Raw genomic sequence first — 144179 nt, 5'->3', positions numbered from 1 at the left:
AAATAAATCACATTTAGAGATTCCAGGCAGATTCTTGCATAAAAATGGAAACAGGGATAAAGTGTCCAGAAGCTTAGAAGAAAAAAAGGATCCCTCCGAGTGTTGCTGAAAAAGATTTGTAAAGTCTACGGAAGTCTTCGTTACAGTGTAATCCTTCCTTCCATCACCTCAAACATTTTTAAGTTACCTTCTCTGTATGGGATGCACCCGCGGGTGCTGAGGGAGCTGGCGGAAGTCATTGCTAGGCCACTCTCCATCATCTTTGCTAAGTCGTGGGCAATGGGAGAGGTGCCTGAGGACTGGAGAAAAGCGAATGTCACTCCAGTCTTCAAAAAGGGCAAGAAGGAGGACCCAGGTAACTATAGACCAGTCAGCCTCACCTCCATCCCCGGAAAGGTGATGGAACAACTTGTCCTTGGTGCTGTCTCTAGGCACATCAAGGATAGGGGGATCATTAGGGGCACTCAGCATGGCTTCACCAACGGGAAGTCATGCTTAACCAACTTAATAGCCTTTCATGAGGACGTAACCAGGTGGATAGATGGTGGTAAAGCTGTGGATGTGGTCTATCTTGATTTCAGTAAAGCGTTTGACACGGTCTCCCACAGCATCCTCGCAGCTAAACTGAGGAAGTGTGGTCTGGATGATCGGGTAGTGAGGTGGATTGTGAATTGGCTGAAGGAAAGAAGCCAGAGAGTGGTGGTCAAAGTGACAGAGTCCAGTTGGAGGCCTGTGTCTAGCGGAGTCCCTCAAGGGTCGGTACTGGGACCAGTTCTATTCCATATATTCATTAATGACTTGGGTGAGGGAATAGAGTGCGCTGTCAGCAAGTTCGCTGATGACACAAAACTGGGAGGAGTGGCTGACACACCGGAAGGCTGTGCTGCCATTCAGAGGGACCTGGACAGGCTGGAGAGTTGGGCGGGGAGAAATTTAATGAAATATAACAAGGGCAAGTGTAGAGTCCTGCATCTGGGCAAGAACAACCCCATGTACCAGTACAAGTTGGGGACAGACCTGTTGGAGAGCAGCGTAGGGGAAAGGGACCTGGGGGTCCTAGTGGACAACAGGATGACCATGAGCCAGCAGTGTGCCCTTGTGGCCAAGAAGGCCAATGGCATCCTGGGGTGTATTAGAAGGGGTGTGGTCAGCAGGTCAAGAGAGGTTCTCCTCCCCCTCTACTCTGCCCTGGTGAGGCCGCATCTGGAATATTGTGTCCAGTTCTGGGCCCCTCAGTTCAAGAAGGACAGGGAACTGCTAGAGAGAGTCCAGCGCAGAGCCACGAAGATGATTAAGGGAGTGGAAGATCTCCCTTATGAGGAGAGGCTGAGGGAGCTGGGTCTCTTTAGCTTGGAGAAGAGGAGACTGAGGGGTGACCTCATTAATGTTTATAAATATGTAAAGGGCAAGTGTCATGAGGATGGAGCCAGGCTCTTCTCAGTGACATCCCTTGACAGGACAAGGGGCAATGGGTGCAAGCTGGAACACAGGAGGTTCCACATAAATATGAGGAAAAACTTCTTTACGGTGAGGGTGACCGAACACTGGAACAGGCTGCCCAGAGAGGTTGTGGAGTCTCCTTCTCTGGAGACATTCAAAACCCGCCTGGACGCGTTCGTGTGTGATATGGTCTAGGTAATCCTGCTCCGGCAGGGGGATTGGACTAGATGATCTTTCGAGGTCCCTTCCAATCCCTAACATTCTGTGATTCTGTGATTGCCTTTATATTGTCATTGACATTGTGTTGCATTAAGTCAGTCTCTAATATTAGATGCAATTATGATACGTGACATTGAAATTGTGCTTAAAGTAAGATTCCACTTGAAAGGGTCACCTTAGATCTATGCCTTTGTAAGGCTGTTCATTGCTTTTGTGACTGCGCTATTAAGTATTCCTTGTATACAAGTACCAAGGTGCTAACAGCCAGATCAAAAATAGATAAAAGGAGTCAAACATTTGAGTTACTTGAATTCTGATGTCTGCAGGCAGATTTGTACTCTAGAAACCCCTCCACAGCTGCTGCTTCACCTCAGTTTTGAAAAGTGCTGCAGCTATGGTTTTGCTGGGTTTAACCTCCTCTCATTCCCCAAAACCATGTTTTGCCTCTGCACATTGGTAGGATTAAGTCTATTAATGCCAACTGCCCCTATGCCCAACAGATAACAAGAAACTAGGAAATGAGATGAGCTGTGGAGTCTGTTAGAGCCGAGGTGATTCTGGACCCATCACTGGACATGCCGGCACCTACACTGTTAAGTCCAGTGGAAATTAAGAGTTTAAGGTATTTTGTGTATTTATCTCAGTATTCTCAGTTAATAATTTTTTTCCCAGACCTACAAATCTGGACCACAGCCTGATCTTTTCATCTCAAATATCACACTCAAAAAGTTTCTGAGATTAGACTGTGCCATGGGTGACACTGATATCTGCCTTCTGTCTTGAACATACACCTGTAACGCTGCCTCATCAGTAGCAAAACACAAGTGTAAGTCACCAGCAATTAACTCCACTAGGACTAGGATCCGGCTACTTCACAGTTAAAATCATGACAGCAACACCATTAACAGCAGAAAACAAATTTAGAAGGAGAAGAAAAAAAAAAACAACAAAAATAAGATGTGACAAGTGCTTATTTACGTAGTCATTTTTCAGGAGTTGAGCTGCACTTTAATACATAAATGCATTGTACCTTTAGTGAAACCTTCCTCCTGAATAGCTAATAAGTTATATTTAAGTGCTTTCACAAATGAACTGACTGACTTTAGTTACTGTGAAATCATTTTTATTATCCTTCTGTCCAAAAAAGTTGGAGGTAGCTAAAATCATTTTGGTGCACCTCCTGCAAGCTTATGAATTATCGAAGACTGGAGGTAGAGTGGCTGCGCTGAGAAAAAGTCGGATAGCGAGTGCATTTTCACCATTACTGAGAAGATGGCTTGAAGGGAAGGCAGGAGCCTCAGAAACATCTGCAGGATTGTATTCTTAATGAAGGAGGCGGCGGAAAAGATTGAAGCTGACTCATCAAAGACTGAAATATTTAATTGTGTAATATCAGCATATGGAAATGCCAATCGAGCATGTAAGCAATTGCAGATGTTGCTCTGTGGCAGAGCACCTGGCTTCCAGCTCGCTCTCCCAGACATTTAAGGCCCCTGAAGAAATGGTATCCATGCGCTGTTGAGGGCGATGTCAGCTGGTGGTTAAATAATGTGCTGAGATCAGGAGAAACACAATAAATAGGAGCTTGCAAAAGACTTTTTTCTCAAAGGGGAATCCCACTGCTTCTTCCCCAGCTGCGAGTAGAGAAAACCTAACTGGGAATCTTGTAGCCTTCTACTTAATTCGGGAAACATGAACTGCTGCCAGTAACCTCAGCACTCAGATCTTTAAGCCTCTCTTAGCTGATCAATTTGTCCCCTACAGCAATTCCTATCGCAGTAATTCCCACTGATGCCAGCAAGGGAAGCACTAAACAATTACAGACTGACTGGTTACTGAACCCGCTAACTAGGTGCTCATGATTCGAGGAGATATTGCTGCCTGTTTAGGCCACTGGCAGTTTTACAAGGCAGAACGTCTTTGCTCTCAGCCCAATAGAGGCCAGGCAGCTTCCCACCACCTGGCATTAAGAACAAAGGACTGACCCAACCAGTGACACCAAGACTAGACTCAGAGTCCTCTGGAGTGTTGGCTCCAAGACACAACCATGGAGTGGTATTAAAATACCAATATTTTGTTTTGTGCAGCTCTCAAAACATTCAAGATTTTTCTAACTATGCTTCCAAGTTCAGCTGAGGCCAAAAATGTTGTACTTCAGACTTTATAAAAAGCAAGCAAACAAAAACCACCTGTAGAAACCATTACAGGATACTTCCCCAGTACGACTGTTCTGCTATTATACCTCTGCCACCTGACTTTCCCACTGGATCTTATAGGACAGGACAACGCAGCTTGGGAGGTACCTCAGCAGGTCTCTAGTTGTACCTGCTGCTCAAAGCAGAGCCACCAGTGGGTGCAAAGCAGGTTGCTCAGGACTTTATCCATCAGGTCTTGAAAAACTCCCAAGGATGGAAAATACACCACCTCTCTGGGCACCTGGGCCACCGCTGGACTGCCTTTGGGGTGAAAAAATATTATGACCAGCACACACCTCTTTTTTCAATTTTTGTCCTTTTTCTCTCACCCTCCCACCATGCATGACTGTGAAGAGCCTGGACTCATGTTCTTTATGACCTCCCTGTAAGTGGTGGGGAGGCTATAATGAGGTCTCCCGGCAGCCCTCTCTTCTTCAGGCTGAACAAGGCCCACTCCCTTGGCCTGTCCTCACAGAGTGAGTGCTCCAGCCCCTGACCATTGTGGTGGCCTTGGCTGGACCTGCTGCGGTTGGCCAATGTCTTTCCGGTACAGAGGTCCCAAAACTAGATGCAGCAGCTAGATGTAGGTGGCTGAGGAGAGGGGAATAGAATCACAGAATCATAGAATGGTTTGGGTTGGAAGGGACCTTAAAGATCATCTAGTTCCAACCCCCTGACATGGGCAGGGGCACCTTCCACTAGACCAGGTTGCTCAAAGCCCCATCCAATCTGGCCTTAAAACACTGTCAGGGAGGGGCCATCCACAACTTCTCCGGGCAACATGTGCCAGGGTCTCATCACCCTCAGAGTCAAGAATTTCTTCCCAAGGTCTCATCTAAATCTACCCTCTTTAGTTTAAAACCATTACCCCTCATCCTATCACACTACATGCCCTTGTAAAAAGCCCCTCTACAGCTTTCCTGTAGGCCCCCTTCAGGTACTGGAAAGGCTGCTATAAGGTCTCCCCGGAGCCTTCTCTTCTCCAGGCTGACCAACCCCAACTCTCTCAGCCTGTCTTCATAGGAGAGGTGCTCCAGCCCTCTGATCATCTTCGTGGCCCCTCCTCTGGCTGCTTCTGTCAACCTACTGACCATGCTCCCCTCCATAGAGCCTGGGAGACGTGTTGTCCTTCTCTGCTGCCCTGCTGGCAGGGCACGCTGCTGGCTCTTGTTCTTGCTGTGCCCCAGGTCCCCCTTTGAGCAGAGCCACTCCCCAGCCTGGCAGTCCCCTGTAGCACTGCAAGGGGCTCTTCCTTCACAGGCACCGGCTTCTGCATCTGTTTGTTGTATTTTGTGAAGGGTTCCTCTCAGCCCACTCCTGTAGTCTCTTCAGATCCCCCTGCACGGCAGATCTCCCCTCCAGCATATTTACTGATTCCTGCTATTTGATGGCTCTGCAACCTGGATGAGAGTGCACTTGATCAGAGTCTCCTTCTCCAGGTCATTGACAAAAATGTTAAACAGGAGAGGTCCCAGGAGAGATCAGCCTCTGGGTAGAGTACAACCCCTTAACCACTACCTCCTGATCTCAGCCATCCAGAAAATGTTTTACCCATTGAGTTGTTCACTAGATTTTTGTTTAGGTTTCTTTCATTCTATTGTATTCACTGCAGTATGAATTCTTTGGAACACAAACTGTTGACTCACCCGCCAAACGTAAGGAACATCCAAATTGCCCACATTGATTCCAACAGTCAGGAAAAATCACTACATCCAGAACCAGGCTCTATGCAGTGTTTAAATCATGCAACCATTCTGGAGAGGAACCATTTTGGAAAAGAACTTTGCCACTATTTAAAACTAGAGTTTATTGGATGCAATATCTGCTGTATTAAAAAAAAAAAATAGCTTCTTGTAAGTTAGTATATAAATAAGGAAACTGTAATAGCACAGTAGGGGTGTTTTAATGTCACATGAAGCTGTAGAGCAATTATTCTGTGTACCATGATTAACTCCTGAAAAAATCTTAAGAATATTAATCGGATGATGCTACTGTTGTCAGAATTATATTTCTCATTCTAAATACAGTTTTGTGATTTCCCAACACTAAAGGAAGTAAATGTATTGCTATCTAGGCTGATAATTCAAGTTATTCATGAGAGGAGTTTCTTCACCCCATGGTTCGTGGATCACCAACAGCCAGTAAGAAGTCAGGTAATCATCTAAAATTCCCTCCCTCCTATTCAATGCCCCAAACAAGTGAATGAACTTACAAAACAGGAGAAAGTAAAATACAAAAGCATATTTTTAAATGTAGCTGAAATTTTAATCATTTGCAAATAGAAAAATTTATTTGGGCAACATCTCAAAAAGCTCTAGCTTTTTTTTTTGTTTTCCAGAAAGTTTTATATTCTCCTCATTTAAAAAAGGTTGGGAACATGGATCTGTAAAATATAGCTTGTACAAATATAGTATGATGACGGCAGAAGTACATCACCACTATTTCTTTAAAAGGCTCATAACTACGTTGTAAGTATTCATACCAGAGCAAAACTGCATATAAAGAAACTCAATAAAGGACATAAATTGGAGATGTCTGGGTGGCTTTTTTTTAATTGGCTTCCTATTTATGCAACAATAATTAAATTAAGACCTGTAATTTACTTCGGCATTATTTCTTGTGTCTTTAAAAGAATGAGAGGTATGTCAGAAATTGCTGATACCCATGAAGAGGAGAGGAGTTCCCACTCCCAAATTTTAATAACCTGATTTGGAAAATTAATATTAAGTCATAGAATTCAAGAAAAATGGTATTTTAAAAGTCTGGCCCAGTACAGATGCAAAATTTCTCATAGGATCCTGAAAAGTGGTGTGTATGTGTATAAAGACGTGTGCTTGCTTATACATACGTGTACATATACACATATTCTGTTGCTTGAAAGCAACCGTTTAAATGACAAAGCTCAAAAGTCCCAAGATTGGGCTGGCATCACTGATGATGCCAATTCACAAATACGTCTTAGCAACCTATGTGCCAAAAGCTGCTGTTTATGACCCAAGGGAAATGTTAATTTTATCACCATTCAACTAAAAAGTTCTGGAAGCTGTAGCTGGCAATTTAGTTCCAGTCTGCAGTGCTGCTTGTCAAGGACCGAGAGACAGCTCATAGGAGAGTATGAATTAAAGGAAAGACCCTCAAGCCCAACATGTGATAAGTGAGGTTCTTACAGAAGTTACCACTACCTTTGTTGGAGAACTTTTAAGTTGTTTTGACACCATTGAAATGTTTTAAACCGACCAGAGCTCAGTACTTTGGCCCTGGGATCTTCCAGGCTTTATGAACTTTCCATTCTTCAGCGAGGCACAGCTTCAGCAAGAATCAGAGCAAGTGCCGTCACCTCCTCAGCCCAGCTTCATCACCAGCCGCATTTGAGTACCAGGTCAGGTATCAGGATTTTCACACCAAGGCTGATGAGGCACCCTACAACCACAGGTACCTTTCAGGGAACTTAAGACACCAGACACCTAATCTGTTGATTTAAGGATGAGAAAAGTGTTAAACTGAGCAAAGACCTGGCAAGAAGGAAAGTTTTACACCTATGCAGAAGCAGAAATCTAAGCATGTAGGAGAGTAAATTTTTACCTTTAAAATTACCTAGGAGATCAGGCAAAGGTTTTGTGAATTGTACCCTTGTATTTATATGTCTCAATTCTACCCAAGTCCCATTCTAGGCCAGCAAAGGCTTTGCAAATTGCACTCGTGTAGGCAGATAACCAGATTTCACTGGTTCTTTTAGCAGACCTATGCCTAAGTTTGCTGTGGGAAGGGTAAAGAATGAAATTTCAGAGAAAACTGCCACGGACCAAGAGCAAAAAGCAGGCAGATGAACAAGCTGTGCTTCATTAAATAAACTGGGAATCGCCCACAGCAATGCCAAATGAATGCACTCTGTCTTGCCCGACTTCTGAAGTTATAGAGGATACCTGGGTCTGGTAATCATGCAGCTAGAAAACTACTTGGGAATTCCTGAGCTAAGCAGTTACAGATGAACACTTTCTGAACATTAAAGCACACATGCACAAAAAATGAGTTTGCTTGTTGCTGGTGTTATGGATGGACAGAAACTGCACCAGAATACGTCAACCTCTATGCAGTTTTGTTACACAAAAAACTTCCGCATCTGACAAGTAAAGAAAATAGTCTCAAGAGGCTAAATATTTGTAAGGTTAAATTAACAGGCTACGCTATTAAAAAAGGTAGGATCCTATTCTTCCTAGTCCAGTTGAGCACCAAACCAGGTGCTGTTCTGCAGGGCAGTCTCCAAAGACACTCCTTTGCCTGCAACGTTGATTATCAGCCACAACAAATTGAGCAGTATTTACATGATTTGCTTGACTACATATTTCCTTTCACTGTCCTATCTTCATCCTCCCCAACATAATTTAGTAGGTAAAGCAAACTTTGCCAGTAAACAGACAAGAAAAATTAGTTGCTTCTACGGATACATACTTATGCTATTGTACGTGTGATATTACAGCAGCGGACATACAATAACGATGCTTTCACAACCACTATTTACCAGCTTCGCTCATTTTACAGCATTTTCCAGAGACACAACTGGCCAATTAATTTGTTGACCTTTTAAATTTGTTAATGTGTCAAATTTGTTAATTGGTCAGTAGTCTGCTCTGAAAATAGGGAGAAAGCAGAACTAGAACTTGGTTTTATTTCTTTTTATTAAGAAGGACAATCTCTCTCATAACTGAAAGCCAGAAAAAAAAAAAGTGTTTTGTCCAAAATAATAAGATATAAATAATTAGATCAGGAAGAAAATTATCAACAACACAATCTCACAAAAATAAAACCCGTACTTCCTACAAAGACATGGGAAGTTAATTTTTAAGAACAAAACAAGTAGCCATCTTTAATGCATTTGTTTCAACTGATATTTCAGAATAGCTCTTTGTACCTCATTTTACTCAGCGGAAAAAAAAAAAGGCAATCATATGAAAACAACAGCTAGTCAGTTCAAAATCATTAGAGAGAATGTTTTTGCTACTTACCATACACATCAATTTTGCTTTTGAACAATGAATCAGATCACTTACAGACTCCACTTATGAAAATTAGGAACAACCCCACCATCTCACTTCTCTCCTTCCAAAACAAAAACCTTTGTGATTTTTTTTTTTTTTGCTAATACATACTGATATACCAGTGAAAGGAATAACTAACCTTAAATGTACATTAATTGGTGGCTACTCCTTTACAAAAAAAACAGTTAAGACTACTATATAGGAATAAAGTCCATTATCTTTAAATTAAAGCTTCTTGTATTAGACACAAGCACAGTACTCATATAGTCTATGCCTATGCCCAGGCAGGTTTTTCCCTGCAGCCTTTTTTGCTTTACCTAGTCAAGTTGTGTCACATGTCTTGCCACTCTAATTGTAAAGAAGTCTCTAAATTACCTAAAGTTAGTATTTTCTTTAGGGTCAACTTAATTTTTTTTCATCTCTTTTTAATGAAACTAAGGGAATTGTGACAAAGTAGGAGGAACCTGATAAAAAACCCCATAATATTCTTTCTTCCTTTCAAGGAAAAACCCTTATAATCTGGACACTCACCACTGGATGAACAGATAAGTCCATGTTCTGGTGGATAATGTGAGGTTGGATGCTTTAATTATTTAACTGCTCTTAGCCACTTTCCTCTGGCTAAATAACCTAGGAAATGGGATATCTAAATTTTATATTTGTAGCACTTCAGCAAATTGTTTGTTGTACCTCAAATGATACAAGTTTGCATGGATACTAGAAAGTTTTTCAGTCTTGCACTGAATCCACTAGGCTGCCTCATCTCACCATCCCCCTCTTAGGAGAGTTAATTCACCTGCAGCCAACTTACTCATGGGAATGTGCAGCAGCCAAGTGCCCCAAATAGCACCTACTCTCAGTTGTGAATTAAAATTTGTTCTCTTTAAAGTCAGAGACCCATGGTTTCAGTATTCTCCAAAACCAGCACTAGGTTGCTAGAGTGCTACAAAAGGAGGTATGTATGATATGTCGGGAAATGGAGCATAATGCAGAGATGTGAGAATTACTGGAGAACTAACCCAGGAAGACCACCCAGAGCCATAAGCAAAGCGTCTGTCATCCAAGGTACAGTCTTGTTTGTTCCCTGCTCTATCCGTCCTACACTAGGCTGACATGACTGAACTGACCTAGACAACTGCAGCCTATAAAATCCATCTGAACTCCGTGCCACATGGACCTACCTCCTTCAGTTCCATTGCCATGAAAACCCCTGCATCACCCCAGCTGCTGCAGAGTAAACACACTTTGCTACTTGAAGTAAAAGCAACTCCAAATAATTATTTGACAATTTCAGAGGTCTTTTCATAGAATCATAGAATGGTTTGGGTTGGAAGGGACCTTAAAGATCATCTTGTTCCAATCCCCCTGCCACAGGCAGGGACACGTTCCACCAGACCAGGCTGCTCAAAGCCCCACCCAACCCAGCCTTGAACACTGCCAGAGAGGGGGCATCCACAGCTTCTCTGGGCAACCTGTGCTAGTGTCTCACCACCCTCATAGGAAAGAATTTCTTCCTAATATCTAATCTAAATCTACCCTCTTTCAGTTTAAAACCATTACTCCTCGTCCTATCACTACATGCCCTTGTAAAGCATCCCTCTCCAGCTTTCCTGTAAGCCCCCTTCAGGGACTGGATATGCAAAAGAACTAACCAAAACCAAGACTCTTCCTTTGTATCTCCAAGTCCCATAGATACAGCTAGGGGAAACTGCAGTCTGTACTCCTGTTAGTCATTTTGTCCTGAATTGTACCTCTCAAACTGCACTCATGAATAAACCCTACTATTTCACAAATGAACAGATTCAAGTATAAGGTGATGCTGAAAACTTGCTGTACGGGGACTGCCATACTTCCTGGGACCCAATACATTGTCACAGATTTTCTGGCAATGGTCAAGTCTTCATCAATGAAGAAAAAACCCCATATTTAACACTATTACTTTAATTTTAAAAAGCTCCAAAAGTTTAATGAAAGAAGCAACTACTTCTGAAGAAACACACAGACAGTAAGAGAACATTTTCAAAGCTTGTAATGGATCATCATTCAGTAAAAACACATTAAAATTCAGACACAGAATCACAGAATATCTCGAGGAAGGGACCCATAAGGATCATCAAGCTCAACTCCATGCTCCTCGCAGGAGCATAACTGGACATAACTTTACATAACTGTAAAAGATTTCAGTTTGCTTTTAAATAATCTTAATTTTTTAATTATGACAATAAATAGGAACAAGCAATGGAAGGTTAAGAAACTGTGCAGAGCAAGTAGATATGAAAGCTGTTTCACAATGTATCTGCTGAATCTCCTATGACCCAAGGTTTCAGATTTCAGTTTTTGGCACTGGATTCCAACAAGTCTTTTGCTTCATTTATTTTTGTTGCTAAGTAAGGTGATCCACCTGAGAAGAAAAAGGGGAAAGGAATATCATTTATGCATCAGTATTAAGTACCAAAGTACTTCACTTACAGCATCCCCTTATTACTCACTTTTATTAGCTCCTCCTTCCTAAATAGATCCTTTTCATACAACTGCTTAAAAAATGACATTGATACGAAGTAAACTAATTGATAAGGAAACGTGAAAAATGTAATCAAAACTGAATTCACTGAACAATAATGCTGAACAATTTGCCTCAGAGAGGAGACTGAAATCACTTTACATCGGTGTGATTCAGACTTGCAGTGCAATGCTGCTGCAAATGTATGCAAGGTCAGCTGCCTTGAACATTCATCCAAAGCTAATAGCTATTATTTCCACTCACTCCAAAAACTAAGAGGTAAAACTTTATAAATAATTTTGACAAAGAATCATTAAGTGTATGCACATGCACACACTCTCCTGTGCTAGACGCCCAGAATTACCAGCCAGAAACCATCACATCAAAGCTATTTAAACATGGTACGCCTTCTAACTTCTAGTCCCAAACACTGTCAATTGCTTTACACTCCATCTAACAATCTGATTACAGTTCAGTGGCCTTTTTGTGTTTGGTTGGTTTGTTTTTTTTTTTTACTCTCCCCTTGAGTGCCAACCATCTGCCTACAGTCACCAAAAACAACATTACAAGGTCTGTATCAGTAACTTACCACTTACTATAATACACCTGTATTTTTAACATGAAAACGTGATTCCAGCAGTACTGTGCACTGAATAGCCTTTTCCAAGGCATCTGTTCAATCATATTTTTTCGTTCATCATTTCTTTCATTCTATTCATCAGAAAAGATAATGATAGAAGAAACACGCAGAACTAGTTGTAGACACACATAAATACAAACAAAAACGCAAGGCTTGCTTAAAGACTTCTTTAGGACATTCCTGCAGGAATCCAAATCATTATAAAGTCAATTCATGGTGTAATAAAACAACTGCAAGAAGTAATGCAGTTCTCTTGTTCGTGTTTTGGTTTTCTTTGAATGTAGCTCTAATACATAAGACACACTGGAGGAAAGTGAGGCAGGGAAGGGGAAGGGTGGAGAATCAGCTACTAGAAAGTGCTTTTTTTTTTTTTTTTAAACCAATTGGCTTTTTAGCCAGGAATAGGATTTACTACACTGAGTATTGCTTCTTTTAAAGAGCAGACAATAGGATCAAACAAACAGTAAAGACTAAAAACTGCAATAAACAAGGTATCCAAGTAATTTTTAAATGTGCACTGATTTTCTACATGTCTAGAGTGTAGGATCTTAAATTCAAATTTGCTGGAAGTGTTTTCACTACATTTACATCCTTAAGTGCCATATTAATTTTGTAGCCCTCCAATGAGAGAAAATTCAATCTCATGATTGCCTAAGTGTTTGTTTATAATTAGGGCAAGTCCAAAGGCTTCTCTCTTCCTCCTTTTCTATGAGCAAATATTCTTTCACAAAATTAGTAACTTATAAATTAACATACAATGTATCAATATAAAACCCCTTTTTAAACTGAACTGTGGATTCTATGATTCTATGGTTCTACGTAAAGGTTAATAAGCAACCATTTTAGTGGTTTAGTAACTGGGGATGTTATTATGCAAATTTTTATATATATATATCTGTATCTTATTTATTTATTTCTAATAATTCTCTCTTCAACATTTGGCATCTCAGATAACATATGTAACTTAAAATCTATAATTATTGCCCTTTCTTCTATCAACTCCATCTGGTAAAATATTATTTCAGTACAGCATTCTAATGTTGAATATTATTTTTAAAAGCACATCTGTGCTACCCACAGCCAGAAGAAACCAAGGTACATACATACGCAAACAAGTCTCTCTGTGATGCCACATGTTGAAGATTACTCCAGGCCCTAGCTCTGCAGCTGAAGAAATTACACAAGATTTTTTTTTTCTACTCAAGACTGCAAGAAGAGCTGCAGGGGCAGCACAGAGGCACAAATCCCTTCAACTGGTGTTCCTACTGAGAAAATGCTCCATCTTAACAGCACACAGGAGGGCTCGCTACATCCATCCAAACCTACACTGTGCCCAGCTGCAGGTGCATTACAGCTGTAAGAGCGGGTTGTTAAAATGTACGATCTTCGTAAAGGGAAACACCTCTTTAGGTCTACTCAACACCCACATGGAGATTCACGGTTCTGGCTCATGTCTCTAAGTACTGCTACGATAAACTCAGAAGTTCATTATAAAAAAATTTTCACCTTATAGGTACTCTAGTGGTTAAGAGGCTTCTGACCATTATAATGTATTAGAAATGCAGAAAATAATTTCTTTTCTACGTCTGCACAACTTATACATTATAAAACGTGTAACAAAAATGAAAGTGTGAAATAGAATAAGCAGGACAACTTTAGAATTAAACTGAGGGGTGAAGACAACAAAGAAAAGCATCGACTAAACACTTCTCATGGCCAGTGGTCACAGGGTTTTTTTCATTTTCTTAAAATGGGGTGCTGGCAGGGAGCCCTGTAATTCTGTCAAAAAGATATCAAAACCCTCCGATTTCCCCTTTTGACTTCTGAAATACAGTGCAAACTCTTCACCATCTGTTATTTTAAAGTAGAAACAGCAATGAACATATGGGCTTTCTTTCTCAACCAGCTGTAGCGTAGTTAAAGTTATAATAATAGCCTTTCTGTAAGATAAATTTACATCAAAAATCTGGCCAGTAAAGCAACAGTGCCCAGCTTTACATTTTTTCCAAGTGAATTCCAGGAAGTCTGAAATTCATCAATGATGTACTTACTGACTGCAGAACATTTCCCCACAGAAAGTTACTTTCATACATGTGACTGGTCCATCTCAGTTCAAAACAGGAATGTCAGTTTAATTTAAAAATGTCATAGCTATTTTTTTTCTTATTTTTGAATCAGTTTTTTTAAAGCGTGGAAGACTGGTCCCTCAGCTTATAGTTTTAACTGAAGCAGCACAATTCTCGAAAACAACATTAAAGAAAGATGGGTAAAACTGTGGTTCAAAAAGCCTAGTTTATCTGAGGGAAGACACACAGAAGCTCGAGTCTATAAATAAACAACATACATTTGCACTCAGTGTGGTTATTTACACAATCAGTAAACTTAAATGATCTCATTTAAACCTCTTGCTTTCCAGCTCTGGTTAAGAAAAGTAGTAGTTATTTACCTTTATCAGGATGATTTAAAATCATGATTCTTCTATATGCTGTTCTGATTTTGGCCTTGCCAGCAGATGGACTGCAAAAATAAATTGAAGTGCTTACTATAAATGCCACTGCGCTCAGGCTATAAATTAACAGTTTATACTGGCTTCAAAAATAATTAAAACTTGAGATTTTCACCATCTTGTGGACAAAACATAAAACTGCATCTCTGAGGAAGTAACAATAACAAAGGCATGTTAAGAGTCACTGAGAAGGACATTTTGAAAAAGCTTGTGTATTTGACACACACAAATATCTTTCATTTTTTTTTTAAAATTCAATACATCCACTCATTTAAAATAAATAATTTTGGAAAAAAAAAAAAGAAAAGAAAAAAAGTGACAGCTCTAGGGTGTATCTAGCTGGTTATTCTCATCATTAAATGCAGAAAACATTTTTTCCACCTAGAAAATAAGTACTTATACAACCAATAACAACAAATATTTAATGTTATCATATTTTGTTCTACTGTAAATATTTTTATAGCTGCTATAAATAATTATTCTTTCTGCTGGGGCCTGAAAAAAACCCTGTATTTGTTATTTTTGCAAAGCTGTTCAATGCATTACATTCAGAGACATGCTGATTTACAATTGCTACATAATGTTGTTTGCTTCAATGACAGATACATAAAATATGTACTTGGCCTAAATTAAATATGTACCTTGCCAGACAAATAACCACTTATGGATGCAGTATACCAACACAGTAAGGCTATCGTATCCAAAAGGACAGTTTGAATGGTTTAGTTTTACATAATTTGTTAGCATGCAGAAATGCAGCAGTGTTTTCCACTTCAGGTGACTTCTCAATCAGTGATGATTTGATTAATTAATCTTTTTGTATATACAGTCTGAATGCAAGGTATCAGCCTAACTACATTCCTGAGGTAAACAACCTCTAATTATTATTCTGTCACAGGGAAATTAGGGTATGTTGCAAAAATAGTTCCTAGAACTGCGTAAGAAAAGAATACTTCAATGGAACAGAAAGTAACCCAGAAAGTAAGAATTAAACAGAGGGTGAAAGGGCTTGAACTATACAAATAAAAAATGAAATTATTTGTTATTAGACAGATAAAAATAACAATCATCCATACTTTGATTTGTAAAGCTGTTGTTTAATAATAAAAAGGAAAGCTGATATACCACATTCAGAAACTCAGATGGCCAAAGTGTAACTGTGGAAAAGTTGCAGTTGCACATTATGGAAAATCATGCAGTTCTGCTCCAAGAAGCAACTATGAAAACGGTGGTTTACATCAAATTTCCTTAGTTTATGAGGTACTGCTTAACCTACAGTCAGACTGATCTCTAAAGATTCTTAATCACTATCAAAAAAACCTTTAAAGTCAAAATCACCTTTTGTTGAACTGAGGTACAGCCTCACAATCCGAGTCACACCAACATCATGCTGCCTTCTAATATCACCAACAGGCTGAGAAGTCTACCACCTTGGTGGGAACAGTTGATAAACCAGAGGGCAGGGCTGACATTCAGGGAGATCTGGAGAGGCTGCAGAAATGGGCTGACAGGAACCCTTCATGAAATTCAACAAGGACAGACACACAGTCTGGGAAGATGCCTGGGAAGGAAGAGCCCCTTGCAGCGCTACAGGCTGGGGAACAGCCCTGCTCAAAGGGACCTGAGGCACAGCAAGAGCAAGAGTCAGCAGCATGCCCCAGCACACTCAAGCTCAAGATCAGTGCATCCCTATGAGTAAGAAATCGAGCAAAGGGGGTAGGAGACCTGCACGGATGTGCAAGGAGCTTCTGGAAAAACTCAAATGGAAGAAGGAAGTCTATGGAATGTGGAAAAAGGGACAGGCCACTGGGGAGGAATATAGGAAGGTTGTCAGAGTATGCAGGGATGCGACAAGGAAGGCTAAGGCCCACTTGGAATTAAATCTCGCAAGGGACATCAAAGACAACAAGAAGGGCTTCTTCAAGTATATCAGCAGCAAAAGGAAGACTAGGGAAAATGTGGGCCCACTGCTGAATGAGGAAGGTGCCCTGGTGATGGAGGATACAGAGAAGGCTGAGTTACTGAATGCCTTCTTTGCCACAGTCTTTACTGCTAAGGCTGTCGTTCAGGAATCCCAGACCCTGGAGGTATGAAAGAAAGTCTGGAGAAAGGAAGACACTCCCTTGGTTGAGGAGGATCAAGTTAGAGATCATTTAGACAAACTGGACACCCACAAGTCTATGGGCCCCGATGGGATGCATCCACGAGTGCTGAGCGAGCTGGCAGATGTTATTGCCAAGCCACTCTCCATCATCTTTGAAAGGTCCTGGAGAACAGGAGAGGTTCCTGAGGACTGGAGGAAAGCGAATGTCACTCCAGTGTTCAAAAAGGGCAAGAAGGAGGACCCAGGCAACTACAGGCTGGTCAGCCTCACCTCCATCCCTGGAAAGGTGATGGAACAGCTCATCCTGGATGCCATCTCTAAGCATGCAGAGGAAAAGAAAGTTATCAGGAGTAGTCAACATGGATTCACCAAAGGGAAATCATGCTTGACTAGTCTGATGGCCTTCTATGAGGACATGAGCAGCTGGGTAGATGAGGGGAGAGAAGGGGATGTTGTCTACCTTGACTTCAGCAAAGCTTTTGACACTGTCTCCCACAACATCCTCATAGGGAAGCTCAGGAAGTGTGGCTTAGATGAGTGGACAGTGAGGTGGATCGAGAACTGACTGAATGGCAGAGCTCAGAGGGTTGTGGTCAGCGGTGCTGAGTCTAGTTGGAGGCCTGTAGCTAGTGGTGCTCCCCAGGGGTCAGTACTGGGTCCAGTCCTGTTTAACTTACTCAACAATGATCTTGACGAAGGGACTGAGTGTACCCTCAGCAAGTTTGCTGATGACACAAAACTGGGAGGGGTGGCCGATACACCAAAAGGCTGTGCTGCCATTCAGTGAGACCTGGACAGGCTAGAGGGCTGGGCGGAGAGGAACCTCATGAAGTTCAACAAAGGCAAGTGTAGGGTCCTGCACCTAGGGAGGAATAACCCCATGCACCAGTACAGGCTGGGGGTTGACCTGCTGGAAAGCAGCTCTGTGGGGAAAGACCTGGGAGTTCTGGTGGACAACAAGTTCACCATGAGCCAACAACGTGCTCTTGTGGCCAAGAAGGCCAGTGGTATCCTGGGGTGCATTAGGAAGAGTGTGGCCAGCAGCTCGAGGGAGGTTATCCTCCCCTTCTACACAGCCCTAGTGAGGCCACACGTGGAGTACTGTGTGCAATTCTCAGCCCCCCAGTTCAAGAAAGACAAGGAACTACTGGAGAGAGTCCAGCGGAGGGCTACAAAGACGATTAGAGGACTGAAGCGTCTCCCTTATGAGGAGAGGCTGAGAGCTGGGTCTGTTTAGTCTGAAGAAGAGAAGACTGAGCGGGGATCTTATCAATACTTACAAATACCTTAAGGGCGGGTGTCAAGAGGAGGGGACCAGACTCTTCTCAGTGGTGCCCACTGACAGGACAAGGGGCAATGGGCACAAACTGAAACATGGGAAGTTCCTTCTCAATATGAGGAAAAACTTCTTTACTTTGAGGGTGACAGAGCACTGGAACAGGCTGCCCATGGAGGTCCAGTCTCGTTCTCTGGAGATATTCAAAACCTGCCTGGACACGACCCTGTGCAATGTGCTCTAAGGGAACCTGCTTTGGCAGGGGGTTGGACTAGATCCCTAGAGGTCCCTTCCAACCCTAACCATTCTGTGATTCTGGCAGCAGAGAAGGACAACAGCCTCCCAGGCTGTACAAATGGGAGCATGGTCACTAGGTCAACAGAAGCAGCTATTCTCTACTTGGCCAACCACATCTAGCTTCTCCATCCAGTTTTGGGACCTCTGTACAGGAAAGACATTGGGCAACCGCAGCAGTTCCAGCAAAGGCCACCACAATGGTCAGGGACTGGAGCACTCACCCTTTGAGGAGAGGCTGAGGGAGAGGGGCTCGTTTACCCTGAAGAAGAGAGGGCTGCCAGGGGACCTCACAGCAGGCCCCTAGCATCTACAGGTTCTTCACAGTCATGCATGGTGGGAGGTTGAGAGAAAATGGGCACAAATTGAGGAGGAAGGTGCGGGCTGGACATAATACTTTTTCACCCCAAAGACAGTCCAGCAGTGACACAGGTTGCCCAGAGAGGATATGCATTCTCCATCCTTAGGAGTCTTTCAAAACCCACTGGATAAAGTCCCAAGCAACCTGCTCTGACCCCACTGGTGGCTCTGCTTTGAGCAGCAGGTACAACTAGAGACCTCTTGAGGTCCATCCCAACTTAAGTGGTCTTATGATCATATGATATACCTGTGCAGTAAGCTGTGTTTAAAAATAAACTAAAATCAATTAAAAAAACCCAAACAAGTCCAAAGCCACAATGATTAAACCTTAAATATGTTTGTGTTTGTACACTTCTGCAATGTATGATATGCTTTTTAATGTAATAGCCGTTTTTTTTATGTCATTTATGTTCTAAGAATAATGATTTAAACATTTTTAACTAATGCATATATATAATTTGTACATTAACAATTAAATATTTCCAATGGAAAGAAAAAGTAGGCGTCTTCTTTCATAGAAGAAATTGTAAGATACAGAAAATTTTATTCGTTTTTACCTAGAATTTTAACTTATGATTTTCAGACATATTTTCTAATGTCAAAAGTTCAGCATTAGGGATTTGATAGTTGTAAACCAGTATACGTAGGACAGCCTATTTTGTCTAACGTTCGGAAAACACTCCTAACATTTTCACCTCCCATGTCATCTCAGACATTCCCCCATCTCTCCCATCAGCAGTTTCTTCTAGAGGGTACATTATTTGTAATATTATTGCTATGTTTATACTGAATTTCAGTATTCAGTGCTGCTTCATAACAACTAATGCAAGAATATTAAAACTTAAAATTAGTCAATATTTCCAATACAGTACTTTGTAGCTTTGGATACCTTTCACAAAGTTTAAATACAAACAATGCACATGCATGTTTCTACTAAAACCCCTGCAATCTTACAAGATGGTTATCAGAGAATAACATTTGGAATGTGTAATGGGCCAATATATCTGAAATTTAAAAGCTACCATTAAAGGCTCATCTTTATCATGGCTTATATTTATTGTTTATACTGCCTATGCATACTCAGCACTTGAAATAATAACTTTGCCTCAAAATTTAATGACTTGGAAGTGATGACACACAGAAGAAGTGTTACAATAATATCAGGGCCTAGACAGATCTAGTTCATGCATTTGTGCATACCATGGCATTTTCCGTAACACTTTAAAACTCGCTTGCTTTTTTTTTTTGGTGGCATTTTTTAATATATATATAAAATACCGTAAGCAGTGAGTTAAAACTGGTCTAGGAAAGTGTGTTCAAATGATGTAAAAATTTCCTATAAAGGTGTTAGCCATGCTTCTACACAATTAAAGGCTCAATCCTTTAAACATTAAGAACTCTCCTCAAATCTGCTTGTCTTGATATTTGCAAGACTCACTCCAAACACAACGGGCAGTGTCACTGTTCCCAGTGCAGACTCAGGCTATTAAAATTAAAAATTAAAGGGGACTGATTTCAGATGTGATGAAACTTCAGACATGTATATGACCAGTGTTCAGGTTAGGCATTGCCACTGCAAACACACTTTAATAAGCTGCCATGTACTACTCTGGAATATCACTGAATCTATCCCTATAAAGTGAAAATGTTCATACATTATCAAATTTAAAGGCCAAAGGAAATATTTCTGAAGAGCATTCCTACAAATCTCTTCTTCAGTGTGCAAGCATGAAATATTTCAAATAAGTGTAACATTTTATTTTACAATTTCTTAAAATGAATGCTAAAACTGCATAATTTCCATTACATTATTAGTAAAGAAACAGCACACTGAACAGGATTTTAAGTCCCTGTTTTCACCATTTGAAAAAATTTCTTCTGGGGATAATTAAAACTATCCTTATCTTTTATTTTTTTTTTTAACCTTAAAATTCAGAACTGATCTAAACCATAAACAAGAAGTCTACTACCTTTGGTCAGATCTGCTCCTCTCATCTGGAAAGCCCTTAAACTCACCGCTTGCTTTACAAAAAAACACTAAGGTATGTGCTACCATTGGTCATCCAAATGTTTTTGAAAAAAATCCACTGAAAAAATCCATTGAATACTGAGCCTGGAAATAATTTCCCATACCTACTCTAAATTACAAGTCTCTCCAAGAACTTTTGTTTGGAATATGCTGCAAGTTTTTAAATCCAAACAAATCAGAGTGGAGAAAGAAAAAAATAGTATTACTGACTTAGGAAAAAAATGAGCAAAATTGATTTGTTTTCCTCATTTATTAATATAATCTACAATATTACTTATCTCAAGGGGTTTTCTGGAGACCAGGCCATGTGATCACACTAATTAGCACAGTATGTGCTATTCTGATTATTTCTAGAGCACCAATTCTCCACTGCAATATGTTACCATGCCTTCAAGCCAAACACAAGTCGCATGTTTTATTAGCATTTTATTGTTTGCTTTTTAGCTTAAGCAGAATATTAGAATGGTTTATAAGCCATTAGAAGTCTTTAAAAAAACGTTATGATTTTGGCAAGAGCATTCCACGTTCTCGCAACATGCATTTTCTTCATTCAATAGTTATCAAACAAAAACATATTAATGTAATGCACCTACCTTATACCTAAAATAAGACTAGCTTCTCGCCTACTCATTTTCTGTTCAAATCCTCCTTTATAGTACAATGAAAGACTCTAAAAGGAAGAAAGGGAAAACAAGCAATAATTAGTTTCATGTACAAGGTGCCAGGACCTAAATTGTATTTATATGACCTCATTCAGAGCATTACATTCATCTATATGGTATTTCGAAGGCATGGAATGACTACAAACCAGATAATATGAAAGGACTACTCCTGAGTGTTAACACATACAAAAACCAACCTAAAAATAACTAACTATGTTTTTATAATCTTCTACTACTAATAAGAGATATTAATAGCTACAACCATTAAAATCCTGCCTTCAGGCAAGAGTCCAGAATCAAAGTACATACTAGCACAGAGTGGTACAGTGTGTGTGTTGGGGAGGGCAGGGGATGGAAAGGAGGAAACTGGTTTAGAACAGTTTTGGTACCACCACAGTGGCAAACGGCAAAAGTCACAACACTTTGGCATCCAAGGAATTACGAACGATCACTCTGAAGTTCAGATATTTCTACAAAGAAAGTAGGTAAAAACAACAATAAAAGGATAAGAACAGACAAATATACACTGATGAAGAGTCAATATGTTTTTTCACATGAAGGAATGTTACTTCAAAAAAAAAAAAAAATATATCAAGAGTTCTTTGAAGGAGCCCTGAAAAATGAACAAAAAGAAACAAATGAAAAAAAACGGCTTACCATAAAGCCACGACCTCCGTTTCAGGAAATCACTGAGCTGGAGAACACTGCAAAGTAGCAGAGTATATGGGCAAATCCTAACCAGCTTTTGTCTTTGCATCCTTCCCTAGACACTGATGACTGATGATGATTAGATACAGGATCTGGGGTTAGTTTTTTTTAAACTCATTGGCATGTGACACTTTAGTCACTGTTTTAAGAAGGGGAGAAAAAACATGAGTGGGAAAAGGACATTAAAAGAAAGGAGATTGAGATGACAGTAAATCATTACAAGAATTAATTGTCATAGGGAATGGGTTGAAAGTATATTTGTCAACCATAAATATATTTTAAATCAAAAAATAAAAGAGTTACTGAACCACCACTGATGGTTAACAGTGATCTCCTCAATGTAAATGTTTCTGTAAGAAGAATTAGGGACTAGCCCATTGCTACACAAATAATAGTCTAAGCTGCACAAGTCCCAGAGGCAGCAGATATAGCTCCAAGACAGCCTGCCTTTGGGAACTGGCACACAGAAATCACTCAACAAGACTAAAGTTTTTTCCTCAATACAAAACCTATCAGCTGGGGAAAAATAAGCTTCTTTTGTTGCTATCAAAGGGAAGTCTGGCCTGACAGCTGAGATTACTTTTACGTGTTCCTTTCACCCTCAAGTAAAAATGTGCTTGGCCCTTAATAAAACACTTTTCTCACTAAATACATCCATTCATATTCAGTGAGAATTTTGCCTTATGTTTACACAAACTCTCTCTTATGTAATTTCAAAAGCATTAAGGCATTGAAAGAGCTCTGTCTATGATACCTAAGCAAAGCCTTTAATTAAGGTTAGGAGCAACATTCACTCAAAATTGTGGTACAGAAATACTTCACCTATTGCTACCATGAAGTCACACACAGCCGTAAAAGATTTTTTGCTGTGCTGCTACGATCTGAAACTAATTTTATCTTCCTTCTTCCCACCCCAAACTATGCAGGAAATAACCACTACTGTAACGTCCACTACTGTGGACGTGCCACGCCTACAACAAAACTCTGTGAGGAACTGCTACTGTAGCTGCAGGGTAACATAAAACAGGTCTCTAATAGTGCACACTGACATTAGAGGTTAGAGTATGTAACACTACGGGAAGACACAGGGCTTCTCCAGTCCTCCAAGAGGACACAACGCTAACAATTTAATGGCTACCAGATAACACCCTTGAGGAGGCAGAACTGCACAGAAATTTCCAGCGATGCCAAACAATTACCACAGCCAGGAGAGAAAAAGCACACTTTAATATCCTCTGAAAGGTTTTCCAAAACTTCTCCCAAAGCAGCTTAGGTGCAGATAGATTTCTGAAAAGGTTAATTCTTCTCTGCCCTTCAACTCCAGCATACAACTCTAATACAGGAAGACACTGGTTCACTATTCTTGTAGAGAAGAGCAATATTTGAATTATCTCTAATATAACTCACCTCTGTTCTTGGTAGATTACATCTAAAATACTATTTGAAGTAAGAGAATAGAGGGGGATGGCTATAGGCTTAAATTCAGAAATTATTTTTCACGTTTTTAAAGCCTACTTCCTCAATACCGTTCTAATCCTGGGAAGCCTTGATTCAGTTTACTTCCACGAAGAATGAAAAAAGAAATTCTGTTGTCTTTGTCCTTTGGCACATAAGCAAAAACAGTTTGTTGAATTGGTCATCAAGAAAAAACATTTTCTTCTCAGAAGTGAAGCACGTGGCAAGAATAATCAATTCTTAAATTACGATCTTAATCCTAAACAGAATTTAAAGCAAAAAGAAATTACACATAAAAGCCATTTTTCCCATTGGTTAGAATAAGGGGAAGGAACATTGAGTCTTCATTTTAGGAAAAACCTTGGCAAATTTCTAGTTCCCGAATGAAACAACTTTTGCACGCTATTCAAATTAAAGCAACTTTTTTCCTAGTTGCAAATTCTAATGGCTGCAATGAAATGAAACAATACTTGGATATTTTTCTGTTATGAGAACTCCTTGGTGAGTGGGCACTTTTAGACACTTGATTATTTATCACAGAATCACAGAATGTCAGGGATTGGAAGGGACCTCGAAAGATCATCTAGTCCAATCCCCCTGCCGGGGCAGGATTACCTAGACCATATCACACACGAACGCATCCAGGCGGGTTTTGAATGTCTCCAGAGAAGGAGACTCCACAACCTCTCTGGGCAGCCTGTTCCAGTGTTCGGTCACCCTCACCATAAAGAAGTTTTTCCTCAAATTTAAGTGGAACCTCCTGTGTTCCAGCTTGCACCCATTGCCCCTTGTCCTGTCAAGGGATGTCACTGAGAAGAGCCTGGCTCCATCCTCATGACACTTGCCCTTTACATGTTTATAAACATTAATGAGGTCACCCCTCAGTCTCCTCTTCTCTAAGCTAAAGAGACCCAGCTCCCTCAGCCTCTCCTCATAAGGGAGATCTTCCACTCCCTTAATCATCTTCGTGGCTCTGCGCTGGACTCTCTCTAGCAGTTCCCTGTCCTTCTTGAACTGAGGGGCCCAGAACTGGACACACTACTCCAGATGCGGCCTCACCAGGGCAGAGTAGAGGGGGAGGAGAACCTCTCTCGACCTGCTGACCACACCCCTTCTAATACACCCCAGGATGCCATTGGCCTTCTTGGCCACAAGGGCACACTGCTGGCTCATGGTCATCCTGTTGTCCACTAGGACCCCCAGGTCCCTTTCCCCTACGCTGCTCTCCAACAGCTCTGTCCCCAACTTGTACTGGTACATGGGGTTGTTCTTGCCCAGATGCAGGACTCTACACTTGCCCTTGTTATATTTCATTAAATTTCTCCCCGCCCAACTCTCCAGCCTGTCCAGGTCTCTCTGAATGGCTGCGCAGCCTTCCATTGTGTCAGCCACTCCTCCCAGTTTTGTGTCATCAGCGAACTTGCTGACAGTGCACTCTATTCCCTCATCCAAGTCATTAATGAATATATTGAATAGAACTGGTCCCAGTACCGACCCTTGAGGGACTCCGCTAGACATAGGCCTCCAACTGGACTCTGTCCCATTGACCACCACTCTCTGGCTTCTTTCCTTCAGCCAATTCACAATCCACCTCACTACCCGATCATCCAGACCACACTTCCTCAGTTTAGCTGCGAGGATGCTGTGGGAGACCGTGTCAAACGCTTTACTGAAATCGAGATAGACCACAAACCCAGCTATTATTAACCCCAGCTATTGCAAACAAGTTGTGTACTGGAAAAATAATTGAAATGAGCTCTCCATTTCTTTGTACTATTCGGGCAGGGGTGGGGCTACCATTTAATTTACTTCATTTCCTTGCGTGTTGTTACTGTTTAGCAACTTATGTAAGCAAATTCTGCTTCCTGAGCAAACGCTGTTAATAGGTTGGGGGAAGAACAGAAAATGGCTGGACTTGCTCTGCAAATGTCTATTCACTCTTGCAAATTTTCATAAAAGGCACTCAGCTAAGAAAATCCAATTCATTTGGACTGTGGCATCTTCAAGATACTTTTCCTGCCATAGCACAGGGAAAGCACAATCACTGTTTCCATGCCAGGTAAGAGATTCAAAACTCCATAACTGAGACCATCCATATTTCACATAGTAGCTGAATTTTTCTGAAAACTGTATGGGTTGTTCCACCACCAATACAGTCCACCATTCAAAAGGTAACAAACACTGGAAGGGGGGGAAAAAAAAAAACCAACAAACTACAATAGCAGACTATTTAGAAGCTGTGCTATAATATATCTTACAATTTGCTAAGATCAACTTCAACTTCCTTACCTTCAGTTAGAAAAAAATTTATAAAATAGACTGTAAATTGCATTATTCTCTGGAAACTTTATTTTCAACAAAGGACAAGAGAGATGGTCACTACCATTACCTCTCAATTCAGAACTTTATGAGTCTGAGCAGAATCAGATCCAGTAAGGGAGAAACAGTGCAAAAATCGCTAACGAAGTGTTATAGAAGACACCCTTTTCTTCTGGAACACAGAATTGTCAGGATTGTGGATTTGAGTATTTTAAGTTCTTTTTGCCTAGACTGCTGTTTCTGTCTTCAGTATCTTCTACCTATCTTTCAACATTCAACATCATCAACAAAGAAAGGTAATGAATGCTATTGAAATACATCCTTTCTTTATTTCACATTTCAAGGAAATATTAACATTATAATTAATAACATTAAGGTCTGTCTGAGGAAGAAAAGCCAAATGACTACTTAGTGCTATGCACCTTCTACTTGCAACACACTGTTGTCACTACTCACGTAAACAAAACAGTGTCACAGAATCACAGAATGTTAGGGATTGGAAGGGACCTCGAAAGATCATCTAGTCCAATCCCCCTGCCGGGGCAGGATTACCTAGACCATATCACACAGGAACGCGTCCAGGCGGGTTTTGAATGTCTCCAGAGAAGGAGACTCCACAACCTCTCTGGGCAGCCCGTTCCAGTGTTCAGTCACCCTTACAGTAAAGAAGTTTTTCCTCATATTTATGCGGAACCTCCTGTGTTCCAGCTTGCACCCATTGCCCCTTGTCCTGTCAAGGGATGTCACTGAGAAGAGCCTGGCTCCATCCTCATGACACTTGCCCTTTACATATTTAAAAACATTAATGAGGTCACCCCTCAGTCTCCTCTTCTCTAAGCTAAAGAGACCCAGCTCCCTCAGCCTCTCCTCATAAGGGAGATCTTCCACTCCCTTAATCATCTTCGTGGCTCTGTGCTGGACTCTCTCTAGCAGTTCCCTGTCCTTCTTGAACTGAGGGGCCCAGAACTGGACACAATACTCCAGATGCGGCCTCACCAGGGCAGAGTAGAGGGGGAGGAGAACCTCTCTCCACCTGCTGACCACACCCCTTCTAATACACCCCAGGATGCCATTGGCCTTCTTGGCCACAAGGGCACACTGCTGGCTCATGGTCATCCTGCTGTCCACTAGGACTCCCAGGTCCCTTTCCCCTACGCTGGTCTCCAACAGCTCTGCCCCCAACTTGTACTGGTACATGGGGTTGTTCTTGCCCAGATGCAGGACTCTACACTTGCCCTTATTATATTTCATTAAATTTCTCCCCGCCCAACTCTCCAGCCTGTCCAGGTCCCTCTGAATGGCTGCGCAGCCTTCCGGCGCGTCAGCCTCTCCTCCGAGTTTTGTGTCATCAGCGAACTTGCTGACAGTGCACTCTATTCCCTCATCCAAGTCATTAATGAATATATTGAATAGAACTGGTCCCAGTACCGACCCTTGAGGGACTCCGCTAGACACAGGCCTCCAACTGGACTCTGTCCCATTGACCACCACTCTCTGGCTTCTTTCCTTCAGCCAATTCACAATCCACCTCACTACCCCATCATCCAGACCACACTTCCCCAGTTTAGCTGCGAGGATGCTGTGGGAGACCGTGTCAAACGCTTTACTGAAATCAAGATAGACCACATCCACAGCTTTACCATCGTCTATCCACCGGGTAACATCCTCATAAAAGGCTATCAAGTTGGTTGAGCATGACTTCCCGTTGGTGAAGCCATGCTGAGTGCCCCTAATGATCCCCCTATCCTTGATGTGCCTAGAGACAGCACCAAGGACAAGTTGTTCCATCACCTTTCTGGGGATGGAGGTGAGGCTGACCGGTCTATAGTTACCCGGGTCCTCCTTCTTGCCCTTTTTGAAGACTGGAGTGACATTCGCTTTCCTCCAGTCCTCAGGCACCTCTCCCGTTGCCCACGACTTAGCAAAGATGATGGAGAGTGGCCTAGCAATGACTTCCGCCAGCTCCCTCAGCACCCGCGGGTGCATCCCATCAGGGCCCATGGATTTATGGACGTCCAGATTGCTTAATTGGTCCCTGACCCAGCCCTCATCAACCAAGACAGATTCCTCCTCTATCCTGACTTCTTCTGAGGCCTCAGGGGTCCGGGGCTCCTCAGGACAGCCTCCAACAGTATAGACAGAGGCAAAGAAGGCATTAAGTAACTCCGCCTTCTTTTTATCCTCTGTCTCCAGGACCCCCACCTCATTCATCAGTGGGCCTACATTGCCTCTAGTGTTGGCTTTACCTGCAATGTATTTGAAGAAGCCCTTTCTGTTGTCCTTGACCTCTCTTGCAAGGTTTAATTCCAAGGAGGCCTTAGCTTTCCTAGTTGCCTCCCTACATCCTCTGACAACAGACTTATATTCCTCCCAAGTGGCCAGCCCCTCCTTCCACGATCTGTACACCCTCTTCTTCCACTTGAGTTTGCCCAGCAGTTCCCTGTTCAACCATGCAGGTCTCCTGGTACCCTTCCTTGACTTCCGACCTGTTGGGATGCTCTGATCTTGAGCTCGGAAGAAGCAGTCCTTGAATGCTAACCAACTATCTTGGGCCCCCTTACCTTCTAGTACCCTGTCCCATGGGATTTCCCCTAGCAATTGCTTGAAAAGGCCAAAGTTGGCCCTCCTGAAGTCCAGGGTTGCGATTCTGCTAGCTATTCTGTTCCTGCCACATGAGATCCTGAACTCTACCATCTCATGGTCGCTACAACCAAGGCTGCCCTCAACCTTCACCTCTTCAACCAGACCCTCCTTGTTAGTGAGGATACGATCCAGCAGCGCTCCTCTCCTAGTTGGCTCATCCACCATTTGCATCAGAAAGTTATCATCAATGCACTGGAGGAACCTCCTGGACTGAGGATGGCTGGCTGAGTAGGCCTCCCAGCAAATATCAGGGTAGTTGAAATCCCCCACGACAACCAGGCCCTGTAATTGTGTCACTGGTATTTGAGACACCAGTAACAAAACTAGGCTCAAACTAAAAAAGTGTTTCTCTGGAAATGAGCATTATGGCTTGTCATAGAGGGGAAATGACAATGTTTCCTCCTATGTCTTTCTTCACTAAAAAAAAAATAAAAAATTTTAAAAAATGGTGTAAAACTTCAGGACTAAACTACAGCAGCATTTACACTTCATATTTAAGAATATATATTTAACTGCGTAAGTTAAACTTAAATGAGAAGTAGAAATTTGGAATAAAACATAACACTTTTACTTGCCTTTACTTACTATTTTTGACTAAAAGATGAGCATAGTTGTTGACTGTACATGGTATTTATTTAGGCAATAGTGTTAAATACTCAAGATACAGCAAGCAGGCATTTTAAATGTTCGCTTCATAATTGCTCAAATTGACCTTACCCAAGTCATTTATTAGTGAGTAGGAAGAAAGGATAAACAGCATCTGGATTACCTTACGTGACTGCAACAAACATGAATTGTGACTTCTATTGGAAACGGGGTGGGGAGGGGAGAATTGCAAACAGGGGCTTACAGAGAGAACAAGCCAGCTCTTAAATAGGCAGCTGCTTCAGAGTCTTTCAAAAAAAAAAAAAAAAAAAAGGAAGTGATGAGGGACAGGGTTTGATTCCAGAAAGCTAGAGTAACCACTGAAAATTGTAGTGACCAAGCTAGGCGCCTCCAAACACCATAGAAAACCAGCAAAGTAGACACTAAATGTCACTTGCGATGCTTTTTCCAGTAAGCATAGGTAAAAGTACTAACAGCTTGATTTCCTTTGTCCGTATAGTTTAGAGGGCAATACACTGTAAAGAAAGGTGATGAAAGTGCTAATCCACAGATTATACTCAGCAGCTTCAAATTCCCCCCCAAAAAATCACTAAAGCCACTAAAATAAGAACTCTGGACAATAAGCACTTATATAGGATCTTTGTACCTAATGTTTTCTTTACTGTTTTAAAGAAAAATTATAAATAGGAAGGGGAGAAGAAAAAAAAACTTGGAAAAAAATACAGTCGAAGAAAGTAGTAGCTGTAGAGTAGCAAAGAACAAATAATCTTGGCTAAGAATTATACAAGGGTCTTAAATTTGAACTATGGTTGTAGAAAAAAACTATTATCACTACCCTCACAAATGCAAAGCTGACAAATACATACAAGTTAATGGTAAACAGGAAGAGTTTTTACTGTATACAGCAGATTTTGTCTTACACTGAAAACTTGTATTTTCAAGTTCAGAAATAGAATAGCAGAAGAGAGAGAGTCTACTGGAAATCAACATACAATTCTGGGCTGTAAGGCAGGATGTGAAGGCAGACAGAGGATGCAGCTCCAGGGACTAGGAGCACTGAGAACGCAGAAGCTCCTGGGTTGCTCTTTATGGTTGTTCATGAATTCTGCAAGACTCTGAAAGTCACTGTGGTAAAAATGAGATAGGCCTGTAATGAGCTTGGCTCAGCCAGTATGCCAGTATTGAGGGGTACAGATTCCTAGGAACAGACACGTCTCTGTGCAGTAGCATGTCATATTTCAATGCGCTAAAGAGAGTCACTGCCTGCTTTCTTATGTGAACATGTCTGAATTTAGATTCTCTAGCCTATGCCTACAAATCGATAGAAGAAGAAACGCTGGAGTAAAACTATTGGGGAGGGAGGGTGAAGACTGAAGCACTCCCTACTCCGAAGCCACATGGCTTTATTGCTAGCTGCCTCTAGAAAGCCTGCAAGTCAGACTGTATCCATATCATATGAAAGCAATTTAATTCGCAGTACCTAAAGTCCCCTCTGCTATTTTGGTAGGCAACTTGGGAATCTTTCAAAAAATTACTTTGGAAAGGAAAAAAAAACTGGTGTTGGTCTCACAACAGCAATGCAATAGAGGGACAGAGAGCAAAAACTGATCCAGGAGCACCATTTCCAGCGGATACATATCGCAAGTAAGAACAAGTGTGGACCAGCCCCAGGAGGACAAGCCCACGTTTTGAGCTTTTCCCTCCTCAGGAAGCTTGCATTGATTAAGCTTGCACAGGAACACAAAGTACAGATGGCATATAAATTTGGACCCTAGTGTCTGCCTATATATTGTAGACAGGCTCTGTGTTGCAATCAGCCTCATATTAATAGGTACAATGCTAATGATCACTTTTTAAAAAACCTACCTTTAATATATTTTTCAGAAAATAATAATCTGCAACAATTACTCCCTCAACACCCTTACCCATCAGCATCAAGAGGGGAATTGTGTTCCTTCCACTGTGGATAAGTGTTCACAGATTATGAACTCAAAGAATACACTGCCACAAGCAGACATATACCTCATACGGAATTACATTAATCAAACAGGAACGGAACGTATTTATTTATTTACCCGAGGACAGTACAGCCACTGAAGCAAAAAGTAAATGCTCTTGAGCACTCCCTGCATATGCTCCTCTCACAACACTCTACCTCTTGAGTTTTTATCTCATTATTACAGTTTTAAATATCCAGGGCAAAACAAAGAACAAAAACTTGATTAAAAGTTCATATTACCTGGGGAAGAAAAAAAAAAAAAGACAACTCATATGTGAGCAAGAAAACAAGCTTCTCCATCTATAAGGCAACCTTTTCTAGAAGTTTATCAATTTGCCTTCTTGATTTTTAACACTGTATCCTAAATAAAAATGACAAAATTCTTTCTTTTTTAGCTTCTTGAAATGAAACTGCATGTCATCACTTTGTAGTCACCAGGAATTAGCTATTTTCTCTCAGCACACTTCACACAATTTATCATACACTTACTAGCAAAGAGTTCTGAAATGCGGAACTTCACCAGGAAAATCAGAACTGTTTATCAAACTCACAAACATCTTTTGATATAGCTTCATCCACAGGGATTTAAAATACACCAGATAATACTCCAGAACATACAGAGTAAGGAGTGCCCCTATACTGGAAAAAAAATAACCTAAGTGGCACTTACCATATTTAACATAAAACATCTCCCTTCTAAATACTTGAAATACAAAATCATAAATTTAGCATAAAGTAAACTCTAAACTTACAGAACTTGAAATCCTCTTTGCTGTCTCTGTAATTGCCTGCTCCAATGGTTTCCAAAGGTGGAAAGCATAACGACCTGAAAAAGATTGAAGTTAAATGAAATTTTAACCAACATCCACTAAAAGGGGAAAAAAAAAAAAAGTCTCCAACTTATATTCATCAGCTTACAGCAGAAAGAATTTTGGTTTAAAAAACCCCAAGCAATCAAAATCCTTCCTTGTGAGTCTTTTTGTCTCATTTATTTGCTGTACAGCACCGTTGCACTTTACTGCTTTTCAAGGTGTACCCTCAACAGCTGTTTTTCGGATCCTGCTCAACAGAAGTCCCACAGTAAACTTGCTATGGTTTACATTTTTCAATCTTTGCACCAGTGGGGGAGGGAGGGGAAGAAGTTTAGTATACTTCATCTAAAAACCTAGTCATGGACTGCAAAGATCCACTGTGTTTGCTCACAAAATAAATAATTTAAATGCATTTCAGTATGATAAATAAAGATAACTGCCTTGTGAACTTTAAGAAAAAGGGGAGTATGAACCATTAGCTTTGGATATACATTATTTATTAAATACTGTTCAAAGGTTAGGTCTTCAAAAAAAGAAATCTATGTACTACACATTCCTTGCTGTGATGTTGTATGCTTAATCACACATTTTGTAAGTACTGTATTTTTTATTTTGTTACAAAGAGAGGATCTTCTGGGATTCAGAGCCATTCAACTCCCCACCGGCAGTGAACGTCTATAGCTAGGAAAGGCTAGAGGGAACTCTATTAGACTGCGCTCTCAGAAGTACAAAGTAGGTCTATCCACTTCAGAATCAAGATTTGTGACATGTTATGAAATATTTTCCCTGTAAGTCCTCTGTCCCCAATTATCATTTTAACTATTCATTAGCAATGCAAATGACTATTATACACAATGGAAAAACTTTTTATATAGTGTGGCTCTGCTTCATTCAAATAGCATCTTGCTTTCATTCTTAAAATACGCGACATGTCCATAGGTTTAGTCATCTAAGCCTGTGCCTATGTTAACACAAAAGTTAAAACCACTGTTAGAGCATCACTGCTGAAATGCTGTGATGTACTAATATATTACCTCACCTTCTACTTAATGCTTTTTGTTACCACTTCTTTGCTATCTGCCATTAATTCTTCAGCTCAACCAGCAGAAGAAATGCTAAGAGCATTCCTCTTCTGCTTCTATCCAAACACACAGATAAGCCGACTGCTTAATGGGTGGACATCACCAAAGATCTTGTCTTTCCTTCCCCTAATGAAAAAAACAACACAGCTGTACCCAGCAAACACCTGCTGAAGTTTGGTGCAACTTGCTCATCTATTGTATCTACTCTTGGTGTATGCATTTGCACATGGCTGACCATGGTTGGTTTTATATGCTGAAAATAATGGAAATCAATTTGTGTATTTCAAAACCAGAACAGACCACAGTTATCTAGTCTGAGTAACCCAAAATCGTGTTAAGCCCATGCCCTGTGGTTGGACTAGAACCTATTTTTCAGAAGAAGATACAGTCCAGATGCAAAGAGTTCAAGTAACAAAAAACGTACTATGGGAACAGTTTAGTATGATAAATCACTGCAGCCACTAAAACCTTCTATTTTTCTCTACTTGAATTTGTCGAGCATCACCTTCACATCACAAGATCCTGCTGCACTCTTCTATACTAAAAAGCTTCCACCTCACAATATGTTATTAAATGAACAAAGTAAACTTTTCACATTACATTTTGCAGACAAAAAGCAGATGGAACCTTTTAGCTGCTGCCCATAAAATTAGTTTCTCCAGCTGTGACTTTTCAAAAAGAATTCTGGAAAATATGTCAAGGATTTTGAAGGGACAGGAACTGGACACAACTCTCCATAGTGCTCTCAAGCGACCTTTCTACTTTCCACTATTTATATTCATAAAAACTTCACTAACCCTTTTGGGAACAGCAGCTCACAAGTGACAGTTCCACTCTCAGCTGGTAATTTAGCTTACCTGTAAATGCAACAGTTGCAACACCAAGTCCAACTGCTATCATAGTTCTGGCCTAAAGCAGAAAAACAGGAATCAGAATAACACGCAAATGCTAATTCAAAATATATGCACCTTTTACTTTAACAGTGGTATTTCTGATGTCTGATGTGGACATTTCATATATAATTTACAAGAAAGATAGAAGTAAGTTCTGTATTTCACAGGTTACGTTAGATTTTATAGTTCAGTCCCACAAACCCATGCCAATGCATCAGGTTTAACTTGGAACTACCCATTAGCAAATCAGTGAACAAACACTGACAAAGCAGCTCCCAGTATGTAATGATAAAAACGCAAGGCAGACAACTATTCAGGATTACTTGAAATTATTTGTGCAGACTAGTTCAACACAGTACATAACAGAAAGTATCCATTTATTACAAAAACATGAAAAGCTAAAAAAAAAAAATACTGTTTTGCAAAGTCCTTCACTGGGAATCTCACGATGACATTGGTTGAAAATGGTATGGGAATATTAACTTAAACGCTATGGCCACAAATGTACATTAGTGTCTTCTATCTTTCACGCTGTGACTCATGGAAGCCCCAAAAAAGACATGAAGACCAGTAATCTTTTTTCATGACTTAGTGTCAATCACTGGCTGGACTCCACCTTATAGTACAAATATTTGTAAATAGACAGACTACTGACAGATTTCAGACAGTGTTCATTATCAGCTAAAATTCGCTTTAAGTCTAACTGAGCTCTTGGAACCAAACCCACAAAAAAAGACTCGGACATCTGATTTAGACAACAGTAACTCCTACCTTTTACTAACTTAAAACCCCCAGATTAGGTGTATGTATTTTCCTACACAGTGCTTGAAGAAAGGCAAGAAGGACAATAAGAAGTATCTCCATGTTGAACAAGAAGCTGCTGAAAGATATGTAGTAAACCTTGAAGAAGGGACTGACTTCTCACACGTTTGCAGAATTCAAGAAGGGTAATGAGCATTGTAAGTGTTGGGGGGCATCTCTCCACTTCTGAAAAGGCTACATGTAATCTTTGAAACAAATGAAATAAAGTCATCTGTGGCACTACCTGTCTTACCATATGATAGTTCAATAACGCCTTCAACTTCCCCCCAGGAAATACAAGAAATCAGAGTAGGTTTGTTTAGCTTAAATTCAAAAAAATTACGACAATGAAAATGCTTTTATCACCAGACTGTCTCTTCTATATATGACTAACTGCTGCATTTATCCAATAACTGGTCTATGCGTTTTCTACTAACAAGCCTGACAGCAGGACTTAAGGCCCGAATTTCAATGTGAGTGCCCTAATAACTGGATTTGGAGCCAAGTTGCCTTTGCTACTAAGATTCCTGGGGCTAAAATTCTCTGTCTTTGATTGCACCCAATCTAATTTCTAGATAGAGACGGAGTAGGGGAAGAGTTGGCAAATACCAGTTTTAAAGCCTTCTAGAGCTAGCTTAGTAGGGGCTAGAACACAGATCGACAACTTTCCCAGCAAAGGGGCAGCTGTACAAGATGTAGGCACTGCCTTCACACCCAGTGGCTCCTACAGCTTCAGCTCTGAAGGCAAGTGGCAGTGACTGCTGCCTGTAGTATTGAGCTCAGGAAAAAGTGGTAGCGTGCTCTGAGCTCATCTAGAAGCAGCTGTATTCCTCCATATCTAGCTTCTGGACCCCATGCATTTTAACTAAATAACTACCTCCCACCTACCTGGGTGGGGCTATTCTAGCTATTTTCATAACATAATACTGCAACTGCATAGAGGTTTCTAGCAGGAAAAAAAAAAAAAAAAAAAAATAAAATCACTAAACTTACTGAAAGTGGAGCTCCAAAGTTAAGACTGGGGGATTTTTGGCCTTTAAAACCTGCCTATCCCATTTTAGTAACCTAATGCTTCCATTTCAGTGTAGTCTTCAGTCTCGATATTAGCATTGATTTCTGAATGTAAAAATAATGTAGTAGTTTTATGTCTGTTGTTCCTTTCAGTTCCACAAAATTTCCCCTCATCTTTAGACCATGAAAAAAATATAAGTACGTTACCTTAAATGGTAGACGATATAAAATAGTGAAGCATACAGTTCATCTCCTCACTAAACTAAAACTCTTTTCATTTCTTCTCACAAAACCGTTTTCCCAGGCTCTCAATATTCAAACCTTCTAAAAAGTTCCTCTACTTCCTCTGTTTAGACACTAACCAGAAACAGCCACAACATTTCTGAAAATACCATAACCATATAGAAATTCTATATTATTTTGTTCTGTGGTTTGTGACCATGGATTTATATTCAAGTGACTATCCTTGACTTGTTCAGAACAACAGTGAGAATCTCTAAGTGGTTACAGCCAATTAAGAGCTCAACAATATGTGAAACAGATCACACTAGCAAAAAAAAAAAATATTTATTAGCTTGTGCTAGTCCAAATTAAGTTATACTTGCTTTGCCACCAAAAAGGTGGTTTAAGTCAACTGTTTACAACAAGGTATGCAGGTTGCAACAAGGCATCACCAGAGCAGACACCTCCTCACAGGTAAGCACAGAGTCCAGGCTAATAAATAATACCTGGACTGTGTCAGTTCAGTGCAGAAATAGCTTAAGTTTTTTGAACAGTAGTGTGGGAACATAATGTAGAGACCCCTGAGGGCCTTTGGTAGAGTCAGCCATGTCCACTGGGATACATTATTTCAGTCTCAGTGGAAAGCGCTAGCAGCTAGTGGAAAGCTAGTGCTGCCTGCAAAACAGCAGGTAAAAAAGCAGCACGGCAGCAGCTCTAGAATAGAAGCAGCACACAGGATCAACAGGAATATGAAGACAAGCCAGAAAACTAGGTAGAAGTGATGGAAAGCTCAAGCGAGAGAGGCATGAAAGATTGTCCACATTTTGAAGTGAGGTACAACCACCAGAAAAGCTGAGAAATATTGGTTTACAGTAACTCATCTTATTTGCAGTACGAGAAGGTTAGGGAAGAGTCACTTGCCACATAGTAGCAATGAAGCAATAACTTGTCATACCAAAGACCTGGAATGTTTGTTATGGTGTGAATATATCCTAGCTATACACATGCAATAAAAACTGCCTTTGAATCAACATAAGATAGATTGCATGGTTTGTCTTTACTGACACAGCCTCTCTCATAAAATTAGTGGCAACTTCAAGTACTAACTAGTCAGTCTTTTAAGTCCAGCTTGACTCAGTTTCCTTTTTTTAGAAGAGTAAGTCAAGGTTAGTCTGGTGCTTTGAAGTGTAGAGTATAAAGTGCAAAGCTTTAATTAAATGCACTCCTTTCACGTCAATATTAAATGAAAACAACTCACTATCATTGTAGCAGGGGTCAGTTCATTTATGGCAGGCCAATACAACTACCACCATGATAATTTTTGGCTCCTATTGCTTGAAAATGCATTTTATTTCAGATTCAAAAAGGCTAAAAAAAAATAAAATAAATACTTACTGACTTTCAATTATGACAAAACTGACCTTCCTCCCCCTTCAAAAAATGCCATTAAGAAATTTCTAAGATGTAGGTTTTAAATGAAAGCATCCTCTTAAGATCCAAGAGGGAAAAATAAAGAAATTAAAAAATAAAAGAGATTAAAAGGTAAACATCTGTCCCTTTTTTTATTCAATGAATCAGCTCCCAAAGGTTACTCAGCAATCCTATCCTATTCTGCTGATCTCAGTATTTTAATTTTACCATGTAGTCCAGTTTTCAGTAACAAACCCTCTTAGACACAGAAAACAATAAAACCAAGTTTTGCTAAATCTGCAAGACCTGGGTTTTTTTTAAAGTATTTTCAGAAACGTGTATAAGAAAACACACACATTAGAAAGGCAACTGCAAGACCTGACATACCAAAGCGTTTGGCAAACAAAAGAGGATAAAGCATATTAATTAACATGCAGTATGTTTAAAGGTAAACATCATATACTGTTAGCATACAGAGATCTGTGGCCTAATCCTTTAATATGTAATTTTCCAGTAGTCTTAATTTCTCAGCAGAAGAAACAAGGAAGAATGAGACATTCTTTCTGCAAATTTCTAATCCACAGTCTCTGCTAACTTAGCCATACTAAAAAAAATATAACTTCTGTAATTCCTAGCATTGCAGCTTCTCCTTCTACGAAGTAGAAAAAAGTTAAACTTATAAATATAAAAAGAATCTAAAATGCATAATTTTTAAATTTCAGTGCAACACTATTACATCTGACCACAGGCTACAAGAACCACCTTTACGAATATTAAAATATACCTGCTTACACAGGATTTGTATTTTATACACTGGTTCTTCTAACACAGTCAGTAAAAACACCCTTCTTGGTCAAATGGAAAATATTTTGCTCTTCTCTCAACTAGCTTTCAGACACACAGCAAGAGCTCTACTGTCTTTTGCCTCAGAAAGCTACAGCGTAATGGAATAAAAAGCAGAGAGAAAATAATCATTTGTTCTGATGGGTTGGATGGCATTGTGTTATCAGCCCATGCTTAATCATGGATCAGTGAAATAGGAAGTATATACTTACATTGAAATAAATACACAAGTGTAAATTGCTTACTTAACTAAAAACTTTGTTTTAGGAAGGTTTGATTTGTTGGTTTTTTAAGTGCTGCTTGACGCTAAGAACTAGAATACACAAGTATGTTAACCAAGTGTACAAAAATATTTCTGAAACTACTTTTTCCTTAAATTAAAAATTCTTGACCTGAAATAAGTGATTGTTTGGTATGGAAGGTAGAATAAGGCTTCTGTTCCTCAGAAGAGTAGGTACTACAGTTTATTGGAAGACTGTTTCAGAGCAAACCACCTAATTAACTCTATATGGAGCCAGATACATTTTGAAGTGGGATTATATTACAAACTATCTGCAACAGATTTGATTTCATAGTCTAATGTTTTCCTTCCAGTCTTACCTTCCATTGAAATTTAATGTATTTTCCAATAGCGAATTAAAAGTAATTTCAGCTAGATGCTGTTCTCCATGCTCACCCAATTCTCCTGTCAATTTGTGTCATTTATTTCACAGCAACTTTTTCGGTTTGTATACAAAACTATGCCTAAGGTTTCTGATGGTTTTTCATAGGAAATGGTACCCGAGCAACAGATTCACTAATACAAGCACTACCTTAAGGCATCCAAATCAGTCTTGTTGAGTATGTATTAATTAACAAAGGCCTCTTGCGGGTACCTTTGAGAACAGACTCTTTATGCTTCCACGTTGTTCTTCTGTCGCTCCAAACTCCAAATGCTTTTGTAAAATGACAACAAGAGTAAAAGTGACTCAGATCAAGTGACTACAGCTAACATCCAGGCCATCTCACAAGATTCAAGGTAGGATATTGAACAGAGCTCTTTCTACCCTGAGGTAGATGCTGCTGTTTCAGACTTTGCTGCTACTACCCTTTCCTTCCACTGTGGCAAGGAGGCCTTGTTAGCCCTGTATGTCAGAGGAACAGATGCCCAGCACTACAGTTTATCTTGCTATTTCTCAATAGCAAAATTTTAGAATTTGGTATATGCAACTTGACCTCTTTCTGAATTCCTTAGCCAGAAATCCAACACGCATAGGTACTGGCCATTTTTTCCACTAGAGGAACTCTGAAATAGCTTCTACTGCCAACCATATGCTAACAGTTTACAATGTATATATGCCTGAAAAAATACTGCATTCTCCACTGAAAGGCCTGGCTAAAAGAATAAATTTCGATAGAAAATTGCAGCAATCTAGAACTTAGTCCCCTAAAAACCTACCACAGTCTCTGGACCTTAGTAAGAACCTGACAAAACAACTCACACCAACAAAGCAAGTCATGCTAACCCCAGATGCAATTTTTATCTCAGATAGGTAACGAGACTCAAAGACTCCACAAAATTCACAAGGAATTTCCCTGCTAGCATTCCAAGGGCAGAGTGCATGGACGTGTCAATAATGAGTTTTAGAGTCAGCTTCTTAAGATTATACAGCTTGCTGTTAAATACATAGAAAGACACTCCTGGGAAAAGAGAGTCTAGACTGTAGTAACAATGAATAAATAACTTATAGAGAACTATGCTTTTAAAAATTGTATTTAAAAAAAAATATTGTAGGGGCAACAAAACACACACAATGAAGTAAGGCAAATACATATTAAAAACATTTTAAAAATGTGAAAATTTCACCATCCAGTGCTTTAAGCAGTGTATATTTCTCAATTCCTTTCCAAAGAGAACTCCTTGTCCCATGAAGCAGCCGAAGGGACGAGAACGAAGGAGCAGGACAGGTCCCAGCACCCTTCCCTCAGAGCCGGGAAACCTTGGAGGCATTTTGCCTCCGCTCCAGACCCATCCGTCCTCTCCCACATGACAAACGACCAGGTAAGAATTACTCTCCTGAAACAGAGCTCTACAAGACCATTAACGCCCAAACCTGCGGAAATAAATCTCGCACAGTATCATCACAGGTATCATCTCTTTAGGGCAGAGGGACAAAGTTTTAGGCCTTGTCTGCGCACGCAGGGGGCTGAAGCGCTCGCGCGTATCCCGCTGCCAGGCTGCAGCTCCACCAGGGCCCCGCAAGCCCTGAGGCGAGGGGGCACAAGCCTTCTCACCCCGGGCACCAGCACCCCGGCCTTCGGGCAGCGGCAGCGGGGGAAGGAGAAAAGGGGGGAGGAGGAAAGGGGGGAGGAGGAAAGGGGGGAGGAGGAAAGGGGGGAGGAGGAAAAGGGGGGAGGAGGAAAAGGGGGGAGGAGGAAAGGGGGGAGGGCACAGCCGGCTGTTGCTCTCCCCTCTCCTCGGGGATGGGCTGCCTCCCCCTCCCCGCCCCCGGCGCGCTCACCAGCCCTCGGTCCAGCTCGGCTTGGCCCTTGCCAGCGCCCGTAGGGAACCTGGCGTACTCGGCGTAGCGCAGGCCCTCGGAGGAGGCCGCGGCTCCTTCCATGCTGGAGGGGAAGAGGGAACGGCGCTACAGGTCGGCCGGAGGGACAAACCAGTCCGGAAGGACATACGCCGAGGCTCCCGCCCCTCGCCAATCATCCGTGAGAGGGGCGGGCCAACAGTGGCGCGTCACACGCCCCGCCCAGCCGCCTCCTTCGTGCGTCATGGCCTCGGCGCGAGGGGCGCGCGGGGGGATGGCGCCGGCCATGTCAGGGGCCGGTGCTGTGGCGGGGGGCGGGCTGTGTCACCGCCGAAGCTCGGCCCTCACGGCCTCCTCCCGCCCCGGGGCCGCCCTCGCTCATACCTGAGGAGCTCGGCTTTACCGCTGAGGTCTCCGCCTCCCTGAGGAAGGGCGGCTGGGAGGTTGATGGCGCCTCACGGCGGGGAAGGAGCCGGTGCCTGAGGGATGCCCTCCCAGGCTCCCGCCTTAACGCTGGGTCGGAGACCGGGGACGGATCTTTCCTTCATTTATCCTCCTGACTGGTTTGAGGAGCAGGAAGACTGGAAGTGGCTGCTTGTTCTAAATCCCGACAGCCAAGAAAGAAAGGGGCGGGGGGCGGGGGAGGTGAAGGGATGAGAGATAATTTATGCGTAAAAAATAGTATAAGAAGAAGGAGAAAACACTTGGGAGAAGGAAAGGCCACACAGAAATGCTTCATGTCCGTCTTCAGAAAGAATCTGGGATTTTAGAAGGGGGAAAACATATGTAAAGGAAAGGATAAAGAAAAATTGATCTGGGAAAAAAAAAGCTAAACCACTAAAAATGAGTTTTAATATTTCTATTTTATCACCTTAGTTGATGTCTGCGTATATTTATATTTCGATATATTTATATTTTGGTTTCCTCAAAATGCTGACAGGATCATAGTTCACCCTTCTGAAATTCTTCAAGTGATACGTTATATAAGAAGTGGTCAATCACCATTAGTCCTGTATCACAAAATGTAAAATGCTTAATCCCTTTTCCATACAGCAGCGTAACAGCTCTTCTTTTACACTTACCCTGGTTTTCCTTCTCTCCTACCTGTTAGTAATGGCAATGGAATTGAATTATCTGCAGATTGCTAAGCAGTACGACTCAACAAAAAGAATTACTCTCATCTCTTATTTCAAACAGCGATTGTTCTTCTAAGGCATCATTCTGAGCACATACCATGGTTTTGTATATCTGATTGATACTCTAAGGCATCATTCTGAGCACATACCATGGTTTTGTATATCTGATTGATACTCATCAGTCCTATAATGCTGAAAGGCAACTGCTTTAATTCATCTCTAAGTATCTTTTGAAAGTACAGCTGCTATTAACCATAAAGGTGAGTTGACCATATGTAGCATTTCATTAATCTTACACAGATGTATAAATTTTACTTTCTGCAGCACAGAAGTCATTGGAAGTTGTCTCATGATCCATTTGGGAAGAAATACGTTCCTTTTTAATTCTTCATTGAACATATAACATACAATCATATATGGTTAATTTTTTAAACCTTCAGTGGAATTGAATTTCTTGTAACCTTAAAACCTATTTTAAAATCAATAAAAATGTCCCCAACTAATAATTTTTTGTTCATTGATTTGCATAGAAGTAATGCAGAATAGTATGTCACTTACTAATTTTTGATGAATAAAGTCAATTTAAAAAAAATTGAATGCCTTCTTTGCCTCTGTCTATACTGCTGGAGGCTGTCCTGAGGAGCCCTGGACCCCTGCAGCCTCAGAAGAAGTCAGGATAGAGGAGGAATCTGTCTTGGTTGATGAGGGCTGGGTCAGGGACCAATTAAGCAACCTGGATGTCCATAAATCCATGGGCCCTGATGGGATGCACCCGCGGGTGCTGAGGGAGCTGGCGGAAGTCATTGCTAGGCCACTCTCCATCATCTTTGCTAAGTCATGGGCAACAGGAGAGGTGCCTGAGGACTGGAGGAAAGCGAATGTCACTCCAGTCTTCAAAAAGGGCAGGAAGGAGGACCCGAGTAACTATAGACCGGTCAGCCTCACCTCCATCCCCGGAAAGGTGATGGAGCAACTTGTTCTTGGTGCTGTCTCTAGGCACATCAAGGATAGGGGGATCATTAGGGGCACTCAGCATGGCTCCACCAACGGGAAGTCTTGCTCAACCAACTTGATAGCCTTTTATGAGGATGTTACCCGGTGGATAGATGATGGTAAAGCTGTGGATGTGGTCTATCTCGATTTCAGTAAAGCGTTTGACACGGTCTCCCACAGCATCCTCGCAGCTAAACTGGGGAAGTGTGGTCTGGATGATCGGGTAGTGAGGTGGATTGTGAATTGGCTGAAGGGAAGAAGCCAGAGAGTAGTGGTCAGCGGGACAGAGTCCAGTTGGAGGTCTGTGTCTAGCGGAGTTCCGCAAGGGTCTGTTCTGGGACCAGTTCTATTCAATATATTCATTAATGACTTGGATGAGGGATTAGAGTGCGCTGTCAGCAAGTTCGCTGATGACACAAAACTCGGAGGAGTGGCTGATGTGCCGGAAGGCTGCGCAGCCATTCAGAGGGACCTGGACAGGCTGGAGAGTTGGGCGGGGAGAAATTTAATGAAATATAACAAGGGCAAGTGTAGAGTCCTGCATCTGGGCAAGAACAACCCCATGTACCAGTACAAGTTGGGGACAGAGCTGTTGGAGAGCAGCGTAGGGGAAAGGGACCTGGGGGTCCTAGTGGACAACAGGATGACCATGAGCCAGCAGTGTGCCCTTGTGGCCAAGAAGGCCAATGGCATCCTGGGGTGTATTAGAAGGGGTGTGGTCAGCAGGTCGAGAGAGGTTCTCCTCCCCCTCTACTCTGCCCTGGTGAGGCCGCATCTGGAGTAGTGTGTCCAGTTCTGGGCCCCTCAGTTCAAGAAGGACAGGGAACTGCTAGAGAGAGTCCAGCGCAGAGCCACGAAGATGATTAAGGGAGTGGAAGATCTCCCTTATGAGGAGAGGCTGAGGGAGCTGGGTCTCTTTAGCTTAGAGAAGAGGAGACTGAGGGGTGACCTCATTAATGTTTATAAATATGTAAAGGGCAAGTGTCAAGAGGATGGAGCCAGGCTCTTCTCAGTGACATCCCTTGACAGGACAAGGGGCAATGGGTGCAAGCTGGAGCACAGGAGGTTCCACTTAAATTTGAGGAAAAACTTCTTTACTGTAAGGGTGACTGAACACTGGAACAGGCTGCCCAGAGAGGTTGTGGAGTCTCCTTCTCTGGAGACGTTCAAAACCCGCCTGGACGTGTTCCTGTGTGATATGGTCTAGGCAATCCTGCTGCGGCAGGGGGATTGGACTAGATGATCTTTCGAGGTCCCTTCCAATCCCTAACATTCTGTGATTCTGTGATTCTGTGAAAAGGAATTGAAAGTATTGGAATTTAGGGTTTTTTCCGTAATTTTTCTCTTCTGTATTTCATTGCAACTTGTTTAAAAAAATCTATGTCTCTCCTGATGATGTAATGCTCTTTGTTAAAAGATAATCAGCCATAAGAGAAGAAACATTGTATTTGTTTTGGGAAGAAAACTGAAATGGCAGGAAATAAAAAGAAGCCAAACAAGTAAGAGTAGGAGAAAGTAAGAGGCAAATCTATGTAGCGAAAGATTGCAGAAAATAAATAATATCTATTTTTTTCCAACTTCTGCAACATTTACTCATTTTGAAAAGTACTTGCTCATAAAAGTAGAATCTCTGAGTCCACTGGGACAGTAAAGTGAATGAGAGTTACTCATTTTAGCCACCATATGCATTTGGCCAGGCAACTGTAGGAAATGCACATGAATGGCTCTAAACAAGACTAGCTCCATTCCTTTGAAAAATTTGAAAGATTCAGTGGACAAAAATCAGCAGGACATCAACAATAATGAATTTTAACAACATTTTGCAATTCTCAACCACCAAAAACCAAAGCAGTTTACAAGAATTTCTCTAATATCCAGGTATACAACTATAATTTACAGAATCTACCTAAGTGGTCACATAAAATCCATGTGAAATACAGGAGAGTGAGGAATCCCAAATGTTTGCTGGCTTATGGTCAACTTGTCCACCAGGAATTATTTGCTTCACCACCTTCCCTGGGATCGAGGTGAGGCTAAACAACTTGTATTTCCCCAGATCCTCCTTCTTGTACGTTCAGACAGGGGCTCTATATTCTTCCTAGGTCGCAGCTCTTGTACGCTTCCTTTTTAGATTTTACTCAAGAGCAGCTTGTTCATCCACGCAGGCTTCCAGCCACTCTTGTTTGACTTCCTGCTGTCAGGACAGACTGTTCTTAAGCTTTTAGGTAAGGAACTTTGAAAATCAAAGTCTGTTCTCATTAAGTCCAGGGTTGTGATTTTGCTATTTTGCCCTAATTCTACTGTCTCATGGTCACTGCCACCAAGTTCTTCCCCATTTGTAAGTATCAGATCCAGAAGAGCATCTCCCCTTGTCAGCTCCTTGATCACCTTTGCAAGGAAGTTATCGTCATCAGTGCACTCAGGGAACATCTTATGTCATTGCAAGGGTAGGAAAATTTGACCTTTAAAGACACTGAATCACGCTACGGTCCATCCAAACACATCTAGGAAATCTCTGAGATGGAAAGCATTGCTCTGAATGTCTTCCTCATATCACCAGCTATGCTGCTAGTACCACTTTCTGGACAGTGAGACTCAGGAATAATATAGATTAAGCAGAGCCAACCAGATAATCAACACAAGGAAAAGAAGCTTTTGATGGAAGTGAAAGACCGTAGGTTGTTTCCCTTGGAAGCAGGGAGGGGAGGAACGAAAGCAGCTGGATCTTTTGTTATGGTTCACTCCCGTAGCTCCTCTCAGCACGGCATAGCTGTATGCTACGCAATGCACAGGATGGTACTGGTAGAGACAATCTGTCCATTACTATTTTAATTTAATCCTAAACACTGGTATGTTCCAGCATATTGTCACTATTAATGTGTAGCAACGTTGTCCATATTTGTTATACCATTTAAGTTAATTGCCTGCATACTTTTCCTGCAAATGACTTTCCTAAACAGCCTGTGCTACAGTATTCCATGTTGCAGTCAGGATCAATGCTGGCAAGAGTCTCTGTCAGGAACAGAGGAGAATCTAGAAACAGACAGCAGATTAAAGCTTGTGAAATTGATAACAAGGAGGGGAGGCCTTTTGGATTTACTCTTTACCACTGAGAATTTCCAACATACCTGAAAGTGTAGCACGTGACCAGTGACATTAGAATGGCAGGGACTAAAGTTTCACGCCGAAGATTAAAGTTTCTGAGGTCAGGCAGAGAAGAGAGTATAATTGAAAGTTATCAAGGAAATCATAAGGCGTATCGTATAAAATTGGTAGAGTCAGTACTTGAGCCTTGCTGAATGGTCATGTGCATACAAATGAATAAAGAATAAATCTTCCCAGCCACTGCACCAGGATTAGAGGTTGGAAGAGTTCATTGCTCCTAAAAGTGTTTTAGTGTTTCTTTAATTACCACAATACACTATAAAAGCAAAAAGAGGCATGAGCTGTGGACTTTCTTTAAGTAATATATTCTGAAACATTGAACAATAAAGAATGTAATGTTCCTTCTAGATACTATAATAATTGTCTGTATTACACCTTTGGTTGACTAGGTACCACAGGGAAGTATATTATACAAAATCCTAATCTGGAACTAATCATGGCCTTCAGGAATTACAAGAGTACAATTATTCCTTGAAGAAGATGGTATATACGGCAAGAGGCTCAGGTGTCTTTTGTGAATAAGAGTGTTAAGATAATTGATGCTCAAGTAAATCTCCTCTGCTTTGAAAACTGTTAAGATATATTCAGGAATTTTACAAATATTATTTTAATATTGTCAGACTTCTCAAGGACTTCTTCCTTCTGGTCACAATGGTGGAGCGATAGCTGTAAGAGTTTTTTCTGACAGCATTTGTGTAGTTTACCAGTGAATTTTGCAATTGTCTTTTCCGATAGATTTGTTGCAGGCATTTTTAATGGTATAAAACATTCACAGGTAGTCCTGATTGTTTTTATAACATCAGACCTTTAAAATAGCCCTGCTTTATTATTTAGTATTATTTATATAGCAATATAGATATGCATAGCACTCTCCAGGCATGAGAATACTCCTAAAATGTAGCAATAATTTTCAGGCACTACTTAGGACCTCAGTATAGCACGTTCTGACATCAGGTCAATTGTATTTTCCATCTCCACTTCCTTTTACTGAAGTAGTATTAACTAAAGGAGAGGTGAACCTGCTCTAATGCTGATGGATACTGCAGAGAAAGCAAGGGTCGATTTTCTTTTAGAGAGTGGAAGATGATAGTTTTTGACAGGTACCGTCAATTTCGGCTTTTTGCGATAAAATGGGAAGTGTGTGCAGCATTTTACATCTCCTAAATAGATTACCCAACACAGACGCACACACGCACTTGTCAAAGCTAATGGCATTCTTTCTGCTGAGCCTGACAAATTCCAGTCCTAAATCTAAACAAGAATAAATCTTGGCCAAATGTTGACATTTCACCCTCCTTCTGGGGCTACCTCTGCGGGGAGCAGGGAAATTTCTTTTCTTCAGCATCCTGAGCTGTAACAATTAGTTCTGTCAACCCTGCAGAACACACTGTCCTCACAATAAAGTAATCTTGCTCCTAACAAAACATTTTATGTGAAGTGCACAAAACTGAAAGCAATACTGCAGCTTTCATTCATATTAATATTTTGTGCGTTTGGTCTATGCTAAGCTCACAGATTTTGCTTGCCATAAGCGTGTTTCAGATCAAGTATTTTAGAAGTAGAGCTGAACATTACTGTGTTGTCCAGTTTAAGGTTTTCCATTTACAACTAATTGTGTGGCAAGCTAGAGTACTCAACCAGAAAAACCTTGGTAAAGTAAAATGCATCTTTAAAAATTCAATTTTCAATTTGCCATCATGGTATAAAAGCACTATATGCAGTGCTAATTATAGATATGCTTGTAGGTATATTTGCCATCCCTTGCCATTGCCCTAAAATACAGGAACATGTTCCAAATGATCAATTACACATATATGCTCTGTAGTGTATTCAGCTGTCTTACCTACTTAGCCAAAATATCCAGGGAAAAAAACTATGCATGTGAGCCCTTGAGCATCATAGTCATCTGTAGGACTAAGTATTTTAGCTGACGGCAAAGGAAAAAGCAATTCTCCAGCAGTCAAGGCCTTCTGATACCATTTGCTGGCTCCTGGGAAAAATAGAGAGTGGGCTGTAGGAAATCTAGCCTGTCCTGGCTGTCTTTCTCAAAAGTCTCCTGCAGTTTGATGCTTTTCTTCAGGCTTTAGGCTTCTAGTCTCCTTGGATTAAATGAAAATCTTAGCTTTTAATGAAAAATGTCCGTTGTGGAAAAAACTTTAAAATGCAAAACCTTAAAACCCATAAACCATCAGTGAAACAACGAAGAATGAGCAGGGAAGGAGAGGCAGGAGACATAACATTGTTTTAAATACTTATTTTCTTTCCCTTTTTTAATATTATTTATTTCATAGAAGAGAGTTTTATTTCATCTGACATTCGCAAAGAAAGGATGAGGTGGCTGACCAGGATTCTGAGTATCCTTTACAGTGAGAAAGGATCTCTGTTATCTCTCTGTTTTGGTATAGTTCATGGTGCTGCTGAGTTGGAAATAAAGGTTCAATATAGAATGTTCCTCTACAGAAGTTATTTTGGTTTATTATTGTAATTTCATTAAAAACACAGGTGAGGGAGGGAATATGGTGGTTCTTAGTATTTTACATGTCCACTGAAGTGTTTTTTCAAAGCAAAAGAAAGATCATTTTCTATCAAGGCCTTTTCTCTCACAAAATTAAAAAAAAAATGTTAATAGCTAGGGGCAACAGAGCTTTACAAACAAAAAAGCTTTACTTTGACAGATAGATTTTCTCACTCCTTTTCTTGTTTTCTCCCCTGTTCGACTGGTGGGGAGGGAGGGAGCCAGCAGCTGTGTGGGTGCTCGCTTGCTCGCTAGCAAGGGCCAATGCACCACAGCATCTGACCCAGTTAGGGATGTAAGACAATTCTAAACATAAACCATTGGGTAGAATAGGCAGCCAAAATTTGTTGTGTCTAAAAAAATGTAAGTACGGAGTTAAAATTCTTATGGAGGACTTGGGAAGGGTTGAGATTTGGTGGAGGTCTGCATGTTTCAGGAGGCTCAATACATTGGTATTCTGATACTTAGGAAGCACAGACTCTTTAGCATCTATTCAGCATCTACAACGCTAAATAAAATGGGGCCAGAGACTGATCCTTTGTCCTAAATCCAGCTAGCACAGACTTCCTCATATGTATGCTGCCTAAGACTAGCCTCCACTAGGCTAGGAGAAGCCTAAGTGGCTAGGAGAAGCCTAAGTGGCTAGGAGGAGCCTAGGGGAGGCAGTATGCGTGTCCTTCCTACATAGCACTTAATCTCCAAGTGTCCTGAGAGCCCCAGGTGGTATTGCTGTCACCCTAAAACTTAATTGTTATCTTGGTGAATATTTCACCTCAATGTGTCTGAAGTAATATGAGGGATGTGTTGCAGCCCATCAAAAGTTGCGTTTTAGTATCAACTTCAACTAAAGTTTCAACTGAAGGGCTGATGAATGTCATACTGAGCAGTACGACACAGAGGTACCTTGGATGTGTTTGAGATGCAGAGATTGCTGGGATACTGTTGGAGGGCTGTTTAGGGTGGAGGAAACTAAACCTGGTACAGTCGTATCCATACTGACTTTCTGGAGGTCATGTCTGGCATGAACAATCCTCATAGCCAGGCCTGGATGTTGTCCTGGAGAGAGTTACTTTGGATTGTCCGAAACAAACTAGCATTGAAGCAATGTAAGTGGCTGAGCTTGTAGTGCTTAGGCTCACTTTACATCCTTCTCTTTTTTTGAGCCATATAGATGTAAACTACTTAGGTTCTACAGTTCCTGTTTGCAGCCAAAACCTTCTTAATTTCAACAGGAAACAGATATTAGATCTGAATTTTACATAACAATGTGGGATTGAAGATACAGCAGCAGCGGCCACATTAATTATAATCAATTTTTGTAATTAAATTTGGGTTATTAAGACATCAATCTGCACAGGTTAAGAAGAATCCAGATGTCGAAGCTGGATTTTTACCAAAATAGGGTGCCTGTAGGCACAGCTGTTATCCCACAAATCTTTACAGTGCTCAGACATGACTTAGCTAGCATTTTGCGCTTCCTTTAGTCTCTCTACACCTCATGAATTTACCTGACAGTCCTACATAAGGGACTAAGCTTGATGCTTACTTTCATTTGCCAGCATCTTGTACAACACATATATATATGTGTGTATGTATAAATATATATTTGTGAAGAGGACGGGGAACCTGGGTTAGGAGATCTTCCCCAGGGTCTGCCTTTAGCTGGGCCTGGCAGCCCACATGAAGCAGGACAGCAAGCCTCAAGCCTTCTGGTAAGAGCCCCAGTCACTATCCAGGACAAAATGCCTGTGTTTTCCACAGAGACTAGAGGTAAAGAATAAACCCCCACATCTACTCCAAGGCTGTGAGGCCCTTTGCTCTTTCAGCAGTTCCTGACGATACCTGGCAGAGGAGACACTCTTGCCCAGACCAACCTGGAACACTCGGAAACAAGAAACTGCTTATGTTGGCTGTTGGCAACATCAAGAGTTGCCTTGGAGCTATGACCCAACAATGTCTTACAGACTAGACATGTTCCTTTGCCCATAGTGTATGGCTTTAAACAACATGGGGCAAAGAGGGCTGTAGCCTACTCTGGCCTCCTGGGTAGTTTCCAAACCAAGACAGGGGCTTTGTGAGTAAGCACTATGATTAATGGCACAGGCAGCTAAGAGACAATTGGCATCCATCCCCCCCACCAGCTTAGGCCAGAAAATGTCCCAGAGACCAGTTCTTCCCCTAAGGAACCAAAAAGACAGACTACTGCCAACCTGGGATGGCTTTCTGCATGTGTCTCAATGGATGCCACATCTTTATCTCAAGAGAGATTAGGATTAGAGAGATCAGGGCTTGGTAGAAGGTAGGGAGAGGGCCTCTGGGTGGTTTTGCTATCTGTTTCCAAGAAGTGACCATACTGGACTCTCCCACAGTGTTTCTGTGTGTTCATAGACCAGGCTAGACCCATCATGGCCCAGAAACGAGACAGTTCTGGAAGGGGGGCAAGGAACTATGCACCAGCTTGTCCCTTTGCAACACACAACCATTGCAGTCCAGAGTCTCTGCAGAATGATTCATGTACAAATGAAGCTGATCTCAGCTACAGAGCATGTTAGGAGGGACGGCGGAAGGGAGAGACCATTGATGCTGCCTTCATCGGGCAGTCCTAGGAGATATGTGCTGCTGGATGTGGCAGCTCTGGGAGGTGTGCTGCTGGTGACGGGGTCCCATACAGCACCCCAAGGAGCATCACGAACACCAGGCAGCCTGTGGCTCTCCATGTGGCATTTTAGCTTGCTGCTTCCCCAGCATGTGTGGGGTGTGCTCTAAGACCTAGACAGTCTGGACAGTCAAGAAACCTGGCCACAAAAGCATCCCTTCAGCAAGGTGGTTTTAGTGCACCTTAAGCAGCTGAGGACAAAAAAGTGACAGGATCTGCATGTGTGGAGCTGGATTTCCCTAGCTCTGCTGCATAAAGCTTGAGTAGCATTATTAGTTCTTCTTGGGTTAGGAGCTGCCAAACATCTTTATTTTACTAGTGATCCTAAGAAGGTTGCTAATTTTCCCCAGCCCTCCAGATGCTACAGTACCTCATCTGATAGACACAGTACCACTGGTCAGATGTGTTCACTGAAGGTATCTGTGTTTTCGCTTAATACCATGTATTTGTCCTCTGTTCATCAGGTAAAATTAGGAAAGTCAATGTAAAAAAGTTTTCTGATTGAGCAGAATTGAAGGGCAAGAATTGGAGTTTTATGAGGACATAACCCGGTGGATAGATGATGGTAAAGCTGTGGATGTGGTCTATCTTGATTTCAGTAAAGCGTTTGACACGGTCTCCCACAGCATCCTCGCAGCTAAACTGAGGAAGTGCGGTCTGGATGATCGGGTAGTGAGGTGGATTGTGAACTGGCTGAAGGAAAGAAGCCAGAGAGTGGTGGTCAAAGTGACAGAGTCCAGTTGGAGGCCTGTGTCTAGCGGAGTCCCTCAAGGGTCGGTACTGGGACCAGTTCTATTCAATATATTCATTAATGACTTGGATGAGGGAATAGAGTGCACTGTCAGCAAGTTCGCTGATGACACAAAACTCGGAGGAGTGGCTGAGATGCCGGAAGGCTGCGCAGCCATTCAGAGAGACCTAGACAGGCTGGAGAGTTGGGCGGGGAGAAATTTAATGAAATATAATAAGGGCAAGTGTAAAGTCCTGCATCTGGGCAAGAACAACCCCATGTACCAGTACAAGTTGGGGACAGAGCTGTTGGAGAGCAGCGTAGGGGAAAGGGACCTGGGGGTCCTAGTGGACAGCAGGATGACCATGAGCCAGCAGTGTGCCCTTGTGGCCAAGAAGGCCAATGGCATCCTGGGGTGTATTAGAAGGGGTGTGGTCAGCAGGTCAAGAGAGGTTCTCCTCCCCCTCTACTCTGCCCTGGTGAGGCCGCATCTGGAATATTGTGTCCAGTTCTGGGCCCCTCAGTTCAAGGACAGGGAACTGCTAGAGAGAGTCCAGCGCAGAGCCACGAAGATGATTAAGGGAGTGGAAGATCTCCCTTATGAGGAGAGGCTGAGGGAGCTGGGTCTCTTTAGCTTGGAGAAGAGGAGACTGAGGGGTGACCTCATTAATGTTTATAAATACGTAAAGGGCAAGTGTCATGAGGATGGAGCCAGGCTCTTCTCAGTGACATCCCTTGACAGGACAAGGGGCAATGGGTGCAAGCTGGAACACAGGAGGTTCCACATAAATATGAGGAAAAACTTCTTTACGGTGAGGGTGACTGAACACTGGAACAGGCTGCCCAGAGAGGTTGTGGAGTCTCCTTCTCTGGAGACATTCAAAACCCGCCTGGATGCGTTCCTGTGTGATATGGTCTAGGTAATCCTGCTCCGGCAGGGGGATTGGACTAGATGACCTTTCGAGGTCCCTTCCAATCCCTAACATTCTGTGATTCTGTGATTCTGTGAGTTGTGCAGGACCATTGCCTTAGGATTTATCTGGGTGTTAGTTTTAGTTTCACTTTCATCTTTCTTTGTACACTCCTGCAAAATAGAAACCAGAAAATCCCCTAGTTATTCCCCTTTCTCATAGGCAAATTTGAAGTGCTGGGGTAAAAAATTGTCAGAAACATGGCTTTCAGCCAGACCTCACTGTGCTTATTCCAGTCTATTCCAAGACTGCACAAACTGTTGTTGACTGTTCTATTAGTATAGATCAGCTTTGCTGTCACCTCATGACTCCAGTCTGCTTGTGTGCTGTCGTTGAGATGACCAGACTGAGCTTCAGCTGGAAGATGACTCAGAAAGCAGTGCATGAGTTTGCACGTTTTACAGATGAGAGTCCACCCAGGGGCGGGTCTTACAGGGAAATGAAACTAATTTGTAAGAACTCAAAGTTTTGAGCCTTTCCCTAGCTTTAGCTGAAATACTCCTGTATGACAAGGCAAGGTACTCCCAAAGCAATGTCTGGGGTTGGAGAATGGAGGGAAGGCAGCAGGTACAGGACAGCTACTGCCTCCAGTACCCTGTTTTCCTCTCAGGGTTACCTCCCGGATGGCAACAACAAAACAGAGGAGGCTGAAAACCCTCAGAAGCTGACAGCATCTGAAATGGATCAAAGGGGCCAAGAATCGGTCTACCGACAACAGCAAGAGCAGCAGTAAGTAGCAAGGAACCTGGCTGAGATGATGGTGCATGTATCAAGTGCCTGTTCTCCACCTTACTTGAGGTGTGCACCTTCGAAGGCAGAAATACTTTATAGAGAGCCTGTGAATGGGACTGGGTGCACAAGCAGCTTGTCCTCGTCCTCTCAGAGCCACCTGCAGTCAGCCTGAAGCCTACCTATGAATCACGCTTCCTACATGGGACCTGAGTTGTTCTGGCAGGCTTCGTGGTGGCACGGCTTACATTTCATGCAATAGCAACAGCCAGTTCTGTATGTTTGATAGTGCTGTACGTCGTGTCGGTTTCTTGGCATCTTTTTTCAAAGTGAAATTTCAAATCTGGTTCTATCTCCCTGTTTTCTGTCTCCTAATATTTCATCTTGGAAAGTTTAAAAATGCTTCCTTTGGCTTAAGAGATGGATGTAGACTGCATTCCAGCACTGATCTGAATGCAGTCCACAGAACAACTTCCAACAACTTCATGCTGACAAAAGTAAAGCCAAAGCTTCAGCCCTCAATTTTATTTTAGGCTGTACTGAGATCTGTGCTCAGTCCGTCTCTGGTTTTCCAGTGACAATTCTTAGATAGCTTGTATAAGCTCTGGCTTGCAGATATAGTACAGAACAGAAACTGACAGTAGTGTATGTGTATTTTATGCACATGTGCTTAATAGATATATGCTTAGCTGACCAATGCTAATTGTTTACAGTCTTTTTCCCCACATGTGCTTTTTCTGAGCTGTTAGTAACAGTGCATGTAATGCTATTATTATTATATGCTGAGTTTGTTTAGCTTGCCCTTTTTTCCCCCACCTTTCAAAGTGCAGGTGAGGGAAACTGAAGGCTGTTTCAGTTTCCTTTCCCTTTCTGGATGAAGAAGGTGGAGCCATGCTGTGAAAGAGGTGGCAGGCTCCTGATCACAGGCAGCAATCAGCAGCTTTCCATTGTAACCCATGAATGCTTGCCTGCTAGGTAGTAATTATAGAAGGTTTATTAAGAGCTGGGTAGCTTTGAAATCTGTCAGTTCTTTAATGACTGACTTTCAGTAGAGCAAACAACCATTCCTGAGTTACGGTCTATGTTTATTTTCTGCCACTTCCAGACATGAAAGACCCTCTGTCTTCCTTGTGCTCACACTGGCAGAGTGAGAGAAGCCCTAGTTAGCTTATGTATTTGTGCTGTGTGCATTTTCTTGCTGTTTTTTTTTGGGGGGGGGTGGGGTGTGGATAGTGGGAGTTTTCCCATTGGTATAACTGTCTTTGCTGAGATTTGGTCTGGGATACAAACCCCCTGGTATAGGTTAGGTAAATACTTAATCAGTTGGTTAGCCTGAGCTCCCCACAGAATTTAAGGCTTGAGCAAGTATATTCATGCAAATTCTGACCGGATGATGGGATCCCCCCTCAAACTAAGTAAGCTTTTGGGGAAGAATAATTTAAAGCCCTGTTCCCTTTTTCATCTTTATACAATGCTTGCCAAGAGCAAGCTGTAGTGCATCTACTGCAAGGACCGCTTAATATTTTTGCTATGTGATACAAAAGATTGTCCCTGTGTCTTCATAAAGCTGTAACAAAGAATTCATTCTTAAACCTAGAGTGCACAAATTAAAATCCGCATTAGTATGTAGTTAATGGAGAGGAGGGATGAGGGAAAGGCGGGTTCAAGCAGAAACCATGTAATATGAGCGGGAAACAAATACTCAGAAAAGGAAGTGAACAAGGCTGGGGTTTGCTGCCTTCCCTCGAGGAGGGGGTTGCTAGCTGTCAGTCTGAATGGGATGAAGCCGCTTAAACTGCGATTTCCTTAACTAACCCAGATTAAAGTGGTAGATAGTATCTGAAATACTGAAGCAGACAAGGGGAGATCTTTATTCTTAAAGCAAAAATTAACTATTTCATTAATTGTTATTATCTTTGTTCTGTTATCTCAAGTTACGTTTCAAGAAATATCTCAGATTAAAATATCATTCTAGCAGTGATAACAGCGACTCAGCCTTTTAGCCATCAATCCTTTTGAACACGATTTTTAAAACTAAAATACTAGGACACCCTCAGAATAGTCCAGGTTTTCAGGCTCTGGGATAACCAAGGGCTGAACAGAGCAGTTGGAGAGCTGAAGTCATAGGGTGTCAGCAGAAGAAAAAAAAGCACAGGCTTGCATTAACCTAGAAGGCTTTCTGGAATATGCGTAGCAGAGGGAACATGAGGGGCCCAAGTAGGATACCTCTGTGCCAAGGAGTGGCTCTATTCCAACTTGTGTGCTGCTTGCTATTTTCTGGAAACAGCCAGGATATGGTTTTGCTGCCAGCAAAGCAGGAGTTGGAGGCTCTTTTGAAGCCTCCGTGTGAGTTGTTTCCATGCAAACTCTCAGTCTCAGGCTGTGCTTCAGAGCAATTGGGAGTGGGAAAACACCTTAGCAGCATCTCAGGGTGGGATCAGGTGACCTTTTGTGGAGACAGGACACATGAAATATGTATGGGATGTGGCATGTTGTAGTCTCACCCACTAGTAGATATCCAGACTTGACTATTAAAAAGTACAAAGTGGGCGACTGGTATTAGAGGGTAATTTTTCTCTTGCTTTGGAAAAGCCCTTATATGATATGTTGAGGCTGACAAGTGATAATAAAATGGTCCTAATTAAGTTAAGAAAAATACTTGTTCATATGCAAAGTTGAAATGAAACTTTGTACATCCTCCTCCAGTTCTATATAGGATGTGGTTTCAGGCCATGGAGAAAAAAAATCACCAGGATGACGAGTGCTTGAAACTGCTTATAATAATAAGCTTGCATTTAAGTTACTTCACTTTGTCTGCTAAGTGCCATGAAATTAACTTGTAGCAAGTGAATTCCCAGATTGCCCCTGTTCAAGTCTATTCAGAAACAAAAGTCTGTACAGAAGAAAAGGTGGAGAAAAGTGGGGAAATTAGAAACTGAACTATAGCTAGTGCCTGAAAAAGAGAATGCTGTCCCCCCATTCAGCAGTCTGTCCTCGGCACCTCTAAAGCTGGCAAGAATAATATTGGTTCTGGTAAAATCCATTAAAAAAATCAAATTCAAAATAATAAGATCTGAAGATATATTGTCGCACAGCTGGTAACAGTCCCTCATCATTTTGTGTGAAAGGAGAGCAGAGTTACTAGAATGCTTGACTCACAAAATTGTATTCTTTGACTGCCAGAGCCATCAGGCTTTCTTTCCTTCCTTTTCCAAATTTCATGCTGAATTAAAAAAAAATATATCTATAGTGTTGTAAGACCTCTCAGTCTTTTGCTGATAGAGTATACTTAGCAGTTCTTCTGAAAATTTTATTTTCTTTAACAACACTAAAAAAACACTTTTACAAATACTGAATTAGTCTACAAAACTGGAGGCGGTTGCTTAGCAAAATGCTTGTTTTGCCCACTGTCCTGCCACTGGTGGGTATGCTAGAAGGGTAATTTGAGTTATGGACAATCTGTTTAGAGTTGAGTTCTGCATTTGCTGCACAGGAGAAATCTCCCAACTCTCTATCTTTCAGGCTGATGCACTAATCTTTACAGCCCAGTGGCGTGATTCAGAGATGCCCGGCTTTGCTGTGGTCAGTAGCCAGCTTTGTCTCCAGCCAAGTGTTTGCTGGAAAGGTCTATGTAAGAGGATAACTATGCAGTAAGATTTCTGTTAGTCTGGGTTACGGGGGTTGCTATGTTCCTCATAATGCTTGGACAGGGGAGGAAGTCCTTCTAACTCCTATATTAGAAGGCTTTCTCAGAAGACCTTGATTTGCACAAGCCCCGACATGTTCCCTTGATGCATAGCTTGATGAGGAGCTGCGGTGAGGCGATGAATAAGGAACACATGGGAGGATACTGTGTTTGAGCAGGGGCAATAAAAGGACAACAAATACTCTGGTGCAGAGGCAGAGGAGGAGAAAATAATATTGTTGAAAAGAAAGTGGGGGAAGCAGAGATGAACGTGCCACTAGCTTAGGTGTTAATCTTCATGTGATACAGCATCTGACCTGCTCAGCTCTCCAGGCATGCTGGCAAGCCTGACTCGCAACACACGGACGCCTCTACGGGGGGTAGCTCGGCTCAGTGCTGGCGTTGCCAAGCCCAGTGCCTGGCCTGCCCAGGTATGGATGCTCTGCGCTCCTCACGGCTGGTGATTACCGGGTGCTCCAGCTGGCTCTGGTGCGCTCTCTGCATCCCTGGCACTGAGCTGTGCTGAGGTAACTGAGCTGCTTTGGGACCCAGGGACAGCATAAACATGGCCGTATCTGACTTCCTAGACTTTGTTGGGTCTGATGTTAGTCTACCACACTGCCACAGAGAACTCTCATGTTGGTGTAGTCTGCCCACGAGCGTATGCAGACTAATGATTAGTCTGTTAGCTCCCTGATTTGATCCATCACTGTGACAATTTCCTTGGAGCTTTAGAAGGTGGTTGAGATGGTCCAAAATGGGGTGCTGGCTGAAGCAACTGTCATTCTTTCTGCTGTGCTGTCGCATGCTGAGCCCAAACCAAGCTGCTGAATCTGAGCCCCATCTTAACTCTTGGAAATTCAGTTCTGAGTTTCAGTTTTACACTTTGGACCAAATTTTAACTTCAGGAATTTCTCTACAAGCTTGCGGGTACAGAGAATTGAGATTTGGGTGCCAACAGCAGAACTGCAGGTCTTTTGCTTTCCTGCTTGTTTCTGACTCACACCTTCTCCTGGGCCTCTCTCTGCTGCTGTTTTCCTTCTTGCTCTTTCCCAGTGCAAATTAATTTCTGCAGAATTTGACTGTTTTATCCCAAGGCCTCACTATGGCAAAAATGTTGGCTGTTTTAATGAAAGCTTTAGCTAACCAGAGGGACCAGATACAGAAGTGAGTTACCCTGGCTTAATAAGCTTCCAGACATCAGCTGAACTGTGGTAATTAAGTGCACTCCTAGCCTGTGGCAAACACGGGACAAAATCCATGAACGCTGACTTTTGATGATAAACATTTTCTGCTAATGCAGTTTATTTTCTGCCTCTCGTGTTAAGAGCACGCACGCAGCTAGGATGAATCAGACACTGTGTAATGTTAAGCCCCAGTAATTCACTTTTGACTCTGAGCTGCAAACTGGTAAGATGATGCCGCTGATAAAGAGGGAAAGCCAGAGCTCCAAGCCTGCGCGCAGGGAGGGTTTGTACACCCTCCCAGAGTTCTGCTTGTGGCTCCGCAGGGGCACAGAGCATATTGCTCTGCTGAGGTCTAGAACTGTAGCTGTCAGCTATCGTTAGCATCTGGCCATGTGTGCATTGCGAAATAGGGATACCTACAGGACAGTTGTTGTCTGCTCGCGGGAGTCTGGCATCTTGTAGCCCTCTGATTTGGCAGCTTCCGTGGTGCTCAACAGCATATGGCTGCTCCATCAGGCATGGGAGCCTTGGTGAAAATAATACTTTGTGGTGGCATGGACTTGACTGCTCTTGAAACGATTCCTAATAATGGAATGCAAAGTGCAGCTTAGCATATCTTTGAAGGAGATTCGACAATTGTCTTTGGCAGTTTGGTCCCTTTTCTCTTTTAAATTCAGTCTTAACATATAATTTAATGCAGTACTTCACCTATATCTTCCCTTGAGTCCTTCCTCTAGACTGAACTTGCCTAGGTCTTTTTCCCAAGTTTTACGCATTTGTGTTGCTCTCCAACTACACTCTCCTTGGTTTCTCTCTCTTACAGAGAGCACATTGCCCAGCAGAGCGAAATATTTCGCTTTCAGCTTTGTGGCATTCACGTACCGATGCACCCGCAGTATAAAACACAGTGGAACTGGAAATACTTTATAACAGCCATTACTTTTGTAACTCTTTAAACTATTTCACACTTCATTTGGAAAGCTCCCCAGCGGTAGATGGCTGGAGCGGGCTTGAGGAAAAACTGAAGGGCACAGTTCTGTAAAAAATATTATTGGTGAATAGCAGCTCTCTCATGTTTTTTCAATTTTAGAAATGAACTGTTTTATACAAACCTGAAAGAGAGTAGAACAAAGATTTCTATGGTCTGTGCCCTGAAAGCATTGAAAAAGTGTCCTTGGGTGGTGCTAGTTAGATGAATAGAGTTAACCGCAGGATTCAGAATTTAAGATTGCAGACATGGTGGTCTCTGTGTTGCACTGTCTTTGCAGATTTTCTATGGCTCTGTTGCATGTATCTCGTGACTGAAATGTTTCTGTATCTATCTATTAATACATAGTTATATAGGTGTTTATTTTCCCACTACTGTGGTATTTGATGTCCATCTGTTTGAAAAATCATATGAGATTGCTTTTTGTTTTTATTTCAATACAGATACATTCTCTTATTGGGTTATAACTTTCTTACTCTGGTTAATATCTGTTCAGTCTGTGTAATTAGTCAATACGTTCCCATTTTCTTTGGAGAAAATAAACAAAAAAAAAATCTCATCAAGATTAATATGATCTATAAAGGTATAAGATGATTTGTTTCTTTTTTTTGAAGAGCTATAACCTGGGTAAGATGTTCTTCCCCCCTCCCCCAGTGACTTCAGTATTTTTATTTATAAAAAAACCCTACCTCAAAGATAGACTTAAGTCATATAACAATACAAATCATTACTAGGGAACCTGAAAAGTTAAATTCTTTGTCATCTTTTCTGGTTGTGGGTTTTGAAGTACTTCATATATTGGTATAAAGTACAAAAAGTCTGCACATCACTGATAGCTTCAAATCTTCACATTTCCTTAATTGCTACCCAGGTAAGTAGGATAATTTGCTCCAGACTTATGGCTACTGTGGCAACCCAGAAACTGACTGGAATATTAAATTGATGATAGGCTGTAGCAGGTTTTATAGGCTTTACTGGATCAGAGGTTTTGTCTGAACAAAGAAATGACATGGAATATCCTGCAAAATGGCTAAAACACAAGGTGAAAGCTGATGGTGGGTTCTTGCATTAACTTTCTTTCCTTCAAAAAAAATCTCAAGAAAATGAGGGATGCTAGGTGTGGATTTTAATTTTAGCCTTAGAACTGGCAGATGGTGTCTCTCAGGCAACTGGCTTCTCTCCTGCTGTAGGCTTGAAAAGCAAGGACCTGTTCATATCCTGACTTCCACCCACCCCACAAGAAATTTACCATATGCTTGCTCTTCCTTCCCCCTGATCCCAGTACCCAAAGCTACACTCTTACCTATCTATCTTCCCAGAGACTACAGTGAACACTATAAAATTAATAAACTCACTAATGCTGCTTTTTTTTTTTTTGTTAACTTGGACTAAAACAAAGTATAAGCACTAGGTAAAAGACAACCAAAAGTTGGTATCCTTTTCTCCATTTCCCTCCCCCACTGGAGACTTGACATCCTCATTTTATTTTGACTTTGCCTTTACTCCAATAACATGGAAACCAAATTGGCCTTTAAGTAAGCACTCTTTTAACCACAACGGCTCTTACGCTGCTCTTTGGAAAACAGAGCAGAGCTTTCCCTGGCTGTAAGTGTAGTGTCACCTCTATCCCTTTCATAAACTGATTAATCTTTTCTGTGTTTCATGTACCATCCTTCTGAGCTCCTGGATAAAGACCATGGTCCAGAAGAGTGGCCCCCACATGGCCTCCCGGACTTTGAGCGTTGCAGACAAAAAGCAGAAGCGAATGAAGGAAATGGTTCATGGCATAAGGGCTAGATTTGATATTGTTATTTCTCATACATGTGCAGACACGCAGGGGTCCATGCTTGCTTTTTATTTGATTTCTAATTTAAAAAAACAACCAAACACTGTCTGAAGTCATCAAAGTACATCTGATGATATAAAAACTCTTCTGCCCTCTAGTGCTGTGAAGCAGTGAGATGTCTGAGATGCAGTGATGTTTGTTGCGGGGCAGAAATAAGTAGCCTTGCAACTCACAATTCCAGCCTTTTTTTTTCACTGACAAAGGAAGGGGAGTGTAAAAGGTACTTAATAATTTTTGTGTGTGAACTTGAGAGAAATATGATCTCAATATCTGAAAGAGCCAGGAAAAACTACTAAAAAAAATCCTGAAACTGATATAGTCTACAACAGCTTGTCAAAGGCAGTTTGGGATAAATTGTAAATGCTACTACTCAGTCAAATAAAGAAAAAACTGAAAAACCATCACTGATGGGGAATGTTATACCCTAAGCAAGATGGGTTATCAAAACTTCTTCTAAGTAACTGATGCAGTTGTGCCGCAAATGCCAGAGGGGCTTTGCTGCTCTCTTACCTCCTGCCTTTGAGGGTCTGGGATTCAGTGGAGAGGTGAAGAACAATCTCATGGGCACCAGAGTATGCTGGCAGGAAGGGAAAGGATCATATTAAATGGCACCATTAAAGCTCACAGCTCTGTCTCTACCAGTTTAATCTCATGAATTAATCCACATCCTCCTAGAATAAGTCTTCAAAGAGAAAGAGGTAATTGGATATAAACACTTTCCTTCCCAAACCCTGAATTACAGTGATATGGCAGCAGGCAGCTTTTTGCACTTTGATCTCTTTGCATGATTTTAATTCCCCTTTTTAGCCTTAGTCTCGGGCCTCATTCTCTTATTACTTTTCCACAGCCAACTGTGCTCTCTCTGCTTCGTAGCTTGTCCTCTAGCCACCCTCTGTGGCCCTTTCTTGTTTTAAGAGGCTCAGCCTTCACCCCTCATTTTAATTTGTTTTCTGCTCTTCTTGGGCCTTCCCTGTGAAGTCAGATGAAATATTTGTGCCCATGTGTGCAGATAAAACCCTGTCAAATGCTGCAGAGAGATGTGGGCTTGCTCTGATACATGGAGCCGGCTGCTGCTTGGCTGTAAACTTGCACCCCCGTGGCTTAACTTCTGCTGAACAGGAGCAGTGTAAACTGATACCCACACAATACACCATGTAGATAAAACCCTTTGCTTTCTCCAAGTGGAACTGACATGTTTTCATCACTCTTTTGATCATCTAGAGTCTCTAATACACTCTGAACCCTGTCCTGCCTCTTTTCTGTCACGTTAGATTGATAGCTCCTTGAGGCAGCAACTGCATTTTGAATTAAGTCTAGCAAAACAAGGCCTTTGTCCTGATTCAGTGAGTTGCACCTTAGGTATGACAGCAAGACAAATATGCCCAAAGAATTCCCGGTGCCTAACAAACACAAGGAGACTGAGGCTCGGGCTGAGAGTAAGTCATCTGGGTCCATCACAAACAGTATAATTTTGCATGCTGCTTGGACAACTTTTGGGCAGACTGCCTAAATCTGCAAGGTGCTTGGTGCCTTGGGGTGGGACTGCCAGCACCAGTGCTCTTCCCCGCAGACAATGGTCTTCCTCTGTGCTTGAACAAACTGTGGAAGTAGTTGTCTACTGCGTGGAACATTTTGATTTGAGGAAGTGATGTGATTTGATTTGAAATGGCTGAGATTTGAGGTCAGCAGTCTAGAGTGAGACTTGAATAAGAAAAGTGAAGGCTCTGCTAAAAGTATCTGAAAATGTTATCCTTGGTATTTGCAGCCAACTCCAAATATAGCAAGTATTTCTAGACCATTTACCAAAAATTCCTGAAAAGCTGAATCAAAATAAATACTGGTTTTGATACAAAGTTATTTGCTACAACAGCAGAAACTTGACCTTGCTGATGAAGGAGCCCCTTTCTAGTCCTGGTTTTCTGCAGACAGGAAAAATTTTTTCAGGAAAAAGTGTTTTCTTTCATTTTAGTGTCATCCCATATGTCTTGATAACTCCAAATGAAACCAGAAGAAACCAGCTGCAGCAAAGTAAGTTGAGTTGTCTAATATGGTAATACATTATTTCTACTTGAATAAGTTTAGAGTTTTGTGCACTTTATTGCCCTTGCAACTTTTATCCTCATTATTGCAGTGGTTTTGTATGTGCGGCAGTGACAGTAAAGTCAGTGCTATGAGCATTCTCCATCATGGTGTAGGCTTTTCTTAAGATTAACTTTTCATCTGACTAAACTTCATGCAGAATAAGTCTTGTTCAGGAAAAGGTTTTGGGTAATTTCAGCTGGAGCTGTTCAAGACGGCTTCTATAAGCTCTATCCCACTTTTACAGGATTGAATTCAGATTGGAGAACCTGACTTTGAACGCTCTCTGGGTTAGGGGCAGGAAGGAGAAAAATATAAGTAAGAAATATTTTTGAAAATACTCTCACATGGAGACTAAAGCAACTAGAACCACTGGTGGTTCTTGAATCTCCATTTAAGGATTATAGGTGGCTCTTTTAATGAATGTGGGAAAGATCATTTTAGATGGGAAGTGTCTGTGGATGTAAGTTCACTTTTGCTTGGCTTTGACTCTTGCTCATGGAAGTAGCTAAGCAGTAACACCCTGAACCTTTACCAGAAAGATTAGGCATGTGTTACAAAGCTTTCATTGGCAAAGTCACAGGAAGAGTCAGTCATGAAAGAAATTCTGTATGCAGAGGTGAACAAGCGCTGCAGTCCTACGCTTCTGGCAGTTTATTTGCGCAAGATATGAAAGCTGAAGGAGTGTCAGTCAGCACTCCTCATGTTTTGAGCCCTCAAGGAAACAGTGCAATTAAATCCTTTCTTCTCAAATGTGGTGAGTTTGGCTGAAACGCTTCACCAGCAGGCTGGTGTGGGGTTGGGTTTCCTTTGGTTGCAAGAAAGAAAATGAACTTCTGAACCAAACCATAATCTTTTTGGAGGAGGAATAAAAGCAGATCATCTTAGAGCGGACTCTGATGCTAACAGCAAAGGTGCTGCTTCTCTGATAAAGATCTGTTTTCACTTTGTGCCACCAGCGTTCAAGGTCCGAAGCACGTCAAGTATTTCTGCCTTGGATACTGGCAGAAATAGGGCCTCACTGAATCCCGTCTCTACCCAAGTGCTTGTTTTAAAGGTGAAATAACAAGCTGTTGTCTCTCTTGGGCCTCTTTCCCAGGAACTGGCTTTATCTTGTTAGAGGAGAGCTGGTGTTAGTGTCTGATAGCCATAGCCTGCCATTAGAAAATACAGTTCATGTTGGTTTTAGTAAGCGTGAACTTAGCTCTTACAGCAACTGAGGTACTACTCTAAAACAAAGCTCCTCTTTTCATAGGCTTTGTGGGCCTTGCTATTGGAAGGGATTGTTGGGTTTTTTCCTCTGTCAGTCAATTCAAGAGAGCAATTTAATCAACCAGCCATCCTAGAGCATATGGCTGGTGCCCCTGGCTGTATTGACTAGACTTCCACCGACAACACTGGGAGCTTGCCACCCGTCTCGCTTGTGGACACCTATGTTGAAGTGTCTTAATTTGAAGCTGAATCATGCATTCCTGCTGTTTTTATTTAGGGAGCATGTGGTTGGGAGTGAAAATTACTTATTCTTCATTTTCTTGCTGGGGAGCATTGCACCACAAGCATTTCACTTCATGCAACCGTAACATCTTAATCGTAACAACTTCTGCTTTACCTGCAGGAGTAAATACTATGTCATTTAACTATAGGTTCCCAGGAATTAAAAAGCAGTCTGTTAGCAGTCCCTTAGCTGTTTTTTGTTTTGCCTTTGAGGCTGAGTCCTAGGATTTGCTCACCATACAGTCTCGAGTTAGGCAAAGTGTTTGCCTTGTTAACTTATCATTGCAGTGACTGTGTAACCTCCTGGGCGGTGTCTCCACCCCTTGAGAACAAGTTTGTCTGTTTTTGGATGGGTCTTCAGAGTTACATACAATTAGCAATACTGCCTGCTTTTTAGTACTGCCTCTAACTTTAATATATTTGTTTCTTTTTGTACCTGCTCAGTTGCTAAGAAAGAGCTAGATGACCTGGACCGATGGAAGGAAGAGCACAGGCCAGGGGCAATTAAGGTGGTTCCACAGAGACTGGGTAAGACATGTGAATCAGCTATTACTAACTGCAAAATTTTATTTTCCAGGACATTTTTCACTTTTTCTCACATGCTGCTTATAAAGAGATTCGGTGTCAATAAGGGTTAACATGAGCCTACTGTGCTCTGAGCTCTTTGATGGTCATGGCAATAAAGATGTTTCTGAAACAAAACAGCATAGATTGTCACTCAAAAAATCTGTTGGGATCAGTGCAGAAAATCTATACTAACATTTGGGAAAAAGAGGTGGATTATCCCTCCTGGTGGTGATGTTGTCAGTGATTGATGTCTCTGAGGGGTTACAAACTTGGCATTAGCATGCAGATGGACAGCATGTGTTGGAGACACTCCAGTTACCCATAAGAAAACTCCTCTGTGTTAGGGACCAGTACATATGCTTTCCTGATGGCTGTCTCCTGAAGAGGCAGAAGTGATCCCTGCAGCTTCAGGCATTTGCAGGCCAAATGTGCGTGAGGCTCTTTATTACCAATTTTATAAAAATAACAACAGAGATGATTATAAGTAAATGAAAAAAAGGATAAAAAGCTACATGAACTTAGGTCACGCTGAATTGAACTGATGTGTTTGATAAGATAGCCAACTTTTTTTCAAGACAAATGAGAGGAACCATAGTGGATCTCTTCAGTTGTAACCGCTATAAAGCTTTTAATTTAGTGCTATTTGGGAGTTAGTTTTAAAAAAATTTAAAAGACCAAAAAGAACCTCAACACACCCCCAGTCTTGTACAGAGAATAGGGCTGCAGGTTATGCTAAAGCAGGAGGAAGGTCATTAGAAGTGCTTTCCAAGTACCATTCTTCAACCTATCTTGCTTTACTACCTTTCTTTAATGTTTTTGGCACAAAAAGTAGGAGAGAGCTGATGAAACTTGCTGACAAGACACAACTTGAAAGCATCATCTGGATAGAACATGATGAGGATACTGCACAGCAAAAATGGGATGACCTTGGGGAACTGCACTAATAGAAATGGGACAAAATTCATTCTGATAAAGTGAATGATTATAATGATGCCTTTATTGGTTTTGTAAAGCTAGAGCTCCTCTTCCTTCTTTTGGTTGGCATAGGAGAATTTGGGGTACACGGTGCAGGCTATTGTCTGCTTGACCTGGGAACTAAGTTCTGGTTTTGCCATGCTATACAAGATAAGTTTGGGGTGGTTTACTGTGTATAAAAGTCGATACCAAGTGGGAGATGGAGGAATTTGAACTCACTCCAACCAAGATTTGTTTCTGGGGTCAAGATAATACAGGTCCCGCATATTTGTTTTGCCCTGCAGTCTGAGTCCCAGTTGTTTGTCGTGGTGAACCTACCTTTGCAAGTTGGTGTTGTGCCCGTGTCACGGTTTAAAACTGGGCCGGCTATTAAACCTGTGGCAGATGCTCTCTGTTAACCCTCCCCCGCCACCGGAAGGGAAAGGGAAAAGGGAGAGAGACTTACGGGTTGGAAAGTTAAAACAGTTTTAATAAACTATAATAATGAAAAAGAGTATAATAATAATAATAGAAATAATCAAATATATACAAACATATACAAATATATACACAAAACCAAGATCGAGCTCTCCCGATGTCGGCCACGTCACCACCGTCACTGCAGGGCAGGCTCCGGGAAGGCCCAGGCTGGGCCTAGCGATGGTCGAGAGCTGGATTCAGGGATGCACAGATGGGGATTGGGGGCAGCAGGAAAACGGACAGGGTCCTCTTCGGACACCGGACATAGCAGAAAGAGAGCGAGACCCTCGTGATCCCCCCACTTTATACCGAGAATGACGTGTATGGGATGGAATACCTTTGTTGGTCAATTTTGGGTCACCTGCCCTGTCCGCTGCTCCCTGCAGGTGCGACCCCTCTTCGGCTCTTCACTCGTAAGCAGTGAGGAATTCAGCAGTGACCTTGTTTTCTCTAAGACTAAGTACAGCAAGAGCCTTTCTGCATAACATCCCTACCAGTGCCTCAGTGATAACTACAAACTTCGAGCGTTATCAGTCCTGGAAGCAGACACTGTCTGCAAAACATACAATTAGTTTCAGGAAGTGCAGTTACTTAGAAGAGACTTAGCTGAAAGTAAAAATCACTGAAAGGAAAATTGACCTGGTTTAGGCCAAACCAGGACATTCCACCCCTTATTCCATACCATTCAAGTCATACTCAGATCACCACTACCTTTTCATTTTTAAATATATACAGATATCACTAGTTTATGATTCATCTCTATACAAAAAGTTCATCAAGACCATTTAGTTCAGGATTGTGGGTTTCCATCTGGCTAGGAGTCTCCCAGGGTAGAAGAGATGGTATGAGCTTTGTCACAGTTCGTGCCCACGGGTTGCAGGTTAAAGATGTCAGTCTCAAGGAGGTTACTGGATGCCACTTGCAGCTAGCTCCAGTCTCATCACCACTGCCTCAACCTGAAAGACACTTATGAACACTCTTAGTATTATGCAGCAATTAACATCATGCAGTTCAGAATTAAGTATTCTCACCCAGGATTAGATCACCTTCAGGGACACATCGGACTTCACCATCCTGCAGCATCACCCACCAAGTACATCCAGGTCCCTGAGCAAAAAACCCACGAATGGGTTTACCTTTGCCCGTAGCAGGAAGAACCCAGACAGTTTTTCCCAACAGATTCCTTTCATGCACCACAGGGACTTTATCCCTTTATCCCCTTCTACTGTATGTAAAGGTCCGACTGAGCAGGGCCAGCTCCGTTGATAGATCCTCTGGTGTTAACTAGCCAGGTAGCTTGTGCCAAATGCTTATCCCAGTTTTTAAAGGTTCCACCCCCCATTGCTTTTAGGGTAGTTTTTAACAGCCCATTGTATCGCTCAATTTTCCCAGATGCTGGTGCATGATAGGGGATGTGATATACCCATTTGATGCCATGCTCTTTGGCGCAGTTGTCTATGAGACTGTTTTTGAAATGAGTCCCATTGTCCGACTCAGTTCTCTCTGGTGTGACATGTCGCCACAAGATTTGCTTTTCGAGGCCCAGAATAGTGTTCCGGGCAGTGGCATGGGGCACAGAGTATGTTTCCAGCCATCTGGTGGTCACCTCCACCATGGTAAGCACATAACGTTTACCCTGGCGGGTTTGAGGGAGTGTGATATAGTCAATTTGCCAGGCCTCCCCATATTTATATTTCAACCACCGCCCCCCATACCACAAAGGTTTTAACCATTTGGCTTGCTTAATTGCGGCGCATGTTTCACAATCATGGATAACCTGTGCAATAGAGTCCATAGTTAAGTCCACCCCTTGGTCACGAGCCCATCTGTATGTTGCATCTCTCCCTTGATGACCTGAAGTGTCATGAGCCCACCGAGCTAAAAATAGTTCACCTTTATGTTCCCAGTCCAAATCTATTTGGAACACTTTAGCAACCTGATCCGCTTGTTGGTTGTTTCGATGTTCCTCAGTTGCCCGACTTTTAGGCACGTTAGCATCTACGTGACGTACCTTCATGACTAGTTTCTCTAGCTGAGCCCTGTATTCCCACCATCATGTGGCCAGACATGCTCTTCGTGAGTTCATGCATACTAGCTGCTTCTTGCCTGTGAGCAGCTCCTAGAAGACATGCTTCCATCCCAAGAGGACCACAAAGCCTTTTTGCTGAAGAAAGTGAAGTCTAAAAAGAGAAAGTTGGTGTGTGGCGTCTGTGCAGGATGTGCAAAGGCTGGCTGCGTGCCTGGGGACGTGGTGGCAAACCCGCAGTGAGTAAGAGTGTGGGGAGTCTTAACTTCTTATGATCCCACTGCATTTAAAAACCTTTGTGGGAAAGAAGCAAATTAAGGAGAAAAAAAAAAAAAACAACAAGAAAAAGCTGAAGGAATTCAAAGAGGTTATATGAGCTCTTCAGTCACTGTCTAGCTGCCACTTAGAAAGACCCCTGGAGACTGAGACACATGCACTATGTTCAGTGCCTCTGAAAAGAGGTAAGGTGCAAAGATTATTAGATCTTATTATTCCCACAGGAACAAATTTGGAACAGAAGAGAGCTCAAGGAAGAAGAAAAAAATATAAGTGGCATCTCTAATTTCACAACTGTAGGTACTCATTAGGGTAAAAAAATATCCTATGTTATTTTCTCAGAGTGATTTTAAGAGACTACATATCTAGTCCAAATTACCAGAGAATTCTTGAAGTTTAAGTTTCTTAACACTCTTGCTTTCCGTAGGGAAATAAGTATTCTAAAATTCAGCTCTCTAATATTTGACTGGCAAACTTTCAGGTACCATAGAGGGATGAGAACAACGAAGGATGCAAGTTCTACTCTCCTCCATAAGCAATGAGTGGAGCAACAAATCACTCTTGATAAAGGCAATGGCCTCTTTTTAGATCATATTATATAAAGCCAGTCACGACATACTTTGAATCCAGTGAAACATTTGACACATTACAGACAAGCCAACTTGAATTAATTAAACCTGTCTGAAAGGCTACAGGCAGTGGCTAATAATGATCAGTAAAATACTTGTTTAGAGCTGATGTCGAGCAGTACATGCAGAAGCATACAGTGAACGTAAGAGTGTTAAAAGTTGCCAATAAAAGTCTAGAAAGAAAGAAAGATCAAACATCCAAAACGTTTCAAAACTTCTTTAGTAGCAATTTTATTTCCTAGACCTTGGGAGGAGACACTCTACAATGCCAGCTGTATGCTTATTGCTACTGCAGGCTTGTTGCTTGTGTACTGTATGGCCAATCTTTCTTGAGAGCTTAATCTTATGGAGTTGTTTCTGGCATAGAAATGTTTTCACACTTAGGAAATTGATCTCCCATTCACTGAACCTCACAAAAGCACCTAAAGATTAGTTACCTTCCATTAGTAAGTGGAGAAAGCTACTTTTAGTGAAGGGTGATCCCTCCTGAAAGATCTAGTATAGCTGTCTTACATTTCAGGCACCTCAAGTAGCACAGATCAGTCTGGCTGTTTCTGTAGAATTAACAGTCACATAGTGGGGAACTTCTCAGAAAATCACTAGATGAAAATACAGCCGTCATCCTCAAACTGGGGTGGGGACTGCTGTTGTTTTTTGTGACAACCGAGGGAATGAATTATTGGCTTTCCCAAAGAAAGAAAATACTTTGGAAAATCGTAGAGCAGAATGATACAATCAAAACCACTCCCTCCATCCCTTAAGACCTATTATCACTTTCTCTGTGTAGCTGGCTTTTTTTTGGTTTTTTTTTTGTGTGTGTTTTGTGTTGTGGTGGTTTGGGTTTTTTTAACTGAAGGCTGAACATATGGCCAGAGCTTTAAATGTTCTCAAAAACGAGCCTGTGCCTTTGGAAAGGGCGCCTTCTGCTACCTGGATATGAATAAGAGGTCTGTGGGAAAAGGCTATGATTTCCTTTTCAGAAAGGGGATTCTTTCTCAAGCCCCAAGACATTACTTAGAAGGTATTCAAATGATCGCACCCCGTTAGAGCTGGCAGAGACTCCAAGCTCCTAAATTTGACAAAAGAGAAACTTTTTGGCAATAAAATTTCTGACTCTGTGTGTGACAAACTGAGCAAAGGTGGGGAGAGAAAATGAAGACTCATCTGCAAAGCGTGACTGAGTTTCTGAAAATGGAATATTTCCTCAGTAAACTGATCATATACTGTAGGACATATTTGCTGGTGGAGTTGATGATACAGTGGATGCTCTGTAAATAACAAGCTACTGCGTTTGACGGATGGATAAAATGATCAAAAAGGTCTCCTATCTGTTCTCTGTAATGTCAGACAGATACTGTAATTATGAAAAATTTCCTGTATATGCATAGATCCAATCTGTTATATTACTTTGTTCTGAAATGACTGGCATTTGAACTTAAAATGCTCATGCAAAATTCAATTTATACTCTTTTTTTAAGGTGGAAAGGAATCAGAGGCTCAAGCAAGGCAAAAACAGCAAATGATGCTCATGCAATCTAAATACCAACAAAAGGTCAGGATAAATTTGTTTGTTTATTTTAAGAACTCAAAAAAAAAGCTTTTAATGAAGTGTTTCATATGGCTATAAAATAAACACAGCTGCTTGACAAAAGAAAGTCATGAAACCTGCAGGAAGCAGCAGAAAACTAGAAATGAATGTTCTGGACTAATGAAAATGAGAAATCTGGCTATAAATATGTAGCAACCTGTATCACAGATCATATCTAAAGTGATAACCAGTACAGTTGTAAAGCCATTTATATGCCTCCCTATATCTTCCGGAATGCTGCCTACACTTTGACTAATCGATCAATGTACCACCCCATCTAGTGCTTACATAGAAATGTTCCTGGTGTAAAAGGTATAAATGCTTGTAAGTTAGCAAACAGCAATGTGTTTCCTTGCATGGATTCCCATTTATCAGTCCTAGATTTCTCAGCTTTCTTAAAGCCAATATTGGAGTAGCTGGTGCACAGCTTGCTTTATTCAGTGTCTCATTTTAAGAAAAATTTCTGGAAACTTTCCTCAAACACACTTTAAGTTTGAAAGATGTGCAGTACGGGACTCAAGTCACCTTGTGTGTTCTTTGTATACATACATATGTAAAATAACTTTCTATGTTTACATCATACAGCACAAGAGAGAAGAATATGTAAAAGCAAAAAAGGCAGCTGAAGAAGCTGAAATCCTGAAAAAGAAAGCAATTCAGAGAGAAAAGGTAAATGTGGTTACTTGTCATGGTTTAATCACAGCCAGCGACTAAGCACCACACAGCCACTCGCTCACTCCCCCCTGGTGGGATGGAGGAGAGGATCAGAAGACTAAGAAAGAGAAAACTCCTGGGTTGAGATAAAGACAGTTTAATAGGTAAAACAAAAGCTGCGCATGCGAGCAAAGCAAAACAAGGAATTCATTCACTGCTTCCCATCGGCAGGGAGGTGTTCAGCCATCTCCAGGAAAGCAGGGCTCTGTCGCACATAACAGTTACTTGGGAAGACAAACACCATAACTCCGAACGTCCCCCCCTTCCTTCTTCTTCCCCCAGCTTTATATGCTGAGCATGATGCCATACAGTGTGGAATATCCCTTTCGTCAGTTGGGGTCAGCTGTCCCAACTGTGTCCCCTCGCAACTTCTTGTGCACCCCCAGCCTACTCTCTGGTGGGGTACTATGAGAAGCAGAAAAGGCCTTGGCTCTGTGTAAGCACTGCTCAGTAATAACAAAAACATCCCTGTGTTATCAACACTGTTTACAGCACAAATCCAAAACACAGCCCCATAGTAGCTACTATGAAGAAAATTAACTCTATCCCAGCCAAAACCAGCACATTACTGCGGAGTGGGGGCCATGTGACAAGGTTCATGTCTTGATGGTTGATTTTGCTGAACTGCATGAAACAGGCTAATTAAATGAAATGTTAGCCCTGGATTGTATCAAGGAGTTAGGAAATTCAGTCCTCCTTCCCTTAGTAACTGCCTGAAGGATATCTGACCTGGTGTTCTTTGGGGCTTGGGCATTCCTTTGGCTTTTCAGAAACTCCAGCCTTTTGGTTCCATCCATCCTGAAGAGTTAGCAGAGAGAAAGGGAGAACACTAGGGTCAGGATTAATGTTGTGATAGTGATATAGGTTGTATCGTTCACTCTGGCATGAGCTTTCTCTGTAAGACCTAATTATGGCAAATGGCACAAAGACCTTATAGAAATCCATAATTGCCTGCTGTACACATGGGAAGAATACAAGAAAATCCAGCCTGTCATGGTGGAAAAGGCATCCAAATCATGAAAAGGTCAGTGTAGTCTATCTGTATTGTGCTGAGTGCACCCTGAAATTCAGATGCCCATCCACCCCTCTGAGGGGGGACACACCCAGGTGCATTGCTAATACGTAAGATCACTTTTCCTTCTAGTATTGGCCATATATTGACACCAACAATGGTTCACTTTTGAATCTCTGGTTTTATATTGTGTTTGTTTGCTTTTTCTAGTAATTCTCACAGCATCTTCTTATTCTGTGTGCTGCATGAACCTTTGTAAAAGTTCATTCATGTCTCCTTGGTGGAAACCAAGTAGCACTCGCTTGAAAGTGTAATGTGGAATTTAAAAAAAAGAAAAGAATGGGAGCATGATACTGATGTGCACAGTAGTAATGAGAGAAAGGGAGATTTCAGGTTTGCAAGTTTTGTCTCCATGACAGTAAAAATGATCTTCTGTTCAGAAGCTGAAGGCTGAGAGTTAATTAAAAAATCATCACTACTGGATGGTGTACTAGGACATGCATAAATAAAAATAGCCTTAATTGCCTCTAGGTAAGGGTTAGTCTGTTGCCAGTCCTTCAGTGGTCAGCATTAGTCTTTGGGGATAAGCCCATACACATTAGCTCACAGGGGCAATAAATATTATCATGTGAAAATGTCATTAACAGTTACCAGCTCATGTATAGCTCCAGAAGCAGTGATGATAGCAATGGTAGAAAGAGGATTAATTATATTTTATTCACCTATTAAATATATGTTGTTTGCCCATGGGCATTGGACAAGAAAAATGTTGCAAGACTGCTATAATTTATAGTTACACCTAGAAAATATATTGATATATCAGTTGTGTTTTCATGCTCTTTAATTTCCTTACCTTCACTCCCACAGATTATAAAATCTTTATAGATGTTGTAGATAGTAAAACTGTAACTATCAGTTTCTTCTAAAGGAGAATGCAACATCACGGCAAACATCTTTGACAAACAGACTGTTTAATCTGAATAAATAAACATATACCCACAAAGCAAACAAACAAAACAGAGGAGCATGAGAGGGAACTCTTAATTTGAATTTGTTTATTCGGGTTATCTTCTACAATAGTGATTGAGCTGATGAAGATTTGTTCTTGGAAGATGTTTATATATTAAAAATTCAACTCTGTTTAAGAAAAGCATGCTGGAAAGACACTAAAGGGTGTCAATTTGGCTATCCCACCCTGCCTGCAGATGAAAGGCTACCAAGAGCTGGGGATGACAGGAAAGGGATCCTAAAGAACTGATATTGTAGGGCCAACACTGGGCCCTGGTTACTGCAGAAGGGGAACGTTTTTTTTTTTTTTTTTAATTGATAGATTTGCAGGCAACTCCACCTGCAGGGCATTAGCTGAGAGCATGCCTTTCTGCAAATTCACAAGCCTCCTTTTCTTGCTGGCCAGCCAGACCTTCTTTTGCTCAAGGTTATTATTCATTCAATAAAAACCAAACTGTCTGATAGTCTGGGAGGAGATAATGGCTAGCTGGCTTTATCAGCAGCGGCCCTGCTGGAGAGGTACTTTGCCAACAAATGTGAATGGTAAAGCCCTACAGACTAATGCACGATGACTGGAACGGGTGCTGGTACTCAGCCTCAATTTCTTCCTCAATTGTAAGGAAGTACTGTAAGTCAGTGCTGCTTATGAACATAGGATCTGTTTATGATACTGCTTTAATGCTTGTTTTGCAGAGAAAAGCAGTATCCGCTCTTCCGTTATCTTTGTGACCAAGAGAAAGCTGGGTGTCTGCCAAAGCACTACCCAAATGTGGAAGGTCTGCCTTACCATCTGTACGAGTCCACCTGCCTGTCTCTGTCATTCTTTAATTAACCATGAGGTTAGGTGCTGGAATAGTCTCTCTCCAGCTCTCAGAGAGAAGAAAGGTGGATCCTTCCCCCTTGTTCTGTGTTCTACAGGACCAGTTTGTGTGGACTGGTACTCAGGTCTCAGAGTGTAGCAATGAATAGGATTTGGGATCATGGGTGCTCCAAGTCAGGCAGCTTGTCCTGGGACTGCTTTGATTTGTTCACGGGATAACCCTGAGCTGCATGAGTTTGGATTTTCTTCTAAGTTAATGATCTCTGAGTGCTCACTGAAATAATTTTGGAGAGACTTTGCAACATTAGCAGGGGAGTCCCTATTTCTGTATTTGTCCCTAGTGCTGAAATGTGTGTCTGATCTGCAGAAAGTGTGAGAGTACGTGGGAAGCAGCATTATTATTTCCTCATTATTAGCAGGCATCTGCAGTTTGGTATCTTTTGTGCAGCCTTTCACAGGTTTTTCCCAGACTGAACCATAACTTCCTTTGAGTGTCTTGGATGAAAGGACTGTCAAAGTTCCCAAGAAAATAAACAAGTGGCTGATGGTTGGCTTCTTGTTTTTTAAGGTTTCTGCATTTGTGCTGTACACAAAATAGCATAACTTCAGTGCACTGGATATTTCTGTTTCCTGTCATTCAACCTCGGTTCCTGTTATCCTGCTTTTTCCTTGTATGTTCTAAATCTTGCCTAAATGTTAGAAGATTCAAAAGATTTGAAGTCAAAGGTTCAGTGTAATTCTACTGTGTGCAACTTTCTTTTGTTCTTATGTTACATGGTAACAGTCCTGCCATCTTTAGAAACTGTCTTATTTAGAACAAGCTGTAATTTAATTTTATTCTTTGTCAAATCATGTGCTCTTTAATTTGACTGTGTTAATCAGCATGAATGGCCTTTTTTGAGAATTTGTTAAAACCAGGCACTTTACAGACCTTCTGCTAATGCTTTTCAACATGTTTACCTTCAATATCACAGCTGTTCCACTCTTGGCTTTGTTTCTGAAGATGGTGCCAAATGTGGAGTGCTTTGGCAATGTCTGTTGATAGATTGTCATTAGTTAGAGAAAGTCCCAGTCCCGTTGCCTGTCATTTGCATGCATCCTAAGCAGGGGTCCCAGGGTAAACCTCCAGAGTAGAAACCAGTTACACCAGCCACAAGTAAATAATTTCAGTATGCTGGAGTTTTCTTCAGGCACCATTCTGGTAGCAGAATAGCCGTAGGATATTTCCTTCTTTTTTATCTGGTGGGAGACAGGGGTGATATTGAAGGATTGTATTTATCAAAGTTAATATCACTGTGTTGTTCTAGCTAGTAGCTACCAGTGAGCTTTGGATTTGAACTTTCAGGAGCCTTTCAATGTGATGGTGGATCCCATGCCAGTGGCTTTTTCAGAGGTGAAGGCATCAGCTTTCAGTGTTGAGCAGTGGTGGGGAAAAGCCTGGGAGCTATCACTGGTGTCATGAGGGTATCAACATCACCTTTGACAATAATGGATGCCATCGGATTTCATTGTTTCCTCTTTCCTTTTTCCCTTTAAGTTGTTAAGTTGCACAGATGGGTGGGAGTCTTTTGCCTAAAACTCCATCTGTCTCTGGATGGAGGGGTTAGGAGCAAACAAGATATCCCATGAACACTATCAAAATTTACCTATACCATGGGGTGATACTCCTTACTTTAGTTTGATTATTTTTTTTAATTATATCAGTACTTCATACATTCTACCACTGTCTCAGCATGTTGAATGACTGAGCAACAGGACACCTTATTCAGAGATTTGTCTTCCTCCTTTTGTTTATTTTCCCTTTGCCTTTTTCCAAATAACAACCTCTAAGTCATTTGCCTTCCAACAGTTTATATCATTGTTACACAACATAGTGGCTCTTTTCCTATCTGCAGACATCTGACAGGGTTTTTTTTTCTTAATCCAATACATGCCAAGGAGGAATTTGCACTTGTTTTGCAAATCTCTTGCAGACAGTCGTTCTTTATCCAATTTAAAAATACCCACCATGAAATCACTGAAGGCGAAGTAATTGAGTAACTGCCAGTAGAATTGTAATTTTTCTGAAATGTTATTGATTGCAGGAGAGGAAGAAGATGATGGGGGCAGCAGTTACAGCCCTGTTCTTAACACCGCTTTCCCCCTTACACACACCCACTCCCTGTTTTACCTGGCCTTGCACAATACCTCCACCCAGGTACAGTGTCCTCTTCTTGATTTGGGGCTCTGACTAAATGGGCCATTCCCACCTACAGCTCCCTTCTCATCTCTGCAAGGTACTGTCTGAAATCGCCAGGGCATTTCGTTTAGAGCAATGTCTGGTTGCTGGGTTACCAAATTATTACTTTTTTCATTTTGAGGGTGGGTGATGAGCAGAGCGACAGTCCAAGGTTGCAGGTTGCTCAGCATGCTAGTCATCATCAGCCTTGGGTGGGAGCTCTTGTTGGAGCATCCCCCCACCAACTACAGTGTCAGAGTCTGTGCTCAAAATATAGCAGGGCTGAAATCTCTGTTTGACACTTCTGATTTGTGCTTTTAATACACTGAATTGCCTTTTGACTGCTCTTTCCACTGGACCTACCTACAGCTTGTCTGTCAAAAAAGAATTTTTAGCTTGAGATACATATTGCTGCTGCAGCAAGTTCTCTAGTTTCTGCTTTATTTTAACATTTTATTCTACTTGAATTTGGGGAGTGTGCAGCTTAGACGACCCTTACCCTTCCACTGGAACTTATGTGCAATTTTATGTTAAAGGAAGGACTTAATCACTTGTGTGGTATGCAGATTTCCACAGGAGTTCTGTGTGTCAAGGCTTTGGTTGACTCTTGCATGGGACACAGTATCTGAGGCAGAATAACACTGGTTAAGTATAAATGTCTCCCACCTTCATCTGTCTTAGCATGTATTCAACTGGCCAGTACCTAATGATCCTGAAGGCCACAGGTCTATATGCAGAGCTACATGTACCCATATCATTGTGCCTTCAGTGCTACGAGACTATCAGTCATCTGCTTTGGTGCGGTGGTTCACATCCTCTACCTTCTTACTAGAACCAATGTTGCATCACTTAGACTGAAAGATGGTCCCAGCAGGGCTGTGGCATGAGAACTGTGAAGGCTCACAAAGCCCTTTGTGAGGATAGATGGGTCTGCCAGGAGCACAGTGCGGTTTTCTATTTTGGACTGGTCTCTTGACAAGTTTACTAGGAGCTGTTTGCTCATGTCTGAACACTTTTAAATTTGGGTTTGGGTCACTTCTGTACCAAACTGCTACTATAGTTGTTTTGAAAAATAGAATATTGAAATACTTGAATTGAAATAATCTATGTTTTTTTTCTGGCTTACTGGAAATCTCAAGTATGTTTTCCTGTTTTTAATGCTGTAGGCAGAGAGACTTGAAGTTAAAAAAAGGCAACAAGAAATGCAAAGAAGAGAGATGTTCCTTGAGGATCAATATTAGTAAGTAAAATTTGAAACTTACGAATTAAAATTCCTCATCTGCCTCTCCTTTTGGTTTGGGGGGATTGTGTTGTTTGTTTCATAGAATCATCATAGAATCATAAAATGTTTTGGGTTGGAAGGGATCTTAAAGGTCATCTAGTTCCAAGCCTCCTGCCATGGGCAGGGTCACCTTTCCACTAGACCAGGTTGCTCAAAACCCCATCCAACCCGGCCTTAAACACTTCCAGGGAGGGAGCATCCACTACTTCTCTGGGCAACCTGTTCCAGAGTCTCACCACCCTCACAGTAAAGAATATCTTGCTAATATCTAACCTAAATCTACCCTCTTTCAGTTTAAAACCATTACCCCCCTCATCCTATCACTCCATGCTCTTGCAAAAAGTCCCTCTCCCACTTTCCTGTAGGCCCCCTTCAGGTACTGGAGGGCTGCTAGAAGGTCTCCACGGAGCCTTCTCTTCTCCAGGCTGAACAGGCCCACGTCTCTCAGCCTGTCTTCATAGGAGAGGTGCTCCAGCCCTCTGATCATCTTCATGGCCCTCCTCTGGACTTGCTCCAAAAGGACCATGTCATCTTATGTTGGAGGCACCAGAGCCTGAACACAGTACTCCAGGTGGGATTTCATGAGAGCAGAGTAGAGGGGGAGAACCACGTCCCCCGACCTGCTGGCCACGCTTCTTTTGATGCAGCCCGGGATACACTTGGCTTTCTGGGCTGCAAGCGCACATTGACCAACCTGGTCTCCTTCTATGACAGTGACCTGCTTAGTAGATGAGGGCAGGGCTGTGAATGTAGTCTACCTAGACTTCAGTAAGGCATTCGACACTGTCTCCCACAGCATCCTCCTAGACAAACTGGCTGCCCGGGGCTTGGATGGGTGGACTCTTAAATGGGTTAAAAACTGACTAGAGGGCTGAGCCCAGAGAGTGGTGGTGAATGGGGCAAAGCCCAACTGGCGGCCGGTCACTAGCGGTGTTCCCCAGGGCTCACTTCTGGGGCCAGTTCTCTTTAATATCTTTATCAATGATCTGGATGAGGGGATTGAGTGCACCCTCAGAAAGTTTCCAGATGACATAAAGCTGGGTGGGAGTGTCGATCTGCTGGAGGGTAGAAGGCCCTACAGAGGGATCTGGACAGGTTAGATAGATGGGCTGAGACCAATGGCATGAGGTTCAATAAGAACAAGTGCCAGGTCTTACACTTCAGCCACAACAACCCCATGCAGCGCTACAGGCTGGGGGAAGAGTGGTTAGAAAGCAGCCCGGTGGAAAGAGACTTGGGGGTGCTGATCGACAGCCGGCTAAACATGAGCCAGCAGTGTGCCCAGGTGGCCAAGAAGGCCAATGGCATCCTGGCCTCTATTAGGAATAGTGTAGCCAGCCGGTCTAGGGAAGTGATCGTCCCTCTGTACTCAGCACTGGTGAGGCCGCACCTTGATTCCTGTGTCCAGTTCTGGGCCCCGCACTTCAAGAAAGATGTTGATGTGTTGGAGCGAGTCCAGAGGAGGGCGACCAAGCTGGTGAAGGGTCTGGAGGGTCTGACCTATGAGGAATGGCTGAGGGAGCTGGGGTTGTTTAGCCTGGAGAAGAGGAGGCTCAGAGGTGACCTTATTGTTGTCTACAACTACCTGAAGGGAGGTTGTAGTGAAGTGGGAGTTGGCCTCTTCTCCCAGGCAGCTAGCGATAGGACAAGAGGGCATAGCCTCATGCTTCGCCAGGGGAGGTTCAGGTTGGACATTAGGAAGAATTTCTTCTCAGAAAGGGTCATTAGACATTGGAATGGGCTACCCAGGGAGGTGGTGGAGTCACCATCTCTGGATGTGTTTAAGAAAAGACTGGACATGGCACTTAGTGCCATGGTCTAATTGACATGGTGGTGTCAGGGCAACGGTTGGACTCGATGATCCCAGAGGTCTCTTCCAACCTGGTTGATTCTGTGATTCTGTGATTCTGTGATTGCCGGCTCATGTTGAGCTTCTCGTCAACCATCACCCCCAAGACCTTTCCTCAGGGCTGCTCTCAATCCATTCTCCGCCCAGCCTGTATTTGTGCTTGGGATTGCCCCCACCCACATGCAGGACCTTGCACTTGGCCTTGTTGAACTTCATGTGGTTCGCATGGGCCCACCTCTCAAGCTTGTCAAGGTCCCTCTGGATGTCATCCCTTCCCTCCAGCATGTCTACTGCACCACACAGCTTGGTATTGTCAGCAAACTTGCTGAGGGTGCACCCAATCCCACTATTTGTTTGGTTTTGTCTCGTTTGGGGCGCAGGAAGGGTTTGGCTTCTGCTGTTGTTTTTTTCACTTTTTGACTTGAAACATTTGACTTCAGGACCACAGGCAATGGGCACAAACTGAAACACAGGATGTTCCCTCTGAACATCAGGAAACACTTTTCGTCTGTGATGGTGACTGAGCACTGACTCAGGTTGCCCAGGGATGTTGTGTAGTCTCCATCCTTGGAGATATTCAAAAGCCAACTGGGCATGGTCCTGGGGACGGTCCTGGGGACCAGCTGTAGATGGCCCTGCTTGAGTAGTGGGGTTGGACCAGATGACCTCCAGAGGTCCCATCCAACCTCAACCACTCTGTGATTCTGTGAAATATTCCAGGCCTCCTCCATACCTTATTCTGTGAGCAATTTGATTCATTAGATTTCTCATAGCTTCTCAAAGCGTACACTTTAAAACAAAACCTGTGAATTATAGAATGACTTTGTGCTTTGTTTCTCTAACTGAATCAATATGTGATCGTTCAATCCAAGACTAATTAGCGAAACAGGATCTAAATTACATCTCCACCCATTTATTTTAGTGAATAGTGAAGAAATCTAATCCACATGGAAATAATGAGTGATTCCTATATTTAGGATAGTCCTACAGCTTAAATGTAGAGATCTGCTGTGAAGACCTGTTTCCCAAGAATACCTCCTTAATGTCAGATTTAGATATTGCTTAAATCCTGACATAATTAATTCCATTGACAGTGAAGTTCCTGCCTTGCCAGTTCACTCTAGCCTATTTGTTTATTTTTAACTGATCCAAACCAATTCTATCACATAATTAACACACAATGCTGTTTAGTCACCTTTACCTTTTTTATCTTTGGCACCTGAAACTACTCACCTGTGTTCTCAGCATGACTGGTTGCTCTTTCCTTGTCTGTGACCTTTAAAGGAGTCACTTTTGTCCCATGCTAGTAGCTCCAGTTCCTTCATCATTTGCCCAGACTCCATTCTCTAATGTAGAGACATTTTAATGCTTTCTTACTCATCTCAGCCTTTCTTGTCTTTTTCCTTTTATTTCTTCACATTTGGCATTAAGTACAGCTCTTTCCTTAAATATGTTGCCAACATTTGTCTCCAGGTATTGGTATTTTGCCTGCTGTTTGTCCGCTGTTTGTCCCAATGTGGAGTTCCTACACACACATGCCTTGATTCCTCAGGATTTCTGAAGCTTTAGATCCCTGCCTGTTTCTGACAGACCAGACACCTTCATGCTCTTTGAGCCTAACTCAACAAGAACCTCATCAGAACTTTTCAGTGCAGGATCCTCAGTAATGGGACTTGCTTCTTCCTGAGGGGATCAGGGTTCTTATCTTCATGTTTAATCTGATTTTTTTGTCTTAAGGCTTATTCAGTTATGAACTGAGACATATCTCTTCCTTTCCCTCCCCTGTGTGTACCTTTTTTTGCTTAGGGTGAAATGAACTCTGTTGATCAGCACTTTTTCCATTAAAAGTAAGCTTGATCCTGTCAAGCAGACCCAAACCCTCTGAAACACCTTTGTGTGGGCAGTTGGTTGTTCCCCAGGTGATGCAAGAGCTCAGACTACCTGGGCACTGGGACAGAGACTGACTGGTGGACATTCTGTCCACCGATTTAGGAGAATCTTGTGAGCATTCACCTGGTGTCAGGAAACCAAACTGACTGATGCAACTGAAGGTCAAGATGGATTGTCAAGCTCCATTGCTTGAGATTATGTTCAACTGTCAGAAGATTATTTGTGTATTGAACATACACCAGGAGGCCCCTGTAGATACTGCACCTGGAGGAACTGAGCTGAAAATCTACCTACAGGGAATGCAATTTTGGTTAACCAAAAATCTTCCATACTGTACAGAGTGACACTAGTCCTGGTCCGAAGGAACCCTCTGGTGGGCAGAGGCAGAGGAGTCTTGGGCAGTAATGGATTTACTGCTGGATGTTATTGAGGTTGATTTGCTAAGATACATTGGCATTATGGAGCACGGCATCCAGTAGTAGTGGGAAGATACTGTGCGACATCTCAGATCTTGTAAAGTAACCCCCTTGAAGTACTGTGGTTATTGGAGACATGTTTGCAGAAAAGCACTTGGTATTTAAATCCATGCTTTTGCATACTGCACAAAAAATGAGTGACTCATTACTTCCATCATCTAAGAGCCTATGTCTAGAGATGAAGAGAACAAATACAAGGTTGTGACCCTTTCCTCGCTGTCTCTGCTAGAGTATTTTGATCTCCTTCCCTGCTTACTGGGAGAGGGGGGAAGGAAGGTCATTCTCTGCATATAAAGCAGTGACCTCTGTAAAGTCATGGCCTGTGGAGACATTTCAAAAGATAAGCTGCCTTGTTAGTCTCTCTTTTGTAAGCATCTGTAGCTGCAACATCACAATTTTCCTGAGATCAATGTCTACCAGCAGTCTCATTAGCTGGGAAACCTTTTAAAATTGATCACCCCCTCTAGCTGTATCTGCCTCCTCAGAGTACAGCCCTGTTAGTACCTCACTGGTATGAAGTGCTGCTTCTATTTGATATGGAAAGGCACTTAAGATTCTTGTCTCATTAACATACTCTGACAATAAAGTATGATGCTGCCCAGAAGTTTGTGGTTCCGATTAAATTCCTGTCACTACTAAAAACAGGAACTTCTCACTGAAATCCCCTTTCAAAGGGTATAACGCAAAGTAGGTGAATGCCAAAAGGAAAAATTGTCTGTAACCTTGTCCACTGTCCACAGAATACAGTTACTCCCTGTCTCTTGAAAGCCTTGTTAGCTTCTTTGTGTACAACTGGCCCTTGAAAGTCAACTGAATCTGTTATCACAGTTGCTTGAGTGTATGTTTGTATCTTGTGAGAATGAGGTCTAGGCACGCATGCAGAGCGCTGTGGAACAGTCTGCAAGTCTCTCTTTTGGGATCAGCAGCTCCTCTGACCCAAGTGGACTCATGCTTTATTAGGTGACTAAAATGGGCAAAACTCACAAGGTATCTCCTCAAACAGCTGTGTATAAAAAGTCTGAAGAGCACACAGGAGTAGACTTTGGGCCGGGGAGTTGCTGCATGGCAGCATTGCTGTGGTTTGTACTAACAGAGGAGAAACGCTTAAGGGATTTATTGGCAATAATGTTGCTGTGTTTCCGCCTCTGCAGACACCAGATCTAGAAAACAAGTTCTTTTCTACCAGAAACTACTTACACATTGAGTCCTTCCTTCTGAGTTATGGTGTCTTGCATGCATTGGCCTGTGGTAGGGACCGTGTTTCTGTCAGAGTGCATTAAAAGGTAATGAATGCTTGCGTAGTCCATACTTTGCAATTGTTAATCCTTGTGAGGAAAGGACCGAGTGTCCATCTTTCTAAATGGGAATGAAGAAGAGATTAGATGGCCGTCTTGGGAGTTTTCAGGACATCCCTCTTTAGTGAGGACACAAAAAAAATGTCATTTAAACAGTAATGAGGGATGGCCACTTCATGACTTGCTTTTCTCTGTGGCTTGCTGTGCAGGCTGTATGAATCTCTGCCTGAACTGTAGCATGTCTCACCATAAGGCATTAGCCCAGCTCTCTAGTAAGTTGCTTTTATTTCATTTGGATTTGACTTCCCAGAAACTGGAGTGTTGGATGTGGTCCACTGCATTTCTAATAGCTATCTGCCTATTTATGTAATGGGAAAAGCAGTCTAGCACATAGGGTTTCTTTTTAATAGTACATGATGGCTGTTGTATCACTTCATCTTTCCCTTTGTTACATATTCATGCCTCTGTTTTTGTGAAGGTTGTACTCCTGTAAAAATTCCTGGCACTGCTGCACTCGGGTACATGTGTGCACTCAAGATATTCTGCTCAGAATTTGGAGCTGGGAACAGAATTTGCCAGAGTGCCTCTAAGTGCATATTCCAGACACAATGCAGGAGGTTCACCAATCCAAGCTGATATACACTTGCCTGCCAAAGCAGTTTTCCCAAAAGTCATAAAATGCAAGAAAACAAAACCTGAATCAAACCAGAATTTTTATTTATTTATCTTTTTTAACAGGATAAATACTAGTGTCCTTGCCATTTTTCAGTCCCCTATGATGTGTGGTTCAAACAGCAGGCTAGTAACAAATTTTCCCCACAGAAGTGCAAATGTAAACCTGACCAGACTTTTAATATAGGTTGCTAGAGAGAATGAATAAGGGCTCACAAAAAAAGGGTTTGCAGCCTTGAGAATCTTTTGTTTGCTTCTTTTCACCACAATGGTCTTAGTTTTGTTCATTTGCTCCTGATTATTTTAAGCGTTGTCAATTATTTAGCTAACAGGCAGAAAACTAGGCTTTTATAGACATCCAAAGGGACTCTCTTGAGTGTAATAATGAAGGCAGTTTATTGAACGCCTGTGAGGTTGCTTTCTAATTGTATGCATTAATCTGCCCATTCAAGCTGGCTGAAAATATAGAAGCAGATTGCACGTGCAGATGGAGTACACAGAATGGAAGATCTATGCAACAGACTTATATAAAACTGCATTTTCCTTAAAAATGGATTTATGCTTATTACTTCAGATAATAAATGAAACTTGATGTCTAAAATAACTTCCAAGAATATTGGATGAGTTGGTGGCAGGAAAGAATAGCCTAGCTGTATTATTTCATCCAGTCAGGAAAACAAAAAAAGCAAGTGGATTGACAGGAAAGATTAGTTTTGGGTGTGGGTGGGAAGTGATGAAAATAATTCTGCTGAGAAAGTTGCCTTTTTTTTTAAAACCTATTTTTATACTTTCTTGAAGCCTTATACCTAAAATGAACTAGTACCACGTTTTTTGTTCTTATCCTCAAGAACAGGAACACATGCTCAAGAACTTGCAGACAAGAATGCCTACCAGCCAAAGATAGCACAGTTTTGATCACTTTCATTAGATTTGTCCAAGTCTTACATAGTATGCTTATGCATTACTCCCAGTGAAGTCTGTGAATACTGCATTAAGCTTGGTATGTGGCTACTGGAAGAAGTTGTGCTGGAAAGCAAGTGAACTAAATACCCAGAGGATGGCCTTTCTTCCCAGGAAAGGTCGTTGGGGAAGAGCCATCAACAGCATACAGGAATTTTATGGGTTAATCATTTCCCATTGTAATTTTTCACCTTATAGCTTCCAGCAAAAGGTGAATTCCCCACCCACATGCCACCTCAAAAAAATGCACGTTAGTTCATGCTGACAACTTTGCACATGGCTGACGTTCGTTGTTTCTTATTACCCCAAATTAGACTCTGTCCTACAGGTATGGGTTAGAGTTGAGGTAGAGGAAAAGAACCAGAATCCATGCAGAGCTGAGGGCATGTTTGTTGCCAACAGAAGGAGGTGTTTTTACTACCTTGCCCCTTGTCATGGCCCGGCTATGGGAAACATGGCAGTTGCTTGTAGCCTTCTGAATTTACTTAAGCCTTGTAAACTTCTCGTGGCTCTGATAAATCTCTGCAAAGAGGTGTGGATGTGAGAGGAGGCATGTATAATTGTATAACAGCAAAAGCCATTGGATTCTGCTCTCAGGCTACTTGCAACTTTCTTAATGGCTTAATTTTGAAATACGTGCCTTTGGTGGGATTATTTTCACAAATTATATTATGGGCCCCCAGTGTCATTCACACTTTAGAAAATGGTTCTTCTCTATTCAAGTCCCAACTACAGCTCCATTTGGAGTCTCCTTTTCCATCTCCCAACATAGAATCTATGGGAAACCTGCATAAATAGACAGTAATCTCATCTACTTTTGTGTCAACTTCTGGAATTTTTTCTATTTTAACGTTTGATTTTGTTAGGCCACGTGACAAAGGAGCAGCAATGGCCCTAGTACCAGCCAGCCTGGCTTTTGGGTCATAGCAAATGCCTGACCAGGATGCATATGGCAATGCATAAGGCAGAGCCCTTGCTGAGGAAGGATCAAGGACATTAGTAAGAACACACGTACACACCATGGACCTTTCTGAAATGAAGGGCAGCTTTTCTTGTGGGTAGGCTTTGGTAGGGTTAAGCAACTGATGTTAATTTCTGCAAAAGCTGAGGAAATTGTTACGCTTAGCAAATTAAGTATGTTGAAGTGGGGAGAAGTGTCGATATGCTTGCTGGTGCTGCAAAAAGATGAGTCTTGAATGAAATTCAGTTCTGTTTTTTGGTTTTGTTTTTGGGAGGGGGAGTCCTGCTATTTAAAAACTGTCATGGAACTTCTGGGCAGATGTGTGAAACTAACACTATGTATGCATTGTCATAGAATCATAGAATAGTGTGGGCTGGAAGGGACCTTTAAAGGTCATCTAGTCCAACCCTTCCTCAATGAACAGGCACATCTTCAATTAGATCAGGTTGCTCGGAACCCTATCCAACCTGACCTTGAATATTTCCAGGATGGGGCATCTACCACCTCTCTGGGCAACCTGTTCCAGTGTTTCACCACCCTCATTGTAAAAAATTTCTTCCTTACATATAGTCTAAATCTACCCTCTTTTAGTTTAAAACCATTTTACCTAGTCCTATCACAACAGGCCCTACTAAAAAGTCTGTCCTCATCTTTCTTATAAGCCACCTTTAAGTATTCAAAGGCTTCAATAAGGTCTCCCTGGAGCCTTCTCTTCTCCAGGCTGAACAACCCCAAGTCTCTCAGCCTTTCCTCATAGGAGAGGTGTTCCAGCCCTCTAATCATTTTTGTGGCCCTCCTCTGGGTCCATGTCTTTCCTGTGCTGAGGACTCCAGAGCTGGGTGCAGTACTCCAGGTGGTGTCTCACCAGAGCAGGGTAGAGGGGCAGAATCACCTATGCATCATTAAGCACGGTTCTTAGTTTTTCAGCTGAATTTGAAGAAACTGATGAAATATCACTTTAGCATTGCTTACTAGCAATGAATTTGGAAGCTGATGTGTCCGTGTCATTCAGCACTAGATGCTACTTTTCTTGTCTTACTGACTACTCATGCAGTTTCCTCTCTGCAATGGCTATAATGATTTACCGTGCTTGGGATTCTTTATTTTTATTTTTTAGTACTGTTTTTGAATGGCTCTTGGCATACTTGTGGATGTTCATTAGAGCAGAACTGTAATGCTGGAGATCCTGCAGCTTGAGAAAACAAGGAGTTCAGGAGCTGTCTTGTTTTCAGTAGTAATAAGAATGGCCATTATCTTTTAAAAATTGTCAAGAGAAATAAATAGATTTATGTCATGTACAAAAGTATTGTGCTTTTTTTTCCCCAAAAGCACTGGCATAAAAGCCAGTATATTTTTCTCTATTCTGGCATTTCAATATCCATCAATTAAAGCAAAAAAGAATAACTGCCACTGGTTTCATTGGGAAGCAGTAATAAAGATTACAAGAAGCATTTTTAATAGATACATTTTTAATGTTAGTCTGTAAAATAGACTTAAAACCAAGAACTTTACATGTAGGCAGAAAAATTCTTTTCTTTATGTGTTTGTTCTGAGAGAAATACAGTCTCAAATAAAATGCTTAGTGAGCAGTGCTGTGTGACTCTTGAGTGGAGGAAGATGCTGGGGCCTCGGTCCATATCCTTATTCATGTTCCTAAGGATGAATCCTTTTCAAGACTGGCTCTTCTCTTTGACTTGTAGATGTAATGGGAGTTGAGATGAAGTGACACACGAAGTTAAAGCCCTTATTCTGCATAGGATCTTAGACCTAAGGTTCAGCAATGAGATCAGTGTGGGTCTCCAGATCTTCCACAGTTGCCTGCTGGAGTCAACTGTGGCGCTTTCTGCTTCTCAGCTGTCGAGGCTAGTTAGAGCACAGGAACTCCTACCTAGGCCAGAGGAACCTTGGCTCACTCTGGCTTTTATATCCACCCCCTTGTCTCACCCTGGTGAGAATGTGGGCAGCACACGCATTTAGTCCAAACAATAAGAAATGCACGTGGATTCCCTGATCTACAAGTAGCTGGTGAGTGCAGGGTGCCAACTATGAATCCCTAAATTACAGTGTTCTCGGTGGAACACCTAACAGACTCATGTTTCTGTGTTTTACATGTACTTGTTGAGCTTCAAGTGTATGCTTTTACATAACAGCTTTTAAGAAAGGACTCTGCCTAAGAACAGTTGTGAAATGTAAAGCCGTATATCTAAGAACGCACAGAAAGCATCTGCAACATGGACTGATTTCCACAGTCATGCACTGTCCCCTTCTAGCATGTTACTCAATGATCCTGGCAGCAGAGTCAGTATTTTCCCATGACAGCTCTTAAGAGTTTTTCAGCCCCTGAATCCAGTATTGTACTTCACTCTACCACAGCTGTAACTGTGCTAATAAATTAAACACTGTCAATCACTGTCACTTTTGAGGCCAACAGGCCTGAGACTGCCTGCTTCCATTGCTAGGAAACTTTTTTACCTCCCAAAATGGGGCAGTTGCATCCAAAGTGCCTGTTGGGAGTTACTTGTGGTTGATATTCATTCCTGGACAGCAGCTAGGAGTTATTTGGGAAAGTGCTATTTGGAACAGGTCAAAGCTATTCCAGGAATTGTTACCACAATATGGATGGCTGAGTTCCCATGCTAAGAGTATTGCCTGGTGCTGTTAAACGTACCAGTATGGGAGTAGCCTATTTTAATTAGCAGAGCAAAAGGCTTGTTCCCAACGGTGTAATGGGAAACAGGGCTACCAAAAAAGACAAAATACCCTCATAAGATCGCTCCAGCTTAACCAGTGCTTCTGAACAGCTCTCTTCTCTTCAGAAGATACTTAGGGGTAGTAAGAGCACAGGATAGCAGCCTGTTAGGAGTGTGCCGTCTTCTTGGTTTGTCTAACTTTTGGATCTCCTTTTGCCTAGCTATTTTTGAAGGGTAACAGGATGCTGCTGTATTCAAATTAATTTCAGCTCATGCTCTTCTATCCTTAATATTAATTAGTTTAGAGGAGCACATTTTATTAGCATCTTTGATTAGCCCTTGAAGGTTTAGCAAGTGAGATGTTGCTCCAGTTGTCTCAATGTGAAACACCTATGGACACTTTGGTATGGTGATTTCCTTCTGGAGATAATGCTTTCCTCTCTGGAAAGTTAACTGAGCTGTCTCTCTGACTTCCCCCTTTCCCTGCAGCATGACCTATGCTATGCTCTGCATTGTTATGACTTTGGATTTAATATTATGAAAAATACCATTCAGACAATATTTTGACAGTGGCAACTCCAGATGCATTGCTGGGTTTCCATAGAGATGATACACAACGAATTAACATATATGATGGACTTGACTGAGTTTGTCTTTAGTAACATTTGGAAAATCTAAGTCCCTTTCTTGTGATAAGAACACTTTATTAATGTATTACTTAAATGTGGTGTAGTAGGGTGTTTTCTGAATTCAAAGGCAGTGCACAGACTTGCTGAGAAACTTGATTTGCTTCCACTCTTGTAATCATCTTTTCTGATACTGAAACTGAGTTAGCTTTTCATCTATCAGTGTGCTGATCCAGGGAAGGCAGTGTCTCAACCCTCCACCCCATTTTTGTGCAAATAATGAGAACTTCCACATACCCCATGTCATTCTTTTGCCATCCATAAGAAATTAGGACATCCAGCTATACCCCAAGTTGCTAGAGATTTCTTTGCAGAGGTACAACACTCTCAAATATATTCCAGACTTTCTGCAGGAGTTCTTAGTCTTTTTGGCGTAGAAATAAATTGTTATTTTAGCAATTTTAGCATAGGTAGAGAAACACAAAATCTGCAATTTAAAACTTCAAGTTCCTAAAATTATTCTGTGCAGTCTCACCACTCAACCACTCATCTTCTATGGAAAAAAATGTGCGTGCTTAAAGCTTGGGTAAGAAGAGAGTATTAATTCATTTAACCTTGGTATACAGGTTCTTTGTAGAGCAGGGAATCTTATGTTTTACTGGTCCTTTCTGTATTGTGCCTTGGCTGAAGTCCCTGTTAACAGCCCAGGTAATGGAGGAAAGGGAGTGAACTGGGAATGCTGAGACTCAAAAAGCATGGCTTGCTACAGCTTGAGTAAATGCTGTACCTGAAGTGGTAACATGGTTTTGTATTGTGTAGAGTACCATAGAAGAACTTGTGGATTCTTGTTCTTTGTCCCCACTTATCCTCAATATACACACTGACCAGCAAGACATTTTCAAAAAATGCATCTACTCACCATTTCAGATCATGGAGTGAAAGATAAAAACACACTTGATATAGTCTGTTTCATCAATTAGTCATCATCACTGTTTGGCAGCCAAGGCTTTTTCTCCAAGGTTAAGTAGCTGCCTTTGGTAGTGGCATCTTCTCCCCCACAGAGCTAGCTGGTTGCCTGGTTAGCAGAGTAAATCTGTGCACTGAATGCCTCTTGAAGCACTCTTTCTGCTCTCGCTTCAGTGCTTTCATGCTTTCCAAAGCTGTATACAGAAATAAAATTGCCTCTTTCCTCTATTCCTTTGAGTGAGAAAAGACTTCAATAGATATGCCTTGGTCTGCAGGTTAGGAAACTGATTCCTTATCAAGGCACTGGAACTCCTAGTTTTTGTTTATGTGATTGCTTGTGACTTTGTTTAACTGTACTTGGTTGAAACTGTGAGCAAAATGATGCTACTTTGAAAATCTGGTTTATAAGGGACACAATCGGAAAAATAAAATTGCCCTTACCAGAATAAGAAATGACAACATTGTGCAATTCTGCTTCGACTAAAGACAAGCATTTTTTTTGATGCTACATAATGCTTCAAAGTCTTGCTGCTTGTTTAAGTAATTTCTTGTAAGGCTGCATTGTGCTAACCATGAAGGAAAATTCATTAAAATAATCTTATAAATTACTTATCTGAAATTTATGGATGTGGTAGAAGGATTTGCAACAATTCAGTGAAGCAGTGTCATCCTGATGAAGTCTGATAGTATGTGAGTCTGTGTTTTAGGTGGTTTACAATGAGAAAAGAAAGCATAGCCACTGTAGACCCAAAATATGTAAATAACAATAATTGTTTGCTTAAAAATTCCTCTCAGCAAATGTCTTATCCACCATATAGATTCTGTATCCTCTGTCCCATGTTATTCTGTGTGTCTCCATAACCTTTTGTTCCACCTGTGATGTTTTTCAGCAGTCACATGATAAAATGTCTAGGCTAGATTCCAACAGTGGAATAAAAAGCTGTATTTATTTTTATGGAAGCACTAACAATTCTATTTGGATTGGATTTCTTTGTAGCAAAACCAATAAATTATTGAACAGATTGGACTTGGGTTTGCCAAAGAGTGATTCCTGTCAGATTGCTAATCATGGTCCAGAACCTACAGCATGGGTAAGCAAAACCATGGCATGTGCAATATTTTCTGTCAACTTTCCAGGTGCTGTCAATAGTGTGATATTAGAATATTCTAATTGAGCTTAATTGCCTAGACATAACTCAGTGAGTACCAAGGAGTTTTTCTGAGTGAATGAGATTGCCTACGTTGTCTCTTAGACACTGGCAGAGTATCCTAAATAGTAGGGGACTGCCTTTATTACTCACAAATCTCTCTCTGATAAATGAGAGCCAGATTTATATTCTAAGGTCAGATCAGAATCTTAAATGTGCTCTGTACCCATCCGTTGGTGGCAAGATTTTATGAAATCTCAACTAGTTCATGTCAGCGGATGCTTTACTGCATTGAAAATCTAATCAGAAGAGAAGCTTATTTCTCACTGCATCCTAAATAAGATTCCACAGACTGCTGGGGACTTTGTCCGAGTTTGAATGAGCCTGGTAAGTATCAATGTAATTAGGAAATAAATAAAGTATTGCTTAAGTTTCATTATTCTAATTGCCTCGAAAAGGCTTTTTCACATATGATTAGTCTTGTCATGTCTAAACCAAGCTTTCTTACTGATGTAAAAACTTGCATGAGGAATATTAACCCTGAGACAGAAGTATTTCTCCTTTAGGGAGGTGTCACGGTTTAAAGCTGGGCTGGCGATTAAACCTGCGGCAGATGCCCTCTGTTATCCCCCCCCCTCCCCCCAGAGGGAAAGGGAAAGGGAAAAGGGAGAGAGACTTCTGGGTTGGAAAATTAAAACAGTTTTAATAAACTATAATAATGAAAAAAAAGTATAATAATAATAATAAAAATAATCAAATATATACAAATATATATACAAAACCAAGATTGAGCTCCCCTGAAGTCAGCCACGTCACCACCGGCACTGCAGGGCAGGCTCCGGGAAGGCCCAGCCTGGGCCTAGCGACGGTCGAGAGCTGGATTCAGGAACGCACGGATCGGGATCGGGGGCAGCAGGAAAACAGACGGAGTCCTCCCTGGACACCGGCCATAGCAGAAAGAGCGCGAGACCCTCGTGATCCCCCCACTTTATACCGAGAATGACGTGTATGGGATGGAATACCCTCGTTGGTCAATTTTGGGTCACCTGCCCTGTCTGCTTCCCACTGCAGCTGCGACCCCCCTTCGGCTCTTCACTCGTAAGCAATGAGGAATTCAGCAGTGACCTTGGTTTCTCTCAAGAATAAGTACAGCAAGAGCCTTTCTGCACAACATCCCTACCGGTGCCTCAGTGATAACTACAAACTTCGAGCGTTATCAGTCCTGGAAGCAGACACTGTCTGCAAAAACATGCAGTTAGTTAGAGGAGACTTAGCTGAAAGTAAAAATCACTGAAAGGAAAATCGGCCTGGTTTAGGCCAAACCAGGACATTCCACCCCTTATTCCATACCATTCACGTCATACTCAGATCACCACTAACTTTTCATTTTAAAATATATACAGATAACATTAGTTTATGATTCATCTCTATACAAAAAAAAAGTTCATCAAGTTCATTTAGTTCAGGATTGTGGGTTTCCATCTGACTAGGAGTCTCCCAGGGTAGGAGAGATGATATGAGCTTTGTCACAGTTCGTGCCCACGGGTTGCAGGTTAAAGATGTCAGTCTCGAGGAGGTTACTGGACGCCACTTGCAGCTAGCTCCGGTCTCATCACCACTGCTTCAACCTGAAAGACACTTATGAACACTGTTAGTATTATGCAGCAATTAACATCATGCAGTTCAGAATTAAGTATTCTCACCCAAGATCAGATCACCTTCAGGGACACATCGGACTCCACCATCCTGCAGCATCACCCACCAAGTACATCCAGGTCCTTGAGCAAAAGCAATCCCATGAATGGGTTTACCTTTGCCCGTAGCAGGAAGAACCCAGACAGTTTTTCCCAACAGATTCCTTTCATGCACCACAGGGACTTTATCCCCTTCTATTGTATGTAAAAGGTCTGACTGAGCAGGGCCAGCTCGGTTGATAGATCCTCTGGTGTTAACTAGCCAGGTAGCTTGTGCCAAATGCTTATCCCAGTTTTTAAAGGTTCCACCCCCCATTGCTTTTAGGGTAGTTTTTAACAGCCCATTATACCGTTCAACTTTCCCAGAGGCTGGTGCATGATAGGGGATGTGATATACCCATTCGATGCCATGCTCTTTGGCCCAGTTATCTATGAGACTGTTTTTGAAATGAGTACCGTTATCCGACTCAATTCTCTCTGGTGTGCCGTGTCGCCACAAGATTTGCTTTTCGAGGCCCAGGATAGTGTTCCGGGCAGTGGCATGGGGCACAGAGTATGTTTCCAGCCATCCGGTGGTCGCCTCCACCATGGTAAGTACATAACGTTTACCCTGGCGGGTCTGAGGGAGTGTGATGTAGTCAATTTGCCAGGCCTCCCCATATTTATATTTCAACCACCGCCCCCCATACCACAGAGGTTTTAACCGTTTGGCTTGCTTAATTGCGGCGCATGTTTCACAATCATGGATAACCTGTGCAATAGAGTCCATAGTTAAGTCCACCCCTCGGTCACGAGCCCATCTGTATGTTGCATCTCTTCCTTGATGACCTGAAGTGTCATGAGCCCACCGAGCTAAAAATAGTTCACCTTTATGTTCCCAGTCCAAATCTATTTGGAACACTTTAGCAGCCTGATCTGCTTGTTGGTTGTTTCGATGTTCCTCAGTTGCCCGACTTTTAGGTACGTGAGCATCTACATGACGTACCTTCACGACTAGTTTCTCTAGCCGAGCAGCAATATCTTGCCACAGTTCAACAGCCCAAATAGGTTTACCTTTACGCTGCCAGTTGCTTCGCTTCCACTGCTTTAACCACCCCCACAAGGCATTTGCCACCATCCATGAGTCAGTATAAAGATACAGCCTTGGCCACTTTTCTCGTTCAGCAATGTCTAGAGCCAGCTGGATGGCTTTTACCTCTGCAAATTGACTCGATTCACCTTGTCCTTCTGTGGCTTCTGTGACTCGTCGTATGGGACTCCATACAGCAGCTTTCCACTTCCGATGCTTTCCTACAAGACAGCAGGATCCATCGGTGAACAGGGCATACTGCTTCTCATCCTCTGGTAGTTCATTATAAGGTGGGGCTTCTTCAGCACGTGTCACCTCCTTTTCTGGTGGCATTCCGAAGTCTTTGCCTTCTGGCCAGTCCATGATCACTTCTAAGATTCCTGGGCGATTAGGGTTTCCTATTCGAGCCCTCTGTGTAATTAATGCAATCCATTTACTCCATGTAGCATCAGTTGCATGATGGGTAGTGGGAACCTTACCCTTGAACATCCAGCCTAGTACTGGTAATCGGGGTGCCAGGAGAAGCTGTGCTTCAGTACCGATTACCTCTGAGGCAGCTCTAACTCCTTCATATGCTGCCAGTATCTCTTTTTCAGTTGGGGTGTAATTGGCCTCAGAGCCCTTGTATCCTCGACTCCAAAATCCTAGGGGTCGACCTCGAGTCTCCCCTGGCACTTTCTGCCAGAGGCTCCAGGTAGGACCATTGTCCCCAGCTGCGGTGTAGAGCACATTTTTAACATCTTGTCCCATACGGACTGGTCCAAGGGCTACTGCATGCACAATTTCTTGTTTAATCTGTTCAAAAGCCTGTTGTTGTTCAGGGCCCCACTGAAAATCATTTTTCTTTCTGGTCACCTGATAAAGAGGGCGTACAATCTGGCTGTAATCTGGAATATGCATTCTCCAGAAACCCACAACGCCTAAGAAGGCTTGTGTTTCCTTTTTGTTAGTTGGTGGGGACATAGCTGTTATTTTGTTGATCACCTCTATCGGGATCTGGCGACGCCCATCTTGCCATTTAATCCCTAAAAACTGGATCTCCCGGGCAGGCCCCTTGACCTTGCCTCTTTTTATGGCAAAACCAGCTTGCAGAAGAATTTGAATTATTTTCTCCCCTTTGTCAAAAACTTCTGCTGCTGTATCACCCCACACAATGATGTCATCAATATATTGCAAATGTTCTGGAGCTCCACCCTCTTCTAGTGCAGTCTGGATCAGTCCGTGGCAAATAGTAGGACTGTGTTTCCACCCCTGGGGCAGTCGATTCCAGGTGTACTGGATACCTCTCCAGGTAAAAGCAAACTGTGGCCTGCACTTTGGTGCCAAGGGAATAGAGAAAAATGCATTAGCAATGTCTATAGTGGCGTACCACTTGGCTGCCTTTGACTCCAGTTCGTATTGAAGTTCTAGCATGTCTGGCACAGCAGCACTCAGAGGTGGTGTAACTTCATTTAGGCCACGATAGTCCACAGTTAATCTCCATTCTCCATTAGACTTTTGCACTGGCCATATAGGACTATTAAAGGGTGAGCGAGTCTTGCTAATCACTCCTTGATTTTCTAATTGTCTAATCAGTTTATGAATGGGGATCAGGGAGTCTCGATTGGTGCGATATTGTCGTCGGTGCACCGTGGCAGTAGCAATTGGCACCTGTTGTTCTTCAACTTTCAGCAACCCCACAACAGAAGGATCCTCTGAGAGGCCAGGCAAGGTAGACAGCTGTTTAATGTCCTCAGTCTCTACAGCTGCTACACCAAAGGCCCATCTATATCCTTTTGGGTCCTTAAAATACCCTTTCTTAAGGTAGTCTATGCCAAGGATGCACGGAGCATCTGGACCAGTCACAATGGGGTGCTTTTTCCATTCATTTTCAGTTAGGCTCACTTCGGCCTCCAATACAGATAACTCTTGAGATCCCCCTGTTATTCCCGAGATACTGACAGATTCTGTCCCTTTATGATTCGATGGCATGAGGGTGCACTGTGCACCAGTGTCTACCAGGGCTCGATACTTTTGTGGTTCTAATGTGCCAGGCCATCGAATCCACACAGTCCAATAAATCCGGTTATCCCTCTCCTCCTCCTGGCTAGAGGCAGGGCCCCTCTAATTAAAGATTGGATTCGTGCTGCTCACGGGGATTGGACCTTCATTTCCTCTATTCACTCTTGGAAAAAAAGGATTTGAGGCCCATCTACCCTGACTGGAGTCCTGCTCATTGGTAACTGGAGCAGCCATCCTCCTAGAAAAATTCTCTCTGGTATTTCTGTTAGCTTGCAACTCACGTACTCGTGCCTGTAGGGTACTGGTAGGTTGTCCATGCCATCTGTTCATGTCCTCCCCATAATCACGCAGGGTAAACCACAGGATACCTCGTGACGTGTTCCGTTTCCTTTGAGCCGGTCCAGTAGGAGGGCGTTGCCTCCTAAAGGCTGCAACGCGGGCCTGTGTAGGTAGAGAGTCAAGTTTATTCTCGATCCTGGACAGTTTGTCTGACAGTTGTTTCAATGTGTCTTTGTTTTCCTTAGTCAGTTTTTCCACAGCCGAGACACGGGCCTGCAGTGGGGAAGAAATACTATCTTCATACTGTCGCATATAGTTAGCCATTTCGCCCACACTAGGTCGTGCCATAGCATCTTCTCCCCAGACTAATATTGACAATGTAGGGGCATGTGTTGGTGGAGCACTCTTCACAACCTTCCGGAACATGGATCGGTTGCATTCCACTTCATCAGGATTTACAGGATCTACAATGTCCTGAGGGTGTTTATAAATGATCTCTTGCACAGCTAGTTCTCTAAGGTAGTTAATACCTTTTTCTATAGTGGTCCATTTGCTTAGGTGGCTCATAACATCATCTTTATAGGGATACCTGCTCTTTACAGCTGACAAGAGTCGCCTCCAGAGACTGATACTGTTCGACCTTCTTGGAAGCATCTTATCAATACCACCATCTCTGGACAGGGATCCCAACTGTCTGGCTTCTCTACCATCCAGTTCTATGCTATCTGCCCCATTATCCCAGCATCGGAGCAACCAGGTAATTATTGGCTCACCGTCATAACGACTAAAATCTTTTCTTATATTTCGCAGTTCTTTCAGGGATAAGGAGTGGTAGGTTATCTCTACTTCCGAGTCCGAGTCCTCCTGTGATTGTTCTGCTTTAGAAGGACCTTTCTTGTCCTTCTTGTGTAATGGGCCTTCTTTAAAAAGACGATCAAGGAAACCCCCCTCTGTGTCAGGCCCTGACTCTGACTGAGAAGGGCCCTCACCTGGGTCCCGTGCTGGCTCTGCCTTAGAAGCCTCTGAATCATCATCCTTCACTTTACTAGTTGATTTCTTTCGGTGTTTTCTCCTGGTTACAGGGGCAGCATGATACCTCCCGCTGTTGCTGCACCGACATCTAATCACATAGCACACCAGTAACACATACAGGACACCCAAAAATAACAACATGCCCTGTTCGAATTTTGCAGGAATCAGCTTGGCAAAAAAGGAGCAGATACTATCAAAATCAGTTAAAAGACGCCCGGTGTGCGCAGCTACCGATTCGCGATTAAAGCTGCCCATCATTGTATCATAGAGATAAGAGATCGGAATAATGACTGCCCAGTTTATCACGACATAAATCAGTATCACAACCCATACCGAAACGACACATTTTGACCAGCACGCCCTGTTAAACCACACGTAAGCACTAACACACAGCGCATACGGCAAGTAAGGTATCATTACACATAACTGTAAAACAAGCTTTATAAAGAGAAGAGGTAACACAAGGCTCACAAATGACATTACCATCTTAGCTATCTGTTTTAATTTCCAACCCCTCGTAAATCTCAAAGGAAGAAATCTGATACTCTCTTGGCTGAGCTCTCCGGGTCTCCTCCCACTGGAGCTGGGATTCGACTTATCAGAGCAACCTGTCGGAGCTACTCTCGAGCCCCACGTTGGGCGCCAATAAATCTGTCACGGTTTAAAGCTGGGCTGGCGATTAAACCTGCGGCAGATGCCCTCTGTTATCCCCCCCCCTCCCCCCAGAGGGAAAGGGAAAGGGAAAAGGGAGAGAGACTTCTGGGTTGGAAAATTAAAACAGTTTTAATAAACTATAATAATGAAAAAAAAGTATAATAATAATAATAAAAATAATCAAATATATACAAATATATATACAAAACCAAGATTGAGCTCCCCTGAAGTCAGCCACGTCACCACCGGCACTGCAGGGCAGGCTCCGGGAAGGCCCAGCCTGGGCCTAGCGATGGTCGAGAGCTGGATTCAGGAACGCACGGATCGGGATCGGGGGCAGCAGGAAAACAGACGGAGTCCTCCCTGGACACCGGCCATAGCAGAAAGAGCGCGAGACCCTCGTGATCCCCCCACTTTATACCGAGAATGACGTGTATGGGATGGAATACCCTCGTTGGTCAATTTTGGGTCACCTGCCCTGTCTGCTTCCCACTGCAGCTGCGACCCCCCTTCGGCTCTTCACTCGTAAGCAATGAGGAATTCAGCAGTGACCTTGGTTTCTCTCAAGAATAAGTACAGCAAGAGCCTTTCTGCACAACATCCCTACCGGTGCCTCAGTGATAACTACAAACTTCGAGCGTTATCAGTCCTGGAAGCAGACACTGTCTGCAAAAACATGCAGTTAGTTAGAGGAGACTTAGCTGAAAGTAAAAATCACTGAAAGGAAAATCGGCCTGGTTTAGGCCAAACCAGGACAGGAGGTTTGTAACTGGGGGAAGACAGGGAGAAGGATGCCAAGTGGACATAAATTGTCGTTACATGCAATAGTGAGCAGAAACTTGGAAGTATCCAGTATGGGCAGCCCTCTGTTGTGTACAAACTTAAACACCAACAGTTGAGTAAAGAGAGGGAAAGATTTACCTCCATATTTCCTTGGAAACGCTGGAAATGTGCAAGACCCTCCCATTATAGAAATTGCTGCAAATAGAAATATAACAGCTCTGTCTTGCCTCTAGTATTTGTTCCTGGTTTCCATTGCATGAAAAGGGAAGGTGATACTGAAAATAGGTTCCTTTCCGCTTTCATTCCTCAGGTCATTCTGTGTCTCTGGAAACCCTAAAGAAATCTTAGCATATGTGGGCAGATGCATACCTTGAAGGAGCCAACTTCTGCCCAGCATTGCTGTGCAGAAGGTCAGTTGCAGAAGAGTGGCTTTCAGACTGTCTTTTGTAGTCCTAGGCGGACAGGCAAGATGAAGGACTATGGGAAGGGAGAAAAGATGTCTTGAAACCACTTCTACCTCCTTCTTGAAGCATCCCATGTTCCAAACAGTGGGGAGCTTTTTCTTTGGTAGGGAAGACCCAGCTCTGCAGCCTTTTGTATGATGTGAACATTGAACTGCAACGACAAGTGAGCTCATGTCCCCAGGACTGACTTGGATTTCAGCTTTTTGGTGTGGTATCTTCATATCACAGAATCACAGAATCACAGAATCACAGAATGTTAGGGATTGGAAGGGACCTCGAAAGGTCATCTAGTCCAATCCCCCTGCCGGGGCAGGATTGCCTAGACCATATCACACAGGAACGCGTCCAGGCAGGTTTTGAATGTCTCCAGAGAAGGAGACTCCACAACCTCTCTGGGCAGCCTGTTCCAGTGTTCAGTCACCCTTACCGTAAAGAAGTTTTTCCTCATATTTAAGTGGAACCTCCTGTGTTCCAGCTTGCACCCATTGCCCCTTGTCCTGTCAAGGGATGTCACTGAGAAGAGCCTGGCTCCATCCTCATGACACTTGCCCTTTACATATTTATAAACATTAATGAGGTCACCCCTCAGTCTCCTCTTCTCTAAGCTAAAGAGACCCAGCTCCCTCAGCCTCTCCTCATAAGGGAGATGTTCCACTCCCTTAATCATCTTCGTGGCTCTGCGCTGGACTCTCTCTAGCAGTTCCCTGTCCTTCTTGAACTGAGGGGCCCAGAACTGGACACAATACTCCAGATGCGGCCTCACCAGGGCAGAGTAGAGGGGGAGGAGAACCTCTCTCCACCTGCTGACCACACCCCTTCTAATACACCCCAGGATGCCATTGGCCTTCTTGGCCACAAGGGCACACTGCTGGCTCATGGTCATCCTGTTGTCCACTAGGACCCCCAGGTCCCTTTCCCCTACGCTGGTCTCCAACAGGTCTGCCCCCAACTTGTACTGGTACATGGGGTTGTTCTTGCCCAGATGCAGGACTCTACACTTGCCCTTGTTATATTTCATTAAATTTCTCCCCGCCCAACTCTCCAGCCTGTCCAGGTCCCTCTGAATGGCTGCGCAGCCTTCCGGCACATCAGCCACTCCTCCGAGTTTTGTGTCATCAGCGAACTTGCTGACAGCGCACTCTAATCCCTCATCCAAGTCATTAATGAATATATTGAATAGAACTGGTCCCAGAACCGACCCTTGCGGGACTCCGCTAGACACAGGCCTCCAACTGGACTCTGTCCCATTGACCACCACTCTCTGGCTTCTTCCCTTCAGCCAGTTCACAATCCACCTCACTACCCGATCATCCAGACCACACTTCCCCAGTTTAGCTGCGAGGATGCGGTGGGAGACCGTGTCAAACGCTTTACTGAAATTGAGATAGACCACATCCACAGCTTTACCATCATCTATCCACCGGGTAACATCCTCATAAAAGGCTATCAAGTTGGTTGAGCATGACTTCCCGTTGGTGAAGCCATGCTGAGTGCCCCTAATGATCCCCCTATCCTTGATGTGCCTAGAGACAGCACCAAGAACAAGTTGTTCCATCACCTTTCCGGGGATGGAGGTGAGGCTGACCGGTCTATAGTTACCCGGGTCCTCCTTCTTGCCCTTTTTGAAGACTGGACTGACATTCGCTTTCCTCCAGTCCTCAGGCACCTCTCCCATTGCCCACGACTTAGCAAAGATGATGGAGAGTGGCCTAGCAATGACTTCCGCCAGCTCCCTCAGCACCCGCGGATGCATCCCATCAGGGCCCATGGATTTATGGACGTCCAGGTTGCTTAATTGTTCCCTGACCCAGCCCTCATCAACCAAGACAGATTCCTCCTCTATCCTGACTTCTTCTGAGGCCTCAGGGGTCCGGGGCTCCTCAGGACAGCCTCCAACAGTATAGACAGAGGCAAAGAAAGCATTCAGTAACTCCGCCTTCTTTTTATCCTCTGTCTCCAGGACCCCCACCTCATTCATCAGTGGGCCTACATTGCCTCTAGTGTTGGCTTTACCTGCAATGTATTTGAAGAAGCCCTTTCTGTTGTCCTTGACCTCTCTTGCAAGGTTTAATTCCAAGGAGGCCTTAGCTTTCCTAGTTGCCTCCCTACATCCTCTGACAACAGACTTATATTCCTCCCAAGTGGCCAGCCCCTCCTTCCACGATCTGTACACCCTCTTCTTCCACTTGAGTTTGCCCAGCAGTTCCCTGTTCAACCATGCAGGTCTCCTGGTATCCTTCCTTGACTTCCTACTTGTTGGGATGCTCTGATCTTGAGCTCGGAAGAAGCAGTCCTTGAATGCTAACCAACTATCTTGGGCCCCCTTACCTTCTAGTACCCTGTCCCATGGGATTTCCCCTAGCAATTGCTTGAAAAGGCCAAAGTTGGCCCTCCTGAAGTCCAGGGTTGTGATTCTGCTAGCTATTCTGTTCCTGCCACATGAGATCCTGAACTCTACCATCTCATGGTCACTACAACCAAGGCTGCCCTCAACCTTCACCCCTTCAACCAGACCCTCCTTGTTAGTGAGGATAAGATCCAGCAGCGCTCCTCTCCTAGTTGGCTCATCCACCATTTGCATCAGAAAGTTATCATCAATGCACTGGAGGAACCTCCTGGACTGAGGATGGCTGGCTGAGTAGGCCTCCCAGCAAATATCAGGGTAGTTGAAATCCCCCACGACAACCAGGCCCTGTAATTGCGAGACTGCTCTCAGCTGCCTGTAGAAGGCCTCATCACCGTCCTCATCCTGATCCAGTGGCCTGTAATAGACACCCACAACAGTATCACCCCTGCCAGCCTGCCCCTTAATTCGCACCCACAAACTCTCAACTCGCTATCTCAACTTCTATCTGTACAGAAGTGGGTGGATGCCTGAAGGAACACTGAATTCTTTCAGGTGCACAGGTCTTACTTTTAGCCTTTGCCTTCTACTTCACCTACCTATGTGTGCCTTTCTCGTTCCAGTTTTTGAGGAGTTTCTTAATAAGTTATGCCAAAGTACCTACCATAGTTCATCTTTGGCTTCACTAGTATCCAAGCAGACAGAATACGTAGTTTATCTGTACTGTTCTTTATTAATACCATCTGATATTATACTTGTCTTTTGCATGGCAGCATTTTGATAGTTTTGTGAATCAATTCTTCACTTGCTTATAATGCAGCAATGCAGTTAGCAAAATGTCTTCCCAAGCAACTTGGATGAGGTACAGTCTATAGGCATAGACACAGCCTCTGTGCTCTGTGTGAGAAATCTGAAGGACATAACCAATGAGTTGTTATCTAAATAAACTTGGCGTACTACCAAAATGCTAAACCAGTGGGAAAACTTGAACTCTTAATTTTTGATGTTATCTTGGACCTGTCCTTTGTCTGTAGTAATTAAAAGATTCAGGAACAATGTATTTGAAATAGTGAAGTGTGATAAGCTTAGGAAGTGCCTGACATGCATGTTAAAAGGGGGACATAGATATATATGTGATTTTTGTAATTTAAAGATCATGATCTAAAAAAAGTTTAGGACAATATAATGTTGATGGGATTTTTTCCCTCACATCATTTCTTTGATAGTGATATTAATTTAGCACATCTAGTTTAAATATCAGTGTCAAATATTACCTGATGTGAGTGAACAAATTTGACTTCTTTGGAGTGACTCTGTCATTTGTGACTTTTTTGGCCTGCTTATTTAATCAAGCTCATAATTAATTTTAATCCTGTCTTTCAAAGTATTACCAATCCTGTGTAGATTTTTATTGTCTTCCAACTTGATTAACATACACTCCACACAATTCTCCAAGCCATTATGGAGGGTAATGAATAATATTGGACCCAGAATGAGTCTCCCTGGACACATGTAACAGCTCCTCCCAACTCAAAATTGAGCTATTAATAATTGCTTTCTCTATTCAGTCTTTTTAGCAAATTATGTGCCTGTCATTTTAATGGTGTCATTCTGCACGCATATATCAAGTTTCGAGAACGTTGTGTAGACCTGCAACAAATTCCTCACTAAAGTCAAACCTGCACACTTCTTGTATTAAATTATAGTGGCTCATTATTTATTGTGCTACACTCTGTCCCTGCTCAAAGACTTTACAGTATAAGGTCCTGTGCATAAGATCCTAAGGATCCTATAAAATCCTAATGGTAGGCTGGCTCTTTGCTAAGAACTACACATGGCTTTCCAGTACTCCTATGGAAATAATCCTGGGTTCCCCTCTGTTACCACACCCCCCTTCTGCTTTGTTATCTTGGTAATATTTTCAGCACTTTTCTTTCTTCCCAGGATACCCATCTCTCTATCATATATCCTGATTGTGTTTTCTGACTACTCAGGGTATCTTTGTGCTTGCCACCAGGATATGGAATAGCACGTGCTGTGGCTGCCTTGTTGTGATGTGCAGATGGACATTCAGGCAAATTGAATGACTGAGAGGCTTTAGACCACTTCTTGTTTAAATTCTAGTCTTAGACTAATCTGTTTTTTAAGTAACTGGAATCATTCAACTGTTTCTGTTTTGTGAATTACCTATATAAAGATTTGGGAATAAGGTTGGGGATTTTGGTCCCCCCATCTCCTCACACCGATATGTTTATATTCTCTGCTAAACAACAGACTAGGAGCCATACTTATAAGCAAGCTCTTCGAGAGGATGAAAACAGAAGATTAGAGGAAATGAAGCAAGAACAACGGAGGAAGGTAATTATACATTAACACTCTGCATATTGTATCATTTTTGCATGCTGCGAAACCAATTAAATAAATTGATTACTTGTAGCCTATGCACAGAGCTTCTCTTTAGCAAAAGTGATTTAGTCACTGTTTTCAAAGATGCTGAGAGAGATGAGCCAAGCTGTAAAATTTGGACAGGGATGGGACAATTATCTTCTGGGTTCAAGGCTATTTGCATCTGGATGACTAGCTCCTGTTCACCTCTCCATTTGAACAATTGTGCAGAACATTTTTTGATCATGGTACCTGATTTCATAGACTAAGGAAACCATTTCCTCTATTTCAGGCAGAAGTAATCTTGCTGAGATAATCATGATGATGTCAGACTCTGAATAGTCTCCTTCTAGATAATCAAGGCCCGTGTGCCCTGCCTCCCCAACGGGGATGTGGAAGCACTCAGATTTGCTGTTAAGTCTGTATGCTTCTCTGTTCCCTTGCTAACCACCTAAATGAAGAGTTTTCAATTGTCTAAAAAGCAGGCATGCCGTAACTGCAAGTTGGAGTTGGCACGGAGTTGAACTCCATCTTCTGAAATGCATCTGAACCACATGTCCCTTTGGCATGTGACATCTGGCATGTGACATCTGAATCCATGTCCCTCTGGCATGGATTTAGGTACCTTATCCACATAAAGTTCATCTGCACAAGGCGATAACACTGTGCTACGTTGTCTGTCTTGGATCCAGGTCAGAGTATGCAAGTATGAGGAGGGCAGAATTGACTGCAAATCATTTGAAAACGTTAGCAGATACTGAGCCTCTTGCTATGTCTCTGCTGTTACTAACAACCAAATTAATGTTAAAATACTTCCCCAGCAGCAGAATCTTAGTGCAACAAATTCCACGCAGTGAGTTTCTGCTACAACTGGACAAGTGACTCAGCCCCTCTCAAGGGTATCTTTCTTTAGATGTTGGGGATAAGTGTCCTCATTTCATAGTATTCTAGCAACCAATATGCTGGAAACAAAGACGGGGAAAAAGGAGGCTCTTAATTGCTTTCCCATTAGGTATATGCTTATTCCCAGGAACTATATAGAGGAAAAATCTTTGAAAGCTGGTCCTGACGGGTGTAAGGCCTGTAGCTGTTTTATTCTTTACATTTATTCTTCCATAGAGAAAATAACTACCGACGTGAATTAGCATGCCCCTGCTTTATGAATTTGGTTTAAGGGACTCCTGTAGAGCTTCAGACTCTTTACTGATTTCCACAGATTGCTAAGAAGGTGTTGGCTGCTTCCAAGGCTGCTCTTTCTTGGTACACAGTTCCAAGCGTTCCTTGCCTTCACAGTTGCTTCTACCTATTGTGCAGAGTAATGCACTACTTACAAACCTACTGTAAATAATATGTATTTTAAAGGCTCCAATAATTGTCCCTCAGATATATGTTGGCTCATTTCTACTTCAAACTAGCATTTATTAAAGTAATTGTGAATTCTGTCTCGTGTGTACCTCCTAGCACAGTGTAGCTATAAAACGTACAGGTATTGTCAGTTCCTTTTTTTTTTTTTCAGAATAGGTTTTAGTATGTATTGCTTGATTTAGAAATTTTCAGTACGCTTTGAACACAGCATCATATACACACATATTTCAGAACATTACTCCAAGAGAGGACTCAGCATATTGGAAAGTCAGATACTGGGTTTTAATTTTCAGGTTGAATAGGTATTTAAAACAGTGAAAATTAAGGTTGGCTTTTTTATTTCTTAATCCTGTTTCTTCTTTTAGGGCTAGACAAATATTGATACACAACACGTTTGCAGTTATTGATTTTCTTCATACATTTATTGCATAGTTTTTATTTAATGTTCCACTTAAATTGATTTTTTTTTAACTTTTGTGGTTCCAATAAATTATTGAAGCTTTTATCTACCCGCATCATTTTATTTTACTTTCTATTCCTACTGCTACTTAGTTGCTACGGAAAATATGAAGGATGGGTCTGTTCCTATCCCTTCCCCCTCACCCTGCAAGCCAAATTCTCTTTGCAGAAAAATCTGCATCTTCAATTCTTGGGTGCATTGCAGTGAGCAAGAGACAGACAAACAAGCACATATGCAGAGCAGAGTAATACAAGCTGTGTTTCCTTCACAGTCGTGGCTAAAATTGCATAAGCAAACTCTCCTCTGAAAAGAATTCCCTTTGACACTGTTTATATACATTAATATTACGTAACGTAAGGATGGTAGGCTGCTGCAGCACTAGGAGCTTGCACGTGCTTTCACCACACCAACAGGTACCCTTGCCCTTCCCTCACCCGTGGGGGAGCACCAGGGAGCTGGAGGTCACACACCATGCCACATACCCCTGGTCTCATCTTCTCCTCATGCTCCACGGAGGCAGGAGGCGAAGGGCATGACTCCTTCATACCCTAGGGAGTGATGGCTGTGTCTGCTCCTACTAGATGACTTTGGCTGTCTTCTCCCTTGGACCCTCAGGGAAATTCAAATCTGTGGGCTGGGGCAAGAGGAAGCACACTGGTGTCTGGCATACCCCTTTAAATGCAGGACTGTAAATGTCTGAATCCTATAACTTCCCACTTTTTAGGGCACAAATAATGTTCGTCCAATGCAACACTGGGCAGAAAAATGAGCTCAGTTTCTAACATGGTGCTGTCATATGAATAAAATGCTGTTGAGAGAAGTTCTGAGAATGACACGTGGCTCTAGGTGAAGCTAACGCCATGTGGAATTAATTGTGTGTGCAACATAGGTATGTTAGTTAAAAGTAAGTTTGTTGGGTTTTTTTTGCTTTTATCATTCCTAGGCTGAATTAATGGAATTTAAACAAAAGCAGGAAGAGGAAGCCAGGACAAGAGCACATCAAAAGGAACAGAGGAGGTATGATGCAAAAATGAAGAATACACTTTAATTGAATTCCTATCTGGAAAGGGTCTCAAAATTGCAGACATTCACGCTTTAGAAGACAATTGCAATGAGGATCCTTGACCTTGTCTCTGGTTTAACTTTGCCTTCAAATGAACCACTAAAATCCATCATTACAACTGCTCACTGTAATGCAGTATGACTCAGAGTGCCTTTTTCACTTTACTTAGCCTATCCGCGTAGGATACAGCATAGAGTAGAAACTATTAGTAGTTTCATGGGTAACTACTAGTACAGTAGTTTCAGCCAGGAAACATTTCATTTATCTATCTAGCTAGATATTTTTTTATTTTTACTTTATTTTAGAATGGGCTACTTTGTCCATGCCACATTTTGCGGTTGACTGCCACTGAGGCAGAGCTAAACGTGGGATTTGATATCAATACAGATAGAAGCTGCAGTGCAGCAAGGCCTTCTGCAGCTGCATTGCTGCACGCCCCGGGCTGTGCCCCACTGCTGTGCCCTCTCTGTGCTCAGTGGTTCTAATCCTGCACTTCTGTCACTTAACTGACTTTCCATTATCCTGAAGCACAGCTTTATTCTCAGCTTTGTTTTCTGCTAGTAAAAAAAGAAACAACACTCAGGCTCAAAAATAAGAACACCATTTGTTTCTTTTTTTTATATCATTAGGGAAATATTTTTAAAAAATACTTCTGTAGGCAACCACTGCCCATACTGTTTTCATTTCTTTTTTTTCTGTAGCAAAGATATTGAGATAATTATCCATAGAAGTTAATGAAGGATTTTTTATTCAGTCCATCTCATGTCCCTAGATAGAAATAATCCAATATATTGCGTTTTACATCATTCTTACAAATAGCATTGTAAAACATTAAAACAACAGTCATGCCTAGGCATGTCTGTCAGTCCTAAGCATTAATAGGGGGAAAAAAGAAACAGTTTTCAGAAGGTTTGGAAATATTTAAAACAGCTTGAGGAAAAGTGTATTTGTATGTGTGCATACTTTCCAGATTGATAAAGTGGTATGAGAGAATGCTAGAGTTGATTTCAGAGCTGGATGGTAGGGAAAGTTGTCAGGTACACGAATTTTCTCTATTAGTAACAAGCTTAAGTGGGTTTTTTCATTGACATTAGGAAATCAGTGCTTCTAGAAACTCTTCTTGTGTACTGAAGGCTGAAAGACTACCTAAGGTGAATTGTCAAAATAGCTCACCTCCCTGATAAGGTGGGTGGTGGTATGCAGGATGTCTTTCTACGGAGAATTTTGGTGCATTTCTCACAGCAGCTGAGGTATGCCTTTTAACCACAATGGACTGATCACAGGATAAGGATACACCTAGTGAAATGAAAATTAAATCCACTCTATCTCATGCCTGTCCATGGTCATTCAGCACAGGCTTGAAAAATGGAAGACAGGTATTGAACTGAGAATAGGGAATGCCACTCACACAATGTTAAAATCCATGTTTGTGAACTCTTCAGCTACCTTCAATCATTATTCATTTTTTTGTTGTATTTTAAGGGTAAATAATGCTTTCCTGGACCGACTCCAGAACAAAGTGCAACCTAATAGCATCTACCAATCTGGATATTCTGGACTACGTCAGTGACAGTGCCTGGGTAAGCTTTATGGGTACAGAATATGGAAGCAATGGGATTGTTTAAAAGTTGACTTTTTCCTCAGATGCTATTATGTGTTGGTGTGCTTTTAGCCTGCCTGACAGAACTTACAGTCCTGTCTGGCTGCCTACAATAGCTTTTAAAAAGAAATCCTGCCTTAAATATATAAGAGGGGAGGAGGGAGGAACAGCTGCTCTTGCAGCAGAACTTGGTTGCATTGCATGCAAGGTGCTTACTGCAAGGAACCGCATCCAAGGTACTTCCTTAAGTTCGGATCAACGGTAGTGAAATTATAAGGGATTTTTTGAGTCTTTAAATGAAAGATGTTTGGAAATGCTGTAAGTATTTTAATATGATATTGAAAGTGGAGGGAAAAAATCCCATGAAAGGTAGAGCTGTGCATTTTTTTACTCATATAAAATTATGATAAAGAAGACCCAACTGCATCTAATTTAAAATACATAGTATTTGTAAGGATTCGTTGAAGAAAAGATATCTTGGCTGTAGCCTATTAAACTTCCATTAAATCTTTTCAGCTGTCCTAATGAGGCATTAATGTGACTGTTATTTAGAATTGCACTCTTCAGTGTTAAAAAAAAAATTATGTAGTATTCCCATCATGGAAATTTCCATTAGGTTGAAATTCCATTGCTGAGAGGACCATAGTATAAAAATGGAAGATTTACAAAGACTGAGCAGCAAAAGGATAAGAGTCGAAGAGATTTTACTGAATGTGCCAGTGTAGAGAAAGATGGATAGTTGATAACAAGAAAAGCTTTATTTGGATTAGTTGGATTGTCTAGTGTGGATGTTTATCTTGGCAGATGAATGCCAGGAAGACTTGGGTTCAAGCATCTATGAAGCCAAGGCATGATAAAGATACAGATATTCTTGCCACTGGAGTTTTCCAGATACTGGCATTGAAAAAAAAAGTATATCTTAATCACTACAAGCTTTGGACAAGCCCTGGGCCATGGCGGAGGGCTCGTGAACTTCAGACTGAGGCTGCCTTTGTGCATAGCAGTTCTCTTGGTCTTACTGAGAGGAGGCAGGACTTGCCAGCTCGACCTCCCATAAGGTCTAGTGGCAGCTGCTTGGAGAACCAGTTGGTTACGGGCTTTACTGGTAGGGCTTGTATCATGTGCCAGGAAATCCAGGAGCTGTTGGAAGCCAAACTACAGGCTAGTAAAAGAGTATGAGTAAGAGAGCACTTTGTGTGGCAGCCTGAACCATCTCCTGAATGATGGCATGTCTGCAGATAGCAGAATTAGAGACTTCAGGTAGGACAGAGCCAACTGATACCTAGGGAAGAGGCAAAAGGTGATGTCTGCTGGGCGGAGCCTGGTTAACAAAGGCAGCGAGGGCAGAAATTATTCTTTTTATTTCACTTTGTGTCCTTTATCCCAATTTGTAAACTGTTTCCTGATAAACTTGAAAGAAAGCCTGTGACACAGCCACGGTCCCCAATTTCTAAACTCAAGCATCTCCATCAGAGAGCTTGGTGTCACCACTGAAAACCACGTTATTGTGTGCAGAGGGAGCAGGGTTTTGCCTTTTGCCAAATGCCATATGTCCTCTTCCACAGGACAGGTGGTGGTACCACGAAACAAGTGCACTTAGCCCAGGCACAGTTTTGACAACAGACGGCTCTGTGATGTACACAGCCAATCTATGCTTTTTTTTTTTAAATACATGTATTCAAAGAATGCATCAACACAAATGCAATCAAACCCTATGTGTAGAACTGATAAATTTCCTACTCTGATGTTTACTTAATGGCTCCCAAAAAGCCTGCCTTCTGTTGGGTAATGCCAGATTATCCATTTTTCCTTTATGCTGTGATATGAGATTAGAAGACTAAAAAAAGCATGGAAAGAATAAACTATAAAAGAATATGTCATCATGGAAAGGAATTAGAAATGAGTATTGGTAACAAGAGCAAGAAAGAAAAATATCTCTCAAAAGATAGGCTGGAGGCTGCAACCTCAGTGTCTTTGACTATACCGAGAGTCTTCTCAGTTCCCTTGGGATTGTCAGCAAAAAAAGCTGAACTCGAGTTGGGGCTTACAAGTCATGTAGTCTGCAGCATGGTGGTTTACATTACAAGGGAGCTAACCAAAGCAGATCAGACTATACGCTAAGATTAAAATAAATTTAAAAGGTTCCCGAAGTTAAGTCCTGCAGGTAATTTTTGAGCCTGCTCCGTCTGTGCGGTGGCACTGAAGAGGAAATATTTGTTCTCTTTACCGCTTCTTTTTGTCCTGATTGAACTCTTTACAGTCACAACTGGTTTGTGCTTACAGAAACTGAACATCGCACTGTGTTATCAATCTACTTGCTGTATTTTTCATTATTATTTCTATTAGCCTGGTTTCCTTAAGGAAATGAAGTTTGTATGATCACGCTGTCTACGTGTAATAAGATTTTCAACCTGCTGGCCAATCTCAGCTGAATTTGAAAGGGAGCATAAGTCTCAAAGATAATTAAGTTTCTATGCATTTCATGAAAAGCAATAGCTGGGCAGAGGTATCACAGAACCTCACAAAACCAAGCCAGACCGATTAACAAACTAGAAACAGGATTTATTTTCACAAAATGGTAAAAAAATCAAACTAAGTTTTACTCTAACCGAAACCACTTTGAGACTCCAACAAACATTAACAATCCACAGCTTCAGAGTGTCATTCAGGAGTTAATACTACACAACTGACTTAAAATTCTTAAGGTTTATGGCCGATGACCCAAAATGCTCAATCACTCACCAAATAAAGGGAGGGCTCTCAACCTTGAGGAGTTTCCTTGGGCGGTGTCCTGACCCAAGGGGAGGGTCCCCAGCTGCAGACCTGCTGTTCCAAGGAGTACTGACTCAAAATGGCTCTCCGGCAGGGCTCCATTTATACCCTAGTCGAATCTGGTCTGTGGTCAAATATGGTCAAGTAGACCCCCATTGGCTGAGGACCCCAAATTCCTCACCTTTTGACCGAAATCCGTATGTGCTGACCACCACCATGTGGGAGTGACAAGAGCTGTGGCGGGAAGTTTTCACAGGCTTTTGTTGAGTCTTTGTCAGGTCTTTGTCAGGGCAGGTGCATCTGCCACAAGAGGAGACCCCAAAACAGTGCCCCACTCTGAGGGGTGGTGGGAAGGACCTGGGCACTCAGTGCATTGTCCAGCTGCAGCCCTCCAGACGATCACCATGGGCACAGCTCCAGAGCAGCTGCAGCTCTGCCCTGTTTTCCTGGGGGCTAGGGCATGCAAAAGGGGATGTGGAAATCACAGGGGACATTGGGGCAAGGAGAGGGGGAAGGCAAATTTATTGTGTGTGTCTGGGCAGGGAGGAGGAGAGCAGTTGCATTGCTCAGTTGTCCCCTAATCGATAGGAAACCAGTTTTCATTCATTCATCTGCCCTCCAGACATCTTGTGTTTTATTAGGAATATTTATAAGCTGTTATTTCAAGAAGTATCTTCATGGAAGTAATCTTTCCTCCCTTTTTGGTTATAAATGCCAGGGCGCTCTCTGGGTGGTTGTGTGGTTTTGTTTTTTAATGGGAAGACAATTTAATGAATTTCCATTTCTCACTGTGAGCTACTGCACCCTTGAGAAAGTATTGAGTCTTGTATGCTATCAAGAAAGTTTTGATGTCCTTTGCTCTGCCATTATCTCTAACATAAGGATAAACCTTTTAGGATAGGAGTGTGAAAAAATAACACTTGTCATTTTGACATCAAAGTTTAATCAATAAGATTTAATCCTTACTCAGCTGGGACCTATGACTGAGAGTATCAGTTCACTGTAATGGCACAAATGATTAGTTTTATTTAAATATTAAAACATTTCCATTTTTACAAAAGAATAACTTTAAAACAGTTGCACATTTTTATATTCACTCCCTCATGAGATTTACCCATGTTCAAGTACGGAGGGATTTGCAGAGGCCAAGTGTTAATGCATGGCAAGCCTATAACAGAGCCCGTGTTTATTTTTCATGTGGAAATGGAGCACTGTCAAGGACCCTTTTGTCTCTTCTATTAATGGGGAGAGGTCACACTGTGAATAGATGAAATGTGTATGTCTACTCTTCTTTAATGAAATACTAGTTGTCTTGTTGAAACTCTATGAGCTATAGTAAACCCAGAATGTATAAGGCAACATGACATATTACACCTTCCCGTTTCATGTCTCCATTACACCAGGTGTCATGCATAAGAATGAGAAATGCTCTCTCAGATGCTGACTCTGCTCTTTCAGTTGATGCATAATTCTGTATATTTGTTGTGGGAAGCAACAATGCCCGGAATACACAGGTGCAGCGTGACAGGAAGCCCCATTCTCTCTTCCTTTCCCATATGCAGAACAGGAACTTGATGGATGCTGGATAAATCTGTTTTGAGGAAACATGATTTGTGGATAAAACTATTTTAAATAAACATGGTTTGTGGATTAGCCTTGGTTTATTTCTCGTAGTGTGATCCGTGGGAATGTTTCTTTGGAGTGTCAATCAGCACTTGATTTACGCTATTTGCTACCAATTTGAGGGGGAGCATGTAATGAGGTTTACTGTTGCACAGCAGAGGAGAACCGTACCTCAAAGGCCCCTGAAGTTACACGGCCAGCATGCATGCCACAGTTTTCCATACACAAGCAGTCTTTAATGCAGAAATCATGAACTTTTAGATGGATAAAATTGCATTGAAAATGCTGGTTTCCCAGCTGTCCTGGTTTGGCCTAAACCAGGCCAATTTTCCTTTCAGTGATTTTTACTTTCAGCTAAGTCTCTTCTAAGTAACTGCACTTTCTGAAACTAACTGCATGTTTTGCAGACAGTGTCTGCTTCCAGGACTGATAACGCTCGAAGTTTGTAGTTATCACTGAGGCACTGTTATGCAGAAAGGCTCTTGCTGTACTTAGTCTTAGAGAAACCAAAGTCACTGCTAAATTCCTCACTGCTTACGAGTGAAGAGCCGAAGGGGGGTCGCACCTGCAGGGAGCAGCGGACAGGGCAGGTGACCCAAAATTGACCAACGAAGGTATTCCATCCCATACACGTCATTCTCGGTATAAAGCGGGGGGATCACAAGGGTCTCGGCCCTTCCTGCTGCGCCCTTCCCTTGCTTCTTCTGCTGTGTTTGGGTGTTTCTGCTGCTTCGGGCTGCTTCTGCAGCTTGAGCTTTTGGCCAGTGTCCGAAGAGGACTCTGTCCTTTTTCCTGCTGCCCCCGATCCCGATCCATGCATCCCTGAATCCAGTTCTCGACCGTCGCTGGGCCCAGCCTGGGCCTTCCCGGAGCCTGCCCTGGAGTGCCGGTGGGGACGTGGCCGACATCGGGGGAGCTCGATCTTGGTTTTGTATATATTTGTATATATTTGATTATTTCTATTATTACTATTATACTCTTTTTGATTATTATAGTGTATTAAAACTGTTTTAACTTTCCAACCCATAAGTCTCTCTCCCTTTTCCCTTTCCCTTTCCCTTTGGGTGTGGGGGGGAGGGTTAACAGAGAGCGTCTGCCTCAGGTTTAATAGCCAGCCCAGCTTTAAACCGTGACACCAGCACAAAGAAAAAGGTTTTATTTAACATAGAAATATTGAGAATGGAATATATAAGAAGGTTCCAGAGTGCAATACACAATGGTTACATTTGTTTTAATGAAGAATGTGATTTGCTAACTTAGCTTTAACCTGGTTAGTCTATGTACAATCTGAGTTGGAAAGATTATTACATTTTTTCCTAAAACTGGTTGTTTTGTTTTGGTTTTTTTTTTTATTGAGAATAATGTGCTTGTCTTTCCTGGCACGAGGATGGCAGAAAATAAATAAATTGCTCAGCAGAAATATCAGCATCAATGTAGGGACCTCAGAAGAGTAGGTCCAGGCATGCTGTAGCTGAGTTTAATGACTTACTGCTGACAAGGCAGCCAAACAGCATACGCAGATGTGTTCTGCCTGGCTTGACTTTGAGCTCCATCATTCTTTCCTTTGAAAATCTCACCCTAGAAGAGAATAGCGGGAGTCTGGGGAGGAGCGGAAGAAACTTTTCACTCTTTCAAATTGTGTGAGATCAAGAAAGGATTGAGGCATCTGAAGATATTTGGAACACTTCTAGATTGATTTTTTCCAGCAAAAACAAGATATGTTTATCTCCTGAGTCGATACACACTGCTATTCACATTGAGTTCAAATCGAAGAAATATTTCTTGCTAGAACTGGAATCTTGCAGAAGGGTTTACTTGTTATTTTAAGTGGAGTTTCAAAAGACAGGAAAGGGCACCAAGTAATCAAGAAAGTTCCACACAACTGGATAACTGTAATTCCTTGCATAAATATGTGATTGTGTAGTATACATTTTTTTCTTTTATCCAGGAGTCAAACTATGTGGAATAAAGGAGGAGAAAGGTAAGAATAATGAATTTGGTCATTCTTTTTAGTACCAATGCTGGCATTAATTTAGCTTCATATTTGACATTTCATTATGAGAGCTTATGTGGTTTAATTCTCAAGTAATATGAGAGGGGATATTAAAATAAATGCTTTCTCACTCTGTGTTTGGGGCCATGCAATGGCACACACCTATTCTGAAACATGTTCTTTTGTAAAGAACTGCAGAACGTGTATTTCAAGTCAGAGGAAGTGCTGATGGCGTGGAAGGCATCTTCTAGGGGTGCCTTGATATTTAGTGCTAAAACTTCAGTACAGCCACGTTCTCTGTGTCATGGACTGTGAGTGGATAAACCTGGGCAGCTGAGGAATGTGGCTGGAAATGCAGGAGGTGACTGCAAACTTTCAGTGGTCTTAAGTGAAAGAGGATGACTTTGTCATGGGCTGCGTTCTTCCTGCTATTTCCCATAAGCAAAAAGGGAGACTGTTCATATCAGCAGAGGCTGTTGGTAAAACACCACTACTGAATCGCAGAAATCAGTCCCTCTGTTTTCAAATTACCTTTTCGTAAGGCTCACTGCACCTGTGTTCTTTTCTGAAAGGGGTTCCCTACCCTAATTCCCAGTTCCAATATAAAGATTTGTGCAGAGCCTTTGCTTCTAGGCTTGGAGACTTTTAGAGCAGGTTCAGGTACTGACACACCTTATTCTAGCCTCAGGAGATGGCTTTGACATAACTTTTTTTTTGAGAGCTAGGTTCTTATAAAGAGGAATTTTTAAAAATAAAATTTAAAAAGCCCCTTGCTTTCAACCCTTCTCTCACAAATGCAGATATTTTTCTGCGATTTTGTTTCTCATTTTCTGCTCCAACAGTTATTTTACTGTTTTTGCAGCAGGGTTGTATTCTGAAGATGGTACCTAAATAATATTGTTGGCCTCCCATGAGTCGTCTTTTCAGTTTTTTGAGGAGTAAAATTGTTATTAAAAATTAACTCAAATTCACTAAAGAAATGACAATGAGTAGACAAAGGCAGTTCCCCACAGGGGAAGGAATGACCATCTTTTGCAGCCCACAATATTATTAGATTTTGTAAACTGTGGGCAGCTGAAGGAGTTTAACATATTGGATTCTTTGTTGTTTTTCACAATATCTACAATACCAATAATATATTTACATATGAACTGCAAAAGAATTATGGATAGGTGTACTTTTTTAAGCCTTCTTTTACTGTTGTTTGGAAAACGCATTTCTTGCTACATTAATATATTGTTCAAAGAGTTATTAATATGTCTGCAGATAATTAAGAAATTTTGTGAATTAAATTTCGAAAAAGATAGAAGTCCCTTCATGAAGGCTTTACATAATTAAAGCTAAAACCTGTCGGAAGAAAAGCGAGACTTTATTTTCCAGTGGACTTAATCCTAGAGAAGTTGACTTTGATTTTTGTATTTGCTGCAAAAGATAATTTTTAATTCTGTTTTCTCCCTCTTGTTACAGGGTTTTGGAGAAACATTCACTTTTATCTGGTCTTGGCCAAATGACCTTGCAAAAGCTCCCAAGAAAGCGCTCTTTTATCACTGTGATTTTTTTTCTTACCCTGACTTCAGCTTCACACCCGCTTCGCGAGCCATCTGCAGAGACTGGTTTCTAGCTGTCATTATTCACGCATATTTGAAGCAGCTGATTATGAAAGTCCTATTTAATTTTTAATAAGAGAATGTGTAATTTTTTTTCATAATTGTTTTGCCTCTTGCAGAATGTAATTATCCCAGTCTTTGGGATCTCAGAAAAAGAAGACATTAGCAGCTGCAGAAGCTGCAGTATTATCTGTGTTTACTTGCTGCTCTGTACTCAGCCAAAAACATCTCAGAGACTTGAACTACAAAAGCAGGTAGAGGGTTTTCTTTTGGGATGGGAATGAGAAGCATTGATGGTTTGTTATTTTTTTGTTTTGATGAGGATTTTGTGGAATTGTTTTACTATTGTATTCAACAGCAGACACTCAAGAAGAAACAGATGTGTGTATTGTGGACAGGATCTTTTAAATATGTTCTTAGAAAAATACAACACATGAAAGAAATAAAACTTGAAATAACAGTGAAATTTATTTGATCTCTCCCACATCTTTTGTGATATGATAAACTGGTTTTTCACTTTGCCTGTTTTACCACGGTCACTTCAGTTACATGAATGGGGATAACTGCTGCAAGGTTAGCTTTAGTTTCTTTCTTTTCTTTGTCCTTCTAGTCTAATAAAATTTTATATCTGCCTGTTTCTGCATACGACAACATTTTATTGCTTTCCAAAAATCAGATGCATGACCAAGACATTTCTATTGGAAAAGAAGGGTCCATAGTACATTTTAGACAAACCATGCAGACAAGAAAAAGTATCTGCGGCATTTACAGGTACATCTTAGGCAAAGTTAGGGGTTTCATGAGCGGTTTTTTTCAGTGTGTAGGCATGCCATGATGTTTTTCCATCATCCTTGCAATACGGAAACTTCATAATGGATCACCTGAAGCTTTCTTTTGAACTATGCATGTTGCAACGTTTGCTTTCCCCTCTGGGACTCTCTGCAGTTGCCCTTGGCTCTCTTTGCCTCAGAAAATTGCCCAGATCTCTCATACTACTAGCTAGCTGATGTTGATAGGAAATGCCAGAGATCTTGGTCATGCTTTGTGGTTTAGCCTTTTTTTAAGTATCTGACACTAGGAAAATTCCTTGGGAAGACTTTTGCATACCTACACAACAGCACTGTATTGCAAGTGGTACTTGGCTGTGCTATTGGACTGCTGTTTTGGAAATGGAATTCACATCTCCCTCCAAGAACTCCCTCACCCAGCCTCCCTCAGTAGATATCAGGGCTGGGGCTCAATGTCTGCAGAGTGGGATCTATGTACATGCATGCACATATATTTTAAAGGAAATGTCTGTAGTTTAATCAGATCCTTGTATTGTACTCTAATCAGACTAAGACTTGTAGGTGGTCTTTTTGAAGTAGTGAACCTGCAGCCTCTCCGCACTTGACATGCGATACATCTAGACCCCTCTGACAAAGGCTGAGTGGGAGGGGAAGTCACCATGGTCAATGACAAATTAAAATTCAGTGTTATTGTGTTGCTGTGTTTCTATATCCAAAGAAAAAGAAGAACTTTTTATTAACCTGCTGCTTTCACATTCAGGAACAGTTATGGCAAGTCACCTTGAGTAACCTCTTCCATTAAGCTTGTCTGCTTTCTTTTGGCTGTCTTCAAAGATGGAACTTGATCACAATCTTCAAAGTGCTTCCCCTTATCCAGCATTTCAATCTCTTACTTGAAATGCTCTCTACAAACTATTTCAGACAATAGCTATTCCAGCCCTTTTTAATGGTGAAGTATCTGAATTTTTCCTCTCCTATCTTTCTGAACAGAACAAACAAATCTATATGAACGGTGGCCCAGTAAGTGTCTTTGAGAGCCATAGCCTGCAATGGAGATGATAAGAAGTTACATGCATCCAGGAATTGATGTTAGCAGGATATCCTGTTGGAAAGCTTCCAGTATCTCAGAATTACCACCTCCGTCAACGCACATCCTGCCAAAACTTTAAGCTTGAAAGCAAAGGGATGTTATGACCTCTCTTTAAAGGGGTTATAATGAAAGGAACTGGCGATAGACTGGGAAAATGGCCTCATGTCTGTTGAGAGTTAGGAACTGATAGTTGGATGTGTTTGCTATCTACCTGTTAGAGTAAACCTTTTATATATGTTTTCAAATACAAATAGGTTGCTCTAGTTATAACTTACACTGACCAAATTAATTATTATGCAGTGATGTAAAACCAGATTTTATTACTATACAACAGTAAATGGAGGTTCATTTTTTTTTGTCTTGAAAATTGCTATTATCTCAATATGATCTGCACTGATGATCTCCTTGCTATTTCAGAAACAAACCTTCCAACAGAGAGTGGTATGGGGCTGGAAGTTACAAGAGGAAACCTTGTTGTTTTTTCATTGCAGAAGCAAATTCATTTTAACAAACTGACTAAGCCATTATGATCAGCTATTCTGAATTCCAATATAACTAGACAGCAAGATTCCTGTGTTTAGATTTTATGGTCTGCCTGAATCAGAAACCACCTTCCTATGAAGAAATGCAATGTTTGGTTAAGGACTTACAAGATTGATACTCCATTATATACCTAAAAGTTATTCCAATCGTTTAACTATCTCTGCCTTTAAAAATACGTGCCTGACTCCTAGTTCAAATTTGCCAAGTTTCAGGTATCTGTTATTGATATTTCTTAACCACTTGCCTGGTAAATTAGAGTTTTCTGCTCTTGGGACTCTTATTTTTTTCAATGTGCATATTTGGACAGCTTCATTTAATTTGCAGTTCTTGCTCAGCTTTTATTCTTAAAAATGTCCCAGATTTATAGAAAGCCTCAGATGTGATAGGATTTGGTGTAAGTGTATCTTCTTTTTGGTATGTGCCCCACTACCCAGACACTAAGGCAGAATATTATTAGCTACTGAAAAGGGAGCTAATCCATAGCTTACATTTTGTGGTATTCATGCATGTTCAGTTCATGCCTCCGCTTCAAGAAATCCAAATCCTTGTCTCCTGTCTTGGAGAATATCTTAACCACCAGGATCTTTAGGGTAGTTCGCAGCACCCAGGCTGTGATGGATCTTCTTTTTTAGGCAAAAGAATATAAATTCATGTGAAATGAGAAGGCACATGGCTTTATGTAGTCCAAGAGCTGAATATTCCTGCTGTGGCCCATGCCATGACTCTGCTCCCCATCATAGTCTTCCCTAAGTGCTCCCTCACGTAACACATTCACTCCTTTACACTTCCAGATATTTGTTTTCTCTAGTCTGCTCCTGGAATACAGACTGTCTGACAGAAATACCTTTCGCTCCCTCTGTTATTGCTCCTCCTTTCGCTTCAGTCATGCCCCCTTTCTTGTAAAATCCCTCTACTTCACCAGCTGAATTTAATCAGGTGCCTGTAATCCATGGGTTCTTCTTCAGCCCTCTTGACTCCTTCATTAGCAGACTCTTTCTCTGCTATATCTTATTGAAGAACAAATGGACAAAATACTATTGCTATTTGCTGCTTCAATGTTACTTTTTTCTTTTGCAATCATTTATCTCCTTTCTGAGAGGTAAATGTGTTTTCCCAACTCTTCTCTATGTCCCTTACTTATCCCATCCTTTCCCATCTTGGTATGGGGTTGAATTAGGCAGAGCATTGCCAATGAGTCAAGGGAGGTGATCCTTCCCCTCTACTCAGCACTGGTGAGACATGTCTGGAGTGCTGGGTCCAGTCCTGGGCTCCCCAGTGCAAGAAAGACATGGACATGCTGGAGTGAGTCCAGCAAAGGGCCAAGAAGATGATGAAGGGACTGGATCATCTTTTATATGAGGACAGATTGAGAGAGCGGGGACTGTTCAGCCTGGAGAATATAAGGCTCAGAGGGATCTTATCCATGTGGGTAAATATTGGAAGAGGGGGAGTAAAGGAGACGGAGCCAGGCTCTTCTTGGTGCTCAATGACGGGACAAGAGGCAATGGGCACAAGTTAAAATACAGAAAATTCTGTCTAAACACACAACCCTCTTTTTTTTTTTCACTGTGAGGGTGATGAGGCACTGCCATAGGTTGCCCAGAGAGGTTTCTGAGTCCCCATCCTTGGAGATACTCAAAATCAAACTGGACAGTCCTGAGCAACGAGCAACCTGCTGTAGGTGACCCTTCTCTGAGCAGGGAGATTGGACTAGATGACCTCCAGAGATGCCTGTGAACCTCACCTGTGGTGATCTCCTAATCTGTCCATAGCTATTTTCATCTTCTACTATCACTCATTTCTTTACTCCGCCCACATTTTCCACTTTCAGCTCACAATCCAAGAAAAAATTGTTGTTTCATCCTGCAGACATAAACCAAAATTTTTGTCCCCCAATTAATTTTAACTGCTTCCAACCCTCTTTTTTTTTTTTTAAATTTTGTAGCTTGTTTACAGTAATTCTACATTTTAAAAATTATTTTTTTAAGAAGTCATTTAAATCAATATCTCAAATTGCTTCTTTTTATCTAAATCTTGGAGTCGACCCTCTGTCTTCACCCTCCTTTCTTGTTAACAACAGCCAGTCCTGGTCCTCTCAAGCTCTGCCCATGGTGGCTCTCCTCCAGCTCTCTGCTTGCTCCCTTGGGCAGTTCTGGGTAACTGCAGGATTCTGGACACCAACTTCAGTGCATCTGAGGTCTGAACTGCTCACTTCCCTCCCTCATCTGTGGAGGAGGAGGGAAGTGGAGGAGGATAATGTATTCACATTGTGTGGAATAAACACTTTCTCTTGTCCTAGCTGTAAAGGAGTCACCTCAGTCCCAGCAATCATGGGCAGGCACTCAGCAGATGCTGGCACTGTTAGTAAAGGTGAAGCATTCGCTGTGACTGGGGCTGGGTAGAAATGCAAGCATGAAGATGAGAGAAAATTCACTTGAGCTTCTTCAGTCTCTCGTTAAAGGCTTTCCAAATTTCAAACCATTCTAGGGATCTCATCTGAACTCTCTCCAGTCTGCTCTCATTAAAAAAGGGTGGCGGGGGGGGGCGGTTCTTGCCAGCATTAGTTCGTTTTTTATTTCACTTACAGCCCACATTTCCTGTTCCTAGCTGTTTGATCTTTGCACCTAGCTCTTTAATTAAAAGAAAGCAAGCCCAGATTTTCCTGGACATCTCTCTAGAAGCTGTATTTATCTCTCATTCTGTTGGTGCCAACCACAGCCTTTACCACCAATTTCTCTTGCCTTCCCTCCCAATCCATGAACTTCCTTGAACTACATTTGGATAAGAAACCCCTGCCAGAAATGTTGGTTTTGAAAGATCATTCCCATTTAGTACTTTCTTTTAAAATCTCTCTAGTAAATTTCTAATTCGCATACCTAGACTTTGAAGTTTGAATAGTTCTTACTGACTGGAAAATAGTTCTTGCTTTACTGACTGAAATCGGTGAAATCGGTGTGCCCAGCTCGCTCTCTGAAATGCCTGTACACCAATGCACGCAGCATGGGGAATAAGCAGGAGGAGTTAGAAATCCATGTTCGGTCGGGGGGCTATGATCTAGTGGCAATTACAGAGACTTGGTGGGACGCCTCGCATGACTGGAATGTGGTCATGGATGGCTATGTCCTGTTCAGGAAAGACAGGCCGCTAAGGAGAGGTGGTGGAGTTGCTCTTTATGTGAGTGAGCAGCTAGAATGTATTGAGTTCTGTCCAGAGGCGGATCAGGAGCGAGTTGAGAGTTTGTGGGTGCGAATTAAGGGGCAGGCTGGCAGGGGTGATACTGTTGTGGGTGTCTATTACAGGCCACCGGATCAGGATGAGGACGGTGATGAGGCCTTCTACAGGCAGCTGAGAGCAGTCTCGCAATTACAGGGCCTGGTTGTCGTGGGGGATTTCAACTACCCTGATATTTGCTGGGAGGCCTACTCAGCCAGCCATCCCCAGTCCAGGAGGTTCCTCCAGTGCATTGATGATAACTTTCTGATGCAAATGGTGGATGAGCCAACTAGGAGAGGAGCGCTGCTGGATCTTATCCTCACTAACAAGGAGGGTCTGGTTGAAGAGGTGAAGGTTGAGGGCAGCCTTGGTTGTAGTGACCATGAGATGGTAGAGTTCAGGATCTCATGTGGCAGGAACAGAATAGCTAGCAGAATCACAACCCTGGACTTCAGGAGGGCCAACTTTGGCCTTTTCAAGCAATTGCTAGGGGAAATCCCATGGGACAGGGTACTAGAAGGTAAGGGGGCCCAAGATAGTTGGTTAGCATTCAAGGACTGCTTCTTCCGAGCTCAAGATCAGAGCATCCCAACAGGTAGGAAGTCAAGGAAGGATACCAGGAGACCTGCATGGTTGAACAGGGAACTGCTGGGCAAACTCAAGTGGAAGAAGAGGGTGTACAGATCGTGGAAGGAGGGGCTGGCCACTTGGGAGGAATATAAGTCTGTTGTCAGAGGATGTAGGGAGGCAACTAGGAAAGCTAAGGCCTCCTTGGAATTAAACCTTGCAAGAGAGGTCAAGGACAACAGAAAGGGCTTCTTCAAATACATTGCAGGTAAAGCCAACACTAGAGGCAATGTAGGCCCACTGATGAATGAGGTGGGGGCCCTGGAGACAGAGGATAAAAAGAAGGCGGAGTTACTGAATGCCTTCTTTGCCTCTGTCTGTACTGCTGGAGGCTGTCCTGAGGAGCCCCGGACCCCTGAGGCCTCAGAAGAAGTCAGGATAGAGGAGGAATCTGTCTTGGTTGATGAGGGCTGGGTCAGGGATCAATTAAGCAATCTGGACGTCCATAAATCCATGGGCCCTGATGGGATGCACCCGCGGGTGCTGAGGGAGCTGGCGGAAGTCATTGCTAGGCCACTCTCCATCATCTTTGCTAAGTCGTGGGCAACGGGAGAGGTGTCTGAGGACTGGAGGAAGGCGAATGTCACTCCAGTCTTCAAAAAGGGCAAGAAGGAGGACCCGGGTAACTATAGACCGGTTAGCCTCACCTCCATCCCCGGAAAGGTGATGGAACAACTTGTTCTTGGTGCTGTCTCTAGGCACATCAAGGATAGGGGGATCATTAGGGGCACTCAGCATGGCTTCACCAAGGGGAAGTCATGCTCAACCAACTTGATAGCCTTTTATGAGGATGTTACCCGGTGGATAGATGATGGTAAAGCTGTGGATGTGGTCTATCTCGATTTCAGTAAAGCGTTTGACACGGTCTCCCACCGCATCCTCGCAGCTAAACTGGGGAAGTGTGGTCTGGATGATCGGGTAGTGAGGTGGATTGTGAATTGGCTGAAGGAAAGAAGCCAGAGAGTAGTGGTCAGCGGGACAGAGTCCAGTTGGAGGTCTGTGTCTAGCGGAGTCCCTCAAGGGTCGGTTCTGGGACCAGTTCTATTCAATATATTCATTAATGACTTGGATGAGGGATTAGAGTGCGCTGTCAGCAAGTTCGCTGATGACACAAAACTGGGAGGAGTGGCTGATGTGCCGGAAGGCTGCGCAGCCATTCAGAGGGACCTGGACAGGCTGGAGAGTTGGGCGGGGAGAAATTTAATGAAATATAACAAGGGCAAGTGTAGAGTCCTGCATCTGGGCAAGAACAACCCCATGTACCAGTACAAGTTGGGGGCAGACGTGTTGGAGAGCAGCGTAGGGGAAAGGGACCTGGGGGTCCTAGTGGACAACAGGATGACCATGAGCCAGCAGTGTGCCCTTGTGGCCAAGAAGGCCAATGGCATCCTGGGGTGTATTAGAAGGGGTGTGGTCAGCAGGTGGAGAGAGGTTCTCCTCCCCCTCTACTCTGCCCTGGTGAGGCCGCATCTGGAGTATTGTGTCCAGTTCTGGGCCCCTCAGTTCAAGAAGGACAGGGAACTGCTAGAGAGAGTCCAGCACAGAGCCACGAAGATGATTAAGGGAGTGGAAGATCTCCCTTATGAGGAGAGGCTGAGGGAGCTGGGTCTCTTTAGCTTGGAGAAGAGGAGACTGAGGGGTGACCTCATTAATGTTTATAAATATGTAAAGGGCGAATGTCAAGAGGATGGAGCCAGGCTCTTCTCAGTGACATTCCTTGACAGGACAAGGGGCAATGGGTGCAAGCTGGAACACAGGAGGTTCCACTTAAATTTGAGGAAAAACTTCTTTACGGTGAGGGTGACTGAACACTGGAACAGGCTGCCCAGAGAGGTTGTGGAGTCTCCTTCTCTGGAGACATTCAAAACCCGCCTGAAAGCGTTCCTGTGTGATATGGTCTAGGTAATCCTGCCCCGGCAGGGGGATTGGACTAGATGATCTTTCGAGGTCCCTTCCAATCCCTAACATTCTGTGATTCTGTGATTCTGTGATTCTGTGATTCTGTGACTGGAAAAGGGGAAACATAACCCCCATTTTCAAGAAGGGAAAAAAGGAAGACCGGGGGAACTACAGGCCAGTCAGTCTCACCTCTGTGCCTGGCAAGATCATGGAGCAGATCCTCCTGGAAACTATACTGAGGCACATGGAGATCAAGGAGGTGACTGGTGACAGCCAACATGGCTTCACAAAGGGCAAATTGTGCCTGACACATTTGGTGGCCTTCTACGATGGGGTTAGAGTGCTGGTGGATAGGGGAAGAGCGACTGATGTCATCTACCTGGACTTGTGCAAAGCATTTGACACTGTCCCGCATGACATCCTTGTCTCTAAATTGGAGAGACATGGACTTGACGGATGGACCACTCAGCGGATAAGGAATTGGCAGGATGGTCACACTCAAAGAGTTATGGTCAATGGCTCGATGTTCAAGTGGACACCAGTGACAAGTGACGTTCCTCAGGGGTCAGTGTTGGGACTGGTCCTTTTTAACATCTTTGTCAGCGACATGGAAAGTGGGATTGAGTGCGCCCTCAGCAAGTTTGCTGGCAACTCCAAGCTGTGTGGTGTGGTCGACACGCTGGAGGGAAGGGATGCCATCCAGAGGGACCTTGACAGGCTTGAGATCTCGGCCTGTGCAAACCGCATGAAGTTCAACAAGGCCACGTGCAAGGTCCTGCATGTGGGTCAGGGCAATCCCAGGCACAAATACAGGCTGGGCGGAGAATGGATTGAGAGCAGCCCTGAGGAGAAGGACTTGGGAGTGGTGGTTGATGAGAAGCTCAACATGAGCCAGCAGTGCGTGCTTACAGCCCAGAAGGCCAACCGCATCCTGGGCTGCATCAAAAGAAGCGTGGCCAGCAGGTCGAGGGAGGTGATTCTGTCCCTTTACTCAGCTCTCGTGAGACCCCATCTGGAGTATTACGTTCAGCTCTGGGGCCCCCAACAGAAGAAGGACATGGAGCTGTTGGAGCGAGTCCAGAGGAGGGCCATGAAGATGATCAGAGGGCTGGAGCACCTCTCCTCTGAAGACAGGCTGAGAGAGTTGGGGGTCTTCAGCCTGGAGAAGAGAAGGCTGCGGGGGGACCTTCTAGCAGCCTTCCAGTACCTGAAGGGGGCCAACAGGAAAGTGGGAGAGGGGCTTTTTACAAGGGCAAGTAGTGACAGGACAAGGGGGAATGGTTTTAAACTGAAAGAGGGTGGATTTAGATGAGATATTAGGAAGAAATTCTTCCCTGTGAGGGTGGTGAGACACTGGCACAGGTTGCCCAGAGAAGTTGTGGCTGCCCCCTCCCTGGCAGTGTTCAAGGCCAGACTGGATGGGGCTTTGAGCAACCTGGTCTAGTGGAAGGTGTCCCTGCCCATGGCAGGGGAGTTGGAACTAGATGATCTTTAAGGTCCCTTCCAACCAAAACCATTCTATGATTTTATGATTCTATGATTCTTTTTTTTTTAAATGAGAAAGTCATATGGCCTTATCTAACTCTGCTATTTTAACAAATGCACATTTTCTCAGACTAGTAATCCCACCAAAAATACAACTTATTTATCTTTAACGTTTTATCTGTCATTAAACTATGTTGTCTGGTATTAATTATACTGTTCACCCTTAATGCTTTATTGTGCACATCCTATTTTGCCTTCCTGCGATTTTGCCCTGGGTAAGCATTAAACTGACAGACCTATAGTTACATTTTCAGCATATTATCCTTTGGAGATATTGAAAAATTTGTTTCCTGTCTTCTCTGCTCAATCTTTTGGACATTCACTATATCTCAGAGGACTTACCCAGTATCCTACTTTGAAAACAGCAGTTTAAGAATGTCATCAGTCAATACATCTACAGCCAATGGTCCAAGTTTTCTGCTTTGTTGTTATTTAGTAACCTACTACTTTACTAAAGGAATAAAAAATATGTATTTTCCTATTCTAAACTGGAAATAGCCATCTGTCTCTGTCCCAAAAATAAGAATTTATTTTATTACTTGAAGTGAGGATTTTGCACTTTTGCCTCCTCTTTGGCACATTGTTTGTTATTGAGCTAATCTGTGGGGGTGGCAGAGTTTCTTTGCTGGTGCTCCTTGTCTTAGATACTTTGGTCTCTGCCTGGAGTGAGGTGTTTCCCTGTAGGTAGGCACGTAGTAGCAGTAACCCCCAAAATGACCCTGTCCCCTTAACAGGAGACATACTCCAGTGCCAGCGATTCCCAAACTCCTGTTGGGTTACAGATGCTCCCAGAGTCACCATGATTGGTGACCACTGGAGAAGCAGGGTATCTCATTTTTGCAAAATTTGATCCTCATAGCAGATGATAGATTTAGCAGCCACTCTCCATATTTACTCCACCAAGGAAAATGTTAAAAGTCTTTGATTACAAAGGCAAAATCAAAGCTATAAAAAGAGGAAAATAACAAACGGAGTCCTTGTGTAGCCCTGATACCAAAGCTCTGATTTAACTGTCACTTCAAAGCTTTGAGTAATACTATGGCCCAGCAGCCAAGATGAAAACAGCAAGGTCTACTCCTCATTATCGTCCTCACAGCCAGAAGTTTTCTGGTTTGTTCAATTGCTTTTGTTCAATGCAAAACCAGGAAAAAGCATGTCTCACCTTAAGAATCTACATGTAGAGTACCCTATACTATTTCAGTTTTGCTCTGCTTTTGTGGAGAGACTCTATTGCTATTGACTTTCTCTCTTAAAAAAAAAAGGAGCAATGTTGGGGTCCACGCGAGGAAGGAACTACAGCACACCAATATGGTGCTCTAGTAGCCTCTTTATTTTGGTTAACACACGCTTTTATAACCTACATACTCTCTTATGTAACGGTTACACACTAAGCTATTGGCTACAAGTATTGTCCATAATCTGGCTGCGTGCCACCTCTACTGTTCTAATTGGATACTTACTATAAACTTAAGCAAGCCACATCCCTATGCTTTCTTGCTATCTCATGCTGTTACATAACAGTGTACTGGTATGTTCTCTCTGTAACTTTCCCACGGTCCAGGCCCCTACAGAGCAAGAGGCTGTTGGAATGCTTGTATCTTGATTTGTATTTGTTTTGTTGATCTACACAACAGAATTGCTTCCTTCTTCATGGAGAGTCTGGGAAACAGATGTGCTGTGGTAGCACATCTTGAAGGTCAGCAATTGCTAGCACAGCAAAGCAGAGACTAGAGCCTTCAATCCTAGCAATTGGACTGCTTCTCTTCATTCATGTACCTGATCCAACCCCATTTAAATGAATCGAAAAGACTTGCTACAATGAACTAATCTGGACCTTCTACTGGAAGTTAAGGTAAATGGATTGCAACTGCGAAGCTATAATGCATGAGGAAGTTTCTTAGGTAAATTTCACTTATTTTGCCCAATTTCTTTTTAACCTGAATAAAATGGGAAAAAACCCACCCAAACAAAAAACTCCAAACCCAAACCACAAAACCAAACCAAAATAAACCAAACACTTTTTTTTTTTTTTTTTCCTTCAGAGAGAAGAAATGGTTGAATTTGATAGGCTGGAAATTTCTTTAGATTAGCCTTTATTTAATGTGACTTTTCAGAATTTCTGCAATACCTTATCACACTGAATCAATTCTGATGAATTCTCTGTTCTCTTGAACTTTTATGTTTTCTATATGTGAGATCAAAACTTGAAGTGCCAATTACTTTACTCTTTAAATCAATGTCTCTCTTGGCTCTCCTTCAAAAAGAGACTGTATGAAGCAGTGATTCATTCTGCTTTCTCTATTTAATCTGGGAAAATGCATTGCTTTCTCTTTGTACCCTGACAATTGTCTCCAGAAAAAGGCAATGGGAAATATTGGAGCTGAAATAGGTTAAACTGATGGGAAAGAAACCCAACCATAAAGATAAAATAATTTAATAAACAGATTCGATGTAATTATTGCCTTACAAGTTGCAGCTCCTTTTGACTTGGGATAGACAGCACTTGGGTCTCCTGCAGGTTAGCTCTCTGGTGTCACAAAATGAACATGCAAAATAGACAGCTTTTAAGACTCAGGAGTAGGTATGTGGGCTCATGAACACGTAATGAAAACAAGAGCTACTGTGTTAGCATTTTGCAAAATCTATGATTCATAGAGGATATCTTTCTTACTGGTTCTATTTTCAATTTAACACAGGTAACAGCAATCTTTATAGCGGTCGTTTAATGTTGGGAGGCAGAATAAATGGAAAAGGTAGGCGGAATACAAATATGGAGGTGGTACAAGTAGACCACATATTAGGTTTGTAGTTTGCTTGTGGAGAGGAGAAGCAAACACAAATTGGTCCTGCAGGAGCAGTTTGTTTTCTGTTCCAAGTGTCTTTACTGAGGGAAGGATTCAGTTTTCTGAACTGTCTGGAGAGCAGATCTGTGGAGCCACCTGGTAGGGGATCTTTGACACCTAAGACGAATCAGCCTCTGAGGATGTCTGTCTTTGCTGTCTATGGAGAGAATACAAATGATCACCACAGCCTATCTTCCTAATTTTTGGGTGACGTGAATCCTCACTATAACAGCCTAAGGACCAAAAAAAGTGATTTACTTGCAGCGTATTCCCATAGTTGCAACTATATGGGAAGTCCTGGGCCTTTTTCAAAAATTGCTTTCACAAATAAACACAAGGGTTCTCCATGAGGTTGCAGTACTCCACACTTCAGTCTGTCAGTTACCACAAATCGGTCTTTAAGGCAAATATAGGGATCGCAGTTTAAAATGGAGGCCTCTGTACTCATTGCTATCTCTTAGCTGAAATTATATGTTGATATTTATGGCAGTCTAAGCTTAAGGGTTGTTGAAGGGTCAACTGAGATTAAAAGCCTATTGTGTGAGCACACAGTGCTGTGCATTGCTGTTCACTGACAGTCCCTGACCCAAAAAGGCTTTGTTTAAACAGCCAAGGCAGAGGGTAGGGGAAAAAGGAATATAATATATGAACAGAGTGATGGCTGGCAAACAACAAATGAATTCTCAGATACATTTTTTAATTATTTATTTCTTCAGGGTTTCATTAGAGAGGACTAACTAAACAAAGGAAATAAGGGAAGTTGAAGAGGAACCTGGGGTGGAAGTAGGATGATTAGTGTGGGGCAGAAGAGAGCAGAGGAGCCTGTAGTTGATGTGAAACGGTTGTAGAGACAGTATGTGAGCAGCCAGCCGGCTTAAAAGATCTTGTGGTCCCAGGAACGTGACATCTCCCTAGAACTGCCTTCCATCAAGTCCACATGGCTTAAGGGGTAGAAAGAAATTACTCCAGGGACAAAATGCATAGAGAGAAATGGCCCAGGGTATCATGGTTGCGCTAGAGTTGGAGAGGCACCACTCAATAGCTCTGGAATGGGATTGCCAGCAGGGAGCTCTGACTATGTCTGGCTGGCATCTTTCTGTTTCTTGCCTTCCTATGGCTTGCAGAGATGCCTCTGGTATTGATGGGCCTTCATTCACATCCCAACTAGGAGGCACCTAGGCAGGGTCAGACCTTGAGAAGATGATGCGTTATGACTTGATAACAAAGATAGATAGTTCTTGATAACAAAGATAGTTCTTGATAACAAAGGGATCCAGGAAAGCTGGACATACTTTAAGCAAGAAATCTTAAAGGCACAGGAGCAGGCCATCCCCGTGAGCCTAAAGACGAGCCGTGGGGGAAGAATTCTGGCTTGGTTGAACAGGGAGCTTTTGCAGAAACTTAGGGAAAAAAAAGAAGGTTTATGATCATTGGAAAAAGGGGCAGGCAAGTCAGGAAGAGTACAAGGATGTTGTTAGGTCATGTAGAAGGAAAATTAGAAAGGCGAAAGCTCAACTAGAACTCAATCTAGCCACTGCAGTAAAAGATAATAAAAAGTGTTTTTATAAATACATAAACAACAAAAGGAAATCAAGGGAATATCTCAATTCCTTAATGGATGCAGGGGGGTCAACATTGTGACCAGGGCTGAGGAAAAGGCTGAGGTACTTAATACCTTTTTTGCCTCAGTCTTTGACAGTAAGACTGGTTATCCTAAGGGCAACTGCCCCCCTGAGCCAGCAGACAGGGATAAGGAGCAGAATAGACCCCCTGTAATTCAGGAGAAAGTAGTTAGCGACTTGCTGTGCCGCTTGGATGCTCACAAGTCCATGGGACCGGACGATATCCACCCAAGGGTATGAGGGATCTGGCGGAAGAGCTTGCTAAGCTGCTCTCCATTATTTATTATCAGTTCTGGCTAACCGGGGAGGTCCCAGATGACTGGAGGCTGGCCAATGTGACGCCCATCCACAAGAAGGGCCAGAAGGAGGATCCCGGGAACTACAGGTCTGTCGGCCAGACCTCAGTGCCCGGCAAGGTCATGGAACAGATCATCTTGAGTGCAATTACACAGCACATATAGGACAATCAGGGGATCAGGCCTAGTCAGCATGGGTTTAGGAAAGGCAGGTCCTGCCTGACCAACCTGATCTCTTTTTATGACCAGGTGACCCGCCTAGTGGATGAGAGAAAGGCTGTGCATGTAGTATGCTTGGACTTCAGCAAAGCCTTTGATACTGTCTTCCATGGCATTCTCCTGGATAAGCTGGCAGCCCACGGCTTGGACAGGTGCACTCTTTGCTGGGTTAAGAACTGGCTGGATGGCCAGGCCCAGAGAGTGCTGGTGAACTGTACTGCATCCATTTGGCGTCCGGTCACTAGTGGTGTGCCACAGGGCTCAGTACTGGGCCCAGTCCTGTTTAATATCTTTACTGATGATCTGGATAGGGGGATCGAGTGCACTCTCAGTAAATTCCCAGACAACACTAAGTTGGGTGGGAGTGTTGATCTGCCTGAGGGTAGGAAGGCTCTGCAGAGGGATCTGGACAGGTTACATAGATGGGCTGAGACCAATGGCATGAAGCTCAACAAGGCCAAGTCCTACACTTTGGCCACAACAACCCCATACAGCGCTACAGGCTGGGGGAAGAGCGGTTGGAAAGCAGCCCGGTGGAAAAGGACCTGGAGGTATTGGTGGACAGCCAGCTGAACATGAGCCAGCGGTGTGCCCAGGTGGCCAAGGAGGCCAACAGCATCCTGGCTTGTATCAGGAATAGAGTGGCCAGCAGGACTAGGGAAGTGATCATCCTCCTCTACTCGGCACTGGTGAGACCGCACCTCGAGTACTGTGTCGAGTTCTGGGCCCATCACTTCAAAAAAAGACATTGAGGTGCTGGAGCAAGTCCAGAGGAGGGCAACAAAGCTGGTGAAGGGTCTGGAGGGTATGTCCTATGAGGAGTGGCTGGGGGAACTGGGATTGTTTAGCCTGGAGAAAAGGAGGCTGAGGGGAGACCTTATCACTCTCTACAACTACCTGAAAGGAGGTTGTAGTGAGGTGGGGGTTGGCCTCTTCTCCCAGGCAACTAGCAATAGGACTAGAGGGCATAGCCTCAAGCTTCGCCAGGGGAGGTTCAGGTTAGACATTAGGAAAAATTTCTTCACAGAAAGGGTTATTAGGCATTGGAATGGGCTACCCAGGGAGGTGGTGGAGTCACTATCCCTGGAGGTGTTTAAGAGAAGACTAGGTGTGGCACTTAGTGCCATGGTCTAGTTGACAGAGTGGTGTTAGGCCAAAGGTTGGACTCGATGATCCCAGAGGTCTCTCCCAAACTAGTCGATTCTGTGATTCTGTGACTTTATTGTTGCTAGAAAAGCTTTTCATCTCTGAACCAACTTGGTTCACTCAGCTGCTGTTTGTCAGGTATCCATCTGAAGGGGACGTCAACACTCATAAATACGTAGTATCAGTACTGAGGTTTATGTTACTTGATACACTATTTCATCCTAAAGGCAATATAGACCACACAGGCCTCTAAGATCCCTTGAATCTGACAGCATTTTAAATAAATATATATGGTCAGATCATAAAGAGGGGTAAATCAACATAGCCTCAGTGAAATTGGGTTCTTTTAACTGTACATGAATTACGTATCTTGGTGCGGGCAATCCTGAGCAGCTGAGTCTCATGCCCTGTGAAGGAGCTGCACAGCTGGCTCCAGCCAGGCTGGGGGGATTTGCAGACACCCCCTATGGCAGATTGGGCTGGCAACAGATTTAATCCTGTGAATCCTTTCAGGAAGCTGCAGCCTATTGCTACCGCACCTCCTTGCACCTCCTAAACACGCCAACTGTGTGTGTGCTGTGACTGCCAAAGCAGATATTGGAGATGCCCAGCAGGGTCAGCAATATGCCAAGCCACTGCCTGAACTCAGTTATAGCTAAAGCCCACAGATGAAGGCAGAACGATCTCACTGTGTTTGATTGCAAAAGACATTAACTGCAGAGCGGTGAGGCCAAGTGTTTGACTGTTATATTCAACCCTTCCACATGTCAGGGAAAAAGACCAGTAGTACTGTGTGCTAATGGCTCCCAGTAGTGACGAGTTAGACTTTTCCTTGGACACTTCCTTGGTAATGGATCAGTGAAATGTTTTCCTACCACGATAAGGTACAGTTAGCCTGTCAAAGGTGGTCCTCTGTGCCAAAGCCTATTCAAACAAGTTCTACAAATATTTTGTTCAACAATTTCCCCCAGCAAATGGTTAATCATTCATTCACCAAAGGTTGCATTCCTCAAGTGCCAGTAAAAGTCTACCAAAAACTTTTACAATAAGCTTCTGTATTGAGTATCCAGCAGTCTCACTTTCTCTGTTACCTGGCCTTGCATGTGTATGGATCAGACACAGCTCATTCAGGGGTGCCCATGTCTGTCGCTAGGAAAAGATCGTGCTGGAATTTATTAACCCATTTTGGTCAACTCTGCCACCCCGGTCAGCACTGCAGCATTAGTTGTGTTCGCTCACTTCTTCCGCTTCTTATTGAGTGATGATTACATCTGAGCAGCAGGAACTGGTGAGTCATCAAAGGGTATAAATTCCAGGCTCTGTTTAAATGTTAAAAAGGTGGTAAATGGATGATATATGAACTGCTAAAATCTTCTACAGTTGGGAAAGCAGTATGCTATAAACAGGATTTATTTTCAATATATTAAAAATTTCTTGAGCATTCCGCTGATAAATATCACAAAGGGCTGTATTCTTATGTGCTGTAATTAAAATGAATGTTTCAAAAATGCCTGCCCCCAGGCTGACAAGAATGATAGTGGAAACAGGTGAGGAAAATAAAAGTTAATGAAACTGGACCAGAGTTAAGAGATGTCACAAAACTGACTTTATTCCATATGTGCATAAGTTCCATTTAGAAATATCTAATAGTAAGCATATAACTATTATTACACTCATAAATTAATCTTTGCTGGCAGTGAATGGTTCATTATTGGTTACTCAGAGTTTAACACCAAGCATACAGCTTGCCAAAACCTTTCAGCTCAGGGACAACGATCTTCAAAAGATGACAGTGACAAATATCCCACACATTTAATCTGAAAGGTCTTTGGATGCAGAGCTGTGATCTTTCAAGAGACACTTCAAGACAGCTTTCTAGGGGAAGCGCAGGCCTGGGTACCCCACAGGGCTCCCTGTATAGCTCAGGGGAGGCTGTGCATTCAAGTGTGCCTATGGCATTGGCATTAAGTCTGTTGCCAGCCCTCTCTGCCATCGAGGTGGCTGGAAGGCATCCATATGTCTGGGAACTGAACAAGTCAGAGAGCACTTTATGTTCCTGCCTGCTCTTGAAACAACAGCAAGAACAACAACAACAACAACAAAATTGTTGATCCACTCTTTCGGCAGGGATTATCTTTCAGTACTAATTCTTAGTTCGATCACCAGCACAAGAAAAGGGCCTAGTTGTCTTTGCTGTAGGGCCCTGCAAAAATGCAAGGACGCAGCAGAATACAGAACGCTTAAACCTAAGCTGGCACAAGGAGCAATTCTATCTTAAAACTGTGAAAGAGAGCCACTAGGATGCATGACCAAGGAAACCTGTCTCAGAACATCTTTGTCTTGGAATAAAACATCCAACTGGGGACAATACCAGAAGGGACATATGAAATAATTTAAAAAAGGCCCAACCAAACATAAAACCTCATTTGATTAGTTATATGATTAGGGTGTAAAACCACCTGAAATAATAAAATAATCAGATTCTTACGTTCCATGGTCTAAATAAAATGCTTATAAGAAATAAATGTACTTCCAACCTAATAACAGCACGAGGAGATCAGGACAAAGTATATTGAATTTATCAAGGAAGTCCTGAAAGGAAACAAAGAACTAAAAGTCATAAGAAGGTAAAGGAACGAGGAAGGAGCCAATGAATAGCTAGATAGAGATGGAAATTAAGTGCCAGTCAAGCCCTTAATGGCAAGATCTATGAGCAGTATTGAGGTGTGATGTATGGCTCAGAGCTATTGCAAGTCTTTCTTCCACATCTCTGGGAGATAAAACTTCATTCCGAGGCCCATCTTTGGGAGAAGTCTTATAAAAATGATTGCACTAAAAAGAAGTTGGTCAAAAAGCCTGTATACTTTCACAAGGTATTTATCTGTCTTGTTTTACTGACCCATAGCAACTAGCAAAAATGCAGTTGTTTACTAAGTGCTGTGATATGGCTTTAAAATGCTATAGAAAGCTTTACAGACTCTACTGATTTCTATATGACTTACAGGAGGTCAGAAGTCAAAGAGTAAAGGAAGAAGGAAACACCTGGAAGAGATAGAACCAGCATTTATATCGGCAGCAGAGAACTGATACCCAAGTACAGTACAGGGAGTAAGTACATCACTAAGCTGAGACAGTGAAGCAGGGGGATTTTTCTCTATGAAGAAAATTTAAATGTCCTCATCTACTTTTACTAGTGTGTGAATCCATATACCAACTGTATTGCAGAGTAATAGGGAACAAGCGACAGAACTTACTAGTTTTAATGAATTGTGATGACATCCACAAATCCCAGTCTGATGACATGAATTATCCTAATTTCTTCCCTCCATAACAGAAATACATGCATAAGAAGAAGGGGATGGTGTTGTGTTGATATTGCCAAGTAAAGCAGCAGTGCAGGCAAAGGCAAGAACTAAATGGCATGAAATAGGTAATATATCGCCAGGAAAACAAATGACAGATGTCTTATCCTTACCATGAAAGAGAAAAAGATAGAAGAAAAGAACTCACTGTTTTGACATGACTTCAGCAAGTTGAAACTCAGTTTAAGACAATGATACTAAGCAGCAGTCCTAGATATGCTTTGTCTGTAATGAGCCTGGGGAGAAGAGCTCTTAACTGATAATTTCTTATTGCATACATATTATTCTGGTTGTGGACAATACTTCTATCTCAGCTAAATTCTTCCATGGAAACAGCAAACTCTCCCCCTGACCTGTCACTTGAAGAACTTTTCATCATTGTGGGCATTTTTATTTTGTTATGCTGAGATTTAGAATAGCTTCAGTAGAAAATGTAAATTTTCTACTTTTCCAAAATCTTAATTTTCTATCTCTTCCTAACTAATCCACAAATAGGATTAATCTGCTTCTAAAACCAAAACACATCGTTCTGACATAGTTACCCTTAGCTCATTTTGGTGTAGTAAAAAAGGTATCTTTGTTGGGTGATGAATCTTATCTTAAGGTAAGTTTCTAATGTAGGTAATTTTAAATTTTTTTCTGGAGGCCCGTCTATTGGCACAGAAGGATCCTCCTGGGATTAGCTCAACTTTAGATGTCCACTCCTGGATAGTGAAAACAGGCTGACTTGGATCCCTCGAAAATCATAATTTGAATAATCCTGCTCCGGCAGGGGGATTGGACTAGATGATCTTTCGAGGTCCCTTCCAATCCCTAACATTCTGTGATTCTGTGATCATGAGACCTTGATGTTCCTCTGTGGGTTATGGGTCAATGGAGCATGATGAAACTGCGTCAGAAACAGTGGGCAGCATCTAGGAGTCCAGATGATCCTGGTCCTATAAGGTCCTCTATGGAGAGGACTTTGTTCTCAGAGAGACCAAGAAGATGACTCTAAATTGATATCTGTGAAGGTCAGATCAGACCGCAGGGAGCCTGCCTTTGTGAAAGTCAAGAAATGTACCTGGGGCTGGTAATGGAATTGCTGGAAAAAAATTTCATACAGTAGGTAATAATAATGAAGACAAGCAAGGATATTGCTTGAGAAATTGTGTGCATTCAGATGTGTACTTTTGTTAGATTGGCTGGGATACAATGGCTATATCATGTTAGCAAGGGATTTTGCTCAGTAGGATCAGATTTGTACAGTAAAACTGTTGTGGCTGAGGAACTCAGGTCCACACTATCCTTATTTTCAGTGGTTTTACTGCGGACTAACTGCAGATTGAAGACCCTTTAGCGATTGGAGCACGTTGGAGGCACCACAGGAGTCCTTCCTATACTTCAGTTGCATCTGGAAAGAACATGATCCAAGACTATTCTGAAATGCGAGCCCAAGTGTCGTGACTGGCACACTGAGGAGGATTTGCTTCAAACATACACTTCTGTTCTAAATTAAAATACTTAGTAGACACACCCAAAATTCCAGTTCTGTTGAAAATCTCAAGACCTTGAAGAAAGTGTTCAGTCATAGTCAGAATGAAGAGCCAAAGCATTTCCTTACATGTGGCAGCAGTGCCAGCTGGGAGGATTTGGGCTATGACTAATACATTTCTAGTTCCCATTGTGACCATCTACGAGAAATTATGACACCACAGGTTGAAAAAAGTAGCCTTAGTTCAACTGAAAATGTATGGTCTTGGACTGGGGTGGGGGGACACGGGGCACACTATTCAATGTAATCCTACGGTCTTTGCTGGTATATAGGAACACACATAATCCTTTGTCCCTTAAAATTAGGAATAATTCCAGGAAACTATGGAGAACTGATCCATGTTTGCCATGTTTCTGGAGGAATGTTAATGTGGAAAAGATAGTCATACGAATTGGAAAAGGGCAGGTGAACTAAACCATAGCTACTCTCTGATCTGTGCTCCTCACCTTCCAAATGGAAGACTTCCTCTTCCTCTTTCTCCTGCCTTCCTCGAACATAACCATGGAAGGGAAATGCTGGGATGATCCCAAATTCAGGTATTTTAATGCATTCCCTGGTGTTGGTTTATGGATTAGGGATACCTCTCCTTCTCTGCTGAAGTTAGCACAGGCTTATGCACCATGAACAGTGCAATAGAAATAATAAACAACATTAATAAACTCTGCAGACAGTCAGATATTCTACTGTTTTCAGCCATGCTAAAATATATGGCACTCCTGCACTGGTGCTGTACAGGTAAGTAACATTAATGTGTGCAATCTGTATCAAAAAATTGGTTAGAGTTCGAGTTTGAACTACCACATTTTCACATCCCAATACAAGGCTGAAAGATTTGGCAAGACAATTTTCTTTCTTTTTTTTTTTTTTTTTAATGGAATTCCTTTCTCTTCCTTGCTTTTTGTGTGCACAGACAGATCCCACCTGCTCTCCTCATGTCAGCAAATCCATTGACACAATGAGACCACTTTCGAGAGAGCATTGCCTGCTCTGGGACTCCTGGCACAAAGCAAACCAAATTTGACATCTTTTCAATAATTTTATGACATTACAGCTGCTTTCCTCTGTGCTGTTTTTGTGTCTCCACAAGCTTCCATCTCCCCTCCTCGATTATCCTTGCTGGAGAGCTGAGTGCCATCTAGTGATCCCTTTAACCGCCTTGTTCCCTATTGTCACTTTACAATACGCTGGTCTTACAGCTCCAATCTTTTAGTTTATAGCCTGCCCTCTTTCTCTTTTTCCGTGGTGTTATGAGCAATATCAATTATAAAGCTTTGAAACGCAGCCTACCAATCCCAGCAAAGGACAAACTAAATGTGATATTAAGTCATAATTTTAGTCCACGTAATTTTTTTCTCCTTCTGTATTTTGTAGAAGGGATATTGGATTTCTGTGTTTCACTATAACCTTGCTGTCAAATAAACCCTTCAGCAAGGAAGAAGGTTGTTTAACCCACCAGCAATGAATCATTGATTATGGTTGAATGTATTTAGCACTTTAATATGCCCAGCTACCCTGGTACATGCTGTCCGTGCTTTTTGGCTGTTTCTCTAAGTGACTTTGTGCAGCTGCCTGTGTGTCGAGGAAGCAGACAGAGCTCAACTGTTTCCAGCACCATGCCAAGAAAACCTGCTCGGAGCAAACCCTGATGAGTCCATGCTGCAAAAGGAAGTATCCTCACTGCAGAAACCCTTAAATGTCAGCCATCCCACAGCAGGTACATGCCCCAGCAGCCACAAAATGAGACATTGTGTGTAGAAACATGGTCCTTTTTCTGAGTTGTTTAGTCACCTAGTCCAAATTAGATGCAAACTGTCCTTAATTCATTAATATCCGAGCAAGGCTCAGAGGAGGTAAAGCACTCTCTTACTGATGAGAATCATGATAATTAATTTCCGAGCCCAATCCAATTAAAAAAGAACTTCAAAGGGACTTTAAGCAGGGAAATCCAAGATGTAAGTTGTTTGAAATATGAGATATTAAACTCTCTTCCCATGCAGTCCTAGATATTCCCACTTAAGCAAGTAGAGGTCTTCCTGTCTCTTTGTCTGTGTGTCCATTTGGAAATGGATGGACGAGGAGAAGGAGGATGACAAATTAGATATTTTACAGTGGCAGGCAAACAGCGTACTCTCCAGATTGACAGGTAACCAGTCTGCATTAAAAAAAAAACCTATCAACAACCGTGAGACTGATGTTGAGCTGGCAAATTTTTCCATGCATCAGAATACCGATCGCATTAAAAGGACAGGTGCTAAAAACCACTAGAGAAATCAGTGTGATTTATTCAATGCGTTCAGGGAATCCCAGACACATGTTGATCCTGGGGGAAGAACTAAAAGCTTAATTTTTCAGTGAGCAGAGAAAGAAGGGACAATTTGTCTGAAGACCATGAGGAGTCTAGAAAATGCAAATAGTATCAAGGCATTATGAATAAATTTGTTACAGGCACAAGCATCACTTGTACCAACCAGCCAAAGCTGCAATGCAATATACCTGGCATAGACACACTGAGCATCCAGGTCAGCTTCATAGGTCTAGGACTGATGTAAACAACATAACCAGCTTTGAAAATTACTCAGGTGCTATACATCATTTCTTTTCTCTCAGAGCAAATGACCGCCCATAAGAATTGAAGAAGCAAGCATGGGCAGATACTAGGAAATTGTGCACTTAGGAGGGATTTTGCAAATGACCTGGATTCACTTTCAGCCTCTTCCATTGCTTTCTTGATGGTCAAAGATAGTTGCTACTGTCTCCCTGCCTCAGTTTTCCCATCTGGAAAAGTGGATAATTGTGGCAGTCTTTGTCAAGCATCTCAAGACCTATCGAGGTAAAAAACTATTCAGAGTTTCCTGCAACAGAGCATACTCCAGGTATGTCTATAACAAGGTCAGTGCCGGGACTGCAGGTCATGGTCACGTCCCTAACTTAGTTTGAAACTGTCTTCAGAACTCCTCCCTAAAAGCCAGGTGAGCGGGGTGAGCTGTACACTTCCTACTTTGCTAGCAGCATCTGGGCTGCTAGTTCCAGGCCAGTTTGTCTGCAAAAGCTGAAGTCGTGGGGTTATGCTGTGAAGAAGGCACCCTCTCGTGCTGGGCATTTGCATTGCTGGCAGAAAGCCTTCACACCTAGCAATTTACTGCTAAACATAGCAGCAAACAGTGGAGGTGTTTCAATCCAGCTGTAGCGGCAGGTGGCTTAGCGACAATTAGTCACATTCTTCTCTCTTCACAGCAATCAATTCATTTCCTCATTATGTCTCTGTGTCTGTCTTATTGATTAGTGATACACACAACCCAGAGATGTGCACAACCCAGAGAAGCCATTCTTGGTCAAACAAAACTTTCAGTTAACATACGGGAAAATGCGCTGTGAAAATTGACTACCCAAGCAAAGTGCCCAAGCAAAACAGAAAGTGAAATCCCCAGGAGACATTCTGTCATGTCTGTGACCCTGTCCACTTGTAACGGGCTACAGCCAAACTGCAAACCTAAAAGTTCTGCAGCGATCTGCCCGAGTCAAATGTTCACAGGGAGGTACGGGCCCCAGAAACCCAAAGGGTTATGTTCCCAGGAGCTGGGATCTCTCACTTGTGAGGCTCAGGGTTCACCCTGGTCAGAGCTGAAGTGAGACCTTGTCCTGAGGCAACCTGAGAGATTGGTGCCAGTGCATTTTGGCAAAAAAAACAAGCTGTCCTTGAGAGATGAAACCTGGCTTAGCAGATGTCATTTGTAGCATTGACTTCAGCAGGAGCAATACTTCACGCAACAGCAGACAGGTTCATGGAGGACCATCCAACTTGCAGATTGGACTAATTAAAGGACTGTTACTCTGCCAGCTGGACAATCAATGTCTTTTGTACTATTAAGGAAACTAATAATTTGCTGGATACCTTTATGAAGTAAAATAGCTCTCAAGGCCCTTAGATTAAAAAAAGAACAAAAATCTTTGATGGATGCAGAGAATATTTCATTATTTCCTGGGTTAAAACAGCATCAGAATTTGAGAATCAGTAAGATCTCCACCATTCCAAGTCATTAAGCAAAACTAGATGGCCTTCTAAGAAGATGTGTTTCTTAATCCTCCAAGGGAGGCAAGTTTGGTCTTAACATTTACAAAAAAAAGGTAATGTTAACAAAATGTTGGTTTCCACATGCTGGAATGAATGAATTCATTCCTTCCAAATGATACCCAATATTCCACTGGGCTGCTGAGAAAGGACCAGGAGCTGAATTGTAACATCAGTTGTTCCGTGTTGCTTCCAGTGACGATGAAGCACTTTTTTTTGATTATAAGTGAACATTTTGTAACTCATTTGTCTTATTTGGGCTGTAAAAGGTTTGCCTCGAGATATTTATTATTTACTCAATACTTAATTGCCGTGCTAGAATGCATTCACAGAAAAGCACATACCAATTTTTCTCATCAATTGAGTGGTTCTGTTTTTCTTTAAGAAGCAAGCAAACAAAATATTACCTGTTGTGTTTCAGTTATTCATAGGCAAAAATAGAGCAAAATTTCAGAATAATATGGCTGTGATATAATACACATGCAGTTTTATTGTAGAATTTCTTTTGTCCATTTAAGTTTCTGATTGGCTGCTTGGGCAGAAGGAAATTAAGCCATAAAGAATAAGTTGCTGTACATGATGTTTCATTTCTGAAGCAATGGCAATGGAAATGTGCGGGCTGAGGGCCCCCATACATTCATCTCCCCTGGTATCCAAAAGTGAAATGAAGTGTCACATACAGCTGCCCTAGCCCTCCACAGCTTTTTTCACTGTAACATTTCAGTAAAACGCAGTACTAAAAGGAAATGCAAAACCTCAGCCAGTGCTGCTTCAAATAGCTTCGGTGTGACTCTGTTTTTTTATTACACATGTGACAGCTCCCTACTTTATGTCTCTGGCCATTCTAAGTCTGTCTGACTATCATAGAATCATAGAATGGTTTGGGTTGGAAGGGACCTTAAAGATCATCTAGTTCCAACCCGCCTGCCACAGTCAGGGACACCTTTCCACTAGACCAGGTTGCTCAAAGCCTCATCCAATCTGGCCTTAAACACTGCCAGGGAGGGGGCAGCCACAACTTCTCTGGGCAACCTGTGCCAGTGTCTCACCACCCTCACAGTATATCATTTCACCCAGCACCAAATGGGCAACAGTGTGTATGTACTCTTACTGCATAAAAACTGGTCCAAAAACTTCCCCTAAGCCAGGGTGTATTTGAATAGTCCTGCTCCTGCATAGTCCTTGCATGTCTTTGAGCACATGGCTAACTAACCACAGCATGACCATGCTGTGAGAAATCAAATCTGTTCTCTGATTAGAACTTCTGTTTTCTTTTACTCAGTTTTCCTTTTTTTTTTTTTGATACAGGAACAACCAATTAGCAAGAGAGAGTAGAAAGAAAATAAAGATTTAAAATGCAGTTTGATAAGTAGCTCATTTATTCTTTTGCAGCTACCTTCACTTTTTTCTGCAGTGAGAGAGAACATTTTCTTTTCATGGCCACTGGGATGCCAGCAGGGGGTTGACTTCAATGAGAGCTACATTTAGCTGTAAATTTAGATGCGGTGCCAGACTGTCATGATTAAGGAATTATATTACATTGGGTCTTGAAAGGTGAACAGAAATATTATTAAGAAAAAATGGCATTGCGCTACATAGTGAGGCAAAACTGCCTCATAGGTATTGTTAGCAGACACTTCAGTCATTTTTTCCTAAGTATAAATTTTTCTCCCTTAATGGGTTCATTGCATTGCTGGTCCATTGCTGGTCTCCTGCATGGGACCAGCCCAAAGACTCTTGTAGTCCCCAGGACTCCATGTCTTCTCATCAACAGGTACTGGATAGGATTGGCCACAAGCTGTCCTGGTGGTTCCCGTGTGAAGGAATCAGCAGAATTCCTGATGGCTGCTAAAGGGCAAAACCTTCTGGTATGAACAAGGGAAGACTTTTTTTTTCCCTTGAAGTTCATAAAAACAATTTTAAAGCATTTTTAATCTGAAAAACAGCTTCTCTTTTTTTTTTTTTATGAGAAAATAGGTATCTATATAGAAATATACGTACAATCAAAAATTGCATTTTTTTAAAAGAAATAAACAAAAATGCCCAGTCACATTTCAGGAATTTATGGAGCTTTCCTCAATATAGACTAAAAGTTCAAAATAAGCTGAGTTTTATTGTAGAAGGCTATTGTCTGTCAGAGATACTGACTGGATGGCTGAGCAGCAGTATATTAATCCATAAAGAATATGGCTTAATCTTTTCATTGATTATTTTATATTATATTGGATTTAGTATATATGTATAGTACATATGGACAAGATTATTTTTATACAGACAGTTTCAAATATATATAAACTTATGTATACAAAAATATGCTAATATATAATATG

The 144179-nt window shown here is 42.3% G+C and overlaps 2 protein-coding genes across 3 annotated transcripts; one reads left to right on the top strand and one right to left on the bottom strand.

Moving 5' to 3' along the window:
* Window positions 1-10815: 10815 nt before the first annotated feature.
* DNAJC15 (DnaJ heat shock protein family (Hsp40) member C15) lies at window positions 10816-40748 on the bottom strand. The gene is made up of 6 exons (XM_068425007.1): window positions 40567-40748; window positions 33743-33794; window positions 31744-31817; window positions 21193-21269; window positions 14477-14547; window positions 10816-11291 (listed from the first exon to the last, which is right to left on the bottom strand). Exons 1-6 carry the CDS (start codon window positions 40666-40668, stop codon window positions 11221-11223), a joined length of 447 nt encoding a protein of 148 aa, XP_068281108.1. The 5' UTR covers window positions 40669-40748; the 3' UTR covers window positions 10816-11220.
* Window positions 40749-53282: 12534 nt separating this feature from the next.
* Window positions 53283-116937, top strand: EPSTI1 (epithelial stromal interaction 1). Of its 2 annotated transcripts, XM_068395373.1 has the most exons (12): window positions 53283-53479; window positions 63155-63213; window positions 65203-65286; window positions 71169-71242; window positions 71864-71947; window positions 78217-78290; window positions 91715-91808; window positions 104460-104543; window positions 107339-107412; window positions 108941-109038; window positions 115402-115434; window positions 116914-116937. In XM_068395373.1, exons 1-10 carry the CDS (start codon window positions 53283-53285, stop codon window positions 109026-109028), a joined length of 912 nt encoding a protein of 303 aa, XP_068251474.1. In that variant the 3' UTR covers window positions 109029-109038; window positions 115402-115434; window positions 116914-116937. The 2 variants fall into 2 exon arrangements, with proteins under 2 accessions (XP_068251474.1, XP_068251475.1); XM_068395374.1 differs by lacking the exons at window positions 115402-115434; window positions 116914-116937 and adding an exon at window positions 113234-113312.
* The last annotated feature ends 27242 nt before the right edge of the window (window positions 116938-144179 follow it).

This window comes from Nyctibius grandis, chromosome 2 (assembly GCF_013368605.1).
Source record: "Nyctibius grandis isolate bNycGra1 chromosome 2, bNycGra1.pri, whole genome shotgun sequence".
Classification (NCBI taxonomy): Eukaryota; Metazoa; Chordata; class Aves; order Nyctibiiformes; family Nyctibiidae; genus Nyctibius; species Nyctibius grandis.
The sequence above is the reverse complement of the archived record's forward strand: the minus strand, read 5'-3'. Positions and strand labels throughout refer to the sequence as shown.

Coding starts and splice junctions, on each gene's coding strand:
- DNAJC15 (XM_068425007.1), bottom strand. CDS start 40,668: ATGGAAGGAGCCGCGGCCTCCTCCGAGGGCCTGCGCTACGCCGAGTAC. Junction 31,818..33,742: donor TGCAACTGTTGCATTTACAG/GTAAGCTAAATT, acceptor AATCTTTTTCAG/GTCGTTATGCTTTCCACCTT. Junction 11,292..14,476: donor TTTAAATCATCCTGATAAAG/GTAAATAACTAC, acceptor TTTTCTTCTCAG/GTGGATCACCTTACTTAGCA.
- EPSTI1 (XM_068395373.1), top strand. CDS start 53,283: ATGTCTGGGGTTGGAGAATGGAGGGAAGGCAGCAGGTACAGGACAGCT. Junction 65,287..71,168: donor GGTGGTTCCACAGAGACTGG/GTAAGACATGTG, acceptor TCTTTTTTTAAG/GTGGAAAGGAATCAGAGGCT. Junction 91,809..104,459: donor GTCCAGAACCTACAGCATGG/GTAAGCAAAACC, acceptor GCTAAACAACAG/ACTAGGAGCCATACTTATAA.